At 53.4% G+C, this 135649-nt stretch overlaps 3 protein-coding genes and 1 pseudogene across 10 annotated transcripts; 1 reads left to right on the top strand and 3 right to left on the bottom strand.

Moving 5' to 3' along the window:
• Positions 1-23770: 23770 nt before the first annotated feature.
• SAP130 (Sin3A associated protein 130) lies at positions 23771-61727 on the bottom strand. 8 transcript variants are annotated; one of them, XM_076054147.1, is made up of 21 exons: positions 61580-61727; positions 55663-55763; positions 54095-54756; positions 53147-53326; positions 51214-51331; positions 50457-50548; positions 48492-48628; positions 47687-47837; positions 46852-46936; positions 44133-44213; positions 43401-43566; positions 42519-42646; positions 41783-41959; positions 39106-39259; positions 37637-37732; positions 35254-35792; positions 32831-33211; positions 31528-31653; positions 27778-27881; positions 26510-26635; positions 23771-25299 (listed from the first exon to the last, which is right to left on the bottom strand). In XM_076054147.1, exons 1-21 carry the CDS (start codon positions 61651-61653, stop codon positions 25024-25026), a joined length of 3954 nt encoding a protein of 1317 aa, XP_075910262.1. In that variant the 5' UTR covers positions 61654-61727; the 3' UTR covers positions 23771-25023. The 8 variants fall into 8 exon arrangements, with proteins under 8 accessions (XP_075910262.1, XP_075910263.1, XP_075910264.1 ...); XM_076054148.1 differs by having other exon boundaries at positions 53147-53323; XM_076054149.1 differs by having other exon boundaries at positions 61589-61668.
• Positions 26477-28056, top strand: COA4 (cytochrome c oxidase assembly factor 4 homolog). The gene is made up of 2 exons (XM_032977675.2): positions 26477-26611; positions 27468-28056. The coding sequence occupies exon 2, from the start codon at positions 27471-27473 to the stop codon at positions 27720-27722; it is 252 nt and encodes an 83-aa protein (XP_032833566.2). The 5' UTR covers positions 26477-26611; positions 27468-27470; the 3' UTR covers positions 27723-28056.
• Positions 61728-68203: 6476 nt separating the features above from the next.
• LOC116956273 (thioredoxin reductase-like selenoprotein T) lies at positions 68204-73992 on the bottom strand (annotated as a pseudogene).
• Positions 73993-81737: 7745 nt separating this feature from the next.
• Positions 81738-126785, bottom strand: LOC116956279 (serine/threonine-protein kinase PAK 2-like). The gene is made up of 16 exons (XM_032977741.2): positions 126542-126785; positions 123287-123401; positions 121700-121791; positions 110934-111102; positions 107203-107237; positions 104673-104756; positions 103667-103769; positions 102181-102244; positions 99252-99300; positions 98767-98879; positions 97816-97933; positions 97501-97600; positions 96353-96438; positions 94252-94362; positions 93155-93292; positions 81738-85248 (listed from the first exon to the last, which is right to left on the bottom strand). The coding sequence occupies exons 2-16, from the start codon at positions 123393-123395 to the stop codon at positions 85162-85164; spliced, it is 1458 nt and encodes a 485-aa protein (XP_032833632.2). The 5' UTR covers positions 123396-123401; positions 126542-126785; the 3' UTR covers positions 81738-85161.
• Between the last annotated feature and the right edge of the window lie 8864 nt (positions 126786-135649).

Genomic DNA, 135649 nt, shown 5'->3' with positions numbered 1-135649 from the left:
CACACACACAGAGACTGACACTCACACACAGACTGACACACACACAGACTGACACTCACACACAGACTGACACTCACACACAGACTGACACACAGACTGACACACACACAGACTGACACACACACAGACACGAGGGCTCGACTACATTTGGATGTTTGGCCAATTACACTCATGGGAGTTCGGCTTCACCTGGGAGGGCAACCGGAGAAACCCCACCCACGCTTAGCTCCGTACAGATGGATTCAAGAATCCATAGCTGTGCCTCTCCATCTCCTGGCCACCACCAAAACCTCCCGCCTCCGTCTCCTATTCTAGTGCCAAACCTCAGCTCCGCTGTCGCCATTCTGGAACCTCACCCAGAGCCGAAAGACCGCTGGCAAACATTGGAACAAGAACACGGACATTCAGAGTAAACACCTCATCATGGGGGACCCAAACATCGCACCTCCTTGCTTGGACATCCTCCTCTAACACACCGGCGGAACCATCATCCAATGGCACACACCTTCACAAATGGGAAAACTTGAAGACGGTCCACAGTGGCGCGGTTATGGCCATGCAACTCGACTTTTGGTGCATACAATAAACCCTGAGAGCGGTGGTCTTCACTAATCTTCAGAGGTGGGGTGGCACTTATCAGACATCATCAGGGTTTTGTGACAGCAGCACGATGATGATGTGGAGTATTTACTTTTGTGTTTTGTCGGGGGGGGGGGGGGGGGGACACATCAGAAGCCCACCAGTGGCCCACGGGGCCTTCCAATGAATAACAAAGACAAAGATCCCCCGTGTAGCCTGAACAGACTGTGGGGGCAAGCGATGTTAGCGAGCACCTATGAAGATAAGCATCATTAGTATTGGTCACTGGGTTTGTAGTGCAGCGCGCTAACCGGTACACTACCACTCCCCCAATGAAGAATACTGCTATAGAGACAGAAATAGACTTGCAGAGACACACACTCTTTGGTTATTTCGGTAAAGTCACGTAGGTCGAAATAAAATCAAACAAATAACGACGTTTCGATTGCAACACAAGCAATCTTCATCAGGTGGAACAACCACAGCATTTTCTTGCTGTGGTTGTTCCACCTGACCTACGTGACTTTACCAAAAGAACCAAAGAGTATGGATTCCTGTAGTCACAAAAGCTTCAAATCAAGATAGAGACACATAGTTACATCGCGATACACAGCTACATCAAGATACACAGCTACATTGGGTTGCATGGCCCACTGTGGCTTGTCTTCAAACTATTTACCACTGTGGTCTGCACTCCTTCAACGGAGGAGGAGGGGCAGCGAAACTCCACGAACTCTCTTCCGATGCCCTCTCGTCGTGGTGAGCAGCAGTAGCAGCAGAAACTCGACGCTGACATCGAGCTCCTGGACACGCGGCTGCGGCTGCTGCTTCTGTCATCACGAAAATAGAATCTAAAGCTCTTAATCTATTATAGATTTTACCAGGTAAGGCCCACTGAACTTGTAGATAGTAACTGTTTTTTTAGATGCGACCTGGCTATCACAAATGATAGCTCAACGAAGTGTCATTCAGCAGGAGCCGCCAAACACTCGAAACACGTGATCCTAAATGTGGAGGGAAAAACCGGAGGATCCGGAGAAAAATCCACGTGACCACGGGGAGAGAAAGACATACAAACTCTAAATACACAGCAGGCGTTAGGGTTGGGATCAAACCCACGGCCTGCATGCCAGGTGAGGGAGTTAACATCTGGCGGAATGAAGTGGGCTTATCTACATGTCAAAGCCTGGCAACTGGCCACTCGGCATTGCTCAGACGAGCAAGAAGCGCGGTCTCGGGGATGAGGAATGCCGATCCATGGGCAGCCACCCTTCAGCAAGTTCAACATACACACACACACTACCCATAGACTAACACTACCCATAGACTAACACTACCCATAGACTAACAGCCCATAGACTAACACTGCCCATAGACTAACACTACCCATAGACTAACACAGCCCATAGACTAACACTACCCATAGACTAACACTACCCATAGACTCACACTACCCATAGACTAACACTACCCATAGACTAACACTACCCATAGCCTCACACTACCCACAGACTAGTTCATAGTTCATTTATTTGGTATAGCCCTGTGAGCCATTCGGCTCTTGAATCGGGTGCAACCGCAACAAACAAAAAACATGAACAAGAAAACATCTTTAAGTGACTATGTGACTGTGCAAACAGAAAATACAGGAAAAAATAGCAAAATATTCCTGAAATAGCACCGTACACCAACGCTGTGCGCAAAAATCCCAGTGGGATGCAAGTCAAAATAACAACAACAACCACAAGACAACTAAGATTAAGGCCATCAGTCAACTCCGTACTACAATAAACAAAAACATGGCCAAAACAAAAAAAACTTTTCGAAATCACCAAAATAAAAGCCATAAATCCAATATAACAGTGATCATAGGGACTGTGACCGAATTTTTTACAATAAACTACATAAATTAATTGTAACACCAAAATCTAGAGCCATATTTTAGGCCACTGAATAGCAGTGGCAGCTAGGGTTGTACAACTCCTCTAGAGCAGTTTTGAGTGAAGATCTCATAGGTAGTGATTCAAGTTGCAGTTTATTGGCAATAGCATTCCAGACCCTAGGCCCTAGGGGCATCAATAGCAAAGGCCCTTCCTCCAGTTTTAGTACGGCAATAGGGAATGTGAAGCTGGTAAATGAGCGAAGACCTGAGGTCAAATTTGTTCTTTAAAACAGAGAGGAGATCCAGTAGGTAGTCTGCGGAATTTTTTGTAAGTACATCGTGAATAAATAAGATCTGGTGCACAAGCCGTCGAACATTAAGAGATGTTAAGTTTGACCCAATGTAGAGATCACAGTGGTGAGTCCTATATGGGCAGTTCAATGCAAATCTTAAGGCCGAGTGATAGATGGAATCAAGCTTCTTCAGTACAGTACTTGGGGCTGATTTATACACGATGTCACAGTAGTCAAGTAGAGGCAGTATGGTAGCTTTTATCAATTCCAAACGGAACATTGGGGGGAAGCAGTGCATGTGTAGATGCAGAAAACCAATTTTTATTTGTCTTTTTACCAATATGATCAATATGATCTTCAAAACTAAGTTTTGCATCCAGGATGACCCTAAGATACTTATAGATCTTGACTTGCTCTATTTGATAATTATTCAAGGAATGTAATTGGGGAAAAAATAACTTCCTGCTTTAATCCCGGAGAGAAGCATAGCACCTTGGTTTTGGAGGTATTCAGGACTAGTTTAAGAGCAACTAGCTGATGTTGTAGTTTGTTGAAATCACCCTGTAGCTTAGCACTCACGTCATCCGGAGAGCGGCCAGTAGTAATCAGTATCGTGTCATCTGCAAAAAGATTTACCCTGGAATGATCCAGTTCAGTGCCCAAGTCATTGACATAAAGAGAGAACAAGAGGGGGCCGAGGATGGAACCCTGTGGAACCCCTTTTGTTATCTTAACACCATCTGTGAATACAGTTTGGGTGCGAGAAAAGAGGTATTTTTTTAACCATTGTACTGTGTTCTTGGAAAAACCGAGGCAACTTAGTTTACTAAGCAGGGTGTTATGGTCAACTGTATGAAAAGCTTTGGACAGGTCAAGAAAAGACAGGCACAGTACTGCTTATTATCAAGGCTATTGTAAATTTGATTCAAAGAGTCTAATGCAGCAGATGTGGTGCTGTATTTTTTCCGGAACCCAGATTGTTTTAGATGTAGTAGATTGTTGGTGGACAGAAAACTGCTAATTTGGTAGTTCAATAATTTTTCAAAAATTTTCATCAATGGGGACAAAATTGAGATAGGTCGGTAGTTATTGGGATCATCTTTAGGGCCCCCTTTGTGAAGTGGACGGACATAGGAATGTTTCCATTCTAGAGGACGTGATGCTTCTTTGATGGACAGGTTGAAAATATGGGCTATAGGTTTGTATATTAGGTGACCAACAGTTAGTAGAGCAAAGACGGGGAAACTATCTGCTCCGGTAGAGGAGGACCCTTTGAGGTAGGACAGTTGTTTCAGAACATTACTTTCGTGGATTGGTTGGAAACTAAATTCGTTTAATGTTTGGACAGGGGTGTAGGAATTTGCAGGAGCAGGGGTGACTCCCAATACATTATCAAAAAGATGATCAGCTTCAGAAAAATGAAGGTTAAAATTGTCAACTATTTTTTTGGGATCTGAAAAATATTCCCCATTTCGGTGAAGCTCAACGGGCAGATTTTCTGTTTTGGATGCCTTTTCGATAGATTTGATTGTTTTCCAAAAAATCCTGGCATTTCCATGTGATTCCAGGAGAGTGGAGGAAAAATAGGCATTTTTTGCATGCCGTATTTTTTTTACGCATCTATTCCTTAAAATCCTGTATTCTAGTCAGTCATTTACCAAATTGCTTTTCTGAGCACATGCCCAAGCCTTGTCCCTAGTGTTCATGAGCTTTGTAATCAAAGGATCATACCATGGTGGGCGGTTGCCTTTAGTTTTAAATCTAACCAACGGAGCATGTTTGTTAAGAATTTGGAGAAACGTGTACCTGAAAGTCTCCCAAGCCGTAGTCAGGTTGGGGATATCACAGACCTTATCAATATCTGAGTGAAGCACATCATTTGTAAATGCCTGAGTGCTGAAGTGCCTCAAAGAGTGCTTCTCAACAATTTTAGGGGGGGCTTTGGGTCTGGCTGATGATCTCACACCAAAAATGAAGGATTGATAACTAAGGTTATTACCCAGAACACCAGTCAGTGCGAAATTGTGAGGGGCATTTGTCAATAGGACGTCAAGCAGAGTTGACTGTCCCGGATTTTTTAGGTTGCGTCTTGTGGGGACATTTATTAATTGAAACAAGTTAAATTCATCCGTAAAATTTGTGGCCACGGCCGGCGGGTTTAGCCAATTCCAATTAAAATCACCCACTAAAATTATTTCACCTTTAGGGAGGCCCCCAAAAAGCTCTCTCAGTGCCGATGCAGCTTCAACATCCTTCCCACAAGGCGGTCTATAGCAGCACACTACCAATATCTGTTGATTATTTGGGAGAGTTATTCTGAGAGCCAGACCTTCAAAGCAACATTTTTAAAAGAAGGAGTGAGCTGGTGAACATGCAATAGTGTTACGAACATAGATGGCAATTCCACCTCCTTTAGATCCTCGGTCAAGCCGAAAAAGGTTGTAGTTTTCAATCGTAATCTGCAAGTCATTGACAGCAGGAGTGAGAAATGTTTCTGTTAGGCAAAAAATGTCCGGGTCAAGATTTGCCACTTCTAGTTTTAATTGACTTAATTTAATCACAAGCCCTCTGATGTTGACATGTAGAACACCAACACCTTTCCTGCCAGAAAAATCTACAGAATTATACGAGCTCTTTTCATTTGGGCCAGGATGAAGCTCAATACCACCTAGAAATAAGAAAAGTAGAATTAACAGTTTGCATAAATATTTTCTGTGAAAGGATGAAGAGCGGCGAACCTTGGACGAATAGCAGCAGCTCGCAGATGGTGTTATTTTTAAGAGCAGAATGAAGTTTGGAAGAAGTGCTGGTGAACACTGCCTATAGACTAACACTGCCCATAGACTCACACTACCCATAGACTCACACTGTCGATAGACTCACACTGCCCATAGACTAACACTGCCCTTAGACTAACATTGACCATAGACAAACACTAACAATCCTTTACACTGACATCTGCTGCTATCACATCTACAAACTCAGCAATCATTGGAAAGACGTCATCAACCAGTTTAAGTCATACCTGGCTGTGATGTTCCCATCCTGCCACCTTCCGATGTTCGTAATTATTTTTCCCATGGCTATGGTTCTCCGATTTTACATTAACAGGTAAAAATTTGTTCACACCGACATAGCCACCTCTACGCGCCGACTTCGATGTGGCCGCAGCTCTGCGATCGTACATTAACATGATAATCTCACATTAACATGATAATCTCCCACATTTACATGCTAATCTAACATTTAACATGATAATGATCATCTCTCACGTTAACATGATAATATCTCACGTTAACATGATAATTCCTCACATTAACATGATAATCTCTCACATTAACATGATAATCTTTCACATTAACATGATAATCTCTCACATTAACATGACAATCTCTAACACTTACATTATAATATCTCACATTAACATGATAATCTCTCACATTAACATGATAATCTCTCACATTAACATGATAATATCTCACATTAACATTATAATCTCACATCAACATGGCAATCTCTCACATCAACATGATAATCTCTCACATTAACATGATAATATCTCACATCAACATGATAATCTCCCACATTAACATGATAATCTCTCACATTAACATGATAATATCTCACATTAACATGATAATCTCACATTCACATGATAATCTCACATTAATATGATAATCTTTCACATTAACATGATAATATCTCACATTAACATGATAATCTCTCACATTAACATGATAATCGCTCACATTAACATGATAATCTCTCACATTAGCATGATAATGTCTCACATTAACATGATAATCTCTCACATTAACATGATCATCTCTCACATTAATATGATAATCTCTCACATTAACATTATAATCTTACATCAACATGACAATCTCTCACATCAACATGATAATCTCTCACATTAACATGATAATATATCACATTAACATGATAATCTCCCACATTAACATGGTAATCTCTCACATTAACATGATAATATCTCACATTAACATTATAATATCTCACATTAACATGATAATCTCTCACATTAACATGATAATCTCACATTAACAAGATAATATCTCACATTAACATGCTAATCTCACATTTACATGAAAATCTCACATTAACATGATAATCTTTCACATTAACATAATATTATCTCACATTAACATGATAATCTCTCACATTAACATGATAATCTCACATCAACATGACAATCTTTCACATTAACATGATAATCCCTCACATGAGCATGTTAATATCTCACATTAACATGATAATCTCCCACATTTACATGCTAATATCACATTAACATGATAATCTGTCACATTTGCATGATAATATCTCACATTAACATTATAATATCTCACATTAACATGATAATATCTCACATTAACATGCTAATATCTCACATTAACATGCTAATCTCACATTTACATGAAAATATCACATTAACATGATAATCTTTCACATTGACATAATATCTCACATTAACATGATAATCTCTCACATTAACATGATATTCTCTCACATTAAACTGATAATCTCTCACATTAACATGATCATCTCTCACGTTAACATGATAATATCTCACGTTAACATGATAATTCCTCACATTAACATGATAATCTCTCACATTAACATGATAATCTTTCACATTAACATGATAATCTCTCACATTAACATGACAATCTCTAACACTTACATTATAATATCTCACATTAACATGATCATCTCTCACATTAACATGATACTCTCTCACATTAACATGATAATCTCTCACATTAACATGATAATCTCACATTCACATGATAATCTCTCACATTAACATGACAATATCTCACATAAACATGATAATCTCTCACGTTAACATGAAACTCTCACATTAACATGATAATATATCACATTAACATGGTAATATCTCACATTAACATGATAATATCTCACGTTAACATGATAATCTCTCACATTAACATGATAATCTCTAACATTAACATAATAATATCTTACATTAACATGATAATCCCTCCAGTTAACATGACAATCCCTCACATTAACATGATAATCTCTAACATTAACATAATAATGCCTTACATTAACATAATAATATCTTACATTAATATGATAATCCCTCCAGTTAACATGATAATCTCTCACGTTAACATTGATAATCTCTCACATTAACATGATAATCTCTCACGTTAACATTGATAATCTCTCACATTAACATGATAATCTCTCACATCAACATGATAATCTCTCACATTAACATCACTAGCCCTGCCCACTTATTTTATGACCCTTTGACTACACCCATTTTAGACCTTAAAAACAGGCTACCTCAGCAGATTTCCCCCTCCTTTTTCCTCCTGATGACGATCGCTTGCGTTGTGATCAAAACGTCCTTGAACCTATCTTTGTGACTTTACCGAAAGACCTAAAGAATACTGCCTATAGACCAACACTGTCCATAGACTCACACTACCCATAGACTCACACTGCCCATAGATTTCGATTTAAAGCTTTCGTGACTGCAAGGATTCATCTTCTTGGTTCTTTCGGTAAAGTCACGTAGAATGAGAATAAAACTAATAAAACAAAATAAGACAATAACATTCTCACGACGTTTCGGCCACAACACAAGTAGCCTTCTTCAGGTGAAGGAACAGAACTGTCGGGATGACAGCGCTGCAATGAACGCTGCTAAGATTCGCAGCGTCTTTTAAGCTACGTGGGAGAAGTAAAGCGCCTTGACAAAGGAGTTTACATTTCAAACAGGACAATTTAGCATTGAAATAGCTGTGATAAAGTGTTGGATCAGCAGGGTGTTAAAGTCAGAAATTAGCATGTAACTGGGAGATTAGCATGATGTTAATGTGAGGGAATAGCATGTGACTGGTCACGGAAATAGCTATGTTAAAGTCAAAGTTTACATATCAACAGAGGCATTTAGTATATGGACGTTAAAGGACTGCAACTACCCAACTATCATACATTGAACCGATGTGAAAAAAATTAAGTATAAACTACATCAATATAATAAATGTACTCAATATATTCTTCAATAAGTTGAGCTGTTAACATAAAGTAACTGGGTACACACTACACTAAATAATGAATACCACATAGTAAACTAATAAAAAACTAAAATATAAACTACATCAATGTTATCAATAAACTCTATATACTCTCCAATCAGCTGAGCTACTAACAATAAGTCGTTATACATTACAATGCCATATGGCGAAAAAATGGGTGGCGGTTTTTTTCTTTTCAACGTTAGCACCACGGACAGCGACGAGCTTTGTTCAGACGGACGAGTCCATCTATGCTCGGAACGGAGGAGGGGGAAGAAACAGCCACGATGCGCTGTTATACTCCATGTTATAAACCATACCATCAACCGTGGTGTGAGAGGTATTAAGAGGCAATGCCAGTGAAAGAGCTGCGGTCTGAAGGTCACTGTAAAATACAATTTATTAAGAACCGAAATCATTTGAAACATCTTTCCAATGGTTACTAAGCCAGAATCCATCTTCTCGGTTGAAATTGTCTCTGTGCTTGTATGTGTGGATGGCCTCATCAACGAATCTCTCATGGTAGCCGATTGGCTTGCAAAGAACCTCCGTCTTGGAGAAGTCAATGTCATGTGAGCCCACTGAATTATAACAGTGATCTGCCACGGCAGAGGAGTTCGTCCTACCGTGTTTCAAGTCTGCTTTATGTTCGCGGATGCGGTCCAAGATATGTCGTTTGGTTTCTCCAATGTAGCTGCTACCACAGAGGCACTTTAGTTTGTAAACGCCCGGGTACTGTATGTCTGGAACAGCATCTTTTACAGATGGAACCAGATCACGGATTTTATGTACTGTGTTGAATCAGATCTGGATCTTGTGTTTGTTCAGGATTTTGGAGATCTTTTTTGTGACCCCCGCAATGTAGGGTAAGGTGATGGTTTTGAATGGTTCCTCAAGGGGATCCTTCTTCATGACTGGAGTGATGGCTTTGCGGATTGTGTAGTCGGAGTAACCATTAGCCTTGAGAGCTTGGTGTACGTGTTTGAGTTCACTGGCAATGTGATCCTGGTCGGAAATGCATTGCGCTCTATGGTATAGAGTCTTGATGAGGGAGTTCTTCTGGGATGGATACAAGCACAGAGACAATTTCAACCGAGAAGATAGATTCTGGCTTAGTAACCATTGGAAAGATGTTTTAAACCATTTCGGTTCTTAATTAATTGTATTTTACGGTGACCTTCAGACCGCAGCTCTTTCGCTGGCATTGCCTCTTAATGCCGCTCACACCATGGTTAATGGTATGGTTTATAACATGGAGTATAACAGCGCATCGTGGCTGTTTCTCCCCCCTCCTCCATTCCGAGCATAGATGGACTCGTCCGTCTGAACAAAGCTCGTCGCTGTCCGTGGTGCTAACGTTGAAAAGAAAAAAACGCCACCCATTTTTTCGCCATATGGCATTGTAATGTATAACGACTTATTGTTAGTAGCTCAGCTGATTGGAGAGTATATAGAATTTATTGATAACATTGATGTAGTTTATATTTTAGTTTTTTATTAGTTTACTATATGGTATTCATTATTTAGTGTAGTGTATACCCAGTTACTTTATGTTAATAGCTCAACTTATTGAAGAATATATTGAGTACATTTATTATATTGATGTAGTTTATACTTAGTTTTTTCACATCGGTTTATTGCATGATAGTTGGGTAGTTGCAGAACTTTAGCGTCCATATACTAAATGCCTCTGTTGGTATGTAAACTTTGACTTTAACATAGCTATTTCCGTGACCAATCACATGCTAATCCCTCACATTAACATCATGCTAATCTCCCAGTTACATGCTTATTTCTGACTTTAACACCCTGCTGATCCAACACTTTATCACAGCTATTTCAATGCTTAATTCTCCTGTTTGATATGTAAACTCCTTTGTCAAGGCGCTTTACTTCTCCCACCTAGCTTAAAAGACCCTGTGAATCTTAGCAGCGTTCATTGAAGCGCTGTCGTCTCGACAGTTCTGTTCCTTCACCTGAAGAAGGCTACTTGTGTTGTGGCCGAAGCGTCGTGATAATTTTATTGTCTTATTTTGTTTTATTGTTTTATTCTCATTCTACGTGACTTTAACGAAAGAACCAAAAAGATGACTGCCCATAGACTAACACTGTCCATAGACTGCCACTGCCCATAGACTTAACACTGCCCATAGATATTCTTTGGTTATTTCGGTGAAGTCACGTAAATAGAAAAATAATAATGAAAAATAAAGTGAATAAAAATGAAATAAAAAAAGCACGACGTTCCGATCGCAATACAAGCAGTTGTCATCAGGAAAAGGGGGGTTAGCCTCTAAAGGCAAACTGTTAATAAAGGTTTAGAGATGGGCGTAGCCCAAATGTGTCAGCAGTATGGGCGGGGCAGCTTATGTTAATGTATGAGGAAACAAGCCGGCAGTGGGTTTCCACCAAAAGGGCCTCTAGGCAATCATTGCACTTCGCTCCACACACCCACACTGATGACGGTGGAGGTTGCCAAGAAAACACAAATCAAGTCATAACCAAAAGTGGTTGATTACATCTTTCCAATGATTGCTGAGTTTATAACCATCATCTCGGTTGAAATTGGCTTCATGAACGAATATTTGTTGATAGCCAGTAGGCTTGCAAAGTACCATCGTCTTAAAGAAATCAATTTCGTGTGAGCCAGCCGCATTAAAATATTGATCAGCCACGGCAGAGGTATTGGTCCTACCATGTTTCAAATTTGCCTCATGTTCACTAACACGGTCCGAGACATGTCGCTTAGTTTCCCCAATGTAACTGCTGCCGCATATACAGCTTAGTTTGTAGATGCCAGGATACTACATGTCAGGAATCTTGTCCTTCACAGATGGCATCAGATCACAAGTTTTATGTACTGTGTTAAATCAGACCTGGATCTTGTGTTTGTTAATGATTTTGGAAATCTTTCTTGTTACCCCTGCTATGTAAGGCAAGGTGATGGTTTTGATTGGATCCTCAGATGGCTCCTTCCTCACGGTTGGGGTGATAGCTTTGCGGATTGTGTAGTCAGAATATCAATTCGCCTTGAGAGCCTGGTGTACGTGTTGAGTTCACTGGTCAGGTGTTCATGGTCGGAGATACATTGAGCTCTATGGTTTAGCGTTGTGATGAGGGAATTCTTCTGAGATGGATGGTGGTGGGAATCAGGTTTTAGGTAGGCTTCAGTATGGGTTACTTTCCTGCAGACAGAATGGCTCATTGAGCCATCTGGTCTCTTTTTGATTAGGACATCCAAGAAAGGTAGCATGCCATCCTTTTCTACCTCCATGGTGAATTTGTGGTTGAGTTAATTTGTGGTTGAGGAATTGCTTCAGAGCCGGTCAGCCATGTGGCCAGATAACAAACGGTCAGCCATGTGGCCAGATAACAAACGTGTCATCCACGTACCTCTTCCACAAGGACAGGCGTAGAGTGGATGTCTGGATGGTGTCCATCTCAAAATTTTCCATTAAAATATTGGCTACAACTAGAGATAAGGGATAGCCTATTGGGGGGGGCCTTCAGTTTGTAGAATGTTCCATTCCAGGTGAAGTATGTATTGGTGAGGCAGTGTCTCACCAGGGCCGGTACATCAGCATTCAATCCTTGTTAGACCAAATCTTCAATGATTGCAACGGTATCGGGCACAGGAACTTTGGTGGAACAAAGAAACTACTTGGAAACTAACGAGCAGATCACCTGGGGACAGTGAGATGTTTTTATTGACGATACCAGGTGAGCTGAGTTAAGTACAGAAGAGGTGGTCTTACCAGTGAATGGCTGCAAGGTCTCAGACAGATATCGGGCCAGTTTTTAGGTGGGTGAGCCAATGGTGGAGACGATGGTCTGTTCCATTAATGAAGCTAATTCAGTGATGATACTGTTCGTTTTGTGACAAGGCTGTCGGTGGGATCTCTCTGCAGCAGCAGTTACATTGGGGAAACTAAGCGACATGTGTCGGACAGTGTTCGTGAGCATAAGGCAGATTTGAAACTCGGTAGGACCAATACTTCTGCCGTGGCTGATCATGGTTTTAGATGATGGTACTTTGCAAGCATACTGGCTATCAACAAAGATTTGTTCATGAAGCCATACATATGTAGTGAGTTCAACTGAGTCGCAGATGTAGACATATTCATCTCGAACACAAGGGGTAACTTTCCCCTTTAACATAATTAAAAACCTATGGTGGTGACCACCAGGCTAACTACGCTAGTTACAACGCAACTGCTACCACGGACCGGGACCAACAGCTTGGGTCCAGTGTTGGAGACCCGTTGAACGGAGAATGTAGACGAAGAGTTTCTTCCAGGATGAACAACAACAACCCTGGTCCCTCTGGGGACCGGGCTTATATTCTCTGTGGCGTGGCCGGCTCTGCCCTTGGCCACGCCCACCTTCCAGAATCCTCAGGAAGGATCTGGATCCCAACCACGTGACCACTCCTAGCTCCCACTTGGGGCCCCTTTGTAGACTTAACTGGTCACGTGTCCTCCCGGGTCAACGAGAGTGCCACGACCTTTCGTCGCCTCATCCTTTGGCCGGCACTCCCACACTCTGTCCTGTAGGGTCGGAACTGCACGCCAAGGGTGGTGCCATCCAGCGCTATCAATCAGCTCTCACCGGGCCCCTCTAGTACCGGTACTACACCCACACCGCTGTGGTATCCGCGATGTCGTTACACCACACGCCGTGCCTCTCGAGGGCTGGCACTGTACGTTGACATCCCGCGATGTCACTACACATATATACAGACACAATTTCAACCGAGAAGATGGTTATAAACTCAGCAATCGTTGGAAAGATGTCATCAACCACTTTGGGTCATGATTTGTGTTTTCTTGTCAACCTCCACTGTCAGCAGAGTGGTTGTGTAGAGCGAGGTGCAGTGATTGCCTGGAGGCTCTGAGTTTTTTCCTCCTAAGATTAACATAAGCTACCCCGCCCATGCGGCTGACACACTTGGGCTACTCCCATCTCTAAAACCTTCATAAACGGTTTGCCTTTAGAGGCTAACACTTGTTTTTTCTGATGACGACCGCTTATTGCGATCGAAACGTCGTTGTTTTTGGTTTTATTTTTATGCTTTTTATTCACATTATTTTTTATTATTATTTTTCTTCTATCTACGTGACTTTACCGAAAGAACCAAAGAATATGAATTACTGCAGTCACGAAAGTTTTAAATCAAAACTACCCATAGACTCAACACTGCCCATAGGCTAACACTGCCCATTGACTCAACACTGCCCTTAGACTCAACACTACCCATAGACTCAACACTGCCCACAGACTAACACTACCCATAGACTCAACACTGCCCCATAGACTAACACTACCCATAGACTACCAATGCCCATAGACTAACACTACCCATAGACTCAACACTGCCCATAGACTAATACTAACCATGAGCTAACACTACCCATAGACTAACACTACCCATAGACTAACACTACCCATAGACTAACAATACCCATAGACTAACACTGCCCATAGACTAACACTGCCCATAGACTAACACTGCCCATAGACTAACACTGCCCATAGACTAACACTGCCCATAGACTAACACTGCCCATAGACTAACACTACCCATAGACTCAACACTACCCTAGACTAACACTGCCCATAGACTAACACTGCCCATAGACTAACACTACCCATAGACTCAACACTACCCATAGACTAACACTGCCCATAGACTAACACTGCCCATAGACTAACACTGCCCATAGACTCAACACTACCCTAGACTAACACTGCCCATAGACTAACACTCCCCTAGACTAACACTGCCCATAGACTAACACTGCCCATAGACTAACACTGCCCATAAACTAACACTACCCATAGAATCAACACTACCCTAGACTAACACTGCCCATAGACTAACACTGCCCATAGACTAACACTGCCCATAGACTAACACTGCCCATTGACTAACACTACCCATAGACTCAACACTACCCATAGACTAACACTACCCATAGACTAACACTACCCATAGACTAACACTACCCATTGACTAACACTACCCATTGACTAACACTGCCCAAAGACTAACACTGCCCATAGACTAACACTGCCCATAGACTAACACTGCCCATAGACTAACACTGCCCATAGACTAACACTGTCCATAGACTAGTACTGCCCATAGACTAACACTGCCCATAGACTAACATTGCCCATAGACTAGTACTGCCCAAAGACTAACATTGCCCATAGACTAACACTGCCCATAGACTAACACTGCCCATAGACTAACATTGCCTACAGACTAACACTGCCCATAGACTAGTACTGCCCATAGACTAACATTGCCCATAGACTAACACTGCCCATATACTAACACTGCCCATAGACTAGTACTGCCCATAGACTAACATTGCCCATAGACTAACACTGCCCATAGACTAACATTGCACATAGACTAACACTGCCCATAGACTAGTACTGCCCATAGACTAACACTACCCATAGACTCAACACTACCCATAGACTAACACTGCCCATAGACTAACACTACCCATAGACTAACACTGCCCATAGACTAACACTACCCATAGACTCAACACGACCCATAGACTAACACTGCCCATAGACTAGTACTGCCCATAGACTAACACTGCCCCTAGACTAACACTGTCCATAGATTTCGATTTAAAGCTTTCGTGACTGCAAGGATTCATCTTCTTTGGTTCTTTCGGTATAGTCACGTAGAATGAGAATAAAATAATAAATTGATAAAATAAAATAACACAATAATAATTTCAGGACAGCGCTGTCCTCCAGACAGTCTCGTTCCCTTCACCCGATGAAGGCCGCTTGTGTTGTGGCCGAAACGTCGTGAGAATATTATTGTGTTATTTAATTTTATCAATTTATTAATTTATTCTCATTCTACGTGACTTTACCGAAAGAACCAAAGAAGACGGCGCATAGACTAACACTACCCACAGACTAACACTGCCCACAGACTAACACTGCCCACAGACTAACACTGCCCACAGACTTACACTGCCCACAGACTTACACTGCCCACAGACTAACACTGCCCACAGACTAACACTGCCCACAGACTAACACTGCCCACAGACTAACACTGCGCACAGACTAACACTGCCCACAGACTAACACTGCCCACAGACTAACACTGCCCACAGACCACCTCTCCCCCAGACCACCACTCCCCCAGACCACCTCTCTGCCAGACCACCTTAACCCAGACCACCTCTCCCCCAGACCACCTCACCCCCAGACCAACTCTCCCCCAGACCACCTCTCCCCCAGACGAACTCTCCCCCAGACCACCTCTCCCCCAGACCACCTCTCCCCCACACCACCTCTCCCCCACACCACCTCTCCCCCAGACCACCTCACCCCCAGACCAACTCTCCCCCAGACCACCTCTCCCCCAGACCACCTCTCCCCCAGACCACCTCTCCCCCAGACCACCTCTCCCCCAGACCACCTCACCCCCAGACGAACTCTCCCCCAGACCACCTCTCCCCCAGACCACCTCTCCCCCAGACCACCTCTCCCCCAGACCACCTCTCCCCCAGACCACCTCTCCCCCAGACCACCTCTCCCCCAGACCACCTCACCCCCAGACCACCTCTCCCCCAGACCACCTCTCCCCCAGACCACCTCTCCCCCAGACCACCTCTCCCCCAGACCACCTCTCCCCCAGGCCACCTCTCCCCCAGGCCACCTCTCCCCCAGGCCACCTCTCCCCCAGGCCACCTCTCCCCCAGACCACCTCTCCCCCAGACCACCTCTCCCCCAGACCACCTCTCCCCCAGACCACCTCTCCCCCAGACCCCCTCTCCCCCAGACCACCTCTCCCCCAGACCACCTCTCCCCCAGACCATCTCTCCCCCAGACCACCTCTCCCCCAGACCACCTCTCCCCCAGACCACATCTCCCCCAGACCACCTATCCCCCAGACCAACTCTCCCCCAGACCACATATCCCCCAGACCACCTCTCCCCCAGACCACCTCTCCTCCAGACCACCTCTCCCCCAGACCACCTCTCCCCCAGACCACCTCTCCCCCAGACCACCTCTCCCCCAGACCACCTCTCCCCCAGACCACCTCTCCCCCAGACCACCTCTCCCCCAGACCACCTCTCCCCCAGACCACCTCTCCCCCAGACCACCTCTTCCCCCAGACCACCTCTCCCCCAGACCACCTCTCCCCCAGACCACCTCTCCCCCAGACCACCTCTCCCCCAGACCACCTCTCACCCAGACCACCTCTCCCCCAGACCACCTCTCCCCCAGACCACCTCTCCCCCAGACCACCTCTCCCCCAGACCACCTCTCCCCCAGAGCACCTCTCCCCCAGACCACCTCTCCCCCAGACCACCTCTCCCCCAGACCACCTCTCCCCCAGACCACGTCTCCCCCAGACCACCTCTCCCCCAGACCACCTCTCCCCCAGACCACCTCTCCCCCAGACCACCTCTCCCCCAGACCACCTCTCCCCCAGACCACCTCTCCCTCAGACCACCTCTCCCCCAGACCACCTCTTCCCCCAGACCACCTCTCCCCCAGACCACCTCTCCCCCAGACCACTTCTCCCCCAGACCACCTCTCCCCCAGACCACCTCTCCCCCAGACCACCTCTCCCCCAGACCACCTCTCCCCCAGACCACCTCTCCCCCAGAGCACCTCTCCCCCAGACCACGTCTCCCCCAGACCACCTCTCCCCCAGACCACCTCTCCCCCAGACCACCTCTCCCCCAGACCACCTCTCCCCCAGACCACCTCTCCCCCAGACCACCTCTCCCCCAGACCACCTCTCCCCCAGACCACCTCTCCCCCAGACCACCTCTCCCCCAGACCACCTCTTCCCCCAGACCACCTCTCCCCCAGACCACCTCTCCCCCAGACCACTTCTCCCCCAGACCACCTCTCCCCCAGACCACCTCTCCCCCAGACCACCTCTCCCCCAGACCACCTCTCCCCCAGACCACCTCTCCCCCAGACCACCTCTCCCCCAGACCACCTCTCCCCCAGAGCACCTCTCCCCCAGACCACCTCTCCCCCAGACCACCTCTCCCCCAGACCACCTCTCCCCCAGACCACCTCTCCCCCAGACCACCTCTCCCCCAGACCACCTCTCCCCCAGACCACCTCTTCCCCAGACCACCTCTCCCCCAGACCACCTCTCCCCCAGACCACCTCTCCCCCAGACCACCTCTCCCCCAGACCACCTCTCCCCCAGACCACCTCTCCCCCAGACCAACTCTCCCCCAGACCACCTCTCCCCCAGACGAACTCTCCCCAGACCACCTCTCCCCCAGACCACCTCTCCCCCAGACCACCTTTCCCCCACACCACCTCTCCCCCACACCACCTCTCCCCCAGACCACCTCTCCCCCAGACCACCTCTCCCCCAGACCACCTCTCCCCCAGACCACCTCTCCCCCAGACCACCTCTCCCCCAGACCACCTCTCCCCCAGACCACCTCTCCCCCAGACCAACTCTCCCCCAGACCACCTCTCCCCCAGACGAACTCTCCCCAGACCACCTCTCCCCCAGACCACCTCTCCCCCAGACCACCTTTCCCCCACACCACCTCTCCCCCACACCACCTCTCCCCCAGACCACCTCTCCCCCAGACCACCTCTCCCCCAGACCACCTCTCCCCCAGACCACCTCTCCCCCAGACCACCTCTCCCGCAGACCACCTCTCCCCCAGACCACCTCTCCCCCAGACCACCTCTCCCCCAGACCACCTCTCCCCCAGACCACCTCTCCCCCAGACCACCTCTCCCCCAGATCACCTCTCCCCCAGACCACCTCTCCCGCAGACCACCTCTACCCCAGACCACCTCTCCCCCAGACCACCTCTCCCCCAGACCACCTCTCCCCCAGACCACTTCTCCCCCAGACCACCTCTCCCCCAGACCACCTCTCCCCCAGACCACCTCTCCCCCAGACCACCTCTCCCCCAGACCACCTCTCCCCCAGACCACCTCTCCCCCAGACCACCTCTCCCCCAGAGCACCTCTCCCCCAGAGCACCTCTCCCCCAGACCACCTCTCCCCCAGACCACCTCTCCCCCAGACCACCTCTCCCCCAGACCACCTCTCCCCCAGACCACCTCTCCCCCAGACCACCTCTCCCCCAGACCACCTCTCCCCCAGACCACCTCTTCCCCAGACCACCTCTCCCCCAGACCACCTCTCCCCCAGACCACCTCTCCCCCAGACCACCTCTCCCCCAGACCACCTCTCCCCCAGACCACCTCTCCCCCAGACCAACTCTCCCCCAGACCACCTCTCCCCCAGACGAACTCTCCCCAGACCACCTCTCCCCCAGACCACCTCTCCCCCAGACCACCTTTCCCCCACACCACCTCTCCCCCACACCACCTCTCCCCCAGACCACCTCTCCCCCAGACCACCTCTCCCCCAGACCACCTCTCCCCCAGACCACCTCTCCCCCAGATCACCTCTCCCCCAGACCACCTCTCCCGCAGACCACCTCTCCCCCAGACCACCTCTCCCCCAGACCACCTCTACCCCAGACCACCTCTCCCCCAGACCACCTCTCCCCCAGACCACCTCTCCCCCAGATCACCTCTCCCCCAGACCACCTCTCCCGCAGACCACCTCTACCCCAGACCACCTCTCCCCCAGACCACCTCTCCCCCAGACCACCTCTCCCCCAGACCACCTCTCCCCCAGATCACCTCTCCCCCAGACCACCTCTCCCGCAGACCACCTCTCCCCCAGACCACCTCTCCCCCAGACCACCTCTCCCCCAGACCACCTCTCCCCCAGACCACCTCTCCCCCAGACCACCTCTTCCCCAGACCACCTCTCCCCCAGACCACCTCTCCCCCAGACCACCTCTCCCCCAGACCAGCTCTCCCCCAGACCAGCTCTCCCCCAGACCACCTCTCCCCCAGACCACCTCTCCCCCAGACCACCTCTCCCCCCAGACCACCTCTCCCCCAGACCACCTCTCCCCCAGACCACCTCTCCCCCAGACCACCTCTCCCCTAGACCACCTCTCGCCCAGACCACCTCTCCCCCAGACCACCTCTCCCCCAGACCACCTCTCCCCCAGGCCACCTCTCCCCCAGGCCACCTCTCCCCCAGGCCACCTCTCCCCCAGGCCACCTCTCCCCCAGGCCACCTCTCCCCCAGGCCACCTCTCCCCCAGACCACCTCTCCCCCAGACCACCTCTCTCCCAGACCACCTGTCCCCCAGACCACCTCTCCCCCAGACCACCTCTCCCCCAGACCACCTCTCCCCCAGACCACCTCTCCCCCAGACCACCTCTCCCCCAGACCAACTCTCCCCCCCACCTCTCCCCCCCACTGCCCATAGACTCACACTGCCCATAGACTAACATTGCCCATAGACTAACACTGCCCATAGACTAACACTACCCATAGACTAACACTACCCATAGACTCAACACTACCCACAGACTAACACTGCCCACAGACTAACACTGCCCACAGACTAACACTACACATAGACTAACACTGCCCATAGACTAACACTACACATAGACTAATACTGCCCATAGACTAACACTACCCATAGACTAACACTACCCATAGGCTACCACTGCCCATAGGCTACCACTGCCCATAGACTCACACTGCCCATAGACTAACAGGAAAAAAACATCAAAATATACCCCGCGACTGTGTCACGCTGGGGGGTGAGGGTGGCTTCGGGAATCGATGGGCGGGGCTCGCGACGCGTGGGGCGGGGCCACGTGGAATGAAGGCGGAGCTACGGGGACGTGGGCGGAACCTAATATGAGGGCGGGGCTAGGAGGGCTGTGGGCAGGGTTACGCGCAGGGGCGGGGCTCCTGATGGGGGCGGGGCTCCTGATGGGGGCGGGGCTCCTGATGGGGGCGAGGCTCCTGATGGGGGCGGGGCTCCTGGTGGGGGCGGGGGCTCCTCATGGGGGCGGGGCTCCTCATGGGGGCGGGGCTTGGCCTCAGCGGCGGCGCGTGCTTCCGGAAGCCGCGCGAAGCCCGAGGTGAGGAGAGCACGAACACGCGGCGCCATCACCACCACTACGACCATCACCACTAACTACCATCATCACTAATTACTATCACCACTAACTACCATCATCACTAACTACTATCACCACTAACTACCATCATCACTAACTACTATCACCACTAACTACTATCACACCACTATAACTACCATCATCACTAACTACTATCACCACTAACTACCATCATCACCAACTATCACCACTAACTACTATCACACCACTATAACTACCATCATCACTAACTACTATCACACCACTATAACTACCATCATCACTAACTACTATCACCACCACCATAACTACCATCATCACTAACTACTATCACCACCACCATAACTACCATCATCATTAACTACTATCACCACCACTATAACTACCATCATCATTAACTACTATCACCACCACTATAACTACCATCATCACTAACTACTATCACCACCACTATAACTACCATCATCACTAACTACTATCACCACCACTATAACTACCATCATCACTAACTACTATCACCACCACTATAACTACCATCATCACTAACTACTATCACCACCACTATAACTACCATCATCACTAACTACTATCACCACCACTATAACTACCATCATCACTATAACTACCATCATCACCACTATAACTACCATCATCACTATAACTACCATCATCACTAACTACTATCACCACCACTATAACTACCATCATCACTATAACTACCATCACCACCACTATAACTACCATCATCACTAACTACTATCATCACTACCATCATCACTATAACCACAATCATCACTACAACCACAATCATCACTACAACCACAATCATCACCATCATCACTAACTACCATCATCACTATAACCACCATCATCACTATAACCACCATCACTATAACCACAATCATCACCATAACTACCATCATCACAACCACAATCATCATCATCACTGCCATCATCACTATAACCACCATCACTATAACCACCATCATCATCACTAACTACCATCATCACTATAACCACCATCACTATAACCACCATCATCACTATAACCACAATCATCACTATAACCACAATCACACACACCACCATCATCATCACTATAACCACTATCACGACCACACCGTTACCATCACTACCACAAAAACAAAGATCTAACAGACTGTAGGGGCAAGTGCTGTTAGCGAGCAGCACCTATGAAGGCCGGAACGGTACACGAGGGGGTGGGTGGCCAGCACCACGCCCGACCGCCTTTGTCTCCCCAGTGGCGATGTTTACTACACATACCGCTCCTCTGCCCTCTGCTGTTGTTGGAGGGCGACTGCCTCCCAACTGCCCAGCAGCGTCCTTCACGAGCCTCCTCCAGAGGCCGATCTTGACACCGCTGATACCAGTCATATCAAGTCCACTCAGCTCCACATCCTCTCGTACCACATTCCATCGCTTCTCAAGCCCGTGCCGCGCCCGCTGAGCCCCCTGTACCCGGCCAAACAAGCCGCTTGGGCATGCGGTGGCTGGGCACGTGGGCTACGCGACCCAGCCAACGCAGCCGTGCCTGCCGGAGGAGCTCCCTCATGGGACCGTGTCCAGATCTTTCGATCTGAGCTCACGCAATCCAGCCTGGTTAAATCTAGGCTGGATCGCAGGCGTGCCAGCCTGAATGTTTAAACCTGGCGCAGATGTCCCTAAAGAGAGGGCTCTGCGTTTCACAAGCACAGGAAGGAGGGCACAACTGGCTGAAAAGTTCCAGAGTTTCAGCCTTCTATTGTATCGGTACCAGATTGAAATTCCACTGGTACATCCATGGGACGCTTCTCGAACTACGTGGTCAAATGTTAAATGTAGGGACCAGAGGACATCCCTGTCGCACCCCTAAGTGAATTAGGAATAGCTTTGACTTCCAGCCATGTAGCTTTACCCGGGCCTGCCCACCACCATGAAGGTCCTTAATGATTGTGAGCAGACCGTCTGGGACCCATAGCCCTGACCAGGTCAAGAAAGCAGATATGGTCCTTTTACATTGAGACCTCCTTTGCCAGCAACAAGATATAGTAATAGGTTTTACCCTTTTAACTGGCACAAAAAAACCGACACCTTTATTCAAGGCATCATGTTTGCAATAACCACAACACAGTCAAAATGCAAACAAAAGAGACAACTCTAATAATAATATGCACTGTCCTTGAATTTGATTGGTCCACACCCGAGACGGCTTTTCTTAGAGCCTAGTCTCCACTGGTGTTGGACCAGATGACGCCAAAAGGCGTACAACTCAAAAACAGCGCACTATGAGAGTATTGAGGGCTCGGGGTGAGCATTTACATTGAGACCTCCTTTGCCAGTAACAAGATATAGGAATAGGTTTTACCCTTTTAACTGGCACAAAAAACCTGACACCTTTATTCAAGGCATCATATGTTATCAGAGTTGTCTCTTTTGTTTGCATTTTGACTGCTTGTGTTGTGGTTATTGCAAACATGATGCCTTGAATAAAGGTGTCAGTTTTTTTTTGTGCCAGTTAAAAGGGTAAAACCTATTACTACAGATATGGGCCTGTTGAAATTCCCCACACCTCTGCTGTAGCAGACAAGCGTCTAGCGTCTGTGCAGGACCGCCCTTGCCTAAACCCACGACAAAAAGTTTCCCCTTTAAAAAAAACGGGGACCAGCCATGCCATCCCATCCTGTGGAACCCATCCTGTCGTTTATCACCATCAACACCACTCACACCACCACAGGGTCGATAAACTCATGCCACTTTGTGACCCTGGTCAAGGATGACCACTGGCACAGGAAGGGATCTCAGTGGTAAGTTGTTGGGTGGTGCACGTCGCACCGAGTGATGGACGGCATTGTGGGCGCCGGGAGCTCGGCCGGAAACGAAACTCGGCGTGGAAGAAGAGGCGAGGAGGAGAAGTCATCGTTTCAGTCCCCGTTTTGTTTTAATTATCAACCGCGGCACCTTGAACCAGAGGGCTTGGACGTGGTGGACGAGGTGGGGGTGCTGGGGAGGGGTGGGTGGTGAGTTACTGCTCCTGTGGACCCGCGGAAACGTGGACACTTGGACACGCAGACCCACGGACACGCAGACACACGGACACGCAGACCCACGGACACGCGGACACGCAGACACACGGACACGCAGACCCACGGACACGCAGACCCACGGACACGCAGACCCACGGACACGCGGACCCACGGACCCGCGGACACGCAGACCCACGGACACGCAGACCCACGGACACGCAGACACACGGACACGCAGACACACGGACACGCAGACCCACGGACACGCGGACACGCAGACACACGGACACGCAGACCCACGGACACGCAGACCCACGGACACGCAGACCCACGGACACGCGGACCCACGGACACGCGGACACACGGACACGCAGACCCACGGACACGCAGACCCACGGACACGCAGACACACGGACACGCAGACACACGGACACGCAGACACACGGACACGCAGACATACGGACACGCAGACACAAGGACACGCAGACACAAGGACACACAGACACAAGGACACACAGACAAGGACACATACTTCCCGTCGTTACTGGGATTGAGACGGCTCCGCTGAAGAAGCAGATCGGAGTCCAGACCACCCTCCATCCCTCCTGCAGACCCCCCCCCCCTCCCCAGACCCTGGCGAGACGCCACGTTACATAAAATCCCCCCCCCCCCCAGCCCACGTGGCCCCCACACGTCTTCCCATGTGACCTCCAGCCATTTACCGACTAAACTTGTTACAACAGCCTGCAAAACTCCTGGAGAAGGCTCCAATGCCTTACCGTGTAGCTTAAAGACTGCGCCGACTGGAATCGGCTCTCTGCTTCGTGTAGAACAAAGACGCAGAGACACAATAGAGCCCGACCACAACACACTTCCCTCTACACAACAATGCCCTGCCACAACACACTTACTCCACCCTATACACAACAACCTCATCCCCTCTACACAACAATCCCTGGCCATACCTTTACAAAACTAACCCCCCTTTTCTCCACACACAAATCTGGCCAGAGCCCCCCCCCCCCCCTCCCTCGCTGCTCAAACCCTGACCTGGCCACAATCACCCTCTAGAGGGTGGGGTGTGTGCCACCGCGGGGTCACCGCGGGGTCACCGCGGGGTCACCGCGGGGTCACGTGAGCGGACGCTCAGGAGCGCTCCTTGCGCTTGGTGCCACCGCGCTTGGTGGCGGCACCGCCGGCGGCACCGCCGGCGGCGTTGTTGGCGGCGTTGTTGGCGGCGTTGTTGGCGGCGTTGTTGGCGGCGGCGGTGGTGGCGGCGCCGGTGGTGGCGATGGGGGGGGGCGAGCCGCCCCCCTTGTTGAGAAGTTTGAGCACGCGCTCCTTGTGGTCCAGCAGGTGCAGCATGGCGTCCTTGGCCTCCGTCATCTGGTCCATGAGCAGCTTGCAGCGCTGCACGTTGTCCTGGCAACCGCACGCACACGAGCACATCACACGGCAGCCGCCGCTCGGCGGAGATGTCGCAGCTGCACCTGAGCCAAGCTAGGTGCACTGTAAGGCTGTCAAGTGAAGTGTGGAAGGCTCGCTGTTGTGCAGGTCACGGGTCAACTTCAACATATATACTCATTCACTCATTTCTTTAAAACTGCTTTTGGTGTTTAGTTTGTTGTCCTTAGCCCGCACCTCCGATTAAGCACGGTTAGCTACAATACGGTGCGAAAGAAGTTCAACATACACATACGTACAGACCCAGGTGTTATGGGTTGACCGACTGAGGTGGCTTGCAATATTGAGGCTGGCCTGCCTACAATTCCTCCTGAATCCAACCAGAATGGATTCAAGCGTGAGGAGCCCACAGACCCTTGAGAGATCTGGACCAGAGCTCCCATCGGTGAGGCTGCGTTGGCCGGGCCACGCGTTGCCACATCCATCGTGAGAAATGCAAGTGAGCGGGGCGAGTCGAGCCGTGGCAGCGGCAGCAGGCGTCCAGGGACTACGCTCCATGCTGATGAGCACAATATTAGCTCGTCACTGTAGCACTGCGAATAATAGTAATGGTAAATTGTAGCCAACCTCGATCCACCGAGGACTGAAGGGCTGGAGGTGGCAGGGGGTCTCTCTGCGGGAGGGATCGAGCGTGAATTCGACTCGGATCGGTTCTTCAGCAGAGCTCTTGCAATCCCAGTAACGACAGGGAGTGCGTGTCCGCCTGTGTCCGCCTGTGCCCGCCTGTGCCCGCCTGTGCCCGCCTGTGCCCGCCTGTGTCCGCCTGTGTTCGCGCGTGTCCGCCTGTGTTCGCGCGTGTCCGCCTGTGTTCGCGCGTGTCCGCCTGTGTTCGCGTGTGTCCACGTGTGTCCGCGCGTGTGCACCTGTGTCCGCGCGTGTCCGCCTGTGTCCGCGCGTGTGCGCCTGTGTCCGCGAGTCCATGCGTGGGCGTATCCGTACCACCACGCGTTCCCACGCGGGCAGCCACTCACCTCCACCCCCCCCCTTTCTGTCACCCCCACCCCATCCCCCCAGCAGGTCCAGGCCCCCGGTTCGTGGCTGCCATGGCCGTGCGTTAAACCGAGACCGGGGACTGTAACAACGGCGACCATCTCCTTGCGGAGGCCCCTGGTGCCGAGCTCAGTGAGCATTGCACTACCCCGTGCGAGCACCCCCCCTGCTGCCCCACCTGGACGAGCTCGCTGATCTTGTGGAGGTCGTCGTCGCTGCCGCTGCCACCCTTCTTCTTCTTCTGCGGAGACGTTGCCTCCTGGAGCACCAGCATCCGCTCGTACGCCTCGTGCTCCAGCTTCACCTGCAACACCGCGCACGCACGCACGCAGGAGCTTTTTATTAATCCTGGAGAATCCAATGAGCTATGAAGCTCTTTATCACAGAAGCCCAGCAGTTTCACAGGTGTCCAGTAGCACCGCAGAGCGAACGCCACACGGCACACACACACACAGTATAGACACATTATAATCGACACTTGTGTCGGTGGCCCTGAGCGGGAATTGAACTTGGGTCACCGGGTTTGTGGTGCAGCGGCACTAACCGTTGCAATACTGCTCCCTACACCACACGGCACAGTATACTATAAACATTAAGGCCCTCAGAGCTCTATAGCTCTTTTTCAGAAGCGACCTGGCCACAAATGATAGCTCAATAAAGTGGCTTATCATTTGTACATTTATAGCAGCCAAATACTCTAAATGCATGATGTTAATTCTAAATGTGGAGGGAAAAACCGGAGGACCCGGAGAAAAATCCACATGACCAAGGAGAGGCACGCAAACTCCAAATAAACAGCAGGCGTCGGGATCGAAACCACGACCTGCATACCAGGCGAGGGAGTTAACATCTCCTCGCCACCGTGCGCCCTCCACGCTGGCGCACACGCGTGTTGTTATTGCGTGTTGTTATTGCGTGTTGTTATTGCGTGTTGTTATTGCGTGTTGTTATTGCGTGTTGTTATTGCGTGTTGTTATTGCGTGTTGTTATTGCGTGTTGTTATTGCGTGTTGTTATTGCGTGTTGTTGCTGCGTGTTGTTGCTGCGTGTTGTTATTGCGTGTTGTTATTGCGTGTTGTTATTGCGTGTTGTTATTGCGTGTTGTTATTGCGTGTTGTTGCTGCGTGTCGCGTGCAGGGTATGACCGCCCCTCAACCCAGGCCGCACGAGCGGAAGGTGGCGCCGTCCGCCAGCGACGACGACGACGAGGAGGAGGACCCGGTGGACGCGATGATCGCGCGCACCGGCTGCGCCGCGTCGCACTACGCGGTGCAGGAGTGCATGGCGGCCACGCGCGACTGGCGCCAGTGCCAGCCGCAGGTCGCCGCGCTGCGCGACTGCATGCTGGCGCACCAGCGCCGCGCCGCGCCGGAGACCCCCCCGCGGCCGTGAGCGGCGTGGCGGACCCCGGGGAGTCGGCACGGGGGCGGGGGGGGGGGGTTCTCACCAGCTGGAGGATCTGCGTGGCGCAGAGGTGAACCTTCCAGCCCTGAGCCTTGTTGGTGACGCCCGCCTGGCTCGACAGCTCCTGCAGGCTCGGCTTCTTCTCCTCTGTGGCGGGCGGGGGACACGCGCGGGGACGCACGGGCGGAGGAGACGCGTGTGAACACGCGTACAGCAATCCTGTGGCGCGGGCGATCGTGGTTGTGCCGGACGCCTGTGCCCAAGGGGTGAGTGCGTGGCGCCATAGAGAATAAACCCTGCAACGTGTGCATGCTTATTCGTAGTGTGTGCCTGTGCGGAGTCATCTTTGTGTGCTTGTACGTGCGTGTGTGTGTGTGTGTGGGGAGCGGTATTGTCGCTTCGCTATGAACCCGGCGACCCGAGTTCGATTCACGCTCAACACCGGTGACGATTATCTGAACCGGTCCTGGGACTCCCCTAGGTCGACTGAGGCTCAAGTGAGTTCCTTGGTGCGGTGTGGAAACATCGCTACTGGGGAGACAAAGGCGGGCGTGGTGATGCTGGCCACCCCTCACGTGCCAGGCCGACCGTCATAGGTGCTGCTACTTGCTGACAGCAATTGCCCCAACAGTCTGTGGCAGGCGAAACGAGGGGAGGGGGGTCTTTACTCTTTGGTTCTATTGGGTAAAGTCACGTAGGTGAAAATAAAATAACAAAAATCACGACGTTTCGGCCACAACACAAGTGGCCTTCATCAGGTGAAGGGACGAGACTGTCTGGAGGACAGCGCTGGAGTGAGAAAAGCCACGCTTAGATCACGACCTTTAAGCTGTGTGAGAAGAAAACAAAGCGCCTTGACAAAGGAATTAGCATATAATTTAGCATTGAAATGGCTCATTGAAATAGCTAAGTTAAAGTATACACATCCGCAGAGGCACCCCTTGACAAAGGAATTAGCATAGAATTTAGCATTGAAATAGCTGAGTGATTAGCTTGTAACTGGTCACAGAAATAGCTATGTTAAAGTCAGAGCATATACATTCACCGAGGCACCTAGTACAAATCAAACAGGAGAATTTAGCGAAACACAACCACGCTCAGACCGCGGAACTTTAAACTGTGTGCGAGCAAACAAGGTGTTCTGACTAATAAATTAGCATAAAAATTAGCATTTGATTGGCCGATTTTAGAAAAGAGGTGGTGTACGTGCCGGTGGACTTGCCGTTTGGCGCGGGGGGAGGGGGAGTTTACCTATTGATGGTGTGAAAAGGGAATTTATAAGAGCTGCGAAAGTTTGGGGTACCACTACTTCAAAAAATATACTGTACCATTGAAATTAGTTTAATGTTTAGTTCGATTTAGAACATCTTTCCAATGTTTGCTTAATTTGAAACCATCTTCTCGGTTGAAATTGTGTCTGTGTTTGTAGATCTGAATTGCTTTATGAACAAATCTCTGATAAAAACCCGTGGGTTTGCAAAGAACCTTGGTATCGGAGAAAATTATATCGTGATCCCCCACAGCGTTGTAACAGTGATCAGCCACGGCAGAAGAATTCGTTTTGCCATGTTTCAAATCTGATTTGTGCTCGCGAATTCGGTCAGAGACATGTCGCTTTGTCTCCCCGATATAGCAATCACCGCAGGTACAACTCAATTTGTAAACCCCGGGGTACTGTAAGTCAGGAATGACATCCTTCACGGATGGGATCAGATCACGAATTTTGTGTACTGTATTGAACCGGACCTGGATCTTGTGTTTGTTTAGAAATTTGGAAATCTTTTTAGTAACGCCTGCTATATATGGAAGTGTGATGGTTTTGACAGGAGTATCAAGTGGTTGTTTCTGTATGGAGGGAGAAACAGCTTGGCGGATGGTACGGTCAGAGTAACCATTCCTTTTGAGGGCCAGGTGTACATGTTTTAATTCACTGGGCAGGTGGTGTTGGTCCGAAATGCAATGAGCCCTATGGTATAAAGTTTTGATGAGAGAATTATTTTGGGCTGGGTGGTGGTGGGAATCAGGTTTCAAGTAGGAATCTGTGTGGGTGGGTTTCCTGTAGACAGAATGCCCCAATGAGCCATCAGGTCTCCTCTCAAACAGAACATCTAAGAATGGTAGCTTGCCATCTTTCTCCACTTCCATGGTGAATTTGACGGCGGGATGTCTGGAATTGATGTGGTGTAGGAAAAGGTTCAGAGCTGGGAGGCCATGTGGCCAAATGACAAAAGTGTCATCCACATATCTTTTCCACAGGGAAGGTCTGAGGGTGGAAGTCTGGATGGCGTCTGATTCAAATTTCTCCATGAAAATATTGGCTATCACTGGTGATAAGGGGGATCCCATGGGGGTACCCTCATTTTGTTTGTAGAAGGAGCCATTCCAAGTAAAGTAGGTATTGTTGAGGCAGTGCCTAACCAGTGCAGGTGTGTCGGGGTCTAGTCCATGTTGGACCAAATTTTCAATTATTTCAATGGTATCAGGTACTGGGACCTTGGTGAACAAAGAGACCACATCGAAGCTGACAAGGATATCGTCAGGGGACAGTACAACGTCTTTGGCCATAGAGACCAATTGGGCTGAGTTAAGTACTGCTGAGGCGGTCTTGCCAGTGAAAGGCAGCAAGGTATCTGACAGAAAACGGGCTAGTCTATAGGTAGGGGAGTTGATCGTGGATACGATGGGTCGAAGTGGGGTGCCTTCTTTATGAATCTTGGGAAGACCATAGAATCTAGGGGGTCTTGCAGCAGAAGGTTTTAGGGAGGGACGTTTAGTTGGGTCGATTAGGGAGGTCGAACTTGTGATGATCTTGTTGGTTTTTATCGCCAGGCTATTAGTAGGGTCATTTTTTATTTTTGAGTAACTTCCATCGTTGAGCAGATTCTGGATTTTGTTGTTGTATGAATCTTGTTTGCTCACACACAGTTTAAAGTTCCACGGTCTGAGCGTGGTTGTTTCGCTAAATTCTCCTGTTTGATTTGTACTAGGTGCCTCGGTGAATGAATATGCTCTGACTTTAACATAGCTATTTCTGTGACCAGTTACAAGCTAATCACTCAGCTATTTCAATGCTAAATTCTATGCTAATTCCTTTGTCAAGGGGTGCCTCTGCGGATGTGTATACTTTAACTTAGCTATTTCAATGAGCCATTTCAATGCTAAATTATATGCTAATTCCTTTGTCAAGGCGCTTTGTTTTCTTCTCACACAGCTTAAAGGTCGTGATCTAAGCGTGGCTTTTCTCACTCCAGCGCTGTCCTCCAGACAGTCTCGTCCCTTCACCTGATGAAGGCCGCTTGTGTTGTGGCCGAAACGTCGTGATTTTTTGTTATTTTATTTTCACCTACGTGACTTTACCCAATAGAACCAAAGAGTATGGATCCTAGCAGTCACGAAAGCTTTAAATCTAGAAAGGGGGGTCTTTGTTTATCGTGGAGCAAGCGGTGGCTCCGTGTGGAGACCGTGGAGCCGCCTGGCTCCACCGCTGCCGTGAATCGTCGCCAGCGCTCCGCCCGGGAACCCCCTGCGCTGTCGTGCACCTGCGGCGATCTGGGGAGACGCCTAACAAGAGGGGCCCTTGCCAATAAACATTTGGCAGTCCGGGGCGAGGGTATATGGCTGAGTGGTGAGGCAAGGGTGTGGAGTGCAGGGTGAGGGTATGACGAGTGTGGTGGTGCTTGTGGCGAGTGCATGGTGAAAGTGCAGAGCGTGTGGTGAGTGCAGGTTGTGGTGAATGCACGGTGTGGTGAATGCACGGTGTGGTGAATGCACGGTGTGGGTGCGGCGCACCCACCCTTGACGCGCACGTCGGCGTGCCGCTGGAAGTGGTGGTACGCGGCCTTCCAGGGGTTGCGGTACTGCCCCAGCAGCGTGACGGGGGGACGCGGCCTCACAGGGACATAGCGCACCCCCTCCTCATCTACACAGACACACAGCACACCCCCTCCTCATCTACACAGACACACAGCACCCCCTCCTCATCTACACAGACACACAGCACACCATCATGTACACAGACACAGCACACACCCTCCTCATGTACACAGACACACAGCACACACCCTCCTCATGTACACAGCACACCCCCTCCTCATCTACACAGACACACAGCACACACTCATCTACAGAGACACACACTCCTCATCTACACACACAGCACACACCCTCCTCATGTACACAGACTCACAGCACACCTCCTCATCTACACAGACACACAGCACACCCTCCTCATGTACACAGACACACAGCACCCCCTCCTCATCTACACAGACACACAGCACCCCCTCCTCATGTACACAGACACAGCACACACCCTCCTCGTGTACACAGACACACAGCACACACCCTCATGTACACAGACACACAGCACACACCCTCCTCATGTACACAGACACAGCACACACCCTCATGTACACAGACACACAGCACACACCCTCCTCATGTACACAGACACAGCACACACCCTCCTCATGTACACAGACATACAGCACACACCCTCATGTACACAGACACACAGCACACACCCTCCTCGTGTACACAGACACACACCCTCCTCATCTACAGACACACAGCACACCCTCCTCATGTACACAGACACACAGCACACACCCTCCTCATGTACACAGACACACAGCACACACCCTCCTCGTGTACACAGACACACAGCACACACCCTCATGTACACAGACACACAGCACACACCCTCCTCGTGTACACAGACGCACACCCTCCTCATCTACAGACACACAGCACACCCTCCTCATGTACACAGACACACAGCACACCCTCCTCGTGTACACAGACACACAGCACACACCCTCCTCGTGTACACAGACACACACCCTCCTCATGTACACAGACACACAGCACACACCCTCCTCATGTACACAGACACACAGCACACCCTCCTCATGTACACACACAGCACACCCTCCTCATCTACACAGCACACACAGCACACCCTCATGTACACAGACACACAGCACACACCCTCCTCATGTACACAGACACACAGCACACCCTCATGTACACAGACACACAGCACACACCCTCCGCATGTACACGGAGACACCGCGGCTCACGCGAGGCCAACGTACCCACGTACTCCTTGGGCTGGCTCTTCTTCTCACTCTTCACCGAGTGGGGGGCCGACCCCCCCCCACCGGAGGAAGGGCCCCCACCCCCACCGCCCCCCCCACCACCCCCCACCCCGGCGCCCCGCGCCCCCGCGCCCTCCTCGTCGGTGGAGTTGGCGTCGATGACCTCGCTCTCCTCCGTCGCCGACACCACGTGCTGCTGCTTGCGCGGCTTCTTGCGCGGCGACGCTCCGGCCGGAAGCTCGGCAGGGGCGGCGCCGGCCGCCAGCGAAGGCGGCGGCGGAGGCGGCGGAGGCGGCGGCGGCAGCAGCCGCGAGTCGGAGGCGCCGCTGCCGGGCTGCGCCTGCGAGCCCTGCCGCACCTGCACCAGCGCCTGCACGGCTGCGCGAGGCGGCGGCGGAGGAGGCACGCGGGGAGAGCGGAGGAGCGAGTTGCGCGAGCGCGGCGCCGGTCAAATCGTCGTCATCGTCGGCCGTGGCCTCTACCCTGCACGTGTTCTCTAATCCACGTGTTCATGTCCCCGTCTCTCGGTGCAATCGTCATCATCATGGTCTATCCACTGTGATGATGTCTCTACCCTGCGTGTTCTCTATACCACGCTTCTCTCGTCGTTTCGCCTGTGACCTTGGTTATGAGCCACACGTCACGGCCGCCACGTAATCACGAGCATCACAGTTTTTTTACACATCCCATCAGTGACACGGCCTCATCTTCCCACTTAGGTGTATAGCTCTTTTTTCAGAAGCGACCTGGTGATCCAAGTGGCTTATCACGTGGAAATGTATAGCGACAAAATACTCTAAACGCGTGGTGATGTTGCTTCTAAACGTGGAGGGACTAACTGAAGGAACCCGGAAAAAAATCCACACGACCATAGGGCAAACATGCAAACTCCAAAGTTATACAGGGTGTTTCAAAAACATGGACCCGATCTCTGCAACCACGAACCGCCCATGAATTAAACTCTTGACCACTTGAAAGGGCGGGGCATAGAGAGGGCGGGGCATAGAGAGGGCAGGGCATAGAGTTTTAAATGAGTACCACTCGATGCCTCTCCCAGCGCACAAACAGCCCCTAGCCTCAGTCATTCGCAAGATGGCGATCCCGCAACACAAGGGGCGTGTTTGCGTTCTGCAGTTCAGCAAGACTGAATCCGTAATTACGGTGCAGCGTGCGTTTCATCACACCCTGCGACTTTTTCGTCAAAGACCGTGTTTTTGTGCCACCATTAGTGACTAATCTGGAAGATCTCAAAAATAAAATCATGGCAGCGGTGACTTCAGTGGACGAAGACACTTTGAGAGGCGTTTGGGACAAATTCAACTATCGTCTCGATGTTGTCCGTACAGCAGGTGGAGGGCACAGAGCATTTATCAAATGGTTAGCAAAAATTGATAACTCATTAAACCGTTTGTAACTTTGTGTAATTGTAACATGTTGCCATCGTGAAGTAAACTGCTTTGAAATTGGGTACCATCTTTATGGAACATCCTGTATATTTCCCTCCACATTTATAATCTACGTATAAAAAAAGGGAAATTTGTGAATGGGTGTCTGTTCGAAATGTTTAGCATACTTCCCGACATGCAACAAACTTGAAATTTGGCATGTGGGTAGCTTCCAGACTGTACACAATGCAAAAAGTATAAAAATAGACTTTTGTATTTTTTGGGTGGAGCGCAATAATGGATATATTTTGCACGGCAAGTGAGCGGTGACGTCACATTTGTGATGTCACCCGCATGCGGCAGCGTCACGCAGTGTGCCTGCTGACGTCACGCATCCACCCCCACCCTCCGCGTAGGCCGTGTATTAATCCAAGAATCCAAGTCTCGGGCGAAGCCGGGTAGTCAAGCTAGTCAACATAAACATTTCCACACGGTGAAGATAAGCCACTTCCCGTTGAGCGATAACTTGTAGGTCGCTTCAAAAAGAAGATCCGCTCAGCTCAGTGGGCCTTACCTGGTTTCATATTTGTGTAAAGAGATTCACATCATGGGGTGGGCGATGATGTTGCGATTGTTGCCGTGCGTAATGCCATTGTGGGCGATAATTTTTCCATACTCGTCAGAGTTTAAAGCGGCGCACGACGGCCAGCCCCCTTCATCCAAACGACATCACGGGATACATTAACGGGATACATTATCGGGATCCTTAACGGGATCCTTAACAGGATCCTTGACGGGATCCTTGACGGGATCCTTAACGGGATCCTTAACGGGATCCTTAACGGGATCCTTGACAGGATCTTTGACGGGATCTTTGACGGGAACCTTGACGGGATCTTTAACGCCCACCGTGAGCGAGGCGGCCGGGGGCCTACTCTGAGAGGCTTTTACGATCAACGTCGCGGCATTAACCAGGGCGGCCCCAGCCGGATTTCCAACCGCCAACCTCTGCAACAAAGGGGGGGCCAAAATCACCCGTGATGGAGGACGCATCCATGGGCTCCGGCTCCTGCTTGATCTTCACCTCGAGCGCCAGCGCCAGCGCCGCAGCCGCCCCCCCCGCCGGCCCCGCGGCCAAGCCGGTGCCGCTGCGGCTCACCCCGGCCACGGCCGCCTGCGCCACCGCCTGCTGCTGCTGCTGAGAGGACGACGCCGCAGCAGCGGCCGCCAGCGCGCCGCTCGCCTGCTGCTGGTGCTGCTGCTGGTGGTGGTGCTGCTGCTGGTGCTGCTGCTGGTGAAGGTTGGAGCCGCCGCAGGGGACCGCCAGCGTGGAGCCGGCGCCCACGAGCGCCGTCTGGGAGGTGCCGCCGGGCCCACCGCCGGCCGCGGCGCCCTGCGACGAGTGCAGGGCGTGATGCTGCTGCTGCTGCTGCTGGTGGTGCTGCTGCTGCTGGTGGTGCTGGGAGCTCTGGCGTAACTGCTGGGGAGGCTGCTGGGAGTCGTGGGCGGCGTGCGGCGCCGCGTGCTGGTGGTGCGGGTCCAGCGTGGGGCCACCGTCGCCGGGCTTCACCTCCCTGCGACCACGGTGGTGAGATGTTTACTACCTGGCCCGGTATGCAGGAGGTCGTGGGTTCCATCCCGACCCTGACGATGCCTGGCGCGCTGTCGTGGTTGCGTGGATTTTCCTCCGGGCCCTCCGGTTTTTTTCCCTCCACATTTAGCTGCTGCTATAACTGTCCACGCGATGATGATAAGCCACTTTTAATTACGATTTGCGATATCCAGGTCGTTTCTGACAACGAGCTACGTACGGTGGGAAAGAAGTTCAACATACGTACGTACATATAACTCAGTGGGCCGAACCTGGTAAAATTGAAAATAGTTTATAGTTTGTATTTTAAAACCGCCGTTAGCTCGTTGATCGCTCGCTGAAACGCTAAACAGAGACACTCTCATCCAGCAGTGGATTAAAGTTGATTCTCAAGAGTAGAGAGTTCATGGTGGATTAACCGCTCACCTGAGATTTTCACAAATTAGTATCTCTCGGATTTTCCCTGAAACCCAGGTTAATAATCCAAAAACAGCTGCACATTCTTATTCTTGGAAATGTTGATTACAAGTCACACGGCGCTTAAACCGAACAAATGTGTTGCGCCGCTTAATCTGAAATCTACGTGATCTCCCGTAAAGAACAGTAGTTGCTTATCTTTACAACAGTGGGCGGAGTTTAATTGATGTTGATTGGCGTGGCTCTGCTGTCATCCACTTTGTGGGCCGAGTCTTCTGTGTGAGAGCAGGAAAGTGTTCGTATTTTCACTGAGCTTGCGCATCATAGATCGGTCAACCGCTAGTTTTTGGCGCAGAGATCCCCAGAAAATGGTGACATTTGTTGGCTTATCCGCGATGTTGGATTATCCGCAATGTTGGATTATCCGCAATGTTGGATTATCCGCAGCCGTCCTCCCCGTCATTAGCACGGCCAATGGAGAGTTTTTGTATTTAAAAAACTAAATTAAAAAATTACGCCGTCGCAAACGACTTCCGTTGTGACTACGCACGGCAGCGGACATCGCCCCCCCTCTGCCCCTATTGGCAGGCTGCTGCTGCTGCTGAGCCACCCGGTGCTACACAGGGACAGCTGCCACTGGGGGGGCGCCCTGCAGATAACCGAGATGGATCGCAAGGCGCTTTGAGCTCCAAGGGAGTGAAATGTCACACAAACAAGGGTCGAGATGTCAGCTTGGTGAGCGAGAGGTCAGCTTGGTGAGCGAGATGTCGGTAAGCGAGGGGCGAGGTGAGCGAGGTGAGCGAGGAATGACGCGAACGAGCGGTGAGAGATGAGCGAGGGGAGTGGAGAGCGAGGTGAGCGAGGGGTTGGATGGGAGAGGTGAGCGAGGTGCGAGAGGGGTGAGGTGAGCCAGGTGTGAGAGAGGGGTGAGGTGAGCGATGCGAGGTGAGTGGGGAGCGGGGTGAGCGAGGTGAGTGAGGTGAGCGAGGTGTGAGAGGGGTGAGGTGAGCCAGGTGTGAGAGAGGGGTGAGGTGAGCGAGGTGAGCGAGGTGAGCGAGGTGAGCGAGGTGAGTGGTGAGCGAGGTGAGCGAGGTGAGTGGTGAGCGAAGTGAGCGAGGTGAGTGGTGAGCGAGGTGAGCGGGGAGCGAGGTGAGCGAGGTGAGCGAGGTGAGCGAGGTGAGTGGTGAGCGAGGTGAGCGAGGTGAGCGAGGTGAGCGAGGTGAGCGAAGTGAGCGAGGTGAGCGAGGTGAGCGAGGTGAGCGAAGTGAGTGGTGAGCGAGGTGAGCGAGGTGAGCGAGGTGAGCGAGGTGAGTGGTGAGCGAGGTGAGCGAGGTGAGCGAGGTGAGTGGTGAGCGAGGTGAGCGATGCGAGGTGAGCGAGGTGAGAGGTGAGCGAGGTGAGGGGCCGTACCCCAGTGGGCGTGGCGAGCCGCTGCCCCGGGGGCTGTGTGCCGCCACCACCGCCGCCTCCACGGACGAGGGCAGCAACGCCTTGCGCACACCGGAGCTGCACGCAGCGTACACACAGAGTACACACAGAGTACACACAGAGTACACACAGAGTACACGCAGTAGTACACACAGTAGTACACGCAGTAGTACACGCAGAGTACACACAGAGTACACACAGAGTACACAGAGTACACGCAGAGTACACACAGTAGTACACACAGAGTACACAGAGTACACACAGAGTACACACAGTAGTATACGCAGTAGTACACGCAGAGTACACACAGAGTACACACAGAGTACACGCAGAGTACACGCAGAGTACACACAGGGTACACGCAGAGTACACGCAGAGTACACACAGAGTACACGCAGAGTACACAGAGTACACACAGAGTACACACAGAGTACACACAGAGTACACACAGCACACAGAGTACACACAGAGTACACACAGAGTACACACAGAGTACACGCAGAGTACACACAGAGTACACACAGAGTACACACAGAGTACACAGAGTACACACAGAGTACACACAGAGTACACACAGAGTACACACAGCACACAGAGTACACACAGAGTACACACAGTAGTACACGCAGAGTACACACAGAGTACACACAGAGTACACACAGAGTACAAACAAAGTACAAACAGCACACGCAGAGTACACACAGAGTACACGCAAAGTACACACAGAGTACACACAGAGTACACACAGAGTACACGCAGAGTACACAGAGTACACACAGCACACGCAGAGTACACACAGTAGTACACACAGAGTACACACAGCACACAGAGTACATGCAGAGTACACACAGAGTACACACAGCACACGCAGAGTACACACAGTAGTACACACAGTAGTACATGCAGAGTACACGCAGAGTACACATAGGGTACACGCAGAGTACACGCAGAGTACACACAGCACACGCAGAGTACACACAGAGTACACACAGAGTAGGCACAGTAGTACACGCAGAGTACACACAGAGTACACACAGAGTAGGCACAGTAGTACACGCAGAATACACACAGTAGTACACGCAGAGTAAACACAGAGTTAGCAGAGTACACGCAGAGTACACACGGCACAGAGTACACACGGCGCAGAGTACACAGAGTAAATAGAGTACACAGAGTAAATAGAGTACACAGAGTTAACAGAGTACACGCAGAGTACACACGGCGCAGAGTACACAGAGTACACGCAGAGTCCACACGGCGCAGCGTAAACACGGCGCAGAGTACAGAGTACACAGAGTACACACGGCGCAGAGTACACACGGCACGGAGAGAGAGCACACGCAACAAATGCATACATACATCATTAGAGACAAACACAATGCACTTCAAACACACACACTGCTCACCCCCTCACCTCTCACCCACACTCACCGCTCACCCACACCACTCACCCTTCGTTGGGCGGCTTGCGCCGTAGGATGCTGGGCCGGGGGGACGAGGCCTGAGGCTGGGAGCCCCCAGGGCCTGCAGGGCCCGGAGTGGCGGCGCCACCGCTGGCCTGGGAGCTTGAGAAAACGGAGCCCGAACCGTCGGCCACCACCACGCCTAGACACCACAACAACCACACACAACCACACCACTAGAGACACAACCACACACAACCACACCACTAGAGACACAACCACACACAAGTACACCACGAGAGACACAACCAGACAACAACCACACACAACCACACCACTAGAGACACAACCACACACAACCACACCACTAGAGACACAACCACACACAAGTACACCACGAGAGACACAACCAGACACAACAACCACACACAACCACACCACTAGAGACACAACCACACACAACCACACCACTAGAGACACAACCACACACAACCACACCACTAGAGACACAACCACACACAACCACACCACTAGAGACACAACCACACACAATCACACCACTAGAGACACAACCACACACAACCACACCACTAGAGACACAACCACACACAACCACACCACTAGAGACACAACCACACACAACCACACCACTAGAGACACAACCACACACAACCACACACAACCACACACAACCACACCACTAGAGACACAACCACACACAACCACACCACTAGAGACACAACCACACACAACCACACCACTAGAGACACAACCACACACAACCACACCACTAGAGACACAACCACACACAACCACACCACTAGAGACAACCACACACAACCACACCACTAGAGACACAACCACACACAACCACACCACTAGAGACACAACCACACACAACCACACCACTAGAGACACAACCACACACAATCACACCACTAGAGACACAACCACACACAACCACACACAACCACACCACAAGAGACACAACCACACACAACCACACCACTAGAGACACAACCACACACAACCACACCACTAGAGACACAACCACACACAACCACACCACTAGAGACACAACCACACACAACCACACCACTAGAGACACAACCACACACAACCACACCACTAGAGACACAACCACACACAAGTACACCACGAGAGACACAACCAGACAACAACCACACACAACCACACCACTAGAGACACAACCACACACAACCACACCACTAGAGACACAACCACACACAAGTACACCACGAGAGACACAACCAGACAACAACCACACACAACCACACCACTAGAGACACAACCACACACAACCACACCACTAGAGACACAACCACACACAAGTACACCACGAGAGACACAACCAGACACAACAACCACACACAACCACACCACTAGAGACACAACCACCACGAACAACCACACCACTAGAGACACAACCACACACAACCACACCACTAGAGACACAACCACACACAAGTACACCACGAGAGACACAACCACACACAACAACCACGCACAACCACACCACTAGAGACACAACCACACACAACCACACCACTAGAGACACAACCACACACAAGTACACCACGAGAGACACAACCACACACAACCACACCACTAGAGACACAACCACACACAACCACCACGCACAACCACACCACTAGAGACACAACCATACACAAGTACACCACGAGAGACACAACCACACACAAGTACACCACGAGAGACACAACCACACACAACCACACCACTAGAGACACAACCATACACAACCACACCACTAGAGACACAACCACACACAAGTACACCACGAGAGACACAACCAGACAACCACCACGCACAACCACACCACTAGAGACACAACCACACACAACCACACCACTAGAGACACAACCACACACAAGTACACCACGAGAGACACAACCAGACACAACCACCATGCACAACCACACCACTAGAGACACAACCACACACAAGTACACCACGAGAGACACAACCAGACACAACAACCACACACAACCACACCACTAGAGACACAACCACACACAACCACACCACTAGAGACACAACCACACACAAGTACACCACGAGAGACACAACCAGACACAACCACCACGCACAACCACACCACTAGAGACACAACCACACACAACCACACCACTAGAGACACAACCAGACACAACCACACCACTAGAGACACAACCACACACAAGTACACCACGAGAGACACAACCAGACAACCACCACGCACAACCACACCACTAGAGACACAACCACACACAAGTACACCACGAGAGACACAACCAGACACAAGTACACCACGAGAGACACAACCACACACAAGTACACCACTAGAGACACAACCACACACAAGTACACCACGAGAGACACAACCAGACACAACCACCACGCACAACCACACCACTAGAGACACAACCGCACACATCCACGCACAACCACACAGAGACACAACCACGCACAACCACCACACCTTGACGTGCAACCAGACACAACTATCAACTCTATAAATTGTAAACACAAACACACACAACCACCACACGCACACACTTGCACATACACAACCCGCACACACCTGCACATACACACACCTGCATCCACACAACAACCCCCATTCGCCACTAAGTGGCGGTGACGTCACCACGGCGCTTGTGCCAGACTAAGTGCACACACACACAGCTGCACACGCGCGCACCTGTAGGTTTGCCATCGGCACTGCTGGAGGGGGGCTGAGAGCCCCCCATTCCCGTCGGCGCAGGGGGGAGGGGCCCCCCAAAGTGGCGGGCAGACTCCATGGGCATGAGCAGGTGGGGGGGCAGGCGCACGGGGGGAGCCGAACCCATGCTGGCGATGGCAGCAGCCGCACTCTGAGCTGTAAAGACAAAGATCCCCGTGTAGTCTTAACATGCTTTTGGGGCAAGTGCTATTAGTGAGAAGCAGCTATGAAGGTGCTTTTCACGAGGGGGTGGGTGGCCAGTACCACGCCCAGCCGCCTTTGGCTCCCCAGTGGCGATGTTTATTACACACAGCGCCATTTGAGGCCAGGTCGAACTAGGGGAGGCCCAGGACCGGTTCAGATAATCGTCACCGGTGTTGGCCGTGAGCGGGAATAGAACCCGGGCCGCCAAGTTCGTAGTAGAGTGTGTTCACCGTGACACTACCGCTCCCCACTCCGAACTGCACACACAGAGAGACGCACACGCGCATGCACACTCGCGCACACGCGCGCATGCACACACGCGAAGCCTTAATGGAATGTTTGGGCAAGTTCCGGCAGCGAGCTCCCGTGAAGGCCAACCGCTCGCACGAGGGGACTGGGGTGGCAGCGCCAACCCGCACCCTTGAGTCAACCCGCACCCTTGGGCCAACCCGCACCCTTGCGCCCACCCGCCTTTGTCTCTGTCTCCCCCTGACGCGTCGGCGCTCCTTACCGGTGAGCGGGCGTACGGTGGTGACGGCGGTGGTGATGGGCGTGTAGTGGTGTTGCTGGAGCTGGTAGCTGGGCGCCAGCGCCGGGTATGGAGACGTGTAATAGTAGTACTGCTGGATGGGCACAGCGCTGTGCGCGCACACACACACACGTACCACATGTAACACACACGTACCACATGTAACACACACACATGTATCCCATGTAACACACACACACACGTACGCCATGTAACACACACAAGTACCCCATGTAGAGCTTAAACAGACTGTTGGGATAAGTACTGTTATCGTGTAGCACCTATGAAATTTGGCACGGCATGAGGGGGTGGGTCCGCGCACCATTCTTGGCCACCAACGTGTCCCTAGTGGCAATGTTTACACACTGCACCAAGTACTCATTTGAGGCTGAGTCGACCTAGGGGAGGCCCTGGACCGGTTCAAATATTCGTCACCGGTGTTGGCCGTGAGTGGGAATCGAACTCAGGTCGCCGGGTTCGTAGCGTAGCGCGCTAACCACTACACAACTGCTCTCCGCAACAAAAGCACCACTCGCACCAACACACACACGCACACCCCGCAACACACACACAAACGTAATAATCCCCATGTAATCATATGTTGTGATGGTTGCCATGGTGGCAGATGTGAAGGCGATTGTGGTGGTGAAGCTGGTTGTGATAAAAGTGGTGGTGTTGATAGTAGTGCAAATGATGGCGATAGCGGTTGCCGTGTTGGTATAGTGATGGAGGCATTGATGGCGGCGATTGCCGTGTTGGTATGGTGATAGTGTTAACGATGGCGGTGGCGGTTGCCGTGGTGGTAAGGTGACGGTGGTAACGATGGTGTTGGTTGCCATGGTTGCTGTTGGTCCTCCCTCTCACCGATTGTCGGGGGTGCGTGTCTCCATGGTGACGGTGGTTGCCGTGGCGGCGCCGGCATTGGGGTTCGGGGAGGCGCGGTGGGCGCCGGGGATGGCGAGGAACGAGGGCGGCCGCTCCGCCGAGTAGTCGTGCCGATTCGGGATCTGCTGCTGCGGGATCACCTTGGCTGCAGGGCGTACAACGACAAAGACCCCCCCCCACCGTGTAGTCTAAACAGACTGTGGGGACGAGCGCTGTCAGTGCTCAATTCAGACCGAGATCACCTGGGAAAGGCCGAGGAACCAATTCAGAAACTCACTGCTGTTATTGGCTGTGAGCGGGAATCCAACAACTCGGGTTGCCCGGCTGCTTTTGCAGTGCGCTAACAACTCAACTACCGATCCCCATCAACAACCGCCATTCGCCACTAAGTGGCGGCGACGTCACCACAACGCTTGTGCCAGGCTAGGTGCACTTATAGGCCATGCAAAGTGTCGAAGGCTCACTGGCAGGAGGTCACGGAACAGACCCTGGTGCCGCGCATTAAGTGACCGAGATGACTGGCAGATCCACCAGCCGTGCTCCCCACTGCCACCTCCCTGCGTTCTTTTAGCCGCCTGGCGCTCCGCCTGTTGTTGCGAGCGTCGCTCCTCCGCCCTCCGCTGTTGCTGGAGGGCGACCGCCTCCAACTGCCCAGCAGCAGCAGCGTCCTTCACGAGCCACAAGCTCTCGCACGTGGAGGGGTGGACTCACCCACGGGGATGGACGGGGGTGGAGCCGCCTGCGGGTGGATGCCGTGTCCCGGCACGTTCGCCACCGCGTGCGTCGGCACGGCTACGTGGAGGGGTGGGGGTGGGGGTGGGGGGGGCACGAGGGGCGGTGGGGGAGAGACGACAGCGGCAACACGCGGCTGAGTTGGCTGTTGACGTTGATTCGTTATTGAAATGTGACGTCAGGTTACCGAGATCGGACATCGTTGTGAATGAGATGGGACATCTTTTTGCGAGGTGTCGATTGGCACGTGCATAGCAAACAACGGTGAATCTATAACCTCGACCGCGTGCATTCATACAGTGTGATCATCGCACTCGGCCACACAAATACACACACATGCGACGTTGAGGCACGCACCGCCGATTCGCAGAGAACAGCCGAACGTGGCGTGCGAGAATTTCACCGAGGCTCGAATCGGTTGAGGGTGGCGGGCAACGTCTGGGACGGGACAGCGGAGTTACCGCGTGAGTACGACAACGGCAAGCCCAAAGGCTACCGAGCAGATGAGCGCCATGGAAGGTCGCAACACAACTCACAGCCGCACCTTGCGCTGCGGTGGCGAGATGTTAACTCCCTCGCCTGGTATGCAGGAGGTCGTGGGTTCAATCCTCACCCTGACGCCTGCTGCTGTATATTGGGAGTTTGCGTGTTCTCCCCATGGTCACGTGGATTTTTCTCCGGGTCCTCTGGTTTTTCCTCCAAATTTAGAATCTGCGTGCATTTAGAGAGTATTTGGCTGCTCTACATTTCCACGTGATTGGCCACTTAATTAAGCTCTCATTTGTGGTCACTTCTGAATAAGAGCTATATAGCTCAGTGGGTCTTACCTGACAAAACAAAAATAGTTTTGTTTTTAATACTTAAATAAAAATAAATAAACTGCAGAGAATTGCTTATTTTTACGTTTAACACTTTAATGGCGCTTTGGGTGGCAGAGATTTGTGCCAAAAGTGAATGCACTCGACTTGGCGTGACCGACACGGGCCCAAGTTCGCTGTCCCTTCAAATAGATGTTCTTGCCTGGACCGAGATAATGGGGGGTGGCAGGAAGGTGGGGGGGGTGGTGGGCAGGGTGGGGGGGGGGGGGCAGGGTGGGGGTGTAACTGTGTGCGTGCGTAGGGGAGCGGACCCCCGAGTGAAGCCGGGTGGGGGGGGCAGGGTGGGGGGGGGCAGGGTGGTGGGGGGCAGGGTGGGGGGGTGTAACTGTGTGCGTGCGTAGGGGGTAGGGGAGCGGACGCCGAGTGAAGCCGGGTGGTGGTGGGGGGCAGGGTGGGGGGGGGCAGGGTGGTGGGGGGCAGGGTGGTGGGGGGGGGTGTAACTGTGTGTGTGCGTAGGGGAGCGGACGCCCGAGTGAAGCTGGGCCCAACTGTGGGTGGAGCCTCGCCGGGGTCTCGAGCTGCACTTCTCTTGGCCAAAATCTGCCATGCCGGCTGAGCCGCCCGTACCGGACGACATCTGAAAAGAGCTTCACAGCTCATCGGATTCCTCCTGCAGTCTAAATAAAGATTCTGTGCTCTGATAATAGGTGCTAGGAGCAATCGCCCCAGGAACTCTGTAAAGGCTATAACAGGACTCCTCGACTTACGAACATTCGACTTAAGAACTTTCAGAGGTATTAACAAACCTGTCGTTTTTACATTATGAGCCCCCTTTGCCAGTAACAAGATATAGTAATAGGTTTAACCCTTTTAACTGGCACAAAAACTGACACCTTTATTCAAGGCATCATGTTTGCAATAACCACAACACAAGCAGTCAAAATGCAAACAAAAGAGAACTCTGTGGACCAATAAAATTCAAGGACAGTGCATATTAATATCAGAGTTGTCTCTTTTGTTTGCATTTTGACTGCTTGTGTTGTGGTTATTGCAAACATGATGCCTTGAATAAAGGTGTCAGTTTTTGTGCCAGTTAAAAGGGTAAAACCTATTACTAAACCTGTCCTTATGTCCAGTTGCCTGTTCGGACCAAGAGTCGTAAGTTCAACCGCCGCGCAATAGATGGGGTTGGTGGCATCTACATCTGCAGAACATAAAGAACCAGTGGCATCTACATCTACAGGAGATTATACTAATTTTACAGATATTCCCCGTGTTTAGTGTACACGACGTACAAGATGCTTGCACTTACAAATAAATCGACTTACAAAGGGACGGAACTCTGGAACCGAACTCGTCCGTAAGAAGAGGAGTCCCTGTGTGTATATATGTAGTGACACAAATGTTGTCACCGTGGTGTTAGCGCCAGCCACTAAGTCAGGAGGGCTGCTGAGCGCCGGGATCCTCCCTGGGAGGCTTGAGGGACGCGTGACCGGGGGCCGGGAGCCACGGCATTGATACAGCAGGGGGCCTGGACGAGGGCGGGGCGAGACCACGGCCAGGGTAGTAAAGGGGGAGCCCCGACAGGGATCGGTGTTCGTTGTGGGGATCAGCCTGGGGTCCGGTGTCTCTTTGCTCCTCGTTCGTCGAAGTTGTAGCTCGATATCGTCGATCAGACGGCGTGTGTGCTGACTGGCCCGTTCGCTACAGTAACCCGCACGCACATAGTGAACAGTATAGCCACCCCTAGCTAGAGAGCCCGTAGTGGTTAGAGTTGTGTTAATAAACGTGTTGCCCCCAACCATAGTGTGTATGGCTCAGTGTTATACACACTGCATATATACACAGGACATCTTTGTCTGTACCGGTGTGCCACTCACTCTGGGAGACGGACGAAGTGGCGGTGGCCACGCTGCTCTGGATGGGAGCCACCGTGACGGGGATGGGAGGGCCCAGGATGGCTTTCTGCAACAAATGGGCAGGAGCGTGGGGTGTGAGCGTGGGTGTGAGTGGGGTGTGAGTGGGGTGTGAGTGGGGTGTGAGTGGAGTGTGAGTGGGGTGTGAGTGGGGTGTGAGTGGAGTGTGAGTGGGGTGTGAGTGGGGTGTGTGAGTGGGGTGTGAGCGTGGGTGTGAGTGGGGTGTGAGTGGGGTGTGAGTGGGGTGTGAGTGAGGTGTGAGTGGGGTGTGAGTGGGGTGTGTGTGGCTGATTGTGGGGAGCGGTAGTGTAGCGATTAGTACGCTGCACTATGAACCTGGCTATCCGGGTTCGATTCCCGTTCATTGCCAACACCAGTGACGATTATCTGAACCGGTCCTGGGCCTCCCCTAGGTCGACTCAGCCTGAAATGAGTACCTGGTGCGGTGTGTAAACATCGCCACTGGGGAGACAAAGGCGGTCGGGCGTGGTGCTGGCTACCAACCCCCTCGTGTACCGTTCAGGCCTTCATAGGTGGTTGCTAACAGCACTTGCCCCTACAGTCTGTTAAGGCTATACGGGAGATCTTTGTCTTTGGCTGATGGTGAGAATGGGGGGTGAGTGGTGCTACCTGTTTGTGAGTGACAGTGCGAGTGGGGGGTGCGTGTTTGTGGGTGTGGTGAGTGGGGGTGATGGTGTGAGTGATGGTGTGGCGAGGGTGAGTGAGAGTGTGTGGTGAGTGTGTCGTGAGGATGTGAGTGAGGGTGTGGTGGTGAGGGTGAGTATGTGTGGAGTCGCACCTGCTGCAGCGCCTGCAGCTGGATCTTGTGCTGCACCGTGGGGTGGGAGTGGGGGCCGTGGGGGAACCTCTGGGGGGGCTCCGCCGTGGGGGGCTGGTGCTGCCGGGCGGATGCCCCAACCCCTCCGAGTGGCGCGCCCGGAACCACACGCCTATACACGCACACCACACCACCACTATCACTGCACCACCTCCACCACTCATCACTAACACCGCACCACCATCACCTCACCACCGCGCAACCATCACCGCACCACCGCCACTACCATCCATCACTAATACCACACCGCCACCATCGCCGCACGCCTGTGCGCGCACACCACACCACCGTCACTGCACAACCATCACCGCACCAATGCCACCTATCACTAAAACCGCACAACCACCATCACGCCGCACGCCCGCACGCGCACGCCACACCACCGTCACGGCACTACCGTGGTGAGGGTGCTGCTGTTGGTGCGAGTGGTGCTGTTGTTGCGGAGAGCAGTTGTGTAGCGGTTAGCGCGTTGCGCTACAAACCCGGCTACCCGAGTTCGATTCCCGCTCATGGCCACCAACACCAGTGACGATGATCTGAACCGGTCCTGGGCCGCTCCTAGGTCGACTCAGCCTCAAATTAGTACCTGGTGCGGTGTGTAACAATATCGCCACAGAGGAGACAAAGGCGGCCTGGCGTGGTGCTGGCCACTCACCCCCCCCCGTGTGCCGTGCCGGCCTACATCGGTGCAGCTCGCTAACAGCACTCGCCCCAACAGTCTGTTACAGGCTACACGGGGGATCTTTGTCTTTGCTGCTGTTGTTACCCGTGGGCGCTCGCCTCCACGCTGCCATGGGATGCGGTTGCCGTGGAGACAGAGGGAGAGTGAGCACGAGGAGCCGGGGCGATGGACGGGCCCGGACCGGAGGAGGAGGAGCCTGATGATGGCATCGCCAAGCGGGACTGCGAGATGGAGATACAGAGATAGACGCACACAGAGATAGACACACACAGATATATATACACACAGATATAAACACAGGCACACACAGAGATATACACGCAGACACATACAGAGACACAGATACAACTATACACACGCACAGAAGCACACAGACACAAATATACACACACAGACGCAGAGACACACACAGCCAAATAAAGAGAAACAGATATACACAGAGACACAGCATTGAGACACATATTTTTTTTCAGATCCCCCGTATAGCCTTAACAGACTGTAGGGGCAAGTGCTGTTAGCGAGCACCTATGAAGGCCGGAACGGTACACGAGGGGGTGGGTGGCCAGCACCACGCCCGACCGCCTTTGTCTCCCTAGTGGCGATGTTTACACACCGCACCAGGTACTCATTTGAGGCTGAGTCGACCTAGGGGAGGCGCGGGACCGGTTCAGATAATCGTCACTGGTGTTGGCCGTGAGCGGGAATCGAACCCGGGTCGCCAGGTTCATAGCGCAGCGCGCTAACCGCTACACTATCGCTCCCCACATATACATACAGATGCAGAGACACACAGACACAGGTATACACACAGACACGCACAGGGACACACACACACAAATAAATATACAGTACACACACACACACAACAATATACATTGATACACCCATATGGAGAAACAGATAGATATATACATAAGACACAGACGCACACGGGGAGACAGAAAAAGATACACACATAAGATAGACACACACACACGGATAAACACCATGAACAATGGTAGGGGTAATGTTGGTGTCAGATGTTGGCGATCGTGTTGGTGGTAGCGTCAGTGGTAGCGTCGGTAGTAACGTCGGCGGCAGCGTTGGCGGTAGCGTTGGTGGTAGCGTTGGTGGTAGTGTTGGCGGTAGCGTTGGCGGTGGCGTTGGCGGTAGTGTTGGTGGTAGTGTACTCACATCGTGGACATCACGTGTGTAATGACATCGTGAATGTCACTTAGTACTGCCGGCTCTAGCGAGGCACGGCGTGCGATGCATTGTCATAGGGAACACCCCGTAGGTGGGTGTAGTACCAGCCCTAGAGGGGGCTCGGTGAGCGCTGGGATAGCGCTCAGTGGCACCACGCGTGGCGTGCTGAGCTGACTTCTACAGAAGGGAGTGTGAGAGTGTCAGCCATGGGAAGAGGTTACCCTGGGCCATGGCACTCTGGTTGACCCTGGAAGTCACGTGACCAGTAAGATCTACACAGGGCCCCAGGTGGAGGCTAGGGGGTGGTCACGTGTCAGGGTGAGATCCTACGGCAAGGGTCGAGAAACCCCAGGAGGTTTCTCGAAGGTAGTCGTGGCCAAGGGCGGGGCCAGCCACGACCCGGGAGCATTTAAACCGGGTCCTCACAGGGACCGGGGTTCCAGCGTTGCTCTCGTCATCTGAAGATCTACGATCTACGTCCAAGAAGAAGTCACCAACACGTGGACGAGGACCCAAGCCAGGGTCCTGTCTGTTGTAGCTACTCCCGGTAACTAGCGTAGTTAGCCTGGTGGTCCACCACCATAGGTTATCTGGTAAAGGGGCAGTAACCCCCTTGAGTTAATGTACGTCTGCGACTCAGTTGAACCCACTACAGTAGTACTGGCGGTAGTATTGGCGGTAGTGTTGGTGTCTGGTGTTTATGGTAGTGTTGGTGGTGGTGTTTGTGGTGGTAGTAGTGTTGGTGTCTGGTGCTTGTGGTAGTGTTGCAGGTAGTGTTGGTGGTAGTGTTGGTGCTGGCGTTGGTGTTGGTGGTAGTGTTGGTGCTGGCGTTGGTGTTGGTGGAGAGGGAGGCAGGGCCGGCACCTGTATGGGGTGGATGATGGGTGGCGTGGGGTTGCGCAGCACCGTTGTGGTCACCCCTTTGGGAGTGGAGATGGCAGCAGCCACCGCGGCCCCTGCCACCACAGCACAGCGCCATCGCGGTTAACGAGCGCAGCCGTCAGTTAAATCACCGCACACGTACAAACAACGACAAAGATCGCCCGTATAGCCTTAACAGACTGTTGGGGCAAGTGCTGTTAGCGAGCACCTATGGGGGCTGGCACGGCACACGAAGGGGTGGGTGGGTGAACAGCACCACGCCCGGCCACCTTTGTCTCCTTAGTGACGATGTTTACACACCGCACCAGATACTAATTTGAGGCTGAGTTGACTTAGGGGAGGCTCACAGCCGGTTCAGATAATCATCACTGGTGTTGGCCGTGAGCGGGAATCGAACCTGGGTCGCCAGGTTTGTTACGCTACACTTCTGCTCACACGCGCACACATGCACGCACACACGCACGCACACGCACGCACACATGCACACGCGCGCACACACACGCACGCACGCACACATGCACACACACACGCACACACACGCACGCACACATGCACACGCGCGCACACACACGCACGCACACATGCACGCACGCACGCGCACATGCACGCACGCACACACACACGCACGCACACATGCACACACACATGCACGCACACACGCACACACACACGCACGCACGCACACACGCACACACGCACACACGCACGCACGCACACACACACGCGTGTATATGCGCACCCCTGGGTAGATGGGAGAAGACGGAGGGCGCCCCCTGCACCGTGCTACGGATGATTGACATCTGCACGGCCTGGACCCCCGCTCCCACGATGGGGTGGTGTGGTACGCCACCCGGACCCTGGGTACACACACAAAGACGAAGATCACCCGTACAGCCTTAACTAGACTGTTGGGGCAAGTGCTGTTAGCGAGCACCTATGAAGGCTGGCACGGCACACGAGGGGGTGGGTGGTCAGCACCACACCCGGCCGCCTTTGCCTCCCTCGTGATGATGTTTACACACCGCACCAGGTACTCATTTAAGGCCGAGTCGACCTTAGGGAGGCCCAGGACAGGTTCAGATAATCATCACTGGTGTTGGCCGTGAGCGGGAATCAAACTCAGATCGCTGGGTTCATTGCGCAGTGCACTAACCACTGCACTACCGCTCCCCACCACGCAGACAAACGGGCGTAAACACACACGGGCGTTAACACACACACACACACGCTCTCAGCACCTCCGAGCGTAGGCTGCAGCAAGCCTCCTCATTCCAGCCGGAAACCTCCTCCATCAGCCAGGGTTTTCTGTGGAGGCCTGGACTGCGCTACCCAACGCAACCATAGAAAGGTGCGTGAGCCACAGTAATGAACCTCAATAATTTTTCCCTCTGCACAAACTGTCACACACATACACAAGCTCACGCATGGTACACTAGCTTGCACATGCATACACACTTACACAGGCATAGACATTGACACGAAGACAAATATCCCTCTTGTAGCCTTGACAGACTGTTGGGGCAAGTGCTGTCAGCGAGCACCTATGAAGGCCGGCTCGACCACACCAGGGGTTGGGTGGCTAACACCACGCAGTCGCCTTCATCTCTCTAGAGTCGATGTTTTTACACCGCACCAGGTACTCATTTGAGGCCGAGACGACCCAAGGGATGGCCAAGGACCGGTTCAGATAATCGTCACTGGTGTTGGTGGCCGTGAGCGGGAATCCAACACTGATCGCCGAGTTCGTAGCTCGCCCACACTGACACTAACGCTCGCCCACACTGACACTAACGCTCCCCACACTGACACTAACGCTCCCCACACTGACACTAACGCACACACACTGACACTAACACACACACACACTGACACTAACGCTCCCCACACTGACACTAACGCTCCCCACACTGACACTAACACTCCCCACATTGACACTAACGCTCGCCCACTTTGACACAAGCGCACACACACTGACACTAACGCTCGCCCACACTGACACTAACGCTCCCCACACTGACACTAACGCTCCCCACACTGACACTAACGCTCCCCACACTGACACTAACACACACACACACTGACACTAACGCTCCCCACACTGACACTAACGCTCCCCACACTGACACTAACGCTCCCCACACTGACACTAACGCTCCCCACATTGACACTAACGCTCCCCACACTGACACTAACACTCCCCACACTGACACTAACGCTCCCCACACTGACACTAACGCTCCCCACACTGACACTAACGCTCCCCACACTGACACTAACACTCCCCACACTGACACTAACACTCCCCACACTGACACTAACGCTCCCCACACTGACACTAACGCTCCCCACACTGACACTAACGCACACACACTCACACTAACACACACACACTGACACTAACGCTCGCCCACACTGACACAAGCGCACACACACACAGGCGAACGTACGCTTCCGTCTGTGCCCACGCAACGCCGAGGGTCCAAAGACAAAGATCCCCCCCCCCCGTGTAGCCTTCAACAGACCGAAGGGGCAAGTGCCGTTCACAGCAAGCACTTACGAAGGGGGCCACGACAACGCGAGGGGCTTGCGTGGCCGGCAGCCACTGACACCTCGAGGGTTCACGCGCACGCACGATGCCGCGTTGACCCTGACCGAGCAAACGGCAGCGTCACCTGCTGCCCGCTGATGGTGGCGACGGGGATGGTGGTGGTGGGGGGCACCCCCCCGGTCTCAAGGCCGGCGCCAGCGTGTGGGGGGCCCTTGACAGAGGGAGCCGAGTGCGCGGGGGGCCCTGGAGGGATGGCAGGAGCCGGAGCGATGGGGCGCGTTGGAAGGGGCAGCTTCCCCGACTGCTGGGGGAAAAAGCAGGTGGACATTTTCACAACGCGAGCAGATGCCAAGCACACAGAGATGCACGTACACACAGAGACATGTACACAGACACACAAAGACAAAGATCCCCCGTAAAGCCTGCAACAGACTGTTGGGGCAAGTGCCGTTGGCGAGTAGCACCTGTGAAGGCCAGCACGGCACACGAGGGGGTGGGGTGGCCAGCACCACACCTGGCCGCCTTTGTCTCCCCAGTGGCGATGTTTACACATCGCACCAGGTACTCATTTTAGGCTGACCCGACCTAGGGGAAGCCCGGGACACATTCAGATAATCATCACTGGCGGTGGCCATGAGCGGGAATCGAACTCGGGTCGCCAGTTTTGCAGCCCAAAGCCCAAACCGCTACAATAGCGCTCCCCACACACACACACGTACACAGAGATACGCGCGCACAAACACACATAAACACACGCACAGGAGCCATGCCTCTATCCTGAGCAACCGGCTGCATAACGACTGGCAAGCGGTTGCTGGAGACGTCCACGCACAAGTGGTGGGATCCAGCTGCACGCAACCAAGCCGGGCGACCGATGGCTCAGGTGCGCAGCCCGGCTTTAGGAACCGCGCCCCCGGCCGGACACGGGGGTCCACCGGCTGGGGTCCGCTGCTGACGTCCATCGCTGGAGCCCACCGGTGGGGTTCACCACCCCCGGCTAGGGTCCACCGACCGGGCCCACCGGCCGGGGTGCACCGGAGGTGGCCCTGCAGGGGTGTCAGCTTCCCCCCACCTTGGCGACGGCCTCGGGGAAGACGGCTTGGATGTGCCCCGGCAGGTGCGTCGCGAGCGCCGCCGAGGACGCCGCCGCCGCCGCTGCCGGCGACGACGACGAGGCGAGCGCGGACGGGGCGGACGGGGGGGCCGCGTGAGCCGCCGTGTGGTGCTGGGGCAGCTGCGACATCCCCGCGGCGCACAGCGAGGGCGAGTGGCCGCCGCCACCAAACGCCGGGAGGTGCACGCCGGGAGGCAGGCCAATGGCGGCGGCCAGGCCCGGCGACGCCGTGTGTTGCCGCTGCTGCTGCTGCTGCGCCATGTGCACGGCCGCGTGGCCGGCGGGAGCGCCGGTCGTGCCGCCGGCCAACACGGTCGCCGACACCGGCTGCTGCTGCTGCTGCAGCTGCTGCTGCTGCTGCTGCTGCAGGGCGCCGTGGGACGTGTGGGCGACGAGCGGTGGCGCGCCCTGCGGGAGGGCCGCCGCCGCGGCCGCCACCACAGCCGCCACCGCCCCACCCTGCGAGCCCGGTGCGCTCTGGGAAGAGAGTGGTGCGTGCTGGGACGGCTGGATCTGCGGATAGGGGCGCACGGCAACGGCCTCCATCTTGTCGTCGCGGTAAGGCCCCGAGGCGGCCATGACGGCGTGGGAAGAGCCCGTGGTGGGGTCGTCGCACTTGCCTAGGCACACACAAACATCCCCCCAGAGCCTTCAGCCACTGCCGGGGCAAGTGTTGTCGTTGTGTTGTTGTCGTCGCCCAGGTCCCTTTGTAGGCCGACGCGGCATGCGAGGGGCAGCAGCGTGGCCAGCACCGTGCCCTTGCCACCTTTATCTTCCCAACGCCGGTGTTTTATAGGGGAAGGAGGCCCATGACCGGTTCAGATATTCGTCACTGTTGGCCCATGACCGTAACTCGATCCCGTACATAGCCAACCGATTAGCAAGGTTGGCTATGTACGGTGTGAATACATACGTGCCACAACTTGGTGACCACTGCACCACCGCTCGACATACGTACACCATACTGACAAGAGGGCGATATGACACGAGGAGGTTCGATGGCATCAGTATAAATGTGTCATTAAACTGCCACCACCCGACAGCAAATTAGCGAGGTTTGTCACGTGAACAAAATGTGCCAATTAGTTTCTACTTCAGCCACAACATTTACAATTTGAGTACAACGTTTCGCTGGTAATTACATCCAGATGTAATGGTTAGTGAGAAAAAAATCGCCCAATGATGCTTGATGTAATTACCAGCGAAATGTCATATTGCTCGAATTGTACATGCTGTCGATTTACCCTCCAACACACCGGTGGGCTGAACTAGTAACTAATCGGCACGTTTTGTTAACGTGACAAATATTACTAATTGGCTGCCGGGTGGTGGAAGGTTTAAATTTACGCGATCTAACCCACAAAAAAAACCTCTTATGGATATTGGTCGCGAAATGCTACGCGTCAAACAGACACGGGGAGGTCTACATCCATCAGTAAATGGACCAAGGCCCGTGAGGAAGATGGTGACGAGAGAGCGTGTGTGTGTCGAGTGGGATCCCCCCGTGCGTGGGGGTAGGGCCCCACCTGGAGGGGTACCACCGGGCCCACTTGGGTTGGGCTGCCCAGAGCTCCCTCCACCCCCTGAGGAACTGGCCAACTGGTGGCCGCTCATGGCTGGGGGCGCACTGTGGGCACACGGGGACACGCACACATACACGCACGCACGGGTTAATGAGATACAATGACAAATATCGCCCCGTACAGCCCTCAACAGACTGTTGGGACAAGTGCTGTTAGCGAGCACCTATGGAGGCCGGCACGGCACACGAGGGGGTGGGTGGGCAACAGCACGCCCGCTTGGCCGCCTTTGTCTCCCCAGTGGTGATGTATTTACACACCGCAGCACGTACTAATTTGAGGCTGAGTCGACCTCAAAAGGAGGCTCAGGACCGATTTTGGATACTCGTCACTGCTGTTGGCCGTGAGTAGGACTTGAACTTGGATTGCCGGGTTCATAGCGCAGCATACTTCCCGCTAAACTACCTAAAGATTCCCCGTATAGCCTGAACAGGCTGTTGGGGCAAACACTGTGAGCGAGTAGCACCTATGAAGGGCGGCACGGTACACGAGGGGGTGGGTGTCCAGCACCACGCCGGACCGCCTTTGTCTCCCCAGTGGCAAAGATTTTACACACCGCACCAGGTACTCATTTGAGGCTGAGTCGACCTAGAAGAGACCCAGGACCGGTTCACTGATTGTGCCAGGCTAGGTGCACTTTGAGATACACACACAGCGATACACAGAGATGCACACACTACAATATAAACACACGTAGCTACATATATAAAACACAGAGGTACACAAACAGATACTGCACGTAGTTCCACACGTGACATGGTGGTACCCCGCGTTCCAAATAATACAAACCGGCCGAGGCAATTAAATATTTTATTTCTGGGAGACTTTTTTTTCTAGGGGTGTACTTCACTCCGTGACTGGGGTACCAATCAATTCGAAACCAGTGCCACTCCGCGATCTCGAAACACAGCGAGGACGATTGCGCTGAAACCCTGAACGCTCGTATGCACCGTGGTGGTGCATCGTAGTGTACAGCTCGTCGAGAGGAGTCGATTGGACTAAAAGTGACTGCATCACGGACATCATGCGAGAGCTGGGGTACTATGGTACCCCGGGGTACCGTCATAAGGTTAATTTGTAAATAACGATTCTCATTACAAATACACAGATATTCTCACCACACACAGATGCACAGATGCAACAGCAACCTCCATTCATCAATAAGTGACGGTGACGTCACCACGGGGCTTGTGCCAGACTAGGTGCTCTTTGAAGCTACGTGAAGTGACAGACCCAGGTGCCATGGGTTGACTGACTGCGATGACTGGTAGATGCACCGCTAGCTGTGCCCCCCACTGTGCTAACTCTCTGCGTTTTATCCGCGCGGCGCTCAGCTCGTTGTTGTGAGCCTGCCCTCCACTGTTGCTGGAGGGCGACTGCCTCTCACCGCCCAGCAGCGTCCTTCATGAGCCTCCTTCATAGTGGCCGATCTTGACACCGCTGATATCTGGCATCCGCAAGTCCACTCAGCTCCACATCCTCCTGTACCACATCTCAGTCCATCTCTTCTCCAGCCCATGCAACGCCTGTTTAGCCCCCCGCCCCTAGCTGCATGGGCCTGCGGTGGCTGGGCATGCGATCTACATGACCCAGCCAAGGAAGCATCGCCTACCGGAGGAGCTCACGGATGATGGGACTGTGTTCAGATCGTTGAAGGATACTGGAGCTCCTCAACACAATCCAGCCTGGTTAAACTCGGGATGGATCGCAGGCAGTCCAGTCTGAATGTTTTCTAACCGTCGCAGGTGTCCCATTAGAGGGGTTCACGTTTCGCAAACAGAGAAGGAAGGGCATGACTGTGACCAAGAAGACCCGGAGCTTTGTTTGGTATGGAGCGAGCGGCCAGGTAAGCTGACGCAGCTGATGAAAAGACAAAGCCACTCGACTGATTCGGAGTGAGACCTCTGCTAGCAAATCGGAGCTGGTCATAAGCACACCGCCAAGTAGGGAAACCACGCAATACATACACTATAGACACTGCAATGTATACACTATAGACACTGCAATGTATACACTATAGACATTGCAATGTATACACTATAGACACTGCAATGTATACACTATAGACACTGCAATGTATGCACAATATACCTTGAAATGTATACACTATAGACATTGCAATGTATACACTATAGACCTTGCAATGTATACACTATAGACACTGCAATGTATACACTATAGACCTTGCAATGTATACACTATAGACACTGCAATGTATACACTATAGACACTGCAATGTATACACTATAGACATTGCAATATATACACTATAGACATTGCAATGTATACACTATAGACACTGCAATGTATACACTATAGACACTGCAATGTATACGCTATAGACATTGCAATGTATACGCTATAGACACTGCAATGTATACACTATAGACACTGCAATGTATACACTATAGACACTGCAATGTATACACTATAGACATTGCAATGTATACGCTATAGACACTGCAATGTATACACTATAGACACTGCAATGTATACACTATAGACATTCCAATGTATACACTATAGACATTGCAATGTATACACTATAGACCTTGCAATGTATACACTATAGACACTGCAATGTATACACTATAGACCTTGAAATGTATACACTATAGACATTGCAATGTATACACTATAGACACTGCAATGTATACACTATAGACCTTGAAATGTATAAACTATAGACATTGCAATGTATACACTATAGACCTTGCAATGTATACACTATAAACATTGCAATGTATACACTATAGACACTGCAATGAATACACTATAGACCTTGCAATGCATACACTGTAGACATTGCAATGTATACACTATAGACATTGCAATGTATACACTATAGACATTGCAATACATACACTATAGAGATTGCAATGTACAGTGAGGGAATAAAGTATTTGATCCCCTGCTGATTTTGTACGTTTGCCCACTGACAAAGAAATGATCTGTCTATAATTTTAATGGTAGGTTTATTTGAACAGTGAGAGACAGAATAACAACAAAAAATTCCAGAAAAACGCATGTCAAAAATTTTATAAATTGATTGGCATTTTAATGAGGAAAATAAGTATTTGACCCCTCTGCAACACGTGACTTAGTACTTGGTGGCAAAACCCTTGTTGGCAATCACAGAGGTCAGACGTTTCTTGTAGTTGGCCACCAGTTTTGCACACATTTCAGGGGGGATTTTGTCCCACTCCTCTTTGCAGATCTTCTCCAAGTCATTAAGGTTTCGAGGCTGACGGTTGGCAACTCGAACCTTCAGTTCCCTCCACAGATTTTCTATGGGATTAAGGTCTGGAGACTGGCTAGGCCACTCCAGGACCTTAATGTGCTTCTTCTTGAGCCACTCCTTTGTTGCCTTGGCCGTGTGTTTTGGGTCATTGTCATGCTGGAATACCCATCCACGACCCATTTTGAATGCCCTGGCTGAGGGAAGGAGGTTCTCACCCAAGATTTGACGGTACATGGCCCCGTCCGTCGTCCCTTTGATTCGGTGAAGTTGTCCTGTCCCCTTAGCAGAAAAACACCCCCAAAGCATGTTTCCACCTCCATGTTTGACGGTGGGGATGGTGTTCTTGGGGTCATAGGCAGCATTCCTCCTCCTCCAAACACGGCGAGTTGAGTTGATGCCAAAGAGCTCCATTTTGGTCTCATCTGACCACAACACTTTCACCCAGTTGTCCTCTGAATCATTCAGATGTTCATTGGAAAACTTCAGACGGGCATGTATATGTGCTTTCTTGAGCAGGGGGGCCTTGCGGGTGTTGCAGGATTTAATTCCTTCACAGCGTAGTGTGTTACCAATTGTTTTCTTGGAGACTATGGTCCCAGCTGCCTTGAGATCATTGACAAGATCCTCCCGTGTAGTTCTGGGCTGATTCCTCACCGTTCTCATGATCATTGCAACTCCACGAGGTGAGATCTTGCATGGAGCCCCAGGCCGAGGGAGATTGACCGTTCTTTTGTATTTCTTCCATTTGCGAATAATCGCACCAACTGTTGTCACCTTCTCAACAAGCTGCTTGGCAATGGTCTTGTAGCCCATTCCAGCCTTGTGTAGGTCTACAATCTTGTCCCTGACATCATTGAAGAGCTCTTTGGTCTTGGCCATGGTGGAGAGTTTGGAATCTGACAGATTGATTGCTTCTGTGGACAAGTGTCTTTTATACAGGTAACAAGCTGAGATTAGGAGCACTCCCTTTAAGAGTGTGCTCCTAATCTCAGCTCGTCACCTGTATAAAAGACACCTGGGAGCCATTAATGTTTCTGATTGAGAGGGGGTCAAATACTTATTTCCCTCATTAAAATGCAAATCAATGTATAACATTTTTGACATGCGTTTTTCTGGATTTTGTTGTTGTTATTCTTTCTCTCACTGTTCAAATAAACCTAACATTAAAATTATAGACTGATAATTTCTTTGTCAGTGGGCAAACGTACAAAATCAGCAGGGGATAAAATACTTTTTTTCCCTCACTGTCTACACTATAGACAAAGCAATGTATACACTTTAGACATTACAATGTATACACTATAGACATTGCAATGTATACACTATAGACATTGCAATGTATACACTATAGGCATTGCAATGTATACACTATAGACATTGAAATGTATACACTATAGACATTGCAATATATACACTATAGACATTGCAATGTATGTATTTTGAACTTATTTCCCGCCGTACGTAGCCAACAGTGCTATTCTGAGGTACAAACACTAAATAAACTACACACTACACGAGTATACACACAGTACACTACTTTACATACACAACACATACACACAATGTATACACTGTACACACTATGAACACTAACTACACTACATAATATACACAACACATTACACATACACTACACACACAACACATTACACATACACACACTGTACAATACACACTATCGCACAATATACACGGAGCACTGCATGCACACGACTCTGCGCGATTCGACTGGATATGGGAACCCAAATGGTGAAGTATGGTCAAAGAAACACCCCGCGTTACCCAGGGCCCTGGGTCCACATCGGCGTTGGCTGGGTAGGCGAAGCAGCAGCAGGGAAGGGGGCCGCATTCATCCAGCAGTGGATAGGCCGTGGTTGATGGTCACGCACACCGCAAACTAAGACAAATGTCCCCCGCGTAGCCTCCGCAGGCTGCAGGGGCAAGTGCCATCGGCGAGTAGCACCGACGCAGGCCGGCACGGCACACGAGGGGGTGGGTGGCCAGCACCACGCCCGGCCGCCTTTGTCTCCCCAGTGGCGATGTTTACTTCACACCGCTACATCGGGTACTACTCATTTGAGGCTGAGTCGACCTAGGGGAGGCCCAGGACCGGTTCAGAACCACGACCCGAACCGCTGGGAAGGCGAAGCAGCCGGAAGGGGCCGAATTCATCCAGCAGTGGATAGACCGTGGTAGAGAGCAACACACCGTATGCCACGCAGCACACACAGATACACAAACAACGCAACGCGGCTCACCCGCACTCACCTCGGCGCTCCTCACCGTCTCACCACACTCAACACGAGCTCTCACTCACCTCTACCTCACCACCGCGCTCTGCCCCTCACCATACTCGGCCACTCTCACATTCTCCTCTCACCAACACTCTCTCCCCTACGCTCTCACCTCGCTCTCTCCCCTCTCCCCCACACTCTCTCCCCTACGCTCTCTCCCCTCTCCCCCACGCTCTCCCCACACTCTCCCCTACGCTCTCACCTCGCTCTCTCCCCTCTCCCCCACGCTCTCTCCCCTATGCTCTCTCCCCTCTCCCCCACGCTCTCCCCACGCTATCCCCTCTCCCCTACGCTCTCCCACACTCTCCCCTCTCCCCCACGCTCTCACCTCGCGCACTCGCAACGTTGTCCACCGTCGTCTTCTCCGCTGTTGCTTGTCCCAGGCCTGGGCCCCGCCCCCATTGCGCTCTCCCATTGGCCGAGCCGAGCTCGCGCGCCACCAACACGCGTGCCAATTGGCCGCCATGGGGGGGGAGAGGAGTGGTTAGAACAAAAAATTCGATGGGTGGCGTGACGCCGCGCGGTGACGTCGACACGCAGCGCATGTTTTCGTGACGTCACGACGTTGGGTCGCGCGTGAGGTACGCCGTGACGCCCAGTCCCCATCGGAGTAAACAGTGACGTCACGCGCGTGGGGGCTCGTCGTGACGTCACGCGCTATCCCATGCCCCTCGTCAAGGCAGTGTGTTGTCATGGTCCCGTCAGCCACGACCTCCATCTCGGAGTGCCATCACTTCAGCAACATTCATTCAGCACGGGCAAAAAAGAATAAAACGTGCTTCAAATCGCTTTAAACTATTGTCATTGTAGTGCGTATTTAATGTGGGGCTGCACTCTGATGTTCGCCGGTCTTCATCCTTTCACAGAAAATACTTGTGCAAACTATTAATTCTACTTTTCTTATTTCTGGGTGGTATTGAGCTTCATCCTGGCCCAAATGAAAAGAACTCGTATAATTCTGTAGATTTTTCTGGCAGGAAAGGTGTTGGTGTTCTACATGTCAACATCAGAGGGCTTGTGATTAAATTAAGTCAACTAAAACTAGAAGTGGCAAATCTTGACCCGGACATTTTTTGCCTAACAGACCACATTTCTCACTCCTGCCGTCAATGATTTGCAGATTGCGATTGACCACTACAACCTTTTTCGGCTTGACCGAGGATCTAAAGGAGGTGGAATTACCATCTATGTTCGTAATACTATTGCATGTTGACTAGCTCACTCCTTGTTTTAAAAATGTTGCTTTGAAGGTCTGGCTTTCAAAATAACTCTCCCAAATGATCAACAGATATTGGTAGTGTGCTGCTATAGACCGCCTAGTGGGAAGGATGTTGAAGCTGCATCTGCACTGAGAGAGCGTTTTGGGGGCGTCCCTAAAGGTGAAATAGTTTTAGTGGGTGATCTAAATTGGAATTGGCTAAACCTGCCAGCCGTGGCCACAAATTTTGCAGATGAATTTAACCTGTTTCAATTAATAAATGTCCCCACAAGACCCAACCTAAAAAATCCGGGACAGTCATCTCTGCTTGACGTCCTATTGACAAATACCCCTCACAATTTCACACTGACTGGTGTTCTGGGTAATAACCTTAGTGATCACTCCTTCATTTTTGGGGTGAGATCATCAGCCAGACCCAAAGCACTCAGGCATTTACTAATGATGTGCTTCACTCGGATATTGACAAGGTCTGTGATATCCCCAACCTGACTACGGCTTGAAAGACCTTCAGGTACACGTTTCTCCAAATTCTTAACAAACATGCTCCGTTGGTTAGATTTAAAACTAAAGGCAAGCACCCACCATGGTTTGATCCTTTGATTACAAAGCTCATGAAAACTATAGGGACAAGGCTTCGGCATGTGCTCAGAAAAGTAATTTGATCAATGACTGGCTAGAATACAGGATTATAAGGAACAGATGCGTCAAAAAAATACGGCATGCAAAAAATGGCTACTTTTCCTCCACTCTCCTGGAATCGCATGGAAATGCCAGGATTTTATGGAAAACAATCAAATGTATCGAAAAGGCATCCAAAACAAACAATCTGCCCGTTGAGCTTAACCGAAATGGGGAATATTTTTCAGAACCCAAAAAAATAGTTGACAATTTTAACATTCATTTTTCTGAAGCTGGTAATCTTTTTGATAATGTATTGGAAGTCACCCCTGCTCATGCAAATTCCTACACCCCTGTCCAAACATTAAACGAATTTAGTTTCCAGCCAATCCACGAAAGTAATGTTCTGAAACAACTGTCCTACCTCAAAGGGTCCTCCTCTACCGGAGCAGATAGTATTCTCGTCTTTGCTCTACTAACTGTTGGTCACCTAATATACAAACCTAAAGCCCATATTTTCAACCTGTCCATCAAAGAAGCATCAGTTCCTCTAGAATGGAAACATTCCTATGTCCGTCCACTTCACAAAGGGGGCCCTAAAGATGATCCAAATAACTACCGACCTATCTCAATTTTGTCCCCGTTGATGAAAATTTTTGAAACATTATTGACCTACCAAATCAGCAGTTTCCTGTCCACAAACAATCTACTACATCTAAAACAATCTGGGTTCCGAAAAAAACAGCGCCACATCTGCTGCATTAGACTCTCTGAATCACATTAACAGTAGCCTTGATAATAAGCAGTGCTCTGCCTGTCTTTTTCTAGATCTGTCCAAAGCTTTTGATAGTAGACCACAACACCCTGCTTAGTTAACTAAGTTGCCTCGGTTTTTCCGAAAACGCAGTAAAATGGTTAAAAAATTACCTCTTTTCTTGCACCCAAACTGTATTCACAGATGGTTGGAGGTCAAACAGTGTTAAGATAACAAAAGGGGTTCCACAGGGTTTCCATCCTCGGCCCCCTCTTGCTCTCTCTTCATGTCAATGACTTGGGCACTGACCTGGATCATTCCAGGGTAAATCTTTTTGCAGATGACACGATACTGATTACTGCTGGCCGCTCTCCAGGTGACGTGATTGCTAAGCTACAGGGTGATTTCAACAAACTACAATATCAGCTAGTTGCTCTTAAACTAGTCCTGAATACCTCCAAAACCAAGGTGCTATGCTTCTCACCAGGACTAAAGCAGGAAGTTATTTTTCCCCAATTACATTCCTTAAATAATTATCAAATAGAGCAAGTCAAGATCTATAAGTATCTTGGGGTCATCCTGGATTCAAAACTGAATTTTGAAGATCACATTGATTATAAAAAGACAAAAATAAAAATTGGTTTTCTGTATCGACATAAGCACTTTTTCCCCACAATGTTCCGTTTGGAATTGATAAAAGCTACCATACTGCCTCTACTTGACTACTGTGACATCGTGTATAAATCAGCCCCAAGTACTGTACTGAAGAAGCTTGATTCCATCTATCACTCGGCCTTAACATGTACATTGAACTGCCCATATAGGACTCACCACTGTGATCTCTACATTGGGTCAAACTTAACAGCTTGTGCACCAGATCTTATTTATTCACGATGTACTTCCAAACAAAATCCGCAGACTACCTGCTGGATCTCCTCTCTGTTTCAAAGAACAAATTTGACCTCAAATTTGTTTGCCAGCTTCACATTCCCTATTGCCGTACAAAAACTGGAGGAAGGGCCTTTGCTATTGATGCCCCCAGGGTCTGGAATGCTATTGCCAATAAACTGCAACTTGAATCGCTACAAATGAGATCTTCTCTCAAAACTGCTCTAGAGGAGTTGTACACCCCTAGCTGCCACTGCTATTCATTGGCGTAGAATAAAATGTTTCGCTTCGGATGACGCTGCAAAGTATTATCTGTATTTTGATTTAGCGTGCAAATCTTAAAGGTGCATTGAAAAATTTGATACTCCGACTGATGCTTCTGTTGTTGTGGAGTAACTCATGCAGCCAGCTATGGCTCTAGGATTTGCTGTTACATGTTATTTATGTAGTTTATTGTAAAAAATTCGGTCACAGTCCCTGTGATCCCTGTTACGTTGCAATTATGGCTTTATTTTTTGGTGATTTCGAAAACGTTTTTTGGTTTGGACATGTTTGTTTTGTTGTAGTACGGAGTTAGACTGATGGCCTTAATCTAAGTTTTCTTGTAGTTGTTTTTGTTTGACTTGCATCCTACTGGGATTTTTTGCACACAGCGTTGGTGTACGGTGCTTTTTTCAGGAATATTTTGCTGTTTTTTCTTGGATTTTCTGTTTGCACAGTCACACATAGTCACTTTAAGATGTTTTTCTTGTTCGTGTTTTTGTTTTTTGTTTGTTGTGGTTGCACCCGATTCAAGAGCCGAATGGCTCACAGGGCTATACCAAAATAAATGAACTGAAAAAAAACTGAAAACATTTCTGAAAAGTCTATTTAAGTAGAACGTGTTAATATTTATTTAAAGTTGCGCATTTTCATGTGACGTCACATTTCTCAACCCCCCCCCCCTCGTCACACATCGTCACAAATGTCTGACCCCCCTCCAGGTGCGTGACGTCATTTATGGACGGCCCCTAGGGCTAATCAACACCTTGCAGTTTCACCATCGGCGGTTGCAGCGAGACTCGCCCTGCTGATGAAGATTGAGACCGCTCCAGAGTTTGTGACGCAGAAGCCAGCGGCTGTTTGTTGGGATCATGCCTCGTGGCTTATGGGACGTGAACAAGATGATTTTTTTTTTATTAGGGGCCGTCCATAAATGATGTCACGTACCTGGGGGGTTGGGGGGGGGGTCAGACATTTGTGACGATGTGTGACGAGGGGGGGGGGATTTGAGAAATGTGACGTCACATAAAAATGCGAAACTTTAAATAAATATAGAATTGTTATAACAACACTAATTGTTATAACAACACTCCTACAACAATTGTTTAAAGCGATTTGAAGCATTTTGATTTAAAGCTTTCGTGACTGCAGGGATTCGTATTATTGGTTCTTTCGGTAAAGTCACGTAGAAGGGAAACAATAAAAATATAAAACAATAAAATTCTCACGACGTTTCGGCTGCAACACAAGCAATCATCATCAAGTGTGAAAACCACAGCAAGAAAATTTGAAAAAAGCGGCGTTTTTTTAACGTTAGCACCACGGCGAGCGATTTGACGCTTTGTTCAAATGGACGAGTCCATCTATGTTCGGAAAAGAGGAGGGGGGAGACGAAAATAATGTATGCGGTTTGAAAGCCACCTTAAGCGTGATCAATCAAGACCCGAAATGGTTTATCAAATCCTTCCAATGATTGCTAAGCCAGAATCCATCTTCTCGGTTGAAACTGTCTCTGTGTTTGTATATGTGGATAGCCTCGTGAACGAATCTCTCATGGTAGCCAGATGGCTTGCAAAGAACCTCTGTCTTGGAGAAGTCAATGTCATGTGAGCCTACCGAATTATAACAGTGATCTGCCACGGCCGAGGTGTTATTATTGTTATTATTATTGTTTCCCTTCTACGTGACTTTACCGAAAGAACCAAGATTTGAAGCATGTTTTATTTTCAAAATGGAAATATGGTTTTGGGGGGAGGGGGCACAGCTTTGTGACGTCATATTTGAGGGGGGAGGGGTCTGACTTTTTGTGACGCCGTGTGACGAGGGGGGGGGGTCAAAAATCGTCCCAAATCGCGTGACGTCATTTATGGACGGCCCCTTTCCTGTCCGTTTCCCTCTTGTGTTTTTGTAATGCCCTGTAGTTATAACGTTCTTAATCCAACGCTACTGGACATCTGTGGGGAAAAAAATAGCTTCATAGCTCATCGGATTCCCCCTGCGCTATAAACAAATACTGTGCTCCTGATCCGATAAGAAATGTGGAACGGAGGGCCATCGGCCTCCGAGACGCGTCCAGGTCATTGCTCCGGACGCCGGGGGCACGTCGTGCGGCAATCCGTGGCCCGGCCTTCACCGGGGGGGGGGCTCTCGTGCGGCGATCCGTGGCCCGGGCTTCACCGGGGAGGCCTCTCGTGCGGCGATCCGTGGCCCGGCCTTCACCGGGGGCCTCTCGTGCGGCGATCCGTGGCCCGGGCTTCACCGGGGAGGCCTCTCGTGCGGCGATCCGTGGCCCGGCCTTCACCGGGGGCCTCTCGTGCGGCGATCCGTGGCCCGGGCTTCACTGGGGAGGCCTCTCGTGCGGCGATCCGTGGTCCGGCCTTCACCGGGGGGGCCTCTCGTGCGGCGATCCCCGAGACACCGACTGCAGCCACGCCGGTACTTCACCGACTGCACCGGCACGGAGATGTTTTCTATTATTTTGCTGCTTTAAATGTCCAAATGATGGGGCCGCTTTGTTGAACGGCTATAATTTGCGATAGCCAGGTCGCTTCTGAAAAATAAGCTAATAGCTCAGTGGGCTTTGCATGGTAGGATGGGGATGGTTTAGTTGTATTTGAATGTGTTTGGATGTTTACCTTGGCCTTTGCACTACTATCAGGCTGTTTGTTGTAACGTTCAGATTCCTCCTGCAGCAAATTCTGATCATTTCGTTTGCAACAGTGAACAACACCCCCGCCGTTTTAAGTTGCGCGATATCCCTGCTGTATATCGCTCTCCGCGATGTTGACGTTTTGTCTTTGTGTTGTTGTTGTTGCTGCTGCTGTGTTCACTGCACCACGGCTCTACGGTGGAAAATCGACCTGGCGGCCCGCTAAACGGCACCATCGTCCGTGTCACAAATAAACTTGGTACCGACGCCGCTACCAACGTGGCTAGGAGATGTTAACTACCTCGCCTGGTATACAAGAGGTTGCGAGTTCGATCCCAACCCTGATCCCTTCTGTATATTTGGAGTTTGCATGTTCACCCCGTGGTCACGTGCATTTTTCCCTTAAGTCCTCCGGTTTTTCCCTCCACATTTATAATCAACGTGCGTTCAGACGATTTGGCCGCTGTCAAATTCCACATAAGCCACTTCGTTATCGTTGGTAAAAAAGAAAATAGTTTCTAGTTTAGCCTCGCCCGCCCGCGGCAAACACGTCGAGCCAGCCTGAGAATTGCTCACGATTTATTCTTCCCGTGAGTTCGTGCACGGCACACGGACAGCACACGGACAGCGCCACGCGTGCCGACGGGTAACGCGAATCGCGGGCAAGGGATATGAATGAGACGGCAACGACAACAAAAACATTTTTACATCGAATCGCGGCACGGAACCCGGGGCGGGGGGGGGGCGTGGGGGACGTTTGAATGGATGGGGGGCGGGGTGGGGGAGGAGGGGGGGGGTCGTGTCCAACCTCAGCAGCCGCACGAGCGGCGTGTGTGTACGTGGTGTAGGTTCGGTGTGTACACATGGTGTGTATGTGCAGTGTGTGCACGCGGTGTGTACACGTGTACACATGGTGTGTATGTGCAGTGTGTGCACGCGGTGTGTACACGTGTACACATGGTGTGTATGTGCAGTGTGTGCACGCGGTGTGTACACGTGTACACATGGTGTGTATGTGCAGTGTGTGCACGCGGTGTGTACACGTGTACACATGGTGTGTATGTGCAGTGTGTGCACGCGGTGTGTACACATGGTGTGTATGTGCAGTGTGTGCACGCGGTGTGTACACGCGGTGCGTGTGCGTGGTTTATACGCGCTGTGTGCGTGGCGCGAGCACAAGGCAGGGGAGGTTCAGGCCGTCACGAGCGGCTGTGACCGGTTTGCGTGACGGCCGTCAAAGGTCTCTGCCTCGCGCCCTTACCGCTGTGCACAAGCGCGTGTGTGTGCGTGTGTGCGTGTGTGTGCGCGTGTGCGTGTGCGCGTGTGCGTGTGTGCGTGCGTGTGTGCGCGTGTGCGTGTGTGCGTGTGTGCGCGTGTGTGCGCGTGTGTGCATGTGTGTGCATGTGTGTGCGTGTGTGTGTGCGTGCGCTTGCGTACAAGTGCGTGCGAGAGTGTGTGCTCGTGTGCGAGAATGCGAGTGAGCGCCCATGTGCGTCTAGACAATGTGGGGGGCCGAGCCCCCTGCGGTCGCCATGTTAATGTGGTTGTCGAGCGCTTGCGTGAGCTCGGGGAGCGATGGAGGACGGCCGGACTGCAGCTTGGACCAGACGGGGACGTCTACAAAGACAGAGACCCCACATTAATCGCCTTAACACACTGTTGGGGCAAGTGCCATCGGCGAGTAGCACCTATGAAGGCCAGTACGGCACAAGAGGGGGTGGGTGGCCAACACCACGCCCGGCCGCCTTTGTCTCCCTCGTGGCGCTGTTTACATGCCACACCAGGTACTCATGTGAGGCCAAGTCGACCTTGGGGAGGCCCCGGACCGGTTAAAATAATCGTCACTGGTGTTAGCCAAGAGCAGGAATCAAAGTCGGGTCACAGCACACTAACTGCTGCACTACACACAAACGTATATGCGCGCACACACGTGTACGCACACGTGTGCACTCCCACACGTGAACGCACACACGTATCCACCCACGTGTGCGTACAGACACCACACAGGCACTGGACGTGCGGTGTCGGTGCGTGTGCCGTCTCACCGCTGTAGAACACCTCGAATGCGCCGGTGGACATGAGCTGCGACTCCACCAGGTTACTGAGGAAGAAGATCATGAGGCACGCGTACACCTGTAGGGCGCGCACACAGCACACCGTCACCACAATCCTCACCGCGCAAGCTCTCCCACATCCCTAGGTTCTCCTCCGGTGACTCGGCGATCACCATTCGTCTCCCCGCTGCAGGAGTTTACGCACCGCGTCATAGCCGCACCGCGTCATAGCCGCACCGCGTCATAGCCGCACCGCGTCATAGCCGCACCGCGTCATAGCCGCACCGCGTCATAGCCGCACCGCGTCATAGCCGCACCGCGTCATAGCCGCACCGCGTCATAGCCGCACCGCGTCATAGCCGCACCGCGTCATAGCCGCACCGCGTCATAGCCGCACCGCGTCATAGCCGCACCGCGTCATAGCCGCACCGCGTCATAGCCGCACCGCGTCATAGCCGCACCGCGTCATAACCGCATCGCGTCATAACCGCACCGCGTCATAACCGCACCGCATTACTGGATGCTAGTCAAGTGATGGGACGGTCACAGCGGGGTCGGTGCGAGTGTAAAGAGGGGGATCGGTGCGGGTGTGGTGAGTGTGGTGAGTGCGGTGAGTGTGGTGAGGGGGATCGGTGCGGGTGTGGTGAGTGTGGTGAGTGTGGTGAGTGTGGTGAGGGGGATCAGTGCGGGTGTGGTGAGTGTGGTGAGTGTGGTGAGGGCGGCGAGGGGGATCGGTACGGGTGTGGTGAGTGTGGTGAGTGTGGTGAGGTGGATCGGTGCGGGTGTGGTGAGTGTGGTGAGTGCGGCAAGGGGGATCGGTGCGGGTGTGGTGAGTGTGGTGAGTGTGGTGAGGGGGATCGGTGCGGGTGTGGTGAGTGTGGTGAGTGTGGTGAGTGCGGCGAGGGGGATCGGTGCGGGTGTGGTGAGTGTGGTGAGTGTGGTGAGTGTGGTGAGTGCGGTGAGGGGGATCGGTGCAGGTGTGGTGAGTGTGGTGAGTGCGGTGAGGGGGATCGGTGCGGGTGTGGTGAGTGTGGTGAGTGTGGTGAGTGCGGTGAGGGGGATCGGTGCGGGTGTGGTGAGTGTGGTGTGTGTGGTGAGTGCGGTGAGGGGGATCGGTGCGGGTGCGGTGAGTGCGGTGAGTGCGGTGAGTGTGGTGAGTGTGGTGAGTGTGGTGAGGTGGGCGGGCCGCACCTTGTTGCCGCGGGCCCAGTGCCACACGCCGGGTGTGGTGACGCCAAGGAAGGGGAAGGGGTCGGTTCCGCTCAGCACCGCGCCGATCGCCAGCAGCTTCAGCACGGAGAGGAGCGACGCAGAGTGCCTGGGACACGCACACACACACACATACACTCAACACAGACACGCACACACACACACACAGACACACACACACAGACACTCACACACACACACAGACACACACACAGACACACACAGACACACACACACAGACACACACACAGACACACACACACACAGACACACACACGCACACACACACACAGACACACACGCACACAGACACACACGCACACAGACACACACACACACAGACACACACACGCACACAGACACACACAGACACGCACACACACAGACACACACGCGCACAGACACACACAGACACACACACAGACACTCACGCGCACACAGACACACGCGCACACAGACACTCACGCGCACACAGACACACACACACACAGACACGCACGCGCATACAGACACGCACGCACACAGACACACACGCGCACAGACACACACAGACACACACACACAGACACACACAGACACACACAAGACACACAGACACACACAGACACACACACAGACACACATACACACACAAGACACACAGACACACACGTGCACAGACACACACAGACACACACACACACGCGCACAGACACACACAGACACACACAGACACGCACACACACAGACACACACAGACACACACAAAGGTCCCCCGTGTAGCCTTTTAACGGGACTGCCGGGGCAAGCGTCGTGAGCGAGCACCTATCAAGGCCGGCACGGCTCCGCGAGGGGGTGGGGTGGGTGGCCAGCGCCACGCCCGGCCGTCTTTGTCAGCCCTGCGCAGCCACTCCCAAAACAACGGGCCGCCATTTGCCACGAAGCGCCGGTGGCGTCACCATGGCGTTGTGCCAGGCTAGGTGCACTTTGAGGCCACGTGAAGTGTTGAAGGCTCGCTGGCAGGAGGCCATGGGGCAGACCCAGGTGCCGTGGGTTGGCTGACTGGCCGATTCATGGCCTGTGCTCCTCACTGTAGCATCCAGTGGCCACACACACAACCAGTGCCACTGATATATGTCACCCGATGTGTCCTCACCTGTATATTTGTGTGTTTCTGTCACCTCACCTGTGTCTGTGTGGGATCTCACCTCTGTGTGTGTGGGACCTCACCTGTGTGGGATCTCACCTGTGTGTGTGGGATCTCACCTGTGTGTGTGGGATCTCACCTGTGTGTGTGGGACCTCACCTCTGTGTAGGACCTCACCTGTGTGTGTGGGACCTCACCTCTGTGTAGGACCTCACCTGTGTGTGGGTCTCACCTGTGTGGGTCTCACCTGTGTGGGTCTCACCTGTGTGTGTCTGTGTGGGATCTCACCTGTGTGTGGGATCTCACCTCTGTGTAGGACCTCACCTGTGTTTGTTTGTCACCTCACCTGTGTGTGTCTCACCTGTGTGTGTCTCACCTGTGTGGGTCTCACCTGTGTGGGTCTCACCTGTGTGGGTCTCACCTGTGTGGGTCTCACCTGTGTGGGTCTCACCTGTGTGGGTCTGTGTGGGATCTCACCTATGTGTGTGGGACCTCACCTGTGTGTGGGTCTCACCTGTGTGTGGGTCTCACCTGTGTGGGTCTCACCTGTGTGGGTCTCACCTCACCTGTGTGTATCTCACCTGTACGTGTGTGACCTCACCTGTGTGTGTGTCACCTCACCTGTGTGTGTCTCACCTGTGTGTGCGAGACCTCACCTGTGTGTGTGTGGGACACCTCACCTGTGTGTGGGACATCTCACCTGTACAGGGCAGGTGGGGGGAAGTTCTCTCCCTCCACCTGCACGCCCGGGTACCGCTCCTGCAGTGCCTGGGCGAACTCCTCGTACAGGCGGCGGTACCCTCACGAGATGCTGGAGACACGGGGAGACACGGGGAGACACACGGAGACACACGGGGAGACACACGGAGACACACGGAGACACACGGAGACACACGGGGAGACACACGGAGACACACGGGGAGACACACGGAGACACACGGGGAGACACACGGAGACACACGGGGAGACACACGAGGAGACACACGGAGACACATAGGGACACGTGGAGGAGTCACGTGGGAAGACACGAGATACGGGGACATGCGGGGAGACGCGAGGAGGGGGGACACAGGGAGGAACGGGGAGACACGGGGACACGAGGGGGGACACGTGGGGGGACACGAGGGGGGACACGTGGGGGGACACGCGGGGGGACACGTGGGAGACGGAGACACGGACAGCAGGAGAGCTTCTGTTGATCATAAACATGCTGCTGTTACAAGTGGCAAGGATGCGAGTGATGATGTTGCTGTGTGAAGGTGTTGATGATGATTACGGTGGTAGTGATGATTACGGTGGTAGTGATGATGATTACGGTGGTGATGATTACGGTGGCGATGATTACGGTGTTGGCGATGATGATTACGGTGGTAGTGATCATGATTACGGTAGTGTGATGATGATGATTACGGTGGTAGTGATGATGATGATTACGGTGGCCACCCAGCCCTTCGTGTGCCGTGCCGGCCTTCAGAGGTGCTTCTTGGCCCGCCAGTCTGTTAGAGACTATACGGGGCTCTTTATCTTTGGTTACCATGATGGTGTTGACGATGACGGTGGCATTTCGTGATTGTGGTGATGGTGGTGATTGTGGTGATGACGGTCGTGGTTGATGATGATGATTATGATGATGGTGATTGTGGTGATGATGGCGACGACAATGTTGTTGTTGTTGATCACCGGCCTCACCAGTACTGGAAGGAGATCGTGGGGCCGCGTCCCTGCAGCGAGGGGCTGCGGGGCCTCGCCGCTGCGGCTGCCGCTGCCGCTGCTGCTGCGGCGGCGGGCCCCGGGGCCTGCAAGTCCCGGTAGGTGACGACCGCGAAGACGACCGCCGCCGCCACGAGCCACAGCTCAGCGCGTTCCGCCATCGCCGCCTCCTGCACGAGGCCTGGTGCGCGGAGAGTCGACCTCCACCAGAATCGATTTACCAAATCGCAAATAAAATAATTCGCTCTTGGAACTTTCTCAATCGATTCTATAGTTCTTGGGTGCGAGTACGTAATGGAGTCGATTCCATAACCCTGCTTCGATTATCAAAATGTCGAATCGAAATGGCACCTCGCAAGGAATGAGATTATTGATTTATCCTGTCGGAGGAAATCAGAAGATCTGTAAAGCTGTTTTTAGGGGTAGGGGGGTGCAAGATCCGACTGTACCCCCCTTCTTTCTTCCGACTGAAACAGCTACGGATGGGTTTAGCCCCGTAAACACAAGAACATGTCTGCTCTAACGATGCTGTAGATGTATAATATTTTAGCAGCAGCGTGTGGCGTGGTTTAGAGGAGGATAGTGATGATGGAACAGAAACTGAGGTTACGACTCGCCATTCACTCCTCGTGCCTCACCATGGGCCAGCGACTCGTGTTCACTTGTATTACTGCAGCCTCGGCTCTCAATGTTGTTAACTATCTACTAAGTCACTGACTACCACGTGGAGGCTTTGTTAACTATCTACTAAGTCACTGACTACTACGTAGAGGCTTTGTTAACTATGTACTAAGTCACTGACTACCACGTGGAGGCTTTGTTAACTATCTACTAAGTCACTGACTACCATGTGGAGGCTTTGTTAACTATCTACTAAGTCACTGACTACCATGTGGAGGCTTTGTTAACTATCCACTAAGTCACTGACTACCACGTGGAGGCTTTGTTAACTATCTACTAAGTCACTGACTACCACGTAGAGGCTTTGTTAACTATCTATTAAGTCACTGACTGCCACGTAGAGGCTTTGTTAACTATCTACTAAGTCACTGACTACCACATGGAGGCTTTGTTAACTATCTACTAAGTCACTGACTAGCACGTGGAGGCTTTGTTAACTATCTACTAAGTCACTGACTACCACGTGGAGGCTTTGTTAACTATCTACTAACTCACTGACTACCACGTAGAGGCTTTGTTAACTATCTACTAAGTCACTGACTACTACATAGAGGCTTTGTTAACTATCTACTAACTCACTGACTAGCATGTGGAGGCTTTGTTAACTATCTACTAGTCACTGACTACTACGTGGAGGCTTTGTTAACTATCTACTAAGTCACTGACTACTACATAGAGGCTTTGTTAACTATCTACTAAGTCACTGACTACCACGTGGAGGCTTTGTTAACTATCCACTAAGTCACTGACTACCACGTAGAGGCTTTGTTAACTCTCTACTAAGTCACTGACTACCACGTGGAGGCTTTGTTAACTATCCACTAAGTCACTGACTACCACGTAGAGGCTTTGTTAACTATCTACTAAGTCACTGACTACTACGTAGAGGCTTTGTTAACTATCTACTAAGTCACTGACTACCACGTGGAGGCTTTGTTAACTATCCACTAAGTCACTGACTACCACGTAGAGGCTTTGTTAACTCTCTACTAAGTCACTGACTAGCACGTGGAGGCTTTGTTAACTATCTACTAAGTCACTGACTACTACATAGAGGCTTTGTTAACTATCTACTAAGTCACTGACTACTACGTAGAGGCTTTGTTAACTATCTACTAAGTCACTGACTACCACGTAGAGGCTTTGTTAACTATGTACTAAGTCACTGACTACCACGTGGACGCTTTGTTAACTATCTACTAAGTCACTGACTACCACGTAGAGGCTTTGTTAACTATCTACTAAGTCACTGACTACCACGTGGAGGCTTTGTTAACTATCTACTAAGTCACTGACTACCACGTAGAGGCTTTGTTAACTATCTACTAAGTCACTGACTGCCACGTGGAGGCTTTGTTAACTATCTACTAAGTCACTGACTACTACGTAGAGGCTTTGTTAACTATCTACCAAGTCACTGACTGCCACGTGGAGGCTTTGTTAACTATCTACTAAGTCACTGACTACCACGTGGAGGCTTTGTTAACTATCTACTAAGTCACTGACTACCACGTGGAGGCTTTGTTAACTATCCACTAAGTCACTCACTACTACATAGAGGCTTTGTTAACGATCTACTAAGTCACTGGCTACCACGTAGAGGCTTTGTTAACTATCTACTAATTCACTGACTACCACGTGGAGGCTTTATTAAACAACAAGGGAGTTGTTGTACTTTACGGTCCTGTGCATAATTTGTGTTTTTTATTGTTTACCTTAAATCTGACCACGTCTCGCTACCCCCAGGGGGGGCAGTGCACCCCCTGGGAGGGGGGGGGGGCGATGCACCCCCTGGGAGGGGGGGGGGCGATGCACCCCCTGGGGGGGGGGGCGGTGCTCCACTTGGGGGGGGGGCGTGGTGCACTCTCTGCTCTCTGGATGTGGTGATAGCCAAGAGGCGTTCATCATTGTCATCGTCATCATCGTCGTCATCAACATCGTCATCATTGTCGTCATCATCATCCTCGTCATCATCATCATCGTCGTCGTCATCATCGTCGTCGTCATCATCATCATCGTCATCATCATCGTCGCCATCATCATCGTCGTCATAGCGCTATCACAATTTGTCTCCACTATACTTCCTATTTGTTTACCGTCTTTGTATTTGTTTACCGTCTTTGTTTACCGTCTTTCTATTTGTTTACCGTCTTTCTATTTGTTTACCATATTTGTATTTGTTTACCGTCTTTGTTTACCGTCTTTGTATTTGTTTACCGTCTGTTGATTGGGGGTCGCCTTGTGTGGGCAGCCACAATCGTGCTGAAGATGCACGACGCTGGAAGGGAGCTAAATGCGGTGTAGAATAATAAATACTCAGCAGTGCGAGAGTGGCTGGGGTGCCCACACCACCCAGCCACCCTCGTGCTGCCCACACCACCCAGCCACCCTCGTGCTGCCCACACCACCCAGCCACCCTCGTGCTGCCCACACCACCCTCGTGCTGCCCACACCACCCAGCCACCCTCGTGCTGCCCACACCACCCAGCCACACTCATGCTGCCCACACCACCCTCGTGCTGCCCACACCACTCTCGTGCTGCCCACACCACCCACACCACCCCCGTGCTGCCCACACCACCCAGCCACCCCCGTGCTGCCCACACCACCCTCGTGCTGCCCACACCACCCAGCCACCCCCGTGCTGCCCACACCACCCCCGTGCTGCCCACACCACCCCCGTGCTGCCCACACCACCCCCGTGCTGCCCACACCACCCTCGTGCTGCCCACACCACCCAGCCACCCCCGTGCTGCCCACACCACCCCCGTGCTGCCCACACCACCCCCGTGCTGCCCACACCACCCAGCCACTCTCGCACTGCTGAGTATTTATTATTCTACACCGCATGTATCTCCCTTCCAGCGTCGTGCATCTTCAACAACAATGCAAGATCAGTGGCGGATACAAGCCGCAAGTCACATCGGCAAATACTTTGATGGTGAACCTGCCATGTCGTGTTATCGATGGTTCAGGGTTTAAGGCGCCATCTCATCGAGGGACGTCGATGACGAAGAGCTTCGTAGCTCATCGGATTCCTCCGGTATATCAACATAAGCTCTGATTCTGTTATCTTCGTGTGGGCAGGGAGTGTTTTCCGCTCCCTTTCCCAGTCTTGATAAACCGGACTTACAGAGTGAATGTCTTGATGAACTATTATGATGTTTTAGTGACCTGTTTTCTCATCATTTTTAAATTATGTTTCACCCCTTACCGTGAGCGTTGTTTCTGTTGTAACTCGCTGACCACGTGCGCAAAGTGGACATCTGTTTTAAAGAAAAGAGCTTCATAGCTCATCGGATTCCTGCTGGACTCTTTCCTAAGCAGATCGGAGATAAACAAAAAAATCAACCCACTTGGAATCGGCCATGAGGTCATTGGCACGCCGTGACGTCATGTCCACACACCTGTGCCGTCGTCGGCTGACTGCATGACGTAATGTACCCAACATAGTGACGTCATAAAGCGACATTCGGGGTGTATCGTGAGGTCACGATATCCCGCTTGTGTGGTGTGACGTCATAAAACCCACACTAGTTAATGTGACGCCATATTTATGCAGCATCTACACGTCATCGTGTGACACGAGGCACAGCGTGATGTCAACTGTTAAACTAAACTATAGTATTATGAGACCTCCTTTGCCAGTAACTGGCACAAAAACTGACACCTTTATTCAAGACATCATGTTTGCAATAACCACAACACAAGCAGTCAAAATGCAAACAAAAAAGACAACTCTGATAATAATATGCACTGTCCTTGAATTTGATTGGTCCACACCCGAGACGGCTTTTCTTAGAGCCTAGTCTCCAAATTCAAGGACAGTGCCAATATTATTATCAGAGTTGTCTCTTTTGTTTGCATTTTGACTGCTTGTGTTGTGGTTATTGCAAACATGATGCCTTGAATGAAGGCGTCAGTTTTTGTGCCAGCTAAAAGGGTAAAACCTATTACTATAAACTCTAGTATTTTACCAGGTTACGGCCCACTGAGCTATTGTAGCTATCAAGAATGATAGCTCAGTGAAGTGGGCGCAGCAGCATCATCACGTGCAAGTTAGGGCCGTCCATAAATGTGTTTAATGTGGCGCTGCACTCTGATGCTGCAGGAGAAAACATTTATTACAAAGTCTATTTAATTAAGTAGAACGTGTTGTCTATATTTACTTAAAGTTGCGCATTTTGATGTGACGTCACATTTTTCACCCCCCCCCCCCGCTCGTCACAGATGTCTGACCCCCCCCCCCAGGTGCGTGACGTCACCGAGACGTTTGGCGGCCAGCGACAAACAGCACCAGCAAATATCCACGGGGCCGTTTTGGCCACTGCGATCATCTTGTCCCGGGCGCTCACTGCCGTCACCCGGCGTGGCGGCAGTGAGCGGAGACGACACGTCGCCTGCCCAGCGTCCCGGCTGCAGCAGTAGCAGCAGTAGTAGTAGCAGCAGTAGTAGTAGCAGTAGCGGCAGTAGTAGTAGCAACAGTAGCAGTAGTAGCAGTAGTAGTAGCAACAGTAGCAGTAGTAGCAGCAGTAGTAGCAGTAGTAGTAGCGGCAGTAGTAGTAGTAGCAGCAGTAGTAGCAGTAGCGGCAGTAGTAGTAGTAGCAGCAGTAGTAGTAGTAGCAACAGTAGTAGCAGCAGCAGTAGCAGCAGCAGTAGTAGCAGCAGTAGTAGTAGCAGTAGCAGCAGTAATAGCAGCAGCAGTAGCAGCAGTAGTAGTAGCAGTAGCAGCAGTAATAGCAGCAGTAGCAGCAGTAGTAGCAGTAGCAGCAGTAGTAGCAGTAGTAGTAGCAGTAGCGGCAGCAGTAGTAGTAGCAACAGTAGTAGCAGCAGCAGTAGCAGTAACAGTAGCGGCAGCAGCAGTAACAGTAGCAGCGGCAGTAGCGGCAGCAGCAGCAGCAGCAACAGTAGTAGCAGCGGCAGCAGTAGCGGCAGCAGCAGTAACAGCAGCAGCAGTAGTGGCAGCAACAACAACAGCAGTAGCAGCAACAGTAGCAACAGCAACAACAGTAGTAGTAGCAGCAGTAGCAGCAGCAGTAGCAACAACAGTAGTAGTAGCAGCAGTAGCAGCAACAGTAGCAACAACAGTAGTAGTAGCAGCAGTAGCAGCGGATCGAGCGTGGGGCCCTGCTTCTGGCTGCCGAGTCCTTCACGAGCGGCTTCGTTTTGGGATTTTTACCAAACGGTTCGCCCTGGGCCACTGCCGCCTCCTCGTTTAATGTGGGGGGCTGTGCCAGATCCGACTGTGGGCCCCTCCTCCTCCTTTCTCCCGAATCACCTTTACTGAAAAAGCCACTGATGGTTTTTAAACCCGTATAACAGTAACATCTTGGCTATAACTATCTTGATTTAGAAGCTTTCGTGATTGCAGGAACTATTACTCTGTGGTTCTTTCGGTAAAGTCACGTTGGTATAAAATAAATCACGTAAAAACAGTCTGCCTCAGCAGCAGACCATGCTTTCCCACCTGATGATGGACGCTTGTGTTGCGCCCGAAACGTCGTGAATTATTTTGTTTTATACCCACGTGACTTTACCGAAAGAACCAAGAATATGAATCCTTGCAGTCACGAAAGCTTTAAATGAAATGTATATTGTTTTAGTTGCACCGTGTGTTGGGTTTAAAGGACAGTCTTCAGCAGTGACAAGACTAATTAATAACAATAAAACGTTCAAGGTACGATACTCACAGTGAAGTTGCATCTTGTTTTCATGCGGCATGTAAGCGAGCAAGGCAGGCCGATGGAGCTCAGTAACAAACACGAGCAGTAGCGCTAACAGATTTTACGCTGTGCGCATTTTTTTCGAATTTTTTTGTTCCATTTGTAACAATGTTTTTAGAATTCATGGTTAATTGTTGGAATATTTGTTTTATTTGAATAACACTGTGTAACAATTTTTTGTTTTGTTCCCGGGTACTGTTATTTCCCAATTGCTCATGTCTGTTGATTCGGGGTCCCCTGGTGGTCGACTGGACCCCGATGCGTCGCATAACGCCGCCACGCACAGCCGGCCTCCACCCATGGTTGCACCCTGGGGACAGCGGTGCAATCGGCTTTAATGTAATAAACGGCGGTGACGCAGAGACTCAAAGTGAAACGTTAAATAGACTTTAATGTAATAAACGGCGGTGACGCGGAGACTCAAAGTGAAACGTTGAGTCGGCTTTAATGTAATAAACGGCGGTGACGCGGAGACTGAAAGTGAAACTTCGATTTGCACAAGCTAATCCCTCAGCTATTTCAATGCTAAATTACTAGTTGCCTCTGTGGATGTGTAGGTTTTGACTTTAACATAGCCATTTCTGTGACCAGTCACAAGCTAATCCCTCAGCTATTTGATATGTAAACCCCCTTTGTCAAGGTGCCTCACTTCTCCCAACCAGCTTAAATTCTCTACGAATCTTAACAGCGTTAATTGAAGCTCTGTGGATGTGTAGGCCTTTACTTTAACATCTATTTCTGTGACCAGTCACAAGCTAATCTCTTAGCTATTTCAATGCTAAATTACGAGTTGCCTCTGTGGATGTGTAGGTTTTGACTTTAACATAGCCATTTCTATGACTAGTCACAAGCTAATCACTCAGTTATTTGCACAAGCTAATCCTTTAGCTGTTTCAATGCTAAATTACTAGTTGCCTCTGTGGATGTGTAGGTTTTGACTTTAACATAGCCATTTCTGTGACCAGTCACAAGCTAATCCCTCAGCTATTTGATATGTAAACCCCCTTTGTCAAGGTGCCTCACTTCTCCCAACCAGCTTAAATTCTCTACGAATCTTAACAGCGTTAATTGAAGCTCTGTGGATGTGTAGGCCTTTACTTTAACATCTATTTCTGTGACCAGTCACAAGCTAATCTCTTAGCTATTTCAATGCTAAATTACGAGTTGCCTCTGTGGATGTGTAGGTTTTGACTTTAACATAGCCATTTCTATGACTAGTCACAAGCTAATCACTCAGTTATTTGCACAAGCTAATCCTTTAGCTGTTTCAATGCTAAATTACTAGTTGCGTCTGTGGATGTGTAGGTTTTGACTTTAACATAGCCATTTCTGTGACCAGTCACAAGCTAATCCCTCAGCTATTGATATGTAAACCCCTTTGTCAAGGTGCCTCACTTCTCCCAACCAGCTTAAAAGTCGCTACGAATCTTAACAGCGTTCATTGAAGCTCTGTCGTCCCGACAGGTCTGTTCCTTTCACCTGAAGACGGCCGCTTGCGTTGTGGCCGAAACGTCGTGAGAATTTTATTGTGTTATTTTATTATGTTATTCTCATTCTACGTGACTTTACCGAAAGAACCAAAGAAGATGAAAGTGAAACGTTAAGAGTCGGCTTTAATGTAATAAACGGCGGTGACACGGAGACTCAAAGTAAAACGCTAAGAGTCGGCTTTAATGTAATAAACGGCGGTGACACGGAGACTCAAAGTAAAACGCTAAGAGTCGGCTTTAATGTAATAAACGGCGGTGACACGGAGACTCAAAGTGAAACGCTAAGAGTCGGCTTTAATGTAATAAACGGCGGTGACGCGGAGACTCAAAGTAAAACGCTAAGAGTCGGCTTTAATGTAATAAACGGCAGTGACCCGGAGACTGAAAGTAAAACGGAAACCGGAGACGAGCGGCCGCTACGGCACTTGCGTGCGGCGCCACGTGGTGAAAACACGCGTTGCGACGTCACAACGCGTCGCGACGTCACAACGCGTTGTGATGTCACACGCGTCACGATGTCACACGTGTCACGATGTTACGTGACATCGAACGCATCGCGACGTCACAACGCGTCGCGACGTCACAACGCGTTGTGATGTCAGACGCGTCACGATGTCACGTGTCATGATGTTACGTGACATCGAACGCGTCGCGACGTCACAACGCGTCGTGATGTCACACGCGTCACGATGTTACGTGACGTCGCACGCGTCGCGACGTCATGCGTGATGTCATACGCATCGTGACGTCGCCCGCATTGACGCCCACACGTGTCGTGATGTCGCCACGCATTGGCGTCACACGGGTCGTAACGTCGCCTGCATTGTGACGTCACACGCGTCGTGGCGTTGCAACGCCACACGTGTCGCGACATGTATGACGTTGCACGTCATGAGTGTGACGTCGCATATCACGTGTGACATCATACGCGTCGTGACGTCATAACGCCTCACAATGTCGCACAAACTGTGACGTCACACCCGTGGTGACTTCACAGGGGGAAACGGGGTTAGAGGGCAGCATCGGGGAGAACTTCCCTCCACCCAGCCCGCAACACTGACCCGAGACACACGGCACTACCACTACACACCACCGTCACACTCCTCACTGCCCTAACCGCACCTCACCCCAAGCCTTGCCCTGTACTGCCTGCGGGGCACGGTGCGGTTCCCACTATCACCCTGGAGGCTCCACACTGTCTCTTCTGTGGAGAGACTGGTCCCTGTCAGAGTAACGTGTAGTTCGTGATGGGCTGAAGAGTACTGAAGGATGCTTTTGCCTCTTGGTGTTCGCGTGGCTGTACATGTGTGTCTGCCGTGCCTCAAATATGAGAAGAAGTAGCCATCCCAACCGAGTGGCTGGCTCAGGGTGTATAAGTTGAGGAATTACAAGAGGCGATACAAAGTCTGGGACCAGGATAAGCGTTGGACAGAGATGATCTACCAAGTGAACTGCTGAGGGAGGATGGCGTTTGTGTGCAGACTGCTCTGTATGACATCATAATAACAGTCTGGAACACTGGATCAGTGAAGCAGGATTGGAAGGATGCCCTGATGGTCCCCCTCTTTAAGAAGGGAGAGCACACAGATTGTAACAACTACAGGGGCATATTCCTCCTCAGTGTGCCAGGAAAGGTCCGAGCAAGGATTATTGAACATCGCCTTGCTAGGTGCTCTGAAAGGCCCCATTGCAGTTTCATGTTTGGGCTATATTCTCTCTCTGTGTGCAGAGGTGTAGGGGATTTCGAGAGGACCTCCATCTCTGCTTTATTGACCTGGCCAAGGCCTATGGTACCATCATGATGGTGGGCAGGCCCTGTTCACCTTGACGTGCAATGGTATGTCCTCTGACTTATACATTATAAATAATAATAACAATGCAAATGTTATTCTATCCTAGGATCGCAATGCGCAATGCATGAAAAGCAGGCGACAAAAACCGAACCAGGTCAACTGACCAAACTAAAGAGTGAAGGCCACTTTAAAGAGATGGGAATTCAAAGCAGACTTAAATCTATCTACCGACTCTGCATTGCCCTGATTTCAAGTGACAAGGCGTTCCATAGCTTGGGTGCCACGCTAACAAAAGCCCGTTCACCAAATAATCGCAACCGAGATCTGGGAGTGGTGAGCAGTTAGAGATCAGAAGATTCTTAACGACCTTTATGGAATATATAAAAGTATTAGTTATTTAACATCATGTTCGACCATGTAGTTCGATAAAATGTCCATGGCTGTACAAAAGGAATTTCCATCGAGTACAAATGCAATTGGAGGTTGATCGACGGATGGCTCCCTATTGGCCAACCACATTATACATGCTGATGATCTGGTGAGTGCTACTGAGTAGTTGGAGGCTTTGCTGCTGAACCTGGAGCGTGCTACTAAGAGATGGGGCCTTACCATGAAATATTCCACCCCCTAAACTCCCTCTGTGTGACTGGGCAGTTGTGGAGAGAGTGGTGAGGTTTCTGTACCTGGGCAGTGTGCTTATGACTGGTTCCGGTTTTGCAGCAGAGGTCTCACTCTGAATCAGTCGAGCGGCAATATCTTTTCATCGGCTGCAAACGCTGCGTGGAAGCTACCTGGTCTGTCGCTCCACACGAAGGTTCGGGTCTTCTCGGCCACAATTATACTCTCCATTCTCTATTCTTGCCTTGAAAGGAGACATCTATGCTCGTTTGAAATATTCAGGAAAGCCAGTAAAAATAATCCTGGGTTTAACCTGCAGGCTGAATTGTGTGAGTAGCTCACAGATCCTTGAAAGATCTGGACACAGTCCCATCGGTGAGCTCCTCCGGCAGGCAAGGCTGCGTTGGCTGGGTCATGTACCCCATATACCCAGCCAACGCATGCCCAAACAGCTTCTGTTTGGTCGGATAGAGGGGGCTAAACGGGCACGGTATGGGCAAGAGAAGAGATGGAGTGATGTGGTACAGGAGGATGTGGAGCTGAGTGGACTTGCCGATGACTGGTACCAGCGGTGTCAAGATCGGCCTCTGTGGAGGAGGCTCGTGAAGGACGCTACTGGGCAGTTGGAGGCAGCCGCCCTCCAGCAACAGCGGAGAGCAGTGGAGTAATGCTCACAACAACGAGCGGAGCGCTAGGCGGCTAAAACACAGCAAGTTGGCACAAGGGGGCACAGGTGGTGCTTCGGCCAGTCATCTCAGCCAACCCACGATACCTGCTGGGTCCGTTCCGTGACCTGCCAGCGAGCCTTCACTTTACGTGCCTCCAAAGTGCACCTAGCCTGGCACAAGCGCCGTGGTGACGTCACTGCCACTTTGTGCATATACATTTGTGTGAGAGTGGTTGTGTGTGTGTGCGTATGTATGCGCGAGCGTGTGTACGTGCGCGTGCATGCACGTGCATGCGTGTGCATGTATGTGTGTGTGCGCGTGTGCATGTGCGTGCATGCGTTTGCATGTATCTGTGTGCGTGCATGCGTGTGCATGTATCTGTGTGCGTGCATGCGTGTGCATGCGCGTGCATGCGCGTGTATGCGTGCATGCGCGTGTGTGCATGAATCTAGCGTGCGTTCTTGATCGCCTCCTTGGCGGCCACGATGAGCGGAGTGAGGCTGGACAGCGGCTTGGCCAGTTTCAGGAATGGATGCTGCATGCGCACGCACACACAAAGACAAAGGTCCCCCATGTAGCCTACACAGCGGCTGTTGGGGCAAGTGCCATGAACAAGTAAGACCCACGAAGACCGCCGATGGCGCACGAGCTGGCTAGAGCTGTGCGGGCGCCACGTGTCCCACTCGAGCGACTGGCAGCAGACTCTTGAGCAATGCGATGTGTGGCCAATACCACTTCCCTTGTGCAAACCCAGAGGAGAGACATGCAGCAGAGGAGGGGGGGAACAAACTCCACTCACTCTGAACCACAAGGGTAGAACACACTCACTCACACTCACAACACTCACTCTACAACACAGGGGTAGAACACACTCACTCACACTCACTCACAACACTCACAACACTCACAACACTAACTCACTCCACAACACAGGGGTAGACCACACTCACTCTCTCTACAACACAGGTGTAGAACACACACTCACAACACTCACTCACTCTACAACACAGGGGTAGAACACACTCACTCACACTCACAACAATCACTCTACAACACAGGGGTAGAACACACTCACTCACAACACTCACTCTACAACACAAGGGTATGACACACTCACTCACAACACTCACTCTACAACACAGAGGTAGAACACACTCACTCACACTCACAACACTCACTCACAACACTCACTCACAACACCCACTCACTCTGCAACACAGGCGTAGAACACACTCACTCACACTCATTCACAACACTCACTCACAACACTCACTCACTCTGCACCACAGGAGTAGAACACACAAACTCCACTCACTCGCAACACTCACGCACTCTGTAACACAGGGGTAGAACACACTCACTCACAACAATCACTCACTCTGCAACACAAGGGTAAAACACACTCACAACACTCACTCTACAACACAGGGGTAGAACACACTCACTCACTCACACTCACTCACAACACTCACTCTGCAACACAGGGGGAGAACACACTCACTCACACTCACTCACAACATTCACTCACACTCTGAACCACAGGGGTAGAACACACAAACTCCACACACTCACAACACTCACTCACAACACTCACTCACTCTACAATACAGGCGTAGAACACTCACACTCATTCACAACACTCACTCACAAAACTCACACTCTGCACCACTGGAGTAGAACACACAAACTCCACTCACAACACGAACTTACTCTGTAACACAGGGGTAGAACACACTCACGCACAACAATCACTCACTCTGCAACACAAGGGTAGAACACACTCACAACACTCACTCTACAACACAGGGGTAGAACACACTCACTCACTCACAACACACAACACTCACTCACAACACTCACTCTACAATACAAGGGTAGAACACACAAACTCCACTCACAACACTCACACAACACTCACTCACTCTGCAACACAAGCGTAGAACTCACTCACTCACTCACAACACTCACTCACTCTGTAACACAGGGGTAGAACACACTCACACTCACAACATTCACTCACAACACTTACAACACTCACTCTGTAACACAGGGGTAGAACACACTCACAACATTCACTCACAACACTCACTCTGTAACACAGGGGTAGAACACACTCACACTCACAACACTCACTCTACACCACACTCTGCACCACAGAAGTAGAACACACAAACTCCACTCACTCACTCTGCAACACAGGGCTAGAATACACTCACACTCTCTCACAACACTCACACTCTGAACCACAGGGGTAGAACAAACTCACTCACACTCACAACACTCACTCACAACACTCACAAAACTCACTCACTCTACAACACAGGGGTAGAACACACTCACACTCACAACGCTCACTCACTCTGTAACACAGGGGTAGAACACACACTCATTCACAACACTCACTCACTCTGCAACACAGGGATAGAACACACACTCACTCACACTCACTCACAACACTCACTCACAACACTAACTCACTCCACAACCCAGGGGTAGACCACACTCACACTCACTCACAACACTCACTCTCTCTACAACACAGGTGTAGAACACACACTCAAAACACTCACTCACTCTACAACACAGGGGTAGAACACCCTCCACTCACACTCACAACAATCACTCTACAAAACAGGGGTAGAACACACTCACTCACAACACTCACTCACAACACTCACTCTACAACACAGAGGTAGAACACACTCACTCACACTCACTCACAACACTCAAAACACTCACTCACAATACTCACTCACTCTACAACACAGGGGTAGACCACACTCACACACTCACAACACTCACTCTGCAACACAGGGATAGAACACACTCACTCACACTCACTCACAACACTCACTCTACAACACAAGGGTATGACACACTCACTCACACTCACTCACAACACTCACTCTACAACACAGAGGTAGAATACACTCACTCCCACTCACAACACTCAAAACACTCACTCACAACACTCACTCACTCTACAACACAGGGGTAGAACACACTCACTCACACTCACAACACTCACTCACTCTACAATACAGGGCTAGAACACAAACACTCACTCACAACACCCACTCACTCTGCAACACAGGCGTAGAACACACTCACTCACACTCATTCACAACACTCACGCACTCTGTAACACAGGGGTAGAACACACTCACTCACAAAACTCACACTCTGCACCACAGGAGTAGAACACATAAACTCCACTCACAACACTAACTTACTCTGCAGCACAGGGGTAGAACACACTCACTCACAACAATCACTCACTCTGCAACACAAGGGTAGAACACACTCACAACACTCACTGTACAACACAGGGGTAGAACACACTCACTCACACTCACAACACTCACAACACTCACTCACAACACTCACAACACTCACTCTACAACACAGGGGTCGAACACACAAACTCCACTCACTCACAACACTCATACAACACTCTCTCACAACACTCACTCACTCTGCAACACAAGCGTAGAACTCACTCACAACACTCACTCACTCTGTAACACAGGGGTAGAACACACAAACTCCATTCACTCGCAACACTCACACACTCTGTAACACAGGGGTAGAACACACTCACACTCACTCACAACATTCACTCACAACACTTACTCACAACACTCACTCTGTAACACAGGGGTAGAACACACTCACACTCACTCACTCTGTAACACAGGGGTAGAACACACTCACTCATAACATTCACTCACTCACAACACTCTGTAACACAGGGGTAGAACATACTCACTCACACTCACAACACTCACTCACTCTACAACACAGGGGTAGAACACACTTACTCACACTCACAACACTCACAACACTCACTCACTCTGCAACACGAGTAGAACACACTCACTTACACTCACAACACTCACTCACTCACTCTACAACACAGGGGTAGATCACACTCACACTCACAACGCTCACTCACTCTGCAACACAGGGGTAGAACACACTCACAACACTCACTCACAACACACACGACACTCACTCACTCTACAACACAGGGGTAGACCACACTCACTCACAACACTCACTCACTCACTCTACAACACAGGTGTAGAACACACTCGCACTCACAACACTCACTCTGCAACACAGGGGTAGAACACACTCACTCACACTCACAACACTAACTCTCTCTACAACACAGGTGTAGAACACACACTCACAACACTCACTCTACAACACAGGGGTAGAACACCCTCACTCACACTCACAACACTAACTCTCTCTACAACACAGGTGTAGAACACACACTCACAACACTCACTCACTCTACAACACAGGGGTAGAACACCCTCACTCACACTCACTCACAACAATCACTCTACAACACAGGGGTAGAACACACTCACTCACAACACTCACTCTACAACACAAGGGTATGACACACTCACTCACTCACAACACTCACTCTACAACACAGAGGTAGAACACACTCACTCACACTCACAACACTCAAAACACTCACTCACAACACTCACTCACTCTACAACACAGGGGTAGAACACACAAACTCCACTCACTCACATCATTCACTCACAACACTCACTCTGTAACACAGGGGTAGTACACACTCACTCACAACACTCACTCTACACCACACTCTGCACCACAGAAGTAGAACACACAAACTCCACTCACTCACTCAGCAACACAGGGCTAGAATACACTCACACTCTCTCACAACACTCACACTCTGAACCACAGGGGTAGAACATACTCACGCACACTCACAACACTCACTCACAACACTCACAACACTCACTCACTCTACAACACAGGGGTAGAACACACTCACTCACACTCACAACACTCACAACACTCACTCACTCTGCAACACGGGTAGAACACACTCACTCACACTCATAACACTCACTCACACAACACTCACAACACTCACTCACTCTACAACACAGGTGTAGAACACACTCACAACGCTCACCCACTCTGCAAAACAGAGGTAGAACACACTCACACTCACAACACTCACTCACAACACTCACTCACTCTACAACACAGGGGTAGAACACACTCACTCACAACACTCACTCACTCTACAATACAGGGCTAGAACACACACACACTCACTCACAACACCCACTCACTCTGCAACACAGGCGTAGAACACACAAACTTCACTGAATCACAACACTCACTCACAACACCCACTCTACAACACAAGGGTAGAACACACTCACTCACACTCACAACACTCACTCACAACACTCACAACACTCACTCACTCTACAACACAGGGCTGGAACACACAAACTCCACTCACTCACAACACTCACAACACTCACTCTCTCACAACACTCACTCACTCTACAACACAGGGCTGGAACACACAAACTCCACTCACTCACAACACTCACTCACAACACTCACTCACTCTGCAACACAGGCGTAGAACACTCACACTCATTCACAACACCCACTCACAACACTCACTCACTCTGCACCACAGGAGTAGAACACACAAACTCCACTCACTCGCAACACTCACGCACTCTGTAAAACAGGGGTAGAACGCACAAACTCCACTAACAACACTCACTTACTCTGCAACACAGGGGTAGAACACACTCACTCACAACAATCACTCACTCTGCAACACAAGGGTATAACACACTCACACTCACAACACTCACTCTATAACACAGGGGTAGAACACACTCACTCACACTCACTCACAACACTCACTCTACAACACAGGGGTAGAACACACTCACTCACAACAATCACTCACTCTGTAACACAGGGGTAGAACACACAAACTCCATTCACTCGCAACACTCACACACTCTGTAACACAGGGGTAGAACACACTCACTCACTCACAACACTCACTGACTCTACAATACAGGGCTAGAACACACACACTCACTCACAACACTCACTCACAACAATCACTCACTCTGCAACACAGGGGTAGAACACACTCACTCACAACAATCACTCACTCTGCAACACAAGGGTAGAACACACTCACACTCACAACACTCACTCTATAACACAGGGGTAGAACACACTCACTCACACTCACTCACAACACTCACTCTACAACACAGGGGTAGAACACACTCACTCACAACAATCACTCACTCTGTAACACAGGGGTAGAACACACAAACTCCATTCACTCGCAACACTCACACACTCTGTAACACAGGGGTAGAACACACTCACTCACTCACAACACTCACTGACTCTACAATACAGGGCTAGAACACACACACTCACTCACAACACTCACAACAATCACTCACTCTGCAACACAAGGGTAGAACACACTCACAACACTCACTCACAACACTCACTCACAACACTCACTCACTACAATACAGGGCTAGAACACACACACTCACTCACAACACTCACTCACAACAATCACTCACTCTGTAACACAGGGGTAGAACACACAAACTCCATTCACTCGCAACACTCACACACTCTGTAACACAGGGGTAGAACACACTCACTCACTCACAACACTCACTGACTCTACAATACAGGGCTAGAACACACACACTCACTCACAACACTCACTCACAACAATCACTCACTCTGCAACACAAGGGTAGAACACACTCACAACACTCACTCACAACACTCACTCACAACACTCACTCACTACAATACAGGGCTAGAACACACACACTCACTCACAACACTCACTCACTACAATACAGGGCTAGAACACACACACTCACTCACAACACTCACTCACAACAATCACTCACTCTGTAACACAGGGGTAGAACACACAAACTCCATTCACTCGCAACACTCACACACTCTGTAACACAGGGGTAGAACACACTCACTCACTCACAACACTCACTGACTCTACAATACAGGGCTAGAACACACACACTCACTCACAACACTCACTCACAACAATCACTCACTCTGCAACACAAGGGTAGAACACACTCACAACACTCACTCACAACACTCACTCACAACACTCACTCACTACAATACAGGGCTAGAACACACACACTCACTCACAACACTCACTCACAACAATCACTCACTCTGCAACACAGGGGTAGAACACACTCACAACACTCACTCACTACAATACAGGGCTAGAACACACACACTCACTCACAACACTCACTCACAACAATCACTCACTCTCCAACACAAGGGTAGAACACACTCACAACACTCACTCACAACACTCACTCACAACACTCACTGACTCTACAATACAGGGCTAGAACACACACACTCACTCACAACACTCACTCACAACAATCACTCACTCTGCAACACAGGGGTAGAACACACTCACAACACTCACTCACAACACTCACAACACTCACTCAGACTCTGTGTAGTGACATCACGGATGTAGCGACATCGTGAATGTCACTCAGTAATGCCGGCTCTAGCGAGGCACGGCATAAGATGTGCTCACATCGTGGACATCACGTGTGTAGTGACATTGTGAATGTCACTCAGTAATGCCGGCTCTAGCGAGGCACGGCGTGCGATGCATTGTCATAGGGGACACCCCGTAGGTGGGTGTAGTACCAGCCCTAGAGAGGGCTCGGTGAGCGCTGGGATAGCGCTGAGTGGCACCACACGTGGCGTGCTGAGCTGACTCCTACAGGAGGGAGTGTGAGAGTGTCAGCCATGGGAAGAGGTTACCCTGGGCCATGGCACTCTGGTTGTCCCTGGAAGTCACGTGACCAGTAAGATCTACACAGGGCCCCAGGTGGAGGCTAGGGGATGGTCACGTGACTGGGTAAGATCCGACGGGAAAGGTTGAGAGAGAGCCAGAGCTCTCTTGAAGGTGGGCGTGGCCAAGGGCGGGGCCGGCCACGGCCCGGGAGTATTTAAGCGGGGTCCTCGGGGGAACCGGGGTTCAGCGTTGCTACTGTCATCTGAACATCTACGATCTACATTCTACGTCGTCCAAGAAGAAGTCACCAACACGTGGCGTGGACCCAAGCCAGGGTCTCCGTTCGTGGTAGCTAAACTCCTCGTGTGTTAGCGTAGTTAGCCCGGTGGTCCACCACCATGGGTTATCTGGTGGAAGGGCAGTAACCCTTCTGTGTTATGGGTTGGTGAATAATAAATGTGTTGCCTTCAAAGAGAAAGTCTGTGACTCAGTTGAGCCCACTAAATCTGCACCACAGGGGTAGAACACACAAACTCCACTCGGAGTTCAATTCCCGCCCGCCACCAACCAGTGACGGACATCTCAACCGGTTCCCCCGGGGAGCTCTCCGAGGGGGGTCAGCAAAAGAATCTGCTTCTGGCGGCAGCGCGCTCCAACGCCGGCCGGCAAAACTCCCCGGCTAACGGGCACACTTGCCCCGGCAGCCTGCTGGAGGCTACGCAGGCAGGGGGCGCTTTGCCTGTGTGCGGGCGCGTGCCGGCGTGCGGGCAGGCACCTGCAGGAGATCGTGCGCCGAGCCACGCGTCTCGGCCTCGATGGCGAGGCAGCGACCCAGGAAGTCGTGGAAGGTGGGGGACAGCTTCTCGGGGGTCTGCAGCTTGGGTGTCCCGTTGGTGGCGATCAGGTAGAGAGCCTGCAAAGACAAAGATCCTCCCCCACCCCCCCCGCATGTAGCCTTAATAGACTATCAGGGCAAGTGCTGTTAGCGAGCAGCACCAATGAAGGCCGACATGGCGCGCTAACGGGGTGGGTGGCCAGCACCATGCCCGGTCGGCACCATGCCCGGCCGACTTTGTCTCCCCAGTGGCGATGTTTACACACCGCAACAGGCACTAATTTTGAGGCCGAGTTGACCTAGTGGAGGCCGAAGACCATTTCAGATAATTGTCACCGATGTTGGCCGTGAACGGGAATCGAACTAAGGTCGCCAGGTTCGTAGGGCAGCTGCGCTAACCACTGTACCACCGCTCGGTCATCCACTCACTCACCCTGAGTGGGTTCTTGTAGATTTATGGTGGATCACCCTCCACCATCTCACTCACCTGCTCACTCACTCACCCACTCACATGTTCACTCACACGCTCACTCACCCACTCACTCACCGACGCACTCAACTGCTCACTCATCCGCTTACTCACCTAACCACTCACCTACCCACTCACCTACTCACTCACATGCTCACTCACCCACTCAATCACCTGCTCACTCACCCGCTCACTCACCTATGCACTCACCCGCTCACTCACCTACCCACTGACTCTCTCACCCACCCACTCATGCGCTCACCCACCCACCCACCTGTTCACCCACCCATTCACCTGCCCATCGACTCACCTGCAGACTCACTCACCCACCAACCCATCCACTCACCCACCCATTCACCCACCTGCTCAACTGCCCGCTCACCCTGATTGGGTTCTCATTGAGGTAGGGCGGCTCTCCCTCCACAGTCTCACCTACTCACCCACTCACCCGTTCACTCACCCACTCACCCACCCACCCGCCCACTCACGGACCCGCTCACCTACTCACCCACCCACTCACCCATTCACTCGCCCACCTACCTACCAGCTCACCCACCCACCCACTCACCCTGAGTGGGTTCTCGTTAAGGTATGGCGGCTCCCCCTCCACCATCTCGATGGCCATGATGCCGAGGCTCCAGATGTCCACCTTGGGGCCGTAGGCCTTGCGCGTCACCACCTGCGGGTCACAGCCACGGATTCGCGAATCTATCTGTGCGGCGCTCTGAGCGTGGCGCTCGGCTTCAACACGGGAAAATCGGTTGAGAGAGATGACTACTGGCGAAACCTGACTAACTCTCACAGCCAGAGCGAGCGATGAGGTCCCTCTCTAAACTCACCGGGGGTGAGTGCTGGATGCGAGTGAGCGTGAGCGTTAGAGGGCGCTGCTAAATCTCACGGTGAGGGGATCGCTCCCTCAGCTCACCGGGGATGAGCGAGCTGACGACGATCGGCGTTCAACTCTCGCACCGTGCCGAACACAACACGTGGCCAAGGGACGTTGTGTTTTTTTGTTTATCCACGTAGGGTTGGCGGAGGGGTAACACGACACAAATTTGTTGTCCAGGTCCCACTCCCGAGAGGCCCAACCCAGCGTATCCATTGTGAACAAGAGGACCGGCTGGGAATCCCATGGGAGACGGGACCAGCGGGGAAGGCAGCGCTGATTTAGCATGTTTCATTGAACGGTTACAATCATGCACAAATTTGCAGGGCACTGAATTCCAAAACCAAATCATATAACATGAGAGTTGACACTGACACAGTAATTAAAATGATCAAAATATCGAACATTGCGGGAGTAACTGATAAACTAGCCAGATGTTTGGAAAAACAAAACATCCAAGTCAATTTTGGCACGGTACAATAAAACACAGAAATTAATATCTGGTATAAAATATGTATCACCGAAGCTATCAACAGAAGGTGTGTACAGGATTAATTGTGGCAAATGCTATGTTGGGCAAACAGGACAAATGATCAGCACGAGACTAAAAGAACACCAAAAAAAATATGAAGTACTCCTAAAAACAACTGTCAGCAGTAGCAGAACACGCGTGCCAACAAGGACACTCCGTTGATTTTGATAATGTTGAAGTTCTGTGCAAAACTAGCTACTACTGGCTGAGACTAATTGGATAATCTATCGAAATTGAGAGAAATGATAATTATTTTAACCATTCGGATAGCTACGGGCGTATTGCTGCTTGGAAGCGAATCATCAAGTAATAAGTGCATGCCTATACAGGTCACCGTACTTCAGTATGGATTCACGTTGATAACAGGCACGGCTATTTAGTGCACACAATCGACAGGAGTTACAATAACAATGGGCTTGCACAATGAACGTTAATTACCATATAAACAACCAGAAAACGGCATCGGACACCCATTGTAATTTATATGAATTCATTAATCCTCCCCCCCACCTCGCGCAAGAAGGGCTCGCAAGTGACGTCATCACATCTACGCCTCTATTTAAGGGACTAAACAGGAGGAGGATTTCTCCACAAATCTGTCTGGCGCCTGATGAAGCCGGTTGTAATTACCGGCAAAACGTCGTACTCAGATTGTCAATGTTGTGGCTTGGCTGTCCAACACACCGGTGTGCTGTATTGGTGACGAATTGACCACGTTCTGTTTACGTGACAACCCTTACTAATTGGCTGTGTCGGGTGGTGGCAGGTTTAATGGCACATTTATATATTTACGCGCTCTAACCCAAAAAGCCTCCATTGTGGATGATGTTGGTCGCGAAAGCCTCCTACGAGGTGGTGTTAAACTGGCGAGCGATTAGGCAGTGGCTGCCGAGCAGCTGAACCCGGGGCGGCCCACGCCCGGGCGCCGTGCCGGCAGGTCGCTAACAGAGCCCTTGGCAGCGCGTGTCTGTGTGGAGGCTACGCCGGGGATGGTGTCTCCGTGTCTCTCCGTGGCCCACGCCCAGGCGCCGTGCCGGCCTTCGTGGGCGGCAGGTCGCTAACAGGGCCCTTGGCAGCGCGTGTCTGTGTGGAGGCTACGCCGGGGATGGTGTCTCCGTGTCTCTCCGTGGCCCACGCCCGGGCGCCGTGCCGGCCTTCGTAGGCGGCAGGTCGCTAACAGAGCCCTTGGCAGCGCGTGTCTGTGTGGAGGCTACGCCGGGGATGGTGTCTCCGTGTCTCGCCGTGGCTCACCTCGGGCGCCATCCAGTAGGGGGTGCCCACCATGGTGCTGCGCTTGCTCTGCTCCGGGGAGATCTGGGCGCAGAAGCCGAAGTCGGCTGTGGGGACACGGGGGTGGAGGGGCGGGCACGGGAGGGGCGGAGGGACGTGGGGGGTGGGGGGCAGAGGAGGGGTGCAGACGCAAGTCGAGGGATAAGTTGGGGGTCAGAGATACGGCAACACTCAGGGACACACTGTGTGAGTGTGTGTGAGTGTGTGTGAGTGTGTGTGAGTGTGTGTGCGTGAGTGTGCGTGAGTGTGCGTGAGTGTGTGTGAGTGTGCGTGAGTGTGCGTGAGTGTGAGTGTGCGTGAGTGTGCGTGTGTGTGAGTGTGTGTGAGTGTGTGTGAGTGTGTGTGAGTGTGCGTGAGTGTGTGTGAGTGTGTGTGGGTGTGTGTGAGTGTGTGTGAGTGTGTGTGGGTGTGTGTGAGTGTGTGTGAGTGTGTGTGTGAGTGTGCGTGAGTGTGTGTGAGTGTGCGTGAGTGTGCGTGAGTGTGTGTGAGTGTGCGTGAGTGTGCGTGAGTGTGTGTGCGTCAGTATGGGAGTGGGGAGCGAGTGGTGAGTGAGTGTGAGAGTGAGTAGGGAGTTTGAGCGGTGAGCGAGCAGTGAGTGAGTGTGAGTGGTGAGTGGATGGTGAGTGAGCGGTGAGTAAGTGTGAGTGTTGAGTGGGCGGTGAGTGAGCGGTGAGTGAGTGTGAGTGGGTGGTGAGAGAGTATTGAGTGAGTGTGAGTGTTGAGTGAGTGGTAAGTGAGCAGTGAGTGAGTGTGAGTGGTGAGTGGGTGGTGAGAGAGCAGTGAGTGAGTATGAGCGGCGAGCGAGCGATGAGTGAGTGGTGAGTGAGCAGTGAGTGAGTGTGAGTGTTGAGTGGGCGGTTATCAAGCAGTGAGTGAGTGTGAGTGTTGACTATGGCGGTGAGTGAGCAGTGAGTGAGCGTGAGTGGTGAGTGGGTGGTGAGAGAGCAGTGAGTGAGTGTGAGTGTTGAGTGAGCAGTGAGTGAGTGTGAGTGTTGAGTGGGTGGTGAGAGAGCAGTGAGTGAGTGTGAGTGTTGAGTGAGCAGTGAGTGAGTGTGAGTGTTGAGTGGGCGGTGAGCGAGCAGTGAGTGAGTGTTGAGCGAGCGACTCACTGAGCTTGACGGAGCCGTCCATGCCCAGCAGGACGTTGTCGCTCTTGATGTCACGGTGGATCACTTGCCGGGAGTGGAGGAACTCCAGCGCCTGCAGGCACTGGGGGGGATGATGGGGGTAATGAGGTCACCATGGGGTATTGTGGCGTAACCGAGGGTAACGTAGAGAACACGGCGTCATGTGTGGAGGGTAACGGGGGCAACGGGGCGGGGGGTGGTGGTAACCGTGGTAACGTAGAGAACACGGCGTCACGTGTGGAGGGTAACGGGGGCAACGGGGCGGGGGGTGGTGGTAACCGTGGTAACGCGCCCCACCTCGCGGCACACGGCGGCGATGTGCCCCTCGTCCATCAGCGTCTCCGTGACGACGTCGGTGAGGGAGCCCCCCGCCAGGTACTCCATGACGACCCAGAGCTCATCCTCCACCAGGTAGCTATGGCAACGGGGACCACAATGTGTTAAACCCTGACCCCACTGTGTTAAACCCTGACCCCACTGTGTCGAACCCTGACCCCACTGTGTCGAACCCTGACCCCAGTGTGTCAAACCCTGACCGCACTGTGTCAAACCCTGACCCCACTGTGTCAAACCCTGACCCCACTGTGTCAAACCCTGACCCCACTGTGTCAAACCCTGACCCCACTGTGTCAAACCCTGACCCCACTGTGTCAAACCCTGACCCCACTGTGTCAAACCCTGACCCCACTGTGTCAAACCCTGACCCCACTGTGTCAAACCCTGACCCCACTGTGTCAAACCCTGACCCCACTGTGTCAAACCCTGACCCCACTGTGTCAAACCCTGACCCCACTGTGTTAAACCCTGACCCACTGTGTCAAACCCTGACCCCAAAGAGTCAAACCCTGACCCCACTGTGTCAAACCCTGACCCCACTGTGTTAAACCCTGACCCCACTGTGTTAAACCCTGACCCCACTGTGTCAAACCCTGACCCCACTGTGTCAAACCCTGACCCCACTGTGTCAAACCCTGACCCCACTGTGTCAAACCCTGACCCCACTGTGTTAAACCCTGACCCCACTGTGTCAAACCCTGGCCTCACTGTGTTAAACCCTGACCCCACTGTGTCCAACCCTGACCCCAAAGAGTCAAACCCTGACCCCACTGTGTCAAACCCTGACCCCACTGTGTTAAACCCTGACCCCACTGTGTTAAACCCTGACCCCACTGTGTCAAACCCTGGCCTCACTGTGTCAAACCCTGACCTCACTGTGTCTAACCCTGGCCTCACTGTGTTGGGACGCACCTGTCCAGGTAGTTGACGATGTTCTGGTTCTGGTTCTCCCGCATCACCAGGATCTCGTTCACGATCAGCTCCTTCTTGGGCTGAGCTTGCAGGTTCATCTGCTTGATGGCCACCTAGGGGTAGAGACAGGGCATCCGTATCTCCCGTCATCTCCATCCCTCCCCGTGTCTCCCATCACCTCCATCCCCGTGTCTCCCATCACCTCCATCCCTGTGTCTCCCATCACCTCCATCCCTCCCCGTGTCTCCCACCACCTCCATCCCTCCCCGTGTCTCCCACCACCTCCATCCCTCCCCGTGTCTCCCATCACCTCCCTCCCTGTATCTCCCATCACCTCCCTCCCCGTGTCTCCCACCACCTCCATCCCTCCCCGTGTCTCCCACCACCTCCATCCCTCCCCGTGTCTCCCATCACCTCCATCCCTCCCCGTGTCTCCCACCACCTCCCTCCCCATGTCTCCCACCACCTGCCTCCCCGGGTCTCACCTCGTGACCTGTGGTTGTGTCCATCGCCGTGTAAACTGTGCCCGAGGCCCTGGAGAGAGAAGGGGGAGTGGGAGATTGAGAGAGGGCAGGGAGAGGGCAGGGAAAGCGAGGAGGACCAGGAGTGAGTAGATGTCACGTGGAGGCTAACGTGGCCCAGGCAGTCTTCTGTATTGGCCACGTGTATCACCTCATCATCACCAGATCTTGGTCCAAATAATTTTATGCTGCCATCCTGGACCAATAGCAACCCTAATGAGTGGGTGAGTGATTTGGTCAGTGAGTGAGTGAGTGAGCATGTGAGTGGGTGAGTGGGTGAGCGGTTCCGTACATGAGAGAGTGGCTGTGTGTGGGGGGCGGGGGGTGTGGTATGCGGGGTTTTATGTGGAGTGTGTGTCGGGGGGGGGTGCGCAGTGTATGCATGGGGGGGGGGGGGGGTCCTGGCAAGGATTATTCAACGTCGCCTCGCCAGGCACGCTGAGAAGAGGCTTGCGCAGCCCCAATGTGGTTTCAGGAAAGGGCGGTCCTGCACAGATGCCATATTTTCTGTCCGTCTGCTACAGCAGAGGTGTAGGGAATTCCTACAAGACCTACATCTCTGCTTTATTGACCTGGTCAAGGCCTATAATACCATCAGTAGGCCTGGGCTCTGAGTTGTTCTTCGTGCTTTTGGAGTCCCTGACCCCCTGCTCACGATCATTAAGGACCTTCATGATGGTGAGCAGGCCCGGGTAAAACTACGTGGCCGGGAGTCAGAGCCATTCCCTGTACACCTTGGGGTGCGACAGGGATGTCCTCTGGCTCCCACATTATTTAACATCTATTTTGACCACGTAGTTCGTGAAGCCTTCAATAGCTGTACCGGGGGAATCTCCATTTGGTATAGATATAATGGGAGGCTGATCGATGCCCGGGTGCGGTCAAGGAATAGCTCCCTATTGCTCAACCACGTTATATATGCCGATGATTTGGTAATAGATGCTAATTCAGAGGAGGAGTTGGAGACGCTGCTGCTGAGACTGGAGCGTGCCACTGAGAGATGGGGCCTTACCATCAGCCCCACCAAAACTAAGCACCTGCCTGGGTATTTTTTACCATCGGACACTCCACCCCCACAACTCCCAATCGGTGATGGGGCAGTTGTGGAGAGAGTGGAGAGTTTCCCATATCTGGGCAGTGTGCGTATGACCGGTTCCAGTTTAACAGCAGAGGTCTCGCTCCGAATCAATCGAGCGGCAATATCTTTTCATCGGTTGCGTAACACTGTGTGGAAGCTACCTGGTCTGTCGCTCCGCACTAAGCTTCAGGTCTTCTCGGCCACGGTCATTTCCTCCCTTCTCTACACTTGCGAAACGTGGACCCCCCTAATCTTCGCCGGTTAGAAACATTTAGGCTAGCCTGCCTACGATCCATCCTGAGTTTAACCAGGCTGGATTGTGTGAGGAGTTCACATCCTTGAAAGATCTGGGCAAGGTCCCATCGGTGAGCTCCTCTGGCAGGCAAGGCTGCGATGGCTGGGTCATGCAGCCCGCATGCCCAGCCACCGCATGCCGAAACAGCTTTTGTTTGGCCGGATCGAGGGGGCTAAGCGGGCTCGGCACGGGCTAGAGAAGAGATGGAGTGATGTGGTACAGGAGGACGTGGAGCTGAGTGGACTTGCCGATGACTGGTACCAGCGGTGTCAAGATCGGCCTCTGTGGAGGAGGCTCGTGAAGGACGCTACTGGGCAGTTGGAGGCAGTCGCCCTCCAACAACAACGGAGGGCGGAGGAGTGACGCTCAGAACAACGAGCGGAGCGCCGGGTGGCTAAAGCACAGCAGGTTGGCACAGTAGGGGGCACAGGTGGTGCATCAGCCAGTCATCTAAGTCAGTCGACCCGTGGCACCTGGGTCTGCCCCGTGACCTCCTGCCAGCGGGTGTTCGACACTTCACGTGGCCTCAGGGTGCACATAGCCTGGCACAAGCGTCGTGGTGACGTCACCGCCACTTAGTGGCGAATGGCGGTTGTTGTTGTTGTGTGTGGTCTGTGTCTGTGTGTGTGTCTGTGTGTGTGTGTCTGTGTGTGTGGTGTGGTGTGTGTCTGTGTGTATGTGTGTGGGGAGCGATAGTGTGGCGGTTAGCGCGCTGCGCTATGAACCTGGTGACCCGAGTTCGATTCCCGCTCACGGCCAACACCAGTGACGATTATCTGAACCGGTCCCGGGCCTCCCCTAGGTCGACTCAGCCTCAAATGAGTACCTGGTGCGGTGTGTAAACATTGCCACTAGGGAGACAAAAGCGGTCGGGCGTGGTGCTGGCCACCCACCCCCTCGTGTACCGTTCCGGCCTTCATAGGTGCTCGCTAACAGCACTTGCCCCTATAGTCTGTTAAGGCTATATGGGGGATCTTTGATCTTTGTGTGTGTCTGTGTGTGTCTGTGTGTGTGTGTGAGTCTGTGTGTGTGTGTGGTGTGTGTGTTGTGTGTGTGTGGTGTGTGTGTTGTGTGTGTGTGGTATGTGTGTGTGTGTCTGTGTGTGTGTGTGTGTGGTGTGTGGTGTGTGTGTGTGGTGTGTGGTTTGTGTGTGTGGTGTGTGGTGTGTGTGTGTGTGGTGTGTGGTGTGTGTATGTGTGTGTGTATGTGTGTGTGTGGTGTGTGTGTGGTGTGTGTGGTGTGTGTGTGGTGTGTATGTGTGTGTGTGGTGTGTGTGTGTGTGGTGTGTGTCTGTGTGTGTGTGTGGTGTGTGTGTATGTGTGTGTGTGTGGTGTGTGTGGTGTGTGTGTGGTGTGTGTGGTGTGTGTGGTGTGTGTGGTGTGTGTGTGTATGTCTGTGTGTGTGTGGTGTGTGTGTGTATGTCTGTGTGTGTGTGGTGTGTGTATGTATGTGTGTGTGTGGTATGTGTGTGTGGTGTGTGTGGTGTGTATGTGTGTGTGTATGTGTGTGTGTGTACGTACCCCTGTCCAATCTTCTCAAAGCGAGCGTACTTCTTGTTGGGATCTCCCACACTCACGATCTTCCCTGCGTGACGACAGCAACCTCATCACGACCACCCCTCACCTCATCACGACCACCCCTCTCCTCATCACGACCACCCCTCACCTCATCACGGCCACCCCTCACCTCATCACTACCACCCCTCACCTCATCACTACCACCCCTCACCTCATCACGACCACCCCTCACTTCATCACTACCACCCCTCACCTCATCACTACCACCCCTCACCTCATCACTACCACCCCTCACCTCATCACTACCACCCCTCACCTCATCACTACCACCCCTCACCTCATCACGACCACCCCTCACCTCATCACGACCACCCCTCACCTCATCACGACCACCCCTTACCTCATCACGACCACCCCTCACCTCATCACTACCACCCCTCACCTCATCACTACCACCCCTCACCTCATCACGGCCACCCCTCACCTCATCACGGCCACCCCTCACCTCATCACGACCACCCCTCACCTCATCACGACCACCCCTCACCTCATCACGACCACCCCTCACCTCATCACGGCCACCCCTCACCTCATCACTACCACCACTCACCTCATCACGACCACCCCTCACCTCATTACGACCACCCCTCACCTCATCACTACCACCACTCACCTCATCACTACCACCCCTCACCTCATCACTATCCACCGTTACCCCTAACTTTCATCAAAACTTAAGGGGGTACCCTGGGCAGGGTTTAGGGGGTAAGGGGAGGGTTTAGGGGGTACCCTGGGGATGGTTTAGGGGGTACCCTGGGGAGGGTTTAGGGGGTAAGGGCAGGGTTTAGGGGGTACCCTGGGCAGGGTTTAGGGGGTACCCTGGGCAGGGTTTAGGGGTACCCTGGGGAGGGTTTAGGGGGTACCCTGGGCAGGGTTTAGGGGGAACCCTGGGCAGGGTTTAGGGGTACCCTGGGCAGGGTTTAGGGGGTACCCTGGGCAGGGTTTAGGGGGTACCCTGGGCAGGGTTTAGGGGTACCCTGGGCAGGGTTTAGGGGGTACCCTGGGGAGGGTTTAGGGGGTACCCTGGGGAGGGTTTAGGGGTACCCTGGGCAGGGTTTAGGGGGTAAGGGGGCAGGGTTTAGGGGGTACCCTGGGCAGGGATTAGGGGTACCCTGGGCAGGGTTTAGGGGGTAACCTGGGGAGGGTTTAGGGGGTAAGGGGGCTGGGTTTAGGGGGTACCCTGGGCAGGGTTTAGGGGGTACCCTGGGGAGGGTTTAGGGGGTACCCTGGGGAGGGTTTAGGGGGTACCCTGGGGAGGGTATAGGGGGTACCCTGGGCAGGGTTTAGGGGGTACCCTGGGGAGGGTTTAGGGGGTACCCTGGGGAGGGTTTAGGGGGTACCCTGGGGAGGGTTTATGGGGTACCCTGGGGAGGGTTTAGGGGGTACCCTGCGGAGGGTTTAGGGGGTACCCTGGGGAGGCGTCACCCACTCAGGTTGGCGATGACCTCACTGTCGCCATGGCGAACTCGCGGGCGACCTTTGACCCCCCCGCTCTCCGGGGTCACGAGGTCAATTACGGAGACCGTGCGTACCTGCGGGTGAGGGGTGAGGAGTGGAGAGGAGTGAGGGGTGAGGAGTGAGTGGTGAGTGTAGTGAGTGGTGAGTGAGTGGTGAGTGTAGTGAGTGAGTGAGTGGTGAGTAAGTGGTGAGTGGTGAGCGGCGAGTGGTGCCTGTGTGGTGAGTAAGTGCGTGGTGAGTGGTGGTGAGTGACGAGTGGTGAGTGAGTGGTGAGTGAGTGGTGCCTGTGTAGTGAGTGGTGGTGAGTGGTGGGTGGCGAGTGGTGAGTGAGTGGTGAGTGACGAGTGACGAGTGGTGAGTGACGAGTGGTGAGTGAGTGGTGAGTGAGTGTAGTGAGTGTAGTGAGTAAGTGAATGGTGAGTAAGTTTGTGGTGAGTGACGAGTGGTGAGTGACGAGTGGTGAGTGTAGTGTGGTGAGTGAGTGACGAGTGGTGAGTGACGAGTGGTGAGTGACGAGTGGTGAGTGATGAGTGGTGAGTGACGAGTGGTGAGTGACGAGTGGTGAGTGATGAGTGGTGAGTGACAAGTGGTGAGTGGTGAGTGGTGAGTGACGGCTGGTGAGTGACGAGTGGTGAGTGACGAGTGGTGAGTGACGAGTGACGAGTGGTGAGTGGTGAGTGAGTGAGTGGTGAGTGACGAGTGACGAGTGGTGAGTGACGAGTGACGAGTGGTGAGTGACGAGTGGTGAGTGGTGAGTGATGAGTGGTGAGTGAGTGAGTGGTGAGTGAGTGGTGAGTGACGAGTGGTGAGTGGTGAGTGACGAGTGGTGAGTGACGAGTGGTGAATGACGAGTGGTGAGTGACGAGTGGTGAGTGGTGAGTGATGAGTGGTGAGTGAGTGGTGAGTGACGAGTGGTGAGTGGTGAGTGACGAGTGGTGAGTGACGAGTGGTGAGTGACGAGTGGTGAGTGAACTCACCGATTTGGTACACTCCGGCCGTGGGGCGATGGGTGGGGGTGCAGAGTCATCGTCAGAGTCCAGAGACTCGACCTGATTATTCACCTCGTCACAATCATCATCAGAACCATCATCATCACAATCATCATCATCACCATCATCATCAGCACCATCATCATCACCTTCATCACCATCACCACCATCATCATCAGTACCATCATCATCAGCACCATCATCATCAGCACCATCATCATCATCACAATCATCATCACAATCATCATCACCACCATCATCAGCACCATCATCAGCACCATCATCATCACCATCATCACCAGTACCATCATCATCACCTTCATCACCATCACCACCATCATCATCAGTACCATCATCATCAGCACCATCATCATCACCAACATCACCAGTACCATCATCATCACCTTCATCACCATCAGCACCATCATCATCAGTACCATCATAATCATCATCAGCACCATCATCATCACCATCACCACCATCATCATCAGCAGCACCATCATCATCAGCACCATCATCATCATCAGAACCATCATCAGCATCATCAGCATCATCAGCACCATCATCATCATCAGCATCATCATCAACACCATCATTGTAGGAGTAGGATCTTGATCATCATGATAAGCATTATCATCAACATGATTATTATGACCATCATCAGCAGTAGCCTCAGCATCATGATCATCATGATAAGTATTTATTTTTTTAATTAAACTTTCGTGACTACAGGGATTCATAATCTTGGTTCTTTCGGTAAAGTCACGTAGAAGAGAAACAATAAAATAATACAAATATAAAACAATAAAATTCTCACGACGTTTCGACTGCAACACAAGCAATCATCATCAGGTGTGAAAACCACGGCAAGACATTTTGAAAAAGTGGCGTTTTTTTATGTTAGCACCACGGAGAGCGATTTGGCAGTTATTCAGATGGACGAGTCCATCTATGTTCGGAAAAGAGGAGGGGGGAGACGAAAATAATGTATGCGGTTTGAAAGCCACCATAAGCGTGAAAAATCAATTAAGACCCGAAATGGTTTATCAAATCCTTCCAATGATTGCTAAGCCAGAATCCATCTTCTCGGTTGAAACTGTCTCTGTGTTTGTATATGTGGATAGCCTCGTGAACGAATCTCTCATGGTAGCCAGATGGCTTGCAAAGAACCTCTGTCTTGGAGAAGTCAATGTCATGTGAGCCTACTGAACTATAACAGTGATCTGCCATGGCCGAGGTGTTGGTCCTACCATGTTTAAGGTCTGCTTTGTGTTCACGAATGCGGTCCGAGACATGTCGTTTGGTTTCTCCAATGTAACTACTACCACAGAGGCAACTTAGTTTGTAGACACCAGGGTACTGTATGTCCGGAATCACATCTTTTACAGACGGAACCAGAGCACGGATTTTATGTAATGTGTTGAATCGAACCTGGATCTTGTGTTTATTCAAGATTTTGGAGATCTTTTGTGTGATCCCTGCAATGTAGGGTAAAGTGATGGTTTTGAAAGGCTCCTCAAGAGGGTCCTTCATGGTTGGAGTGATAGCTTTGCAGATTGTGTAGTCGGAGTAACCATTAGCCTTAAGAGCTTGGTGTACGTGCTTGAGTTCACTGGCTATGTGTTCCTGGTCGTATATGCATTGGGCTCTATGGTGCAGAGTCTTGATAAGGGAGTTCTTCTGGGATGGATGGTGGTAGGAATCCGATTTCAGGTAAGCATCCGTATGGGTAGCTTTCCTGTAGACAGAGTGGCTCATTGAACCATCAGGTCTCTTTTTATTAGCACATCCAAAAAAAGTATCTTGCCATCGTTTTCGACTTCCATGGTAAATCTGATGGCTGGGTGTATGGAATTGATGTGGTCGAGGAATTGGTCTAGAGCAGGCCGGCCATGTGGCCAGATGACAAAAGTGTCATCCACGTACCTCTTCCATAAGGTCGGGCGCAGAGTGGCAGTCTGGATGGCGTCAGTCTCAAATTTCTCCATGAAAATGTTAGCTATAACCGGAGATAGCCCATTGGGGTGCCCTCAGTTTGTTTGTAGAAAGTTCCATTCCAAGTAAAGTATGTATTGGTTAAGCAGTGTCTCACCAGGGGGGGTACCTCAGTGTTTAGTCCTTGATGAACCAAGTCTTCAATGATTGTGATGGTGTCAGGTACAGGAACTTTGGTGAATAAGGAAACTACATCAAAACTGACAAGCAAGTCGTCTGAGAATTTTATTGTTATACATTTTAATTATTTTATTGTTTCCCTTCTACGTGACTTTACCGAAAGAAGCAAGAACATGATAAGCATTATCATCAACATCATCATTATGATGATCATCATCATAATAATCATAATCAGCAGCGGTAGCAGGGGCATCAGCATCATGATCAGCATTATCACCAGCATCATCAGCAACATAATCATCACCATCATCAACAGCAACAGCAACATAATCATCACCATCATCAACAGCAACATCATCAGCAACATTATCATCAGCCACAACAGCACAGTTCAGTGTCTTACCTGGGGTGTGGGATCTGGGGTTGCTTCACCTTTACCTGCAGACAGGGTCACAGTGAGACACAGGTGAGTGACAGGTAAGACACAGGTGAGTGACAGGTGAGTGACAGGTGAGAGACAGGTGAGTGACAGGTAAAACACAGGTGAATGACAGGTGAGTGACAGGTGAGTGACAGGTGAGACACAGGTGAGTGACAGGTGAGACACAGGTGAGTGACAGGTGAGACACAGGTGAGTGACAGGTGAGACACAGGTGAGTGACAGGTAAGACACAGGTGAAACAGGTGAGTGACAGGTGACAGGTGAGACGCAGGTGAGTGACAGGTGGGACACAGGTGAGTGACAGGTGAGACACAGGTGAGTGACAGGTGAGTGACAGGTGAGTGACAGGTGAGACACAGGTGAGTGACAGGTGGGACACAGGTGAGTGACAGGTGAGACACAGGTGAGTGACAGGTGAGACACAGGTGAGTGACAGGTGAGACACAGGTGAGTGACAGGTAAGACACAGGTGAGTGACAGGTGAGACACAGGTGAGTGACAGGTAAGACACAGGTGAAACAGGTGAGTGACAGGTGACAGGTGAGACGCAGGTGAGTGACAGGTGGGACACAGGTGAGTGACAGGTGAGACACAGGTGAGTGACAGGTGAGTGACAGGTGAGTGACAGGTGAGACACAGGTGAGTGACAGGTGGGACACAGGTGAGTGACAGGTGAGACACAGGTGAGTGACAGGTGAGACACAGGTGAGTGACAGGTGAGACACAGGTGAGTGACAGGTAAGACACAGGTGAGTGACAGGTGAGACACAGGTGAGTGACAGGTAAGACACAGGTGAAACAGGTGAGTGACAGGTGACAGGTGAGACGCAGGTGAGTGACAGGTGGGACACAGGTGAGTGACAGGTGAGACACAGGTGAGTGACAGGTGAGTGACAGGTGAGTGACAGGTGAGACACAGGTGAGTGACAGGTGGGACACAGGTGAGTGACAGGTGAGACACAGGTGAGTGACAGGTGAGACACAGGTGAGTGACAGGTGAAACAGGTGAGTGACAGGTGAGACACAGGTGAGACAGGTGAGTGACAGGTGAGTGACAGGTGAGACACAGGTGAGTGACAGGTGGGACACAGGTGAGTGACAGGTGAGACACAGGTGAGTGACAGGTGAGACACAGGTGAGTGACAGGTGAGACACAGGTGAGTGACAGGTGAGACACAGGTGAGTGACAGGTGAGACACAGGTGAGTGACAGGTAAGACACAGGTGAAACAGGTGAGTGACAGGTGACAGGTGAGACACAGGTGAGTGACAGGTGAGACGCAGGTGAGTGACAGGTGGGACACAGGTGAGTGACAGGTGAGTGACAGGTGAGTGACAGGTGAGACACAGGTGAGTGACAGGTGAGTGACAGGTGAGTGACAGGTGAGACACAGGTGAGTGACAGGTGGGACACAGGTGAGTGACAGGTGAGACACAGGTGAGTGACAGGTGAGACACAGATGAGTGACAGGTGAGACACAGGTGAGTGACAGGTGAGACACAGGTGAGTGACAGGTGAGACAGGTGAGTGACAGGTGAGACACAGGTGAGTGACAGGTGAGACACAGGTGAGTGACAGGTGAGACACAGATGAGTGACAGGTGAGACACAGGTGAGTGACAGGTGAGACACAGGTGAGTGACAGGTGAGACAGGTGAGTGACAGGTGAAACAGGTGAGTGACAGGTGACAGGTGAGACACAGGTGAGACAGGTGAGTGACAGGTGACAGGTGAGACACAGGTGAGTGACAGGTGAGTGACAGGTAAGACAGGTGAGACACAGGTGAGTGACAGGTGAGTGACAGGTGAGACACAGGTGAGTGACAGGTGAGTGACAGGTGAGACACAGGTGAGTGACAGGTGAGTGACAGGTGAGACACAGGTGAGTGACAGGTGAGTGACAGGTGAGTGACAGGTGAGACACAGGTGAGACACAGGTGAGACAGGTGAGTGACAGGTGAGACAGGTGAGTGACAGGTGAGTGACAGGTGAGACACAGGTGAGTGACAGGTGAGTGACAGGTGAGACACAGGTGAGTGACAGGTGAGACAAGTGAGTGACAGGTGAGTGACAGGTGAGTGAGAGGTGAGTGACAGGTGAGTGACAGGTGAGACACAGGTGAGACACAGGTGAGTGACAGGTGAGTGACAGGTGAGTGACAGGTAAGATACAGGTGAATGACAGGTGAGACAGGTGAGTGACAGGTGAGTGACAGGTGAGACACAGGTGAGTGACAGGTGAGACACAGGTGAGTGACAGGTGAGACACAGGTGAGTGACAGGTGAGACACAGGTGAGTGACAGGTGAGACACAGGTGAGTGACAGGTGAGACACAGGTGAGACAGGTGAGTGACAGGTGAGTGACAGATGAGACACAGGTGAGTGACAGGTGAGTGACAGGTGAGTGACAGGTGAGACACAGGTGAGACACAGGTGAGACAGGTGAGTGACAGGTGAGACAGGTGAGTGACAGGTGAGTGACAGGTGAGACACAGGTGAGTGACAGGTGAGTGACAGGTGAGACACAGGTGAGTGACAGGTGAGTGACAGGTGAGACACAGGTGAGTGACAGGTGAGACAAGTGAGTGACAGGTGAGTGACAGGTGAGACGAGTGACAGGTGAGTGACAGGTGAGCTGAGCCTGTTCTTCGTTAGGCCAGGCCCCATGTCGCCGTGTCTGTGGGCCGTGTGACCCTTGACCCCACATCCCCACGTCCCCACGTCCTCCCCCTGTGTCCCCATGTCCCCGTGTCCACGTGTCTCCCTGTCCCCGTGTCCCCGTGTCTCCCTGTCCCCCTGTCCCCGTGTCCCCGTGTCCCCGTGTCCCGTGTCTCACCGCTGGGCGTGCCCCCTGCGGAGAGCCGCATGTACTTGTGAGAGCCGCGGGCCCCTGTCCCCGTGTCTCCCTGTCCCCGTGTCCACCTGTCCCCGTGTCCCCCTGTCCCCCTGTCCCGTGTCCCGTGTCCCCGTGTCTCCGTGTCCCCGTGTCTCCCTGTCCCCCTGTCCCCCTGTCCCGTGTCCCCGTGTCCCCGTGTCCCCGTGTCCCCGTGTCTCACCGCTGGGTGTGCCCCCTGCAGAGAGCCGCATGTACTTGTGAGAGCCGCGGGCCCCTGTCCCCCTGTCCCCGTGTCCCCCTGTCCCCGTGTCCTCGTGTGTCCCTGTCCCGTGTCTCCCTGTCCCGTGTCCCGTGTCCCCGTGTCCCCGTGTCCCCGTGTCTCACCGCTGGGCGTGCCCCCTGCAGAGAGCCGCATGTACTTGTGAGAGCCGTGTCCCCGTGTCCTCCTGTCCCCGTGTCCTCGTGTCTCCCTGTCCCGTGTCTCCCTGTCCCGTGTCCCGTGTCCCGTGTCCCCGTGTCCCCGTGTCCCCGTGTCCCGTGTCTCACCGCTGGGCGTGCCCCCTGCAGAGAGCCGCATGTACTTGTGAGAGCCGTGTCCCCGTGTCCTCCTGTCCCCGTGTCCTCGTGTCTCCCTGTCCCGTGTCTCCCTGTCCCGTGTCCCGTGTCCCGTGTCCCCGTGTCCCCGTGTCCCCGTGTCCCGTGTCTCACCGCTGGGCGTGCCCCCTGCAGAGAGCCGCATGTACTTGTGAGAGCCGCGGGCCCCTGTCCCCCTGTCCCCCTGTCCCCCTGTCCCGTGTCCCCCTGTCCCGTGTCCCCGTGTCCCCGTGTCCCCCTGTCCCCCTGTCCCCGTGTCTCACCGCTGGGCGTGCCCCCTGCAGAGAGCCGCATGTACTTGTGAGAGCCGCGGGCCCCGCGCTCGCCCTGCAGGAAGGTGAGGGCGTCCAGCACCGCCTGAGGGTTCTCCTTCTGCTCCCACTCGCTGATGTTGGCCGTCTGCAGCATGCGTGCCCACTGCTCTGGCATGCCCTGCAGGGTGGTGGGGGGGTGGTGGGGGGGTGGGGGGTGTCAAGTGGGGTGGTGGGGGGGAGTGTCTAGTGGGGTGGTGGGGGGGGAGTGTCTAGTGGAGTGGTGGTGGGGGGGAGTGTCTAGTGGGGTGGTGGGGGGAGTGTCTAGTGGGGTGGTGGTGGGGGGAGTGGCTAGTGGGGTGGTGGTGGGGGGAGTGTCTAGTGGGGTGGTGGTGGGGGGGAGTGTCTAGTGGGGTGGTGGTGGGGGGGAGTGTCTAGTGGGGTGGTGGTGGGGGGAGTGTCTAGTGGGGTGGTGGTGGGGGGGAGTGTCTAGTGGGGTGGTGGTGGGGGGAGTGTCTAGTGGGGTGGTGGGGGGGAGTGTCTAGTGGGGTGGTGGTGGGGGGGAGTGTCAAGTGGGGTGGTGGTGGGGGGGAGTGTCTAGTGGGGTGGTGGGGGGGAGTGTCTAGTGGGGTGGTGGTGGGGGGAGTGTCTAGTGGGGTGGTTGGGGGGGGTAGTGTCTAGTGGGGGGGTGGGGGGGAGTGTCAAGTGGGGTGGTGGTGGTGGGGGGGAGTGTCTAGTGGGGGGGTGGGGGGAGTGTCTAGTGGGGTGGTGGTGGGGGGAGTGTCTAGTGGGGTGGTGGGGGGAGTGTCAAGGGGGGGTGGTGGTGGGGGGAGTGTCTAGTGGGGTGGTGGTGGGGGGAGTGTCTAGTGGGGTGGTGGTGGGGGGGAGTGTCAAGTGTGGTGGTGGTGGGGGGAGTGTCAAGTGTGGTGGTGGTGGGGGGGAGTGTCTAGTGGGGTGGTGGTGGGGGGGAGTGTCTAGTGGGGTGGTGGTGGGGGGAGTGTCTAGTGGGGTGGTGGGGGGGAGTGTCAAGTGGGGTGGTGGTGGGGGGAGTGTCAAGTGGGGTGGTGGGGGGAGTGTCAAGTGGAAGGGTGGGGGGGAGTGTCTAGTGGGGTGGTGGTGGGGGGAGTGTCAAGTGGGGGGGTGGGGGGGAGTGTCTAGTGGGGTGGTGGTGGGGGGGAGTGTCTAGTGGGGTGGTGGGGGGGGGAGTGTCAAGTGGGGTGGTGGTGGGGGGAGTGTCTAGTGGGGTGGTGGTGGGGGGGAGTGTCTAGTGGGGTGGTGGGGGGGGGGAGTGTCTAGTGGGGTGGTGGTGGGGGGGAGTGTCTAGTGGGGTGGTGGTGGGGGGGAGTGTCTAGTGGGGTGGTGGTGGGGGGGAGTGTCTAGTGGGGTGGTGGGGGGAGTGTCAAGTGGGGTGGTGGGGGGAGTGTCAAGTGGGGGGGTGGGGGGGAGTGTCAAGTGGGGTGGTGGTGGGGGGGAGTGTCTAGTGGGGTGGTGGTGGGGGGGAGTGTCAAGTGGGGTGGTGGTGGGGGGGAGTGTCTAGTGGGGTGGTGGGGGGAGTGTCAAGTGGGGTGGTGGTGGGGGGAGTGTCTAGTGGGGTGGTGGTGGGGGGGAGTGTCAAGTGTGGTGGTGGTGGGGGGAGTGTCAAGTGTGGTGGTGGTGGGGGGGAGTGTCTAGTGGGGTGGTGGTGGGGGGGAGTGTCTAGTGGGGTGGTGGTGGGGGGAGTGTCTAGTGGGGTGGTGGGGGGGAGTGTCAAGTGTGGTGGTGGTGGGGGGAGTGTCAAGTGGGGGGGTGGGGGGAGGTGTCTAGTGGGGTGGTGGTGGGGGGAGTGTCAAGTGGGGTGGTGGGGGGAGTGTCAAGTGAGGGGGTGGGGGGGAGTGTCTAGTGGGGTGGTGGTGGGGGGAGTGTCAAGTGGGGGGGTGGGGGGGGGAGTGTCAAGTGGGGTGGTGGTGGGGGGAGTGTCTAGTGGGGTGGTGGGGGGGGGAGTGTCAAGTGGGGTGGTGGTGGGGGGAGTGTCTAGTGGGGTGGTGGTGGGGGGGAGTGTCTAGTGGGGTGGTGGGGGGGGAGTGTCTAGTGGGGTGGTGGTGGGGGGGAGTGTCTAGTGGGGTGGTGGTGGGGGGGAGTGTCTAGTGGGGGGGTGGGGGGAGTGTCTAGTGGGGTGGTGGTGGGGGGGAGTGTCTAGTGGGGTGGTGGGGGGAGTGTCAAGTGGGGTGGTGGTGGGGGGAGTGTCAAGTGGGGGGGTGGGGGGGAGTGTCAAGTGGGGTGGTGGTGGGGGGGAGTGTCTAGTGGGGTGGTGGTGGGGGGGAGTGTCAAGTGGGGTGGTGGTGGGGGGAGTGTCTAGTGGGGTGGTGGTGGGGGGGAGTGTCTAGTGGGGGGGTGGGGGGGAGTGTCTAGTGGGGTGGTGGGGGGGAGTGTCTAGTGGGGTGGTGGTGGGGGGAGTGTCTAGTGGGGTGGTGGTGGGGGGAGTGTCTAGTGGGGTGGTGGTGGGGGGGAGTGTCTAGTGGGGTGGTGGTGGGGGGAGTGTCTAGTGGGGTGGTGGTGGGGGGAGTGGCTAGTGGGGTGGTGGTGGGGGGGAGTGTCTAGTGGGGTGGTGGTGGGGGGGAGTGTCAAGTGGGGCGGTGGGGGGGAGTGTCAAGTGGGGTGGTGGTGGTGGGGGGAGTGTCTAGTGGGGTGGTGGGGGGGAGTTTCAAGTGGGGTGGTGGTGGGGGGGAGTGTCAAGTGGGGGGGTGGGGGGGAGTGTCAAGTGGGGTGGTGGTGGTGGGGGGGAGTGTCTAGTGGGGGGGTGGGGGGAGTGTCTAGTGGGGTGGTGGTGGGGGGAGTGTCTAGTGGGGTGGTGGGGGGAGTGTCAAGGGGGGTGGTGGTGGGGGGAGTGTCTAGTGGGGTGGTGGTGGGGGGAGTGTCTAGTGGGGTGGTGGTGGGGGGGAGTGTCAAGTGTGGTGGTGGTGGGGGGAGTGTCAAGTGTGGTGGTGGTGGGGGGGAGTGTCTAGTGGGGTGGTGGTGGGGGGGAGTGTCTAGTGGGGTGGTGGTGGGGGGAGTGTCTAGTGGGGTGGTGGGGGGGAGTGTCAAGTGGGGTGGTGGTGGGGGGGAGTGTCAAGTGGGGTGGTGGGGGGAGTGTCAAGTGGGGGGGTGGGGGGGGAGTGTCTAGTGGGGTGGTGGTGGGGGGAGTGTCAAGTGGGGGGGTGGGGGGGAGTGTCTAGTGGGGTGGTGGTGGGGGGGAGTGTCTAGTGGGGTGGTGGGGGGGGAGTGTCAAGTGGGGTGGTGGTGGGGGGAGTGTCTAGTGGGGTGGTGGTGGGGGGGAGTGTCTAGTGGGGTGGTGGTGGGGGGGAGTGTCTAGTGGGGTGGTGGGGGGAGTGTCAAGTGGGGTGGTGGTGGGGGGAGTGTCAAGTGGGGGGGTGGGGGGGAGTGTCAAGTGGGGTGGTGGTGGGGGGGAGTGTCTAGTGGGGTGGTGGTGGGGGGGAGTGTCAAGTGGGGTGGTGGTGGGGGGGAGTGTCTAGTGGGGTGGTGGTGGGGGGGAGTGTCTAGTGGGGTGGTGGGGGGAGTGTCTAGTGGGGTGGTGGTGGGGGGGAGTGTCAAGTGGGGTGGTGGTGGGGGGGAGTGTCAAGTGGGGGGGTGGGGGGGAGTGTCAAGTGGGGTGGTGGTGGTGGGGGGAGTGTCTAGTGGGGTGGTGGTGGGGGGGAGTGTCTAGTGGGGTGGTGGTGGGGGGGAGTGTCTAGTGGGGTGGTGGTGGGGGGAGTGTCTAGTGGGGTGGTGGTGGGGGGGAGTGTCTAGTGGGGTGGTGGGGGGAGTGTCTAGTGGGGTGGTGGTGGGGGGGAGTGTCAAGTGGGGTGGTGGTGGGGGGGAGTGTCTAGTGGGGTGGTGGGGGGGAGTGTCAAGTGGGGTGGTGGTGGGGGGGAGTGTCTAGTGGGGTGGTGGGGGGGAGTGTCTAGTGTGGTGGTGGCGGGGGGGAGTGTCAAGTGGGGTGGTGGTGGGGGGAGTGTCTAGTGGGGTGGTGGGGGGAGTGTCTAGTGGGGTGGTGGTGGGGGGGAGTGTCTAGTGGGGTGGTGGGGGGGAGTGTCAAGTGGGGTGGTGGTGGGGGGGAGTGTCAAGTGGGGTGGTGGTGGGGGGAGTGTCAAGTGGGGGGGTGGTGGGGGGGAGTGTCAAGTGTGGTGGTGGTGGGGGGAGTGTCTAGTGGGGGGGTGGGGGGGAGTGTCTAGTGGGGTGGTGGTGGGGGGAGTGTCTAGTGGGGTGGTGGGGGGAGTGTCAAGTGGGGTGGTGGTGGGGGGAGTGTCTAGTGGGGTGGTGGTGGGGGGAGTGTCTAGTGGGGTGGTGGTGGGGGGGAGTGTCAAGTGTGGTGGTGGTGGGGGGAGTGTCAAGTGTGGTGGTGGTGGGGGGGAGTGTCTAGTGGGGTGGTGGTGGGGGGGAGTGTCTAGTGGGGTGGTGGTGGGGGGAGTGTCTAGTGGGGGGGTGGGGGGGAGTGTCAAGTGTGGTGGTGGTGGGGGGAGTGTCAAGTGGGGGGGTGGGGGGAAGTGTCTAGTGGGGTGGTGGTGGGGGGAGTGTCAAGTGGGGTGGTGGGGGGAGTGTCAAGTGAGGGGGTGGGGGGGAGTGTCTAGTGGGGTGGTGGTGGGGGGAGTGTCTAGTGGGGTGGTGGTGGGGGGGAGTGTCTAGTGGGGTGGTGGGGGGGGGGAGTGTCAAGTGGGGTGGTGGTGGGGGGAGTGTCTAGTGGGGTGGTGGTGGGGGGGAGTGTCTAGTGGGGTGGTGGGGGGGGAGTGTCTAGTGGGGTGGTGGTGGGGGGGAGTGTCTAGTGGGGTGGTGGGGGGGAGTGTCAAGTGGGGTGGTGGTGGGGGGGAGTGTCTAGTGGGGTGGTGGGGGGGAGTGTCTAGTGTGGTGGTGGCGGGGGGGAGTGTCAAGTGGGGTGGTGGTGGGGGGAGTGTCTAGTGGGGTGGTGGGGGGAGTGTCTAGTGGGGTGGTGGTGGGGGGGAGTGTCTAGTGGGGTGGTGGGGGGGAGTGTCAAGTGGGGTGGTGGTGGGGGGGAGTGTCAAGTGGGGTGGTGGTGGGGGGGAGTGTCAAGTGGGGGGGTGGTGGGGGGGAGTGTCAAGTGTGGTGGTGGTGGGGGGAGTGTCTAGTGGGGGGGTGGGGGGGAGTGTCTAGTGGGGTGGTGGGGGGAGTGTCTAGTGGGGTGGTGGGGGGAGTGTCAAGTGGGGTGGTGGTGGGGGGAGTGTCTAGTGGGGTGGTGGTGGGGGGAGTGTCTAGTGGGGTGGTGGTGGGGGGGAGTGTCAAGTGTGGTGGTGGTGGGGGGAGTGTCAAGTGTGGTGGTGGTGGGGGGGAGTGTCTAGTGGGGTGGTGGTGGGGGGGAGTGTCTAGTGGGGTGGTGGTGGGGGGAGTGTCTAGTGGGGGGGTGGGGGGGAGTGTCAAGTGTGGTGGTGGTGGGGGGAGTGTCAAGTGGGGGGGTGGGGGGAAGTGTCTAGTGGGGTGGTGGTGGGGGGAGTGTCAAGTGGGGTGGTGGGGGGAGTGTCAAGTGAGGGGGTGGGGGGGAGTGTCTAGTGGGGTGGTGGTGGGGGGAGTGTCTAGTGGGGTGGTGGTGGGGGGGAGTGTCTAGTGGGGTGGTGGGGGGGGGGAGTGTCAAGTGGGGTGGTGGTGGGGGGAGTGTCTAGTGGGGTGGTGGTGGGGGGGAGTGTCTAGTGGGGTGGTGGGGGGGGAGTGTCTAGTGGGGTGGTGGTGGGGGGGAGTGTCTAGTGGGGTGGTGGTGGGGGGGAGTGTCTAGTGGGGGGGTGGGGGGAGTGTCTAGTGGGGTGGTGGTGGGGGGGAGTGTCTAGTGGGGTGGTGGGGGGAGTGTCAAGTGGGGTGGTGGTGGGGGGAGTGTCAAGTGGGGGGGTGGGGGGGAGTGTCAAGTGGGGTGGTGGTGGGGGGGAGTGTCTAGTGGGGTGGTGGTGGGGGGGAGTGTCAAGTGGGGTGGTGGTGGGGGGAGTGTCTAGTGGGGTGGTGGTGGGGGGGAGTGTCTAGTGGGGGGGTGGGGGGAGTGTCTAGTGGGGTGGTGGTGGGGGGGAGTGTCTAGTGGGGTGGTGGGGGGAGTGTCAAGTGGGGTGGTGGTGGGGGGAGTGTCAAGTGGGGGGGTGGGGGGGAGTGTCAAGTGGGGTGGTGGTGGGGGGGAGTGTCTAGTGGGGTGGTGGTGGGGGGGAGTGTCTAGTGGGGTGGTGGGGGGGAGTGTCTAGTGGGGTGGTGGTGGGGGGAGTGTCTAGTGGGGTGGTGGTGGGGGGAGTGTCTAGTGGGGTGGTGGGGGGAGTGTCTGGTGGGGTGGTGGTGGGGGGGAGTGTCTAGTGGGGTGGTGGGGGGAGTGTCAAGTGGGGTGGTGGTGGGGGGGAGTGTCAAGTGGGGCGGTGGGGGGGAGTGTCAAGTGGGGTGGTGGTGGTGGGGGGAGTGTCTAGTGGGGTGGTGGGGGGGAGTGTCAAGTGGGGTGGTGGTGGGGGGGAGTGTCAAGTGGGGGGGTGGGGGGGAGTGTCAAGTGGGGTGGTGGTGGTGGGGGGGAGTGTCTAGTGGGGGGGTGGGGGGAGTGTCTAGTGGGGTGGTGGTGGGGGGAGTGTCTAGTGGGGTGGTGGGGGGAGTGTCAAGGGGGGGTGGTGGTGGGGGGAGTGTCTAGTGGGGTGGTGGTGGGGGGAGTGTCTAGTGGGGTGGTGGTGGGGGGGAGTGTCAAGTGTGGTGGTGGTGGGGGGAGTGTCAAGTGTGGTGGTGGTGGGGGGGAGTGTCTAGTGGGGTGGTGGTGGGGGGGAGTGTCTAGTGGGGTGGTGGTGGGGGGAGTGTCTAGTGGGGTGGTGGGGGGGAGTGTCAAGTGTGGTGGTGGTGGGGGGAGTGTCAAGTGGGGGGGTGGGGGGGAGTGTCTAGTGGGGTGGTGGTGGGGGGAGTGTCAAGTGGGGTGGTGGGGGGAGTGTCAAGTGGGGGGGTGGGGGGGAGTGTCTAGTGGGGTGGTGGTGGGGGGAGTGTCAAGTGGGGGGGTGGGGGGGAGTGTCTAGTGGGGTGGTGGTGGGGGGGAGTGTCTAGTAGGGTGGTGGGGGGGGGAGTGTCAAGTGGGGTGGTGGTGGGGGGAGTGTCTAGTGGGGTGGTGGTGGGGGGGAGTGTCTAGTGGGGTGGTGGGGGGGGGGAGTGTCTAGTGGGGTGGTGGTGGGGGGGAGTGTCTAGTGGGGTGGTGGTGGGGGGGAGTGTCTAGTGGGGGGGTGGGGGGAGTGTCTAGTGGGGTGGTGGTGGGGGGGAGTGTCTAGTGGGGTGGTGGGGGGAGTGTCAAGTGGGGTGGTGGTGGGGGGAGTGTCAAGTGGGGGGGTGGGGGGGAGTGTCAAGTGGGGTGGTGGTGGGGGGGAGTGTCTAGTGGGGTGGTGGTGGGGGGGAGTGTCAAGTGGGGTGGTGGTGGGGGGGAGTGTCTAGTGGGGTGGTGGTGGGGGGGAGTGTCTAGTGGGGTGGTGGGGGGGAGTGTCTAGTGGGGTGGTGGTGGGGGGAGTGTCTAGTGGGGTGGTGGGGGGAGTGTCTAGTGGGGTGGTGGTGGGGGGGAGTGTCAAGTGGGGTGGTGGTGGGGGGGAGTGTCAAGTGGGGGGGTGGGGGGGAGTGTCAAGTGGGGTGGTGGTGGTGGGGGGAGTGTCTAGTGGGGTGGTGGTGGGGGGGAGTGTCTAGTGGGGTGGTGGTGGGGGGGAGTGTCTAGTGGGGTGGTGGTGGGGGGAGTGTCTAGTGGGGTGGTGGTGGGGGGGAGTGTCTAGTGGGGTGGTGGGGGGAGTGTCTAGTGGGGTGGTGGTGGGGGGGAGTGTCAAGTGGGGTGGTGGTGGGGGGGAGTGTCTAGTGGGGTGGTGGGGGGGAGTGTCAAGTGGGGTGGTGGTGGGGGGGAGTGTCTAGTGGGGTGGTGGGGGGGAGTGTCTAGTGGGGTGGTGGGGGGAGTGTCTAGTGGGGTGGTGGTGGGGGGGAGTGTCAAGTGGGGTGGTGGTGGGGGGGAGTGTCTAGTGGGGTGGTGGTGGGGGGGAGTGTCTAGTGGGGTGGTGGGGGGGAGTGTCTAGTGGGGTGGTGGTGGGGGGAGTGTCTAGTGGGGTGGTGGGGGGAGTGTCTAGTGGGGTGGTGGTGGGGGGGAGTGTCAAGTGGGGTGGTGGTGGGGGGGAGTGTCAAGTGGGGGGGTGGGGGGGAGTGTCAAGTGGGGTGGTGGTGGTGGGGGGAGTGTCTAGTGGGGTGGTGGTGGGGGGGAGTGTCTAGTGGGGTGGTGGTGGGGGGGAGTGTCTAGTGGGGTGGTGGTGGGGGGAGTGTCTAGTGGGGTGGTGGTGGGGGGGAGTGTCTAGTGGGGTGGTGGGGGGAGTGTCTAGTGGGGTGGTGGTGGGGGGGAGTGTCAAGTGGGGTGGTGGTGGGGGGGAGTGTCTAGTGGGGTGGTGGGGGGGAGTGTCAAGTGGGGTGGTGGTGGGGGGGAGTGTCTAGTGGGGTGGTGGGGGGGAGTGTCTAGTGTGGTGGTGGTGGGGGGGAGTGTCTAGTGGGGTGGTGGTGGGGGGGAGTGTCAAGTGGGGTGGTGGTGGGGGGAGTGTCTAGTGGGGTGGTGGGGGGAGTGTCTAGTGGGGTGGTGGTGGGGGGGAGTGTCTAGTGGGGTGGTGGTGGGGGGGAGTGTCTAGTGGGGTGGTGGTGGGGGGGAGTGTCAAGTGGGGTGGTGGTGGGGGGAGTGTCAAGTGGGGGGGTGGTGGGGAGGAGTGTCTAGTGGGGTGGTGGTGGGGGGAGTGTCTAGTGGGGTGGTGGTGGGGGGGAGTGTCAAGTGGGGTGGTGGGGGGGGGGAGTGTCTAGTGGGGTGGTGGTGGGGGGGAGTGTCTAGTGGGGTGGTGGTGGGGGGAGTGTCTAGTGGGGTGGTGGTGGGGGGGAGTGTCAAGTGGGGTGGTGGTGGGGGGGAGTGTCTAGTGGGGTGGTGGTGGGGGGGAGTGTCTAGTGGGGTGGTGGGGGGGAGTGTCTAGTGGGGTGGTGGTGGGGAGAGTGTCTAGTGGGGTGGTGGGGGGGAGTGTCAAGTGGGGTGGTGGTGGGGGGGAGTGTCTAGTGGGGTGGTGGGGGGGAGTGTCAAGTGGGGTGGTGGTGGAGGGGAGTGTCTAGTGGGGTGGTGGTGGGGGGGAGTGTCTAGTGGGGTGGTGGGGGGGAGTGTCTAGTGGGGTGGTGGTGAGGGGGAGTGTCAAGTGGGGTGGTGGTGGGGGGGAGTGTCTAGTGGGGTGGTGGGGGGGAGTGTCTAGTGGGGTGGTGGTGGGGGGAGTGTCTAGTGGGGTGGTTGGGGGGGGAGTGTCAAGTGGGGTGGTGGTGGGGGGGAGTGTCAAGTGGGGTGGTGGTGGGGGGGAGTGTCAAGTGGGGTGGTGGTGGGGGGGAGTGTCAAGTGGGGTGGTGGTGGGGGGGAGTGTCAAGTGGGGTGGTGGTGGGGGGGAGTGTCTAGTGGGGTGGTGGGGGGGAGTGTCTAGTGGGGTGGTGGTGGGGAGAGTGTCTAGTGGGGTGGTGGGGGGGAGTGTCAAGTGGGGTGGTGGTGGGGGGGAGTGTCTAGTGGGGTGGTGGGGGGGAGTGTCAAGTGGGGTGGTGGTGGGGGGGAGTGTCTAGTGGGGTGGTGGTGGGGGGGAGTGTCTAGTGGGGTGGTGGTGGGGGGGAGTGTCAAGTGGGGTGGTGGTGGGGGGGAGTGTCAAGTGGGGTGGTGGTGGGGGGGAGTGTCAAGTGGGGTGGTGGTGGGGGGGAGTGTCTAGTGGGGTGGTGGGGGGGAGTGTCTAGTGGGGTGGTGGTGGGGAGAGTGTCTAGTGGGGTGGTGGGGGGGAGTGTCAAGTGGGGTGGTGGTGGGGGGGAGTGTCTAGTGGGGTGGTGGGGGGGAGTGTCAAGTGGGGTGGTGGTGGGGGGGAGTGTCCAGTGGGGTGGTGGGGGGGAGTGTCTAGTGGGGTGGTGGTGGGGGGGAGTGTCAAGTGGGGTGGTGGTGGGGGGGAGTGTCTAGTGGGGTGGTGGGGGGGAGTGTCTAGTGGGGTGGTGGTGGGGGGAGTGTCTAGTGGGGTGGTTGGGGGGGGTAGTGTCTAGTGGGGTGGTGGTGGGGGGGAGTGTCTAGTGGGGTGGTGGTGGGGGGGAGTGTCAAGTGGGGTGGTGGTGGGGGGGAGTGTCTAGTGGGGTGGTGGGGGGGAGTGTCTAGTGGGGTGGTGGTGGGGGGAGTGTCTAGTGGGGTGGTTGGGGGGGGTAGTGTCTAGTGGGGTGGTGGTGGGGGGGAGTGTCTAGTGGGGTGGTGGTGGGGGGGAGTGTCTAGTGGGGTGGTGGTGGGGGGAGTGTCAAGTGGGGTGGTGGTGGAGGGGAGTGTCTAGTGGGGTGGTGGTGGGGGGGAGTGTCTAGTGGGGTGGTGGTGGGGGGGAGTGTCAAGTGGGGTGGTGGTGGGGGGAGTGTCTAGTGGGGTGGTGGGGGGGGGAGTGTCTAGTGGGGTGGTGGTGGGGGGGAGTGTCTAGTGGGGTGGTGGTGGGGGGGAGTGTCTAGTGGGGTGGTGGGGGGAGTGTCTAGTGGGGTGGTGGTGGGGGGAGTGTCTAGTGGGGTTTGTGCAACCAGGCGAGTGGTGGACAGACCGGGGGAGCCGCATGACTCACGAGTGGCCTGGCTCAAGGGTGGCCTGGCTCACCACTACGACCAGAGCCAAACACGGAGGGACGTGGGGAGGAGACGGGGACACGTAAAGCCGAGGTGGCCGTGGAATTTGAGGAACACGATGACCCTGGGGACAGGGAGATGTGGAAAGGCGCCGGGATACCGTAGACACGTGGGGCTACAAGCACGTGGGGAAATGGCCGTGGGCATGTTTGGGGAGCATGGCTCACGGTGAACTCCCCCGTGGTGGAGTTGAATCCCACGTGGACGCGGTGAGCAAAGTCAGACGGAGCCGAGATCTCCAGACGCTGCACCGGCTTCTCTGCATGGAGACAGGGAGACACGGGGTCACGGGGTCAGGGAGACACGGGGTCAGGGAGACACGGGGTCATGGGGTCAGGGAGACACGGGGTCACGGGGTCAGGGAGACACGGGGTCAGGGAGACACGGGGTCACAGGTTCATGGGGTCACGGAGTCAGGGAGACACGGGGACATGGGGTCAGGGAGACACGGGGACACGGGGTGAGAGACACAGGGGGACACGGGGTCAGGGAGACACAGGGGGACACGGGGTCAGGGAGACACGGGGCCAGGGAGACACGGGGACAGGGAGACACGGGGCCAGGGAGACACGGGGACAGGGAGACACGGGGCCAGGGAGACACGGGGCCAGGGAGACACGGGGCCAGGGAGACACAGGGGGACACGGGGTCAGGGAGACACGGGGCCAGGGAGACATGGGGACAGGGAGACACGGGGACAGGGAGACACGGGGCCAGGGAGACACGGGGCCAGGGAGACACAGGGGGACACGGGGTCAGGGAGACATGGGGCCAGGGAGACACGGGGACAGGGAGACACAGGGGGACACGGGGTCAGGGAGACACGGGGTCAAGGAGACACGGGGCCAGGGAGACACGGAGCCAGGGAGACACGGGGACACGTGGACAGGGAGACACGGGGACACGGGGACACGGGGTCAGGGAGACACGGAGCCAGGGAGACACGGGGTCACGGGGTGAGGGAGACATGGGGTCATGGGGTCAGAGAGACACGGGGTCAGGGAGACACGGGGACACGGGGTCAGGGAGACACGGGGTCAGGGAGACACGGAGCCAGGGAGACACGGGGTCACGGGGTGAGGGAGACATGGGGTCATGGGGTCAGGGAGACACGGGGACAGGGAGACACCGGGACTCGGGGTTAGAGAGACACGGGGAGACATGGGGCCAGGGAGACACGGGGTTAGGGAGACACGGGGTTAGGGAGACACGGGGTTAGGGGGACACGGGGACAGGGAGACACGGGGTTAGGGAGACACGGGGACACGGGGACAGGGAGACACGCGGATAGGGAGACACAGGGAGACACGGGGTTAGGGAGACACGGAGTTAGGGGGGCACGGGGACATGGACACACGGGGACACGGGGACAGGGAGACACAGGGAGACACGGGGTTAAGGAGACACGGGGACACGGGGACAGGGAGACACAGGGAGACACGGGGTTAGGGAGACACGGGGACACGGGGACAGGGAGACACAGGGAGACACGGGGTCAGGGGGACACGGGGACATGGAGACAGAGAGACACGGGGACAGGGAGACACAGGGATACACGGGGTCAGGGGGACACGGGGACACGAAGACAGAGAGACACGGGGACAGGGAGACACAGGGATACACGGGGTCAGGGGGACACGGGGACACGAAGACAGGGAGACACGGGGACAGGGAGACACAGGGAGACACGGGGTCAGGGAGACACAGGGAGACACGGGGTCAGGGGGACGCGGTGCGGTATGCGTGCTCCGTACTCTTCTCCTTCTTGCCCATGCCCATGCCCGAGAGGAGCGTCTTGCGAGATTTCTCCTCCCCCATGCCCCCTCCTCCCGGGGCCGCGCTGGGCACCACGGCGCTCGCCATGGCCTCCTGGCACAGGGACATCGCCATCAGCACCATCACCACCGAAATCACCACCATCATCACCATAACCACCACCATCAGCTCAATCACCCCCATCACCCTCATCACCGGTAGCACCATCACCACCAACATTAGCAGCAGCAGCAGCATCGACACCCATTGCTAACCTTCTTCTACCCATATTAACCTCCATCACCATCACACCCACATCACATTACTCACCCTCACACAGCATCACACCCACATCACATTACTCACCATAACACAGCATCAGCATCACATCCACATCACCATCACATCACTCACCATCACTCAACATCACACCCACATCACCATCACATTACTCACCATCACACCCCATCACCATCACACCACTCACCATCACACCCACATCACCATCACATTACTCACCATCACACCCACATCACCATTAAACCCACATCACCATCACATCACTCAGCATCACACCCACATCACCATCACATCACTCAGCATCACACCCACATCACCATCACACCCACATCACCATCACACCAACATCACCACCCATCACTCACCATCACACCCACATCACCATCACATACTCACCATCACACCCACATCACCACCCATCACTCACCATCACACCCACATCACCATCACATACTCACCATCACACCCACATCACCATCACACCCCCATCACCATCACACCCACATCACCATCACACCCACATCACCATCACACCCACATCACCATCACATCACTCACCATCACACCCACATCACCATCACATCGCTCACCATCACACCCACATCAACATCACACCCCCATCACCATCACATCACTCACCATCACACCCACATCACCATCACATTACTCACCATCACACCCACATCACCATGACATCACTCAGCATCACACCCACATCACCATCACACCCACATCACCATCACATCACTCACCATCCATCATTCAGCATAACACCCACATCACCATCACACCCACATCACCATCACACCCACATCACCATCACACCCACATCACCATCACACCCACATCACCATCACATCACTCATCATCACACCCACATCACCACCCATCACTCACCATCACACCACATCACCATCACACCCACATCACCATCACATTACTCACCATCACACCCACATCACCATCACGTCACTCACCATCACACCCACATCACCACCCATCACTCAGCATAACACCCACATCACCATCACACCCACATCACCATCACACTCACATCACCATCACATCACTCACCATCACACCCACATCACCATCACATTACTCACCATCACACCCACATCACCATCACACCCACATCACCATCACACCTACATCACATCACTCATCATCACACCCACATCACCATCACATCACTCACCATCACACCCACATCACCACCAATCACTCACCATCACACCCACATCACCATCCATCACTCACCATCACACCCACATCACCATCACATCACTCACCATCACACCCACATCACCATCACATCACTCACCGTCACACCCACATCACCACCCATCACTCACCATCACACCCACATCACCACCCATCACTCAGCATAACACCCACATCACCATCACACCCACATCACCATCACACTCACATCACCATCACATCACTCACCATCACACCCACATCAACATCACACCCCCATCACCATCACATCACTCACCATCACACCCACATCACCATCACATTACTCACCATCACACCCACATCACCATCACACCCCCTTCAACATCACATCACTCACCATCACACCCACATCACCATCACATCACTCACCATCACACCCACGTGTGATGGTGTGCAGGGTCACCGAGGAGTGGTGGCGCAGTGGTTAGCGCACTACGCCAGCCACTGTCCTGACCCCTGGCTATGCGCAAGGGGATGGAGTTAGAGGGGTTCGGATTGGGGGTCAGGGGTACACAGTAGGGGTGTAGGGTGTTGTTAGGGGTACACAGTATGGGTGTAGGGTGTGGTTAGGGGTACACAGTAGGGGTGTAGGGTGTGGTTAGGGGTACACAGTAGGGGTGTAGGGTGTTGTTAGGGGTACACAGTAGGGGTGTAGGGTGTGGTTAGGGGTACACAGTAGGGGAGTAGGGTGTGGTTAGGGGTACACAGTAGGGGTGTAGGGTGTGGTTAGGGGTACACAGTAGGGGTGTAGGGTGTGGTTAGGGGTACACAGTAGGGGTGTAGGGTGTTGTTAGGGGTACACAGTAGGGGTGTAGGGTGTGGTTAGGGGTACACAGTAGGGGTGTAGGGTGTGGTTAGGGGTACACAGTAGGGGTGTAGGGTGTGGTTAGGGGTACACAGTAGGGGTGTAGGGTGTGGTTAGGGGTACACAGTAGGGGTGTAGGGTGTTGTTAGGGGTACACAGTAGGGGTGTAGGGTGTGGTTAGGGGTACACAGTAGGGTGTAGGGTGTGGTTAGTGGTACACAGTAGGGGTGTAGGGTGTGGTTAGGGGTTGACAGTAGGGGTAGGGGGTACGGGTTAGGGGTACGGGTTAAGAGGTACGAGTTAGGGGGTACGGGTTAGGGGTACGGGTTAAGGTGTGGTTAGGGGGTACGAGTTAGGGGGTACGAGTTAGGGGGTACGGGTTAGGGGTACGGGTTAAGAGGTACGAGTTAGGGGGTACGAGTTAGGGGGTACGGGTTAGGGGTACGGGTTAGGGGTACGGGTTAAGAGGTACGAGTTAGGGGGTACGGGTTAGGGGTACGGGTTAAGGTGTGGTTAGGGGGTACGAGTTAGGGGGTACGAGTTAGGGGGTACGGGTTAGGGGTACGGGTTAAGAGGTACGAGTTAGGGGGTACGAGTTAGGGGGTACGGGTTAGGGGTGCGGGTTAAGAGGTACGAGTTAGGGGGTACGAGTTAGGGGGTACGGGTTAGGGGTACGAGTTAAGGGGTAGAGGTTGGAGCTATTCACCGGCACTCACACTTCCTATTAGTCCCCGTGGAGTGGTGGGGGGCTGGCGGGGGAGCAGGTGGGGGTGGGGGTTGGGGTGGGGGTTGAGTCCCCGTGGAGTGGTGGGGGGCTGGGGGGGGAGCAGGTGGGGGTGGGGGTTGAGTCCCCGTGGAGTGGTGGGGGGCTGGGGGTTGGGGTGGGGGTTGAGTCCCCGCTCACCTGTGGGGGGTTCGGGATCCGGGGTCCGAGTCCCTCTGCTGGGCTCCCGCTGGAGGAGACTCTCGGGGCCCGGCTCCCTGCCGACTCGATGGGCGGCGCCGCCTCCACCACCACCACCGCCAGCCCCGGGACTCGGAGTGCAGTTCCGCGTTCAGGCCCAGTGCGCACGTGCGTGAGTGTGTGTGTGAATGTGTGTGTGTGAGTGTGTGCGTGTGTGTGTGTGAGTGTGAACGTGTGTGAATGTGTGTGTGTGTGAGTGTGTGTGTGTGAGTGTGTGTGTGTGTGAGTGTGTGTGTGTGAGTGTGTGTGTGTGAGTGTGTGTGTGTGAGTGTGTGTGTGAGTGAGTGTGTGAGTGTGTGTGTGTGCGTGAGTGTGTGTGTGAATGTGTGTGTGTGTGCGTGTGTGTGTGAGTGTGTGTGCGTGTGTGTGTGAGTGTGTGTGTGTGAGTGTGTGTGAGTGAGTGTGTGTGTGTGAATGTGTGTGTGAGTGTGTGCGTGTGAATGTGTGTGTGTGTGCGTGTGTGTGCGTGTGTGTGTGTGAATGTGTGTGTGAGTGTGTGTGTGTGAGTGTGTGTGTGCGTGTGTGTGTGAATGTGTGTGTGTGAGTGTGTGTGTGAGTGTGTGTGTGTGAGTGTGTGTGAGTGTGTGTGTGTGCGTGTGTGTGTGTGAGTGTGTGTGTGCGTGTGTGTGAGTGTGAACGTGTGTGAGTGTGTGTGTGCGTGTGTGTGTGTGAGTGTGTGAGTGTGAACGTGTGTGTGTGTGTGTGCGTGAGTGTGTGTGTGTGAGTGTGTGTGTGTGAGTGTGAACGTGTGTGTGTGTGTGCGTGAGTGTGTGTGTGCGTGTGTGTGTGAGTGTGTGTGTGTGAGTGTGAACGTGTGTGTGTGTGAGTGTGTGTGAATGTGTGAATGTGTGTGTGTGAGTGTGTGTGAGTGTGTGTGTGAATGTGTGTGTGAGTGTGTGTGTGTGCGTGTGTGTGTGAATGTGTGTGTGTGAGTGTGTATGAATGTGTGTGTGTGTGGATGTGTGTGTGAGTGTGTGTGAATGTGTGTGTGGGGATGTGTGCGTAAGTGTGTGTGCGCACGTGTGTGAGTGTTTGAATGTGTGTGTGAATGTGTTTGTGTGAATGTGTGAGTGTGTGTGAATGTGTGAATGTGTGTGTGAATGTGTGAGTGTGCGTGTTCGTGTGAATGTGTGTGAGTGTGTGTGTGAATGTGTGTGTAAATGTGTGTGTGTGTAAATGTGTGAGTGTGTGTGAATGTGTGTGAATGTGTGTGTGTGTGAATGTGTGTGAGTGTGCGTGAGTGTGCGTGAGTGTGTGAGTGTGTGTGTGAGTGTGTGAGTGCTCGCGAATAGCACTTGCCCCTACAGTCTGTGAAGGCTATATGGGTACCGTTTGCCTTTGTTGTGTTCGTGTGCGCGCGTGTCACTGTGGGCAGGAGCGGTGGTGCAGCGGTTAGCGCGCTGCGCTACAAACCCGGCGATCCGAGTTCGACTCCCGCTCACGGCCACGAACACCGGTGACCATAATTATCTGAACCGGTCCTGGGCCTGCCCTAGGGCGACTCAGCCTCAAATGAGTACCTGGTGCAGTGTGTAAACATCGCCACTGGGGAGACAAAGGCGGCCGGGCGTGGTGCTGGCCACCCACCCCCTCGTGTGTCGTGAGAATACAGTGTTTTAATGTTGGTGTATGTGTGTGCACCTAGCCTGGCACAAGCTCCGTGGTGACGTTACCGCGTGTGAGTGCGTGTCAACAAGTGATGTGTATGCGCGTGCCAGCGCGTGTGAGAGTTTGCGTGTGCGTCTGTGTCACCGTGTGTGTGTGAATGATGTGTGTGTGTGTGAGAATGATGTGTGTGTGAATGATGTGTGAATGTGTGTGTGTGAATGATGTGTGAATGTGTGTGTGTGAATGATGTGTGTGTGAATTATGTGTGTGTGTGAATGATGTATGTGCGTGAGGCTGTGTGCTCGCTAATACCACTTGGCCCAAGGCTATGCTGAGGCTATATGGGGGATCTTTGTCTTTGCGTGGGGTCGTTTCTCTTTGACACATTCAAGAGAGCGCATGGCGGGGAAACCCGCGCTCGTGTGTGTGTGAGACACCACGTGTGTGTGTGTGAGACCACGTCTGTGTGTGACACCACTTGTGTGTGTCTGTGACACCACGTGTGTGTGTGTGTGACACCACGTGTGTGTGTGTGTGACACCACGTGTGTGTGTGTGACACCACGTGTGTGTGTGACACCACGTGTGTGTGTGACACCACTTGTGTGTGTGTGTGACACCACGTGTGTGTGTGTGTGACACCACGTGTGTGTGTGTGAGACACCACGTGTGTGTGTGAGACACCACGTGTGTGTGTGAGACACCACATGTGTGTGTGTGAGACACCACGTGTGTGTGTGAGACACCACGTGTGTGTGTGAGACACCACGTGTGTGTGTGTGTATGAGACACCACGTGTGTGTGTGTAACACCACGTGTGTGTGTGTAACACCACGTGTGTGTGTGTAACACCACGTGTGTGTGTGTGACACCACGTGTGTGTGAGACACCACGTGTGTGTGAGACACCACGTGTGTGTGAGACACCACGTGTGTGTGTGTGTGATACCACTTGTGTGTGTGAGACACCACGTGTGTGTGTGAGACACCACGTGTGTGTGTGTAACACCACGTGTGTGTGTGTGACACCACGTGTGTGTGTGCGAGACACCACGTGTGTGTGTGTGTGTGACACCACGTGTGTGTGTGTGACCACGTGTGTGTGTGTGACACCACGTGTGTGTGTGTGTGAGACACCACGTGTGTGTGTGACACCACGTGTGTGTGTGTGTGAGACACCACGTGTGTGTGTGTGTGTGAGACACCACGTGTGTGTGTGTGACACCACGTGTGTGTGTGTGACACCACGTGTGTGTGTGACACCACGTGTGTGTGTGTGTGAGACACCACGTGTGTGTGTGTGACACCACGTGTGTGTGTGTGTGTGACACCACGTGTGTGTGTGTGTGAGACACCACGTGTGTGTGTGTGACACCACGTGTGTGTGTGTGACACCACGTGTGTGTGTGTGTGACACCACGTGTGTGTGATACCACGTGTGTGTGACACCACGTGTGTGTGTGTGTGAGACACCACGTGTGTGTGTGTGATACCACGCGTGTGTGTGTGTGTGACACCACGCGTGTGTGTGTGTGTGACACCACGTGTGTGTGTGTGAGACACCACGTGTGTGTGTGAGACACCACGTGTGTGTGAGACACCACGTGTGTGTATGTGTGTGACACCACGTGTGTGTATGTGTGTGACACCACGTGTGTGTGTGAGACACCACGTGTGTGTGTGTGAGACACCACGTGTGTGTGTGTGTGACACCACGTGTGTGTGAGACACCACGTGTGTGTGTGTGACACCACGTGTGTGTGTGAGACACCACGTGTGTGTGAGACACCACGTGTGTGTGTGTGTGTGACACCACGTGTGTGTGTGTGACACCACGTGTGTGTGTGACACCACGTGTGTGTGTGACACCGCGTGTGTGTGTGACACCACGTGTGTGTGTGAGAGAGACACCACGTGTGTGTGTGTGAGAGAGACACCACGTGTGTGTGTGTGTGTGTAACACCACGTGTGTGTGTGTGTGAGACCACGTGTGTGTGTGTGTGACACCACGTGTCTGTGTGTAACACCACGTGTGTGTGTGTGTGAGACCACGTGTGTGTGTGTGTGAGAGACCACGTGTGTGTGTGTGACACCCCGTGTGTGTGTGATACCACGTGTTTATGTGTGTGATAGTGCGTGTCACAAACACGGCATTGTGTGAGGCTGGCAAGGATTATTCAACATCGCCCCCTTGCCAGGCAGCACGCTGAGAGGCTTGCGGAGCCCCAAAGTGGTTTCAGACCGAGGCGGTCCTGCACGGACGCCATATTCTCTATCCGTCTTTTGGAGCAGAGGTGTGGGGAATTTAAATGGGACCTACATCTCTGCTTTATTGGCCTGGTCAAGGCCTATGATACCATCAGTAGGCCTGGGCTCTGGGTTGTTCTTCGTGCTTTTGGTGTCCCTGACTCTCTGCTCACGACCATTAAGGACCTTCATGATGGTGAGCAGGCCCGGGTAAAGCTGCGTGGCCGGGAGTCAGAGACATTCCCTGTACACCTTGAGGTGTGTCAGGGATATCCTCTTGCTCCTACATTATTTAACACATTTTACTACCACGTAGTTCGAGAAGCCTTCAATGGCAGTACCAAGCTAATTTACATCAGGTACAGATACAATGGGAAGCTGATCGATGCCCGGGTTCGGTCAAGGGATGGGTTCCTATTGGTCAACCACGTTATGTTTGCCGATGACCTGGTGATTGCTGCTCACTCAGAGGAGGAGTTGGAGGCGCTGCTGCTGAACCTGGAGTGTGCCACTAAGAGGCGGGGTCTTACCATCAGCCCCACCAAAACTGCCTGGCTATTTTATGTCATCAAATAGTCCACCCCCTCAACTCCCCATGAGTGAGAGCGCCGTTGTGGAGAGAGTTTAGGAGTTCCAATTCGTGGGCAGTGTGATGATGATGATGATCAGCTCCGGTTTGGCACCAGAGGTCTCACTCCGAAACAGTCGAGTGACATTGTCTGTTCATCGGCTGAATAACGCTGCGTGGAAGCTACCTGATCTGCCGCTCCACACGACGCTCCGGGTTTTACTCAGCCACAGTAATTCCCTCCCTGCGCTGTGCTTGCAAGACGCGGAGCCCTCTAAAGGAACATCTGCGCCGGCTTGAAACATTCAGGCTGGCCTGCCTGCCATTCATTGTGGTTTAACCAGGCTGGGTTGTGTGAGGAGCTCACAGATCCATGAAAGATCTGGAAACTTGCCCATCAGTGAGCTCCTCTGGCAGACGAGGCTGGGGTGGCTGGGTCATGTAGCCCACATGTCCAGCCACCGCATGCCAAAGCGGTTTCCGTTTGGTCGGATAGAGCCGGTTAAACCGGCACGGCACGGGCTAGAGAAGAGATGGAATGATGCAGTACATGACAAGGTGGAGCTGAGTGGACTTGCCAATGACCGGTAACAGCGGTGTCAAGATCGGCCTCTGTGGAGGTGGCTCGTGAAGGACGCTGCTACTGGGCATTTGGAGGCAGTCGCCCTCCAACAACAGCGGAGGGCAGAGAAGTGACGCTCACAACAACGAGCGGAGCGCTCGGCGGATAAAACGCGGCGAATTGGCACAGTGGGGAGCACAGGTGGTGGTACATCAGCCAGCCATCTCAGTCAGTCAATCCATGGCACCTGCTGGATTGGTCCGTGACATCCTGCCAGCGAGCCTTCGACGCTTCGCATGGCCTCTAATTGCACCTAGCCTGGCACAAGCTCCGTGTTCACGTGACCGACACATCGTGCGAATGTTGTTGTTGTGTGCATTAATAGGTCGTACTCGCTAACAGCACTTGCTCTAACAGCCTGATCAAGGACACACGGGGGATCTTTGTATTTATCTTGTGTCCGTATTTACACGTGGGGTGAGGTAAGGTGAGGCGTGAGTGACGTGAGATGAGAGTGAGATGAGGTGAGGTGAGGGAGGGGAAGTGTAAAGTTAATGTGGTGAGTGTGAGGTGAGTGTGAGGTGTGAGGTGAGTGAGGCGAGTGAAGTGAGTGTGAGGTGAGTGTGAGGTGAGTGTGAGGTGAGTGGGGTGCAAGTGAGGTGAGTGTGAGGTGATTGTGAGGTGAGTGAGGTGAGTGTGAGGTGAGTGTGAGGTGAGTGGGGTGAGGTGAGTGTGAGGTGAGTGTGAGGTGAGTGGGGTGAGTGTGAGGTGAGAGAGGTGAGTGTGAGGTGAGTGGGGTGCGAGTGAGGTGAGTGAGGTGAGTGTGAGGTGAGTGTGAGGTGAGTGGGGAGCGAGTGAGGTGAGTGTGAGGTGAGTGAGGTGAGTGAGGTGAGTGTAAGGTGAGTGTGAGGTGAGTGTGAGGTGAGTGAGGTGAGTGTGAGGTGAGTGGGGTGTGAGGTGAGTGTGAGGTGAGTGAGGCGAGTGAGGTGAGTGTGAGGTGAGTGTGAGGTGAGTGGGGTGAGTGTGAGGTGAGAGGTGAGTGTGAGGTGAGTGGGGTGCGAGTGAGGTGAGTGAGGTGAGTGTGAGGTGAGTGGGGAGCGAGTGAGGTGAGTGTGAGGTGAGCGTGAGGTGAGCGTAAGGTGAGTGTGAGGTGAGTGTGAGGTGAGTGAGGTGAGTGAGGTGAGTGTAAGGTGAGTGTGAGGTGAGTGTGAGGTGAGTGAAGTGAGTGTAAGTTGAGTGTGAGGTGAGTGTGAGGTGAGTGTGAGGTGTGTGTGTGAGACGAATGTGAGATGAGTGAGGTGAGTGTGAGGTGAGTGAGGTGAGTGTAAGGTGTGAGGAGTGTGAGGTTAGTGTGAGACGAGTGTGAGGTGATTTTGAGGTGAGTGTGAGGTGAGTGTGAGGGGAGGTGAGGTGAGTGTGAGGTTAGTGTGAGCTGAGTGAGGTGAGTGAGGTGTGAGGTGAGTGTGAGGTGATTATGAGGTGAGTGTTAGGAGTGTGAGGTGAGTGAGGTGAGTGTGAGGAGTGTGAGGTGTGTGTGAGGTGAGTGTGAGGAAAGTGAGGTGAGTGTGAGGTGAGTGTGAGCAGTATGAGGTGTGAGGTGAGTGTGAGGTGTGTGAGGTGTGAAACGAGTGTGAGACGAGTGAGGTGAGTGTGAGGTGAGTGTGAGGTTAGTGTGAGATGAGAGAGGTGTGAGGTGAGTGTGAGTGTGAGGTGAGTGTAAGGTGATTGTGAGGTGAGTGTGAGGTGACTGTGAGGTAATTTAGGTGAGTGTGAGGTGAGTGAGGAGTGTGAGACGAGTGTGAGGTGAGTGAGGTGAGTGTGAGGTGAGTGAGTTGAGTGTGAGGTGAGTGTGAGGTGAGTGTCAATTGAGGTGAGTGTGAGGTGAGTGTGAGACTAGTGTGAGGTGATTGTGAGGTGCGTGTGAGGTGAGTGTGAGGTGAGTGTGAGGTGAGTGAGGTGTGAGGTGAGTGTGAGTGTGAGGTAAGTGAGGTGAGTGTGAGGTGAGTGTGAGGTGACTGTGAGGTGATTTAGGTAACTGTGAGGTGATTTAGGTGAGTGTGACGTGAGTGAGGAGTATGAGACGAGTGTGAGGTGAGTGAGGTGAGTGTGAAGTGAGTGAGGTGAGTGAGGTGAGTGTGAGGTGAGTGTGAGGTGAGTGAGTTGAGTGTGAGGTGAGTGTGAGGTGAGTGTGAGGTGTCAAGTGAGTGAGGTGTGAGGTGAGTGTCAAGTGAGTGAGGTGAGTGTGAGGTGAGTGTGAGACGAGTGTGAGGTGATTGTGAGGTGAGTGAGGTGTGAGGTGAGTGTGAGACAAGAGTGAGGTGATTGTGAGGTGAGTGTGAGGTGAGTGAGGTGATTGTGAGGTGAGTGTGAGGTGAGTGAGGTGAGTGAGGTGAGTGTGAGACGAGTATGAGACGAGTGTGAGTTGAGTGAGGTGAGTGTGAGGTGAGTGTGAGTTGAGTGTGAGGTGATTGTGAGGTGAGTGAGGTGTGAGGTGAGTGTGACAAGTGTGAGGTGATTGTGAGGTGAGTGTGAGGTGAGTGAGGTGAGTGTGAGGTGAGTGTGAGGTGATTGTGAGGTGAGTGTGAGTTGAGTGTGAGGTGATTGTGAGGTGAGTGTGAGGTGAGTGAGGTGAGTGTGAGACGAGTGTGAGACGAGTGTGAGTTGAGTGAGGTGAGTGAGGTGAGTGTGAGGTGAGTGTGAGTTGAGTGTGAGGTGATTGTGAGGTGAGTGAGGTGTGAGGTGAGTGTGACAAGTGTGAGGTGATTGTGAGGTGAGTGTGAGGTGAGTGAGGTGAGTGTGAGGTGAGTGTGAGGTGATTGTGAGGTGAGTGTGAGTTGAGTGTCAGGTGATTGTGAGGTGAGTGTGAGGTGAGTGAGGTGAGTGAGGTGAGTGTGAGACGAGTGTGAGTTGAGTGAGGTGAGGTGAGTGTGAGGTGTGAGTTGAGTGAGTTGTGAAGTGAGTGTGAGGTGAGTGTGAGACGAGTGTGAGGTGAGTGTGAGGTGAGTGTGATGTGAGTGTGAGTTGAGTGTGAGTTGAGTGTGAGGTGATTGTGATGTGTGAGGTGAGTGAGGTGAGTGAGGTGAGTGTGAGACGAGTGTGAGACGAGTGTGAGGTGACTGTGAGGTGAGTGAGGTGAGTGTGAGTTGAGTGTGAGGTGAGTGTGAGACGAGTGTGAGTTGAGTGAGGTGAGTGAGGTGAGTGTGAGGTGAGTGTGAGTTGAGTGAGGTGAGTGTGAGGTGAGTGTGAGACGAGTGTGAGACGAGTGTGAGGTGAGTGTGAGGTGAGTGTGGTGTGAGTGTGAGTTGAGTGTGAGGTGATTGTGAGGTGAGTGTGAGGTGAGTGAGGTGAGTGAGGTGTGAGACGAGTGTGAGGTGAGTGTGAGGTGAGTGAGGTGAGTGTGAGGTGTGAGGTGAGTGTGAGACGAGTGTGAGTTGAGTGAGGGGAGTGTGAGGTGAGTGTGAGGTGAGTGTGAGACGAGTGTGAGTTGAGTGAGGTGAGTGAGGTGTGAGGTGAGTGTGAGTTGAGTGAGGTGAGTGTGAGGTGAGTGTGAGACGAGTGTGAGGTGTGAGGTGAGTGTGATGTGTGAGTTGAGTGTGAGGTGATTGTGAGGTGAGTGTGAGGTGAGTGAGGTGAGTGTGAGGTGAGTGTGAGTTGAGTGAGGTGAGTGTGAGGTGAGTGTGAGGTGAGTGTCAATTGAGGTGAGTGTGAGGTGAGTGTGAGACTAGTGTGAGGTGATTGTGAGGTGCGTGTGAGGTGAGTGTGAGGTGAGTGTGAGGTGAGTGAGGTGTGAGGTGAGTGTGAGGTAAGTGAGGTGAGTGTGAGGTGAGTGTGAGGTGACTGTGAGGTGATTTAGGTAACTGTGAGGTGATTTAGGTGAGTGTGACGTGAGTGAGGAGTATGAGACGAGTGTGAGGTGAGTGAGGTGAGTGTGAAGTGAGTGAGGTGAGTGAGGTGAGTGTGAGGTGAGTGTGAGGTGAGTGAGTTGAGTGTGAGGTGAGTGTGAGGTGAGTGTGAGGTGTCAAGTGAGTGAGGTGTGAGGTGAGTGTCAAGTGAGTGAGGTGAGTG

Source organism: Petromyzon marinus, chromosome 64 (genome assembly GCF_048934315.1).
Source record: "Petromyzon marinus isolate PM22_M1 ecotype Great Lakes invasive population chromosome 64, UKy_Petmar_22M1.pri1.0, whole genome shotgun sequence".
NCBI lineage: Eukaryota > Metazoa > Chordata > Hyperoartia > Petromyzontiformes > Petromyzontidae > Petromyzon > Petromyzon marinus.
This window is presented reverse-complemented; position numbering and strand designations above follow the sequence as displayed.

Bases quoted from the DNA above. Each gene is read 5' to 3' on its own strand.
- SAP130 (XM_076054147.1), bottom strand. From the start codon at position 61,653: ATGGGGGCGGGGCCCAGGCCTGGGACAAGCAACAGCGGAGAAGACGAC. The intron at 47,838-48,491 runs GTAACAACAGCA...GTGCGTGTATAG, and splicing joins GTGGAGGCGAGCGCCCACGG to GCGTGTGGTTCCGGGCGCGC. The intron at 39,260-41,782 runs GTGCGCGCGTGT...TGTGGTGTCTAG, and splicing joins TGCCGATGGCAAACCTACAG to GCGTGGTGGTGGCCGACGGT.
- LOC116956279 (XM_032977741.2), bottom strand. From the start codon at position 123,395: ATGGCGAGCGCCGTGGTGCCCAGCGCGGCCCCGGGAGGAGGGGGCATG. The intron at 121,792-123,286 runs GTACGGAGCACG...GTCTCCATGCAG, and splicing joins CATGGGCAAGAAGGAGAAGA to AGAAGCCGGTGCAGCGTCTG. The intron at 107,238-110,933 runs GTGAGACACGGG...CCCTGTCTGCAG, and splicing joins TGCAGGGGGCACGCCCAGCG to GTAAAGGTGAAGCAACCCCA.
- COA4 (XM_032977675.2), top strand. From the start codon at position 27,471: ATGACCGCCCCTCAACCCAGGCCGCACGAGCGGAAGGTGGCGCCGTCC.